We start from the raw sequence: 143,719 nt of genomic DNA, 5'->3' as shown, positions 1-143,719 counted from the left end.
ACCGCCACTGTCCCTCCTGGAGCAGGCTCAGGGCCCCGCTCCCCGACGGTGGCTCACATGCCTGGGAGCCGCAGAGCCTGAGCGCGGCAAGGGGGTAGCCGGGGGGGCGCACAGGGGCCGCTGGCCGCATGCATCCACTGCAGCCTTCAGGAGCCCCCAGGGGGGCGCTGGGCCGCAGCCTGGGCAGGAGGGGTGGGGGGTGCGGCTGCTCCCTGCTAGTGGTGCCGCCGCCTTTGCAGGGCTGCTGCCCCCCTGCGCCGCACCAGCTCCTCCATGGTTGTGGCTTGCCGCCACCGCAAGCCGATGCTCTGTCTCTCCAGTGCCTCCGGAAGGCTGCTCCTCCCTGCCGAGCCACGGCACCACTTTTTGGTGCCCCCAACCACTTGGCGCCCTAGGGCCTAGGCGACCGCCTAGTTCGCCTAGTGGTTGCACCGGCCCTGCTACCACCTCTCGGGGAGATGGATTACCTATGCAGTTGGGAGAAGCCCTCTCTTTGGTGTAGGTAGTGTCTCTACACTGAAGCACTACAGTGGTGTAGCTCTGCTGTTGTAGCTTTTTAAATATAGACAAGCCCTCAACTCCTTATGTTATTTCCATTTGTATTTTATGTGTTACAACCCAAGCTCTCAAAGTTTAGCTTGTTTCATTTAGGGTTGGGCTACTTAAAATGCTACAATGGCACAGCTGCTCTGCTGCAGTGCTTCAGTGAAGATGCTACCAATGCCAATGGGAGGGGTTCTCCTGTTGGCATAGGTAACCCGCCTCCCGGAGAGGCAGTAGCTAGGCCGACGGGAGAATTCTTCCACTGACCTAGCACCGTCTATGCAGGGACTTCAGTTGGCTTACCTACGCCACTCAAGGGTTTTCACACCCCTGAGCACCGCAGTTATGGCCTCTGGGAACATCACACTTGAAACCAAGCTGCAGATGACATACCACATAGTTGTTGGTACCTATATTAGCTACAATTGTATTATTAATGTGTTTCTATTACCAGTTGACTTCTTCCAGTCATACTTGATTAACCTGCCTTAATAAAAAAAAAAGACTTTAGAATCTGCACCTTTAAAGTTGACAACCTTTATAAGATATTTTTGCCTTTCTTTCCCTGACATATCTTCCTTTTCTTTTGCCACTAGTTAGTGAAACGAACTAACTTTATATTTGTGCTGTTTTGCCAGAGCACAAAAGCCATCTTCTTACTAATCACAGGATTGGTCTCCTCTTCCCATGAAGCCATATCACATTTTCCATCATGCAAATGAAATGTGTAAAATAGTTTTCTTTTAATCTGTTCTACTGGTAAATTAATCCAGCATTACAAACTCAGCAATAGAGTTAGATGATCTGTATATAATAGGTTTAGTCAATTGAATCAGTAAAGCCTAGCCTGTTCACCATATAAAAGGCTATAGAAATCTATGAAATCCACTTGCATATGTTTCCATAAAGTAGACCATGCTGCAACTTCCTGTTGTTCCTTTTTGAAAACCAAAAATTATTATATGAGGCAATTGACATTTAATGTCATGACCTTGATGTTTTTGCTGCATGACTGTCAAGGCTATGAAGAATAATAAGGGCTTGGGGACAAAGCAGGAGATAGTTAAATGTTGTAATGCAATCATTCAATGTGTAATTCCAAAGATTATGTCTAATGCTCTGCAATTTAACAAGTTGTCGATATTGAATGTCATTGCATATGATCAGAATTTCACAAATATTTTGTGTGATCTTTTGTGGTTAAATCTGGACAGAATCCAAGTTCAGCCCAACCCATTTTTGTTGTTTAGTACTGTCTTTCCAACTTTGGTTTGTTTTAAATGCTATCTGATAAATTTTCATAAAATGGTCAAAGGGCATGTATAAAGCAGAACCCATCTTCTTAGCATGGGGGTTGTGAACAGGTGTAAGAGGGTTGTGACCACCCTGTTTTTGCCACATTGCTACATGGAGGGAGGTGCCAGCGAGGCGGAAGGGGAATTTGGGGGATGGGTTGAGACCCACAGAAGCAGAATATGAGAAGCAGCAGAAGCGGTTGCTGGGTGATTGCATATGCAATGCACCATTGCAATTGGCCTAGTCCACTCATGGTTGGGATTAGATCGACTACTCCAGATGCCAAGCTGGAAGCCCCCTGTGAAACACCTTGGGAGCCATAAAACTCCCTCCTCCCCTCCCGGCATCAGTGCCTTGACTGGCTCCACCCTTCTATGGGCCTTGATGCTGCCTCCATCCAGACTACTCTGCGGTGTGGCCAGGGTGTCCTGTGAGACGAGGTTATTACCTGCACTGCCACCGAGCCAGGGGAGCCCTGTGGAGGGGGAAATGGGCCTGCAAGCTAAGAGCCTCCAAACACCTCCTGGTCACAGGCCCACCCCAGGCAGAGGGGCATCCTGTGAGAGATGTGAGGTGGGAGGCACAGGGACTATGTCAGGCAGGGCTCTGGCAGTGGCACTGGAACAATTTTTATAGTGGGGATGCTGAAAACCATCGAACAAAAGCCACTTCAAGCCAGGAGGTGCTGCCAAACCTCCAGCACCTTTGGGAGAGCAGAAGAGGCCCTGTGGAGAGCCCTGTGCAGGCATGGGCTGCGCCAGGCAGGGCTCTGGGGGGGCAGGGGGCTGCGCCAGGCAGGCTCTGAGAGGGCAGGGGGCGGCGGGCTGTGCCAGGCAGGGCAGGGGCCTGCGCCAGGCAGGCTCTGGGAGGACAGGGGGGCCCTGTGGGGGGGTGAGGAGCCCTGTGCGGGGGGGGGGGGGCTGTGCCAGGCAGGCTCTGGGAGGACAGGGGGGCCCTGTGGGGGGGTGAGGGGCTGCGGAGCCCTGTGCGGGGGGGGGGGGGGCTGTGCCAGGCAGGCTCTGGGAGGGCAGGGGGGCCCTGTGGGGGGGGTGAGGAGCCCTGTGCGGGGGGGGGGCTGTGCCAGGCAGGCTCTGGGAGGGCAGGGGGGCCCTGTGGGGGGGTGAGGGGCTGCGGAGCCCTGTGCGGGGGGGGGGGGCTGTGCCAGGCAGGCTCTGGGAGGGCAGGGGGGCCCTGTGGGGGGGGTGAGGGGCTGCGGAACCCTGTGCGGGGGGGGGGCTGTGCCAGGCAGGCTCTGGGAGGGCAGGGGGGCCCTGTGGGGGGGTGAGGGGCTGCGGAACCCTGTGCGGGGGGGGGGCTGTGCCAGGCAGGCTCTGGGAGGGCAGGGGGGCCCTGTGGGGGGGTGAGGGGCTGCGGAGCCCTGTGCGGGGGGGGGGGGGCTGTGCCAGGCAGGCTCTGGGAGGGCAGGGGGGCCCTGTGGGGGGGTGAGGGGCTGCGGAACCCTGTGCGGGGGGGGGCTGTGCCAGGCAGGCTCTGGGAGGGCGGGGGGGGGGGGGGCGATGCCGCTGCCGCTCTGGGTAGCCCGTGCGGGGCGCGGTGATGATGCCGCAGCCGCCCACAGGCGGCGAGGGACGGGAGCCCCACCGGGAGGAGGCAGCGCTCTCGGGGCCGGTCCTCGGGCAGGGCCATGGGGCCGCACCTGTAAGCACCGCGCACGTGGGCGGCGAACCAGCCGCTTCTCCGTCCCTTCGGCCCTTTAAAGGGCCAGTAGCTCCGCGTCCTGTGGGGCGGGTTCTCCCACGCGTGCCGGCCCATCCCCAATGCGGGGTGTGAGGGGAGGCGTGTGTTTGGCCATCGGCTCCCCACCCCCATCTGCAGCGTTGGTACATTCCGAGCGGAGCGGGAGGGGACGAGTGGCAGTTGGCTGAGAGCGGGCGGAGGGAGGGGGCTCGGGGGCTCGGGGGCGTGGCCTGCGCGCGCCCTCTGGCGCTGGGCGGGGTCCGGGCGCGCGCGGGGGAGGGGCCGCCCGGGGCCCCGCCACCGAGTGCGGTCAGTGTGCGCGAGGCAGCGGTCGGGGCGGGCGGTGTTGGATGGAGGGTCCGGTCCGGATCGCCCGCGCTCTCTGGAATGTACTGGGGGCGGCTGCCGAGCGGGAGCGGGGGCTGTCTGGGCACGGCCAGCCCGGCTGCTGAGAGGTACCGGGGCGGGGCTGCGGGGCGCCGGCTGGCCTGGCCGGGACAGGGTGGCTAGGCTGAGGGGGTGTCGCGCGGGTCGGGGCAGGTTACCTGGAGGGATCGAGGAGGTGCTGGGTACCAGGCGGCGATGCTGGGTTCTGGTTCAGGGGATCTCGGGTGCTGGGTGCCAGGCGGGGGGCATTGGGGTTGGGGGGTGCTGGGTGCCAGGCGGGGGCATTGGGGTTGGGGGGTGCTGGGTGTCAGGCGGGGGGGTTGGGAGGTGCTGGGTGCCAGGCGGGGGGGTTGGAGTTGGGGGTGCTGGGTGCCAGGTAGGGGGATTGGAGTTGGGGGTGCTGGGTGCCAGGCAGGGGGATTGGAGTTGGGGGTGCTGGGTGCCAGGCGGGGGGATTGGAGTTGGGGGTGCTGGGTGCCAGGCGGGGGGGTTGGGGTTGGGAGGTGCTGGGTGCCAGGCGGGGGGGTTGGGGTTGGGAGGTGCTGGGTGCCAGGCGGGGGGGTTGGGGTTGGGAGGTGCTGGGTGCCAGGCGGGGGGGTTGGGGTTGGGAGGTGCTGGGTGCCAGGCAGATCAGTGTTGGGGCTGCTGGGTGCCAGGTGGGGGGGTTGGGGGTGCTGGGTGCCAGGCGGGGGGATTGCGGGGTGCTGGGTGCCAGGCAGATCAGTGTTGGGGCTGCTGGGTGCCAGGTGGGGGGATTGGGGTTGGGAGGTGCTGGGTGCCAGGTGGGGGGATTGGGGTTGGGGGTGTTGGGTGCCAGGCGGGGGGATTGGGGGGTGCTGGGTGCCAGGCAGATCAGTGTTGGGGGTGCTGGGTGCCAAGTGGTGGATCAGGGTTGGAGAGTGACTGGCAAGCGAAGCTCTTGCCTTCAGTGCTCTCAACTAATGAGTGAGTGGCAACAGGGGGTAAGCCCCAGTGCTGCGTGGCCAGGTCCCTAGCCAGGGCAGTCTCCTTCAGGTACCGTGCATAGGGTTGTGATGCATTAGATAGGACCAGCCAGTGTGATGTCCCCTCTGTAGTCTCCAGGAAAGGTGCTAAGCTATCCCTGGGTGGTGTTAGCATTGAAGGGTGTTATACTGGGCTATTTACCTTCCTGTGATGCTTAAAGATCTTGGTGTGACTTCCCACCCTATAGGTACTATAGAATTTCCTGGGAATATAGCAGGTAGGGGGTGCGAGGAAAGGTCATTTCTGGGGACAGAGATCACCAGATACCAGCTGCTCCACCTTGGGACTATTGTGGGCTTGTTTTTGATAAACAACACCTCACATCCTCCAGTTGAAGCTAGGAAGAGACATAGGAGTGATTGCCTTCCTGAGTTGCCTGGATTAGGTATGAGAGGAGAGGGCTACTCTGGAAGCTACTCTGACACTGCCTCTTTAAGCTCTGATGTTGATAGCTTAATCCCGCAAATGTTCCCAGAGCAAAACCAAGGGCAGCAGAACCCAAGCTACCTGGTCTTCAGTCATTCTGCTGCTAAATACAATAATAATACTCTGGTACCTCAGACAGAAACATATACTCAGCAGAACTAAAGGCAGTGCCTGGCATATAGTTGGTAAATGTGATTGAGAGAGACAGCTGTCAACTTCAGATTGTCAAATTAACATTCAGTACAGCTCCTTTTAAACATTAAATTGTAAATTGCCTCTTGTTTTTCTTGAGACTATTTATAGTAGCAGCTGTTGGGAAGTTCTCTTCATTTGGGACAGGATGAAAGATCAGATTTTGTTTGGAAATTTTAAATTAGCTGTTTGACTAACTGCTACTCAGCTAGAAAACATTCTTACTGTCAAGGAGCAGCGCAAACTGCCACTATCTGTTAAGCACGTGTTGAAATTGTACAGTGCACAAATGAGCAGCTTGGAAAAGTAGACAACACTGTCAAATGGGGAAACCTTTGCACTTCCTTGAAGTTGAATTCAGCCAGTGTTTTGACTATTTAACATCCAAAATGTACTTCGTTGTTCTTAATGTTGTTTAACTGCATTCAGAATCTTGGTTAATTGATAGTCTTGAGAGGACGATATAATTTCATGAGCAAAGCATAGATTCCCAAGATCATCATTTATGAGAGGTAATGATTCATGTGCAACTCATTTTTGTCTAATAAAACACTTCTTGGGTTGTTCAAACTCTTTATTTTTGGTATGAAATGCTTGAGCACATCTCAAGCTTCAAGATCAAAAAGTACAAAGGATCATAGAGTTGGACCTCACTGATCCAGCCAGTGTAGGTTTGCATCAGTCCTTGCCTGCTGTTGCAGGTGGTTTGACTTTGAAGTGAGCTAATTAAATTGATGTTGTTTAGATGGACAGCTTTATGCAGGTCAGCAAGGCAGAGTTGAATGAGATTTGTGTACTGGAGTGGGGGCTCTTGTCACTAAAAGTGAAAGGTAAACCTAATTTAATTGTTCTTGTTCTATTGTCTCATCAGACAGGGTTTGTTTGCAGTTTGACAAAACATTTTCATGACTTTCTTTGCTCATATTAAATTAGGTAGTCTGGGCTCTTTATTTTATCTAAAAGTATAAATGGGGGAAAAATCTTATTCACTAGAAATGTTTTCCCTCAAACTGTATATATAAACTGAAAAATGAATATATATTTGTGGATTCCATTCGTTTGTTTTTAAACAGAACTTTGAGGGGAAAACCCCAAAGTTATTTACTATATTGACTATAACAGGAATATACTGGGATATATTTTTTATTTTCTCTGAATTCCCAGTGCATCCTATCATCAGTCTCTGTATTGGAATTTCATTGAGATAGGGATTTTTTGGTATCTTTCTGTCTTGTAACAGACATTGTACTTTGGGACATAAACAAAAATCACTGAAATTAAAGGAGAAAGTTATTTTGTAATTGTGGTAATGTAATATCTGGAGAATGTAAAAGACTCATAAAATTATAATATTTAATGGCCCTTTTTGTGGCACTTATTCTAAAATAAGGAGATGAGTTGGTACCAGTTTCAATATAAATGCTAATTTGTATTAACGTGCACTTAGTAAAGGAGATAACTTTATGTTTTTCAGTTAAAAGTAAGGAATCCTGCCATATGGAATAATATGGAATGTCACTTTCAAAATCTTAGCTTACAGGAAAATAAACCCCTTTTCCATGATTCTTTTTTCATTTCCTACAGTATCACTGGCGTGATCTGAATAATAGTACTGAGGTGATATTATTAATGTGGCTTTTTAAAATCAAACTAATTATATTTGCCTGAAAGAGCCACATTAGTGTGATTCTAGCTCCCTGGTGCCTTTTTGGAGCCCTGGAGACAGCCTAGTGAATAGGGCTGAAAATTCATTCTGTATTTGATTAAATGGAACAGACTCGTTGCGCCTTACCCCAGCAGGGGCTATGAGATCTCTTGATCCTCGAAGCGGCTCAGAGACCCTGGGAATTCCATTAGCGAGCACCTGAGGAATTTCTGCCCTGCAGTGCCTTTTTTTTGGTGGTAGTGGGGGGAGAGAGCGAGTAGTATAGCAGTGTTGATGGTGGGCGGAGGAGGCTGCATTGGAAGAATTCATATGTTGGCAGATCTAAAATCAAGGCATGACTTAACAGCTTATCTTGTAAGAGAAAAGCCCAACCCAAAGGCACACTATTAGCCAAGACTTCTTATATTTAAAGTGGAACTGTGGTGTGTATTGGGCACTGAGATGAACTCATCCACACAATTTATTGAACCCGTCTGACTCGTTAGTTCTCAAACTGTAGACACAAATTGGAGGAAAACAAATATAAAAACATATACTTGCAAGCCTGGTGAGTTTCTAAAAACAATTTACAGGATGTCAGCTGTTTTACCTTGACTAATTGTTAACGATTTGGGGTTTTATTGCAGTCTTCCAAAGAGAGTAAATCTGTATGATTGTTTTCTTTTAACTTGTCACCACAAAAGTCAATTTAAAATAATTATATATTTTGATTTTTTTTTTGTCCCAGGTCATTGTAGATATAAAATTATAATGCTAGAAGAACCTGAACTCACTCTTCATATCCTCTTTATTGTCTTAAAACTTTAAAATTGATACCTCAATATTATTTTTGCCTAATATGTTGCTTTCTCTGAAGTTAGTCTAGAGCAAAAAAGTGTAATTCTTAAAGAACCTTCTTTTGTACATTTTAAAATGTCTTGCGATTTCAAATAACTTGTATTTTTTATTTTTAAGATTTTTCTTGATTCAATTGCGTATTTTTATTAAAATAAAATCTTAGTAACTGGTCTTGAGTTTGAAATTAATGTTGGTTAATTGGTTGTTTTAGTTTTTTCTCATGAGTGAGTGGGGTTATATGGCTGGTGACTTAATGGAAGAACTTTCAGCCAGCCTTGAGCTAATACAGGCTGTTGTAGTATATTTGAGAGTTTATTTTTTGTCATTTTGACTAAAAGTAGAAATCTGAATTTAGGCGCAAACTTACAGCGCTTCCTGTAATTATCTCAGTAAGTAAATTTACATTATCACTAAAGAAATTTGTTAGTGTTGTTTTAACTTAACAAAAAATGTATTAACATAAAAAATAAATACTTTCCCCCCCATATTCTGTCACGTTGTCTTAACTTGAAAGGATTGGGAAGCTAATAAATCTGACCACATGTAGGACACCTTGTATTTCAGTTACCTACTTGAATTGTTCTGTGCCAGCAATAATATAGCTACTTTATTACATTTTACATAATGAAGTTCCTAGAAACTAGTTGTACAAGAGTAACCTATTGAATGCATAGTCTTAAGATGTCAGTTTGGTTAGAATTTTGACTAGGTGTCTAATTTTGTAAATGCACAATTCCAATATGTATACAGGTTAAAGACTGCAAAACTCACTATTATATGTAAAGATTTTATTCACTTTACAGCCATCTGTAATTAGGATTACCTGGTAGCTAGATGCACTCTTTGTTTCACATTTGGTGGTTTATTGACAGATGTTTTCATTTCATGATCTTGAACAAAATAGGTCATTCTGTGACATCTATACCTCTTAAAATAAAGTTGCACTTTGGAGAGCTTAGCTGACAGTTTGACAGAGTCATTTTGTGTGAAGTAAACTGAACAACAAAGTGGTGCCATGCTGTCTATTAAAAAAAAAAAGAGAGAAGTCTTTAGGAACAGGGTGTGCTTTTGTATTAGACAATTTAGTTGCTGATGGCAACAGTCCTTTTCTTAACATTGCTGTAGTATTCTAAAGATGTTCAGATCTTGAATATCATTATTTAAACATTTCATGGCATGAATTTACTTCAGGTTACTAAACTTAATAGTACATGTCATAACTGTAAAAAGGGTGTTTTTGTTGTACCAAGCTAAAACTGTGCTACAATTTGACTGCATATGTACTCTTCAGTAATCTAATTACTTAAAATCCAGTGGGGAGGGAGGGGACGTTAGTGGGTTTTTTGTTATAAGAATTAGCTGTAGTTACCACCTGGACAGGTTCAAGACAGGACACACCCACAAACTTCCACATCACTAGAAGTCTGTTTTTCCACATTAGGGGGGAAATAAAAAAGGACACTGCCACCTCGTTGAGTCCATATCATTTCAGTAAGAACCCCTCCTTAAAATTGTGAAGTGACATAACTAACAGAAGTTTGTGTCATTGTTAATGTTTAAAATTGTTTGTTTAGTAATTTAAAGCTGGAGTTGGAAGTGGCAATACAAGATAGGGCTCATTAGCTTAAATAGCAGAAGAATAAAAATAAGAAATGATAGAGTAAAATTAAGAAATGGGTTTTCAAAAGGGGAACCGTCTCAGAAAATGAAGAACTGTAGGTCTTTCTAAGATAAATACCATTTTTGATACTTGGATTACCATATGATCTGAATTTTTATAAGCACTTATTTACTATTAAATGTGCCTGCATTAGAGGCAAAATACATGTTGTGCATTGTCACTGAACCAGGTACATCATATTGAAATGCTGATGCTGGAATTTCCCATGTTAGCGGGGGGACAACAGCAGAACTCAGTTGTTTAACATCTTACAGATGCTGAAAAGTAACTAATAGTTTGCAGTTCTTACTTTTGTTTGGAGTTCCCCCTGAAAAACATGAAAATAAAACTTGTTTTCTCATATTTTTGTTCTCATTTTGCAGACATTGGCTTTTTTTGCCTTTTCTCCTTTTATGTTTCTTGTAGAAGCTAAGATGCCTCTATTTTGTTTACTACTTTGTTTGTGTACCAGCGTTTTGGATGCTTATCATGCAGTTCTGGGAACAGTGTAATAGCTGCTGTGTACTCCCTCTGCTGGCCAGCTGTCAAGCTCTGCACGGTGCTGAATGAAATCTGATGTAGGACACTATAGAAACAGTGGCTGCTGATTTATATTTCTTTATACATTTTTGTCTAGGTCTGAATAAAAAAAAAACCCACCTGATTTTCTGGAATGAAAATATGATTCTAAAAGATTATTCTCATCTTGGGCCTAAATTGTTTGCCATTATCTCAAGCTTTGTTTTAAATGCATAAAATCAGTTTAACTCCTACTTTGATTCACCTTGTTGCACCAGGGTACAACAAGACATAATTGTAATACAAGTTCAAGTAATGTCATCATCCAAAGATCTTAGCTGTTAAGCCTTAAAACATCCCCCCTACATGTTATGATCTCCATTTCACAGACAGGGAAAGAGGCAGGGCAAAAAGATTGATTCACCTGCATTAATGCAGCAAAGATAGCAGGACTGGGAATAGAACTCACATAGTCTGGCTCTTAAATCCTGCTCTGTCTAGATATCTCTAATTATTAGACTAGAACTCCCTTGTCTAATAAGATCATTTGTTATACTAAGACCCATGAAATGACTGCAACAGCCACTTGAGAGTTTCTGAATTTTCTTTTGTATTTTTTCTGACCTTTAATATTGTTTTTAGCAGTCCGTTTTTTAATGGTAGCATCTGAAAACAAAGGAAAAAAGCTAATTGGGAAGTGTACAGAATTGGTGTAATCAGTGAATAGAACTGTCCTCTCCTAAGATAACACCTGATGCAAGTAAGGTCTGTGAGCGCAGGAAAAGTCATGTGATCCTGGTTAAACTAATTGAAAATGAATTGTTAAAATGTCTCATCTCTCATTGCTCAATTATATTTTGATCCTCTAAAGAGAGCTAGTTAATCTATAGATATATTCAGTCATATCAGCACTAGCTGCTTTTATGCTCTCCAATGTTCCATTCGTTTGACTGGAAAACTACTTTAAATGGCCAGTCTGGAGAGCAATGAATCAAAACAGGCACTGACATTTCTAAATGAGTTTCTGATTACAATTTATATATGTATATGCACATAAACTTATATATTCTTTCAAGCAAGTCCACTGGTTCTGACAGTGGTTTTCTGGCCTGCACTGCTGCAAGACATATTTGTTGGTTCCAGTTGCAAGTTCAGCATTTCCCACTGAAGAGCCCATCAGTTCTGTCTGCCTCCAAGTCAGCAAGGAGCTACAGAGACTGGTTCTGAGGAGCACAGGACTTAATTTAAAAATAAAAATTGGGAAAAGGTCTTTCAATTGATCAGTCTAAATTATTGGAGGACGCACTCCAAAAAAATCCTATTTGGGACAAGGCAGGTTTTCTGAGGTGGGCTCCCCATCATGCATGGTTAGACCCCACTTTGTTGTTATGGACCTAATGCCCAAGAAGCCCAGGAGAAAAAATGTTCCTATGCTATAACCAGCAGAGGGGGAACTATGCCTGTCCCATTACTAACAGCCGGGTTCCATAGTGGAGAATTAAACATCTTTTCAAGTGTGCACCCTCCCCCAGTCCATCAGTCAACAAAGGACAGGTGAGCAGCAGCCCCTCTCTCTCTCTCTCTCTCTCTCTCGAAAAGTGAAAACATGGCATCCAGCTGCCTGTGGGCAAGCTGAATGTAGCCCTATCCAAAGTTCCCCAAATGGCTTGGCAACTGCAGGAGTTATTCATCAGAGGCCATTTACATCCTCCTGAATTAGCCCAGACAAGTAGAGCCTTGTCTACAAGATCTCCTATGGAGAGAGCCAGCAAAGTCCCAGATGGCCTCCAGCCTCCTCAGTCCCAGTTTAAGAAGGAGTAAGTCTCAAATTAAGGACCCATTCCTGTAATTGTAATGTGCTGCTCAGAGTAACTGGGAGCCATCTAGATGTTGGTGGATGGGTTTATTCATCCTATGTCACAAATTTATGCACATAGTCTTTAATCCAGATCGCAGTCTGTTCCACCATATGCATATCTGGGCTGAAAGGATGTTACCAGTGGCTCTTCTTGCAAGACTTCACCCAGTAAAACAAAAGAGGGACAATGAGGTAAGGACAGCCCAAGCTTAGGGAATCCCTTAAACTGAAAAGAAAGATCCTTCCTGAAGTCCCTGACCAGCAGACCCCACTCCCTCAGAGGACAGATATCTCTTGGGATAATGAACCTCCAGTCTACGAGGTGCAGTGAGTCGTGACACGCTGCGAAAGAAACTTAAGAAGAAACTTCATTCTCCTCCTTTTGATTCCTAAGTCTTCCATTCTCATTCTTCTGACCTGAGTGAGCCTAGATTTTCCAAATCTAAAGCTGTTGGAATTAAGAGAAGTGGTAGTCATGGTGTTTTTTTTTTTTGTTTTTTTTACCTCCTCTTGTTTATTAAGAGTTGATGGAACAGGCCAAGTGAATGGGGTAAAAACAGATTGGAGTTCTACATTAGGACCCTCAGACATTCGACTTGCTAGAGATCTCTTCAAAGGGCAAACTAATCCACTTCTCTCAATGAACTGTTTACCAAAAGCAAATGGGTATAAGAGACTGAGAAATGAATATAGATAAGTATTAAACAAATACTCCAGAAACTCGCTTCTCTGATAATCAGTGCTACGGCCGGCTGTGGAAAAAGTTTGCAGTATTTCATCTGTATAGAGCCAGAGAAGCTGTAAGAGAGGAGGAACAGGGCTCATGTCTATATGCTATGCTACTTTGGTTCCAGATAGATCCAGAGGGTAACCAGAAGTTTCCTCAATTTTGAAAAGGTTTGGGTTCAAGAGGGAGACCCTACAATCTACTGTGGTCACAACAGTGCCTGGCTGCACAAACTCCTCATGCCTGTTCAACTTCTCCTATGGCACATGGCACAGCCAGTACTGGTTCTGATCTTCTATGTCTTTCCACAGCAGTAATGGTGTTCACAAAAAAACATTAGAAGTACTGGTAGTAAGCTGTAAGCCTTTAGGTAAAGAGGAATCCAAACACATCCATTTCTTGCCAACCTCCTAATCTGAATCCCAGCCTTCACAAATAAGAAACACGTGACTGGAACACTAAATTTTCTATAGCAACATAGATTATTAATCAAGAGAAGTCAAGATGATGCCCTCTCCAAGGATGCTTTACTTACGGGTATGGGTATACACTGAGTTTCAGAAGGAATTCACCTCAGGAATGGCAGCCGCAGATTTTCAGCCATTAAGGAAGTGAACCGTTCAAACAGTCATGATATGTAGTTTGTTAAGCTTCCTAGGCATTTAGTCACTGGATTGTGGATGGACTAGAATAGTGATTTTGGGTACCAAGTAGGCCAGATCTGTCCATCCAGCCCTCTAATACTTAGATCCCTCCCACACAGTGACTGTTTGTTGTCATCACAGCACATGCAGTATTCTTCATCAATATGATGCAGAGTAGGATATATTCAGTTTGGGGAGTTAGTCGCACAGTTCTAACAATGGAATTAATATAACTAATTTTACTGTCCTATGAAGTAACTGTTTGGGGCACTCTTAAAGCGATGTGGTGGGAGGGTCCCCAAGCATGAAAGTCTACACCATAGTTAAACAGCCCCTTAGCGGGAACCCAAGTCAACTGGCATGAGCCAGCCATGGGTGTCTAATTGCTGTGTTGAAATACCCCAACTTTGTTGTGATATGCTAGCTGGCAAGAACACATACAAGAGTTCTGACTTCTTAACCCCCCTTGAAGAGCAGGGAGTTTTGTCAGTTTGAATTTCTCCAGGCTTATAAGAATCTGCATTTTTAATTGAGCCACTCAGGTGAGCAGCTAGAATGTTAAGTGCTAATTACAAGTTTTGTCTTGGAGGATATTACCCTCTTTCCCTCAAGTGACAAATTTGAGACCTTCTAAACACACTGCTCATTTCTGGGTGAGGTGGTCATATTTTGGTCCTATAGAGACAAAGTAGGTGAGGCAATATCTTTGATTGGACCATCTTCTGTTGGTGAGAGAAAGAAGCTTTTGAGCTTTCTTCAGACCTGAGAAGGAGCTCTGTGTACGATCAAAAGCTTGTCTCTCTCACCAACAGAAGAAGTTGGTCCAATCAAAGATATTACCTCACTCACCTTGTCTCTTTAATGTCCTGGACGGACATGGCTACAGCAACACTGTGTACACTATTTTGGTCCTGTCAAATGTGTATAATCCCTCAATTGTGTAAAAAAAAAAAAAAAAAAAAAAAAAAAAAAAAATTCCATAAATAGTACACAGCACTGCAGATTAGGTTTCATTACCTAATCACACCATTGTAGGCAAACTAAGATTAATTGCTTTTTTTTCTCTCCTGGAGAAGATGCACTCCTAGAGGCTTTCTATACTCTTTCATTTTGCATAGGATGATACTGCTGTATGTTTACAAGGTAAAATATAAGCCCAACTTCTCATAAGGTTTGTTAGAGGCTATTACTGCTATATGACTATAGCATCAGGGAACCTATTGTTTCTCAATAACCTCTTCAAAATATGCATATGTTATAGCACTTTAGATGTTTGCTGCCTAAAAGTTCTAAAATGATAGTGTATCACATCTTGACTGAGGTCTGAGTTGCTTCTAATAAAATGCAAGCTAAGGGGGGGGGGGGGGGGAAACTTGGAACAAAAGATGTTTTCTGTTCTTGCCACTAATCTGTGTTGCAAAATAAAATAGGAATGTATACTTTAAATCTTTGTAGTGATGTATAAGGAGCCTGGTAATGAATGGAGTGAAACTCTCTATAAACATATTGCAGTTTTATGCTTAATTAAATCTTTCTAAATTTGGATTTACAAAGTGATGCAGTCTGAGGCTAACATTGTGTCGCACTTTCTGTTTGCGGTGCATTCAAAAGTAACGAGAGAAGATTTTTGGGACCATCTTATGGTAGAGTTTACTTGACACAGCTGTGTCTAGTGCCCAGAGTTAAGTGTCTTGAACTTCTTTAGCATTATAAACCAGTGATACTCAGATCTCAGTGGTTCAAGAGCAAATTAGGGACCAGCATTACCCAAAAGAGCCACAGCACTGTGAATTCTCTCTCTCTTTCTATTGTCACAGCAAAATGATTGACCAAGTATTCTGCAATTGGTTAATAGCATAGTAAAAGCATCCTGATCGGTTAATAACTTAGATTGGTTAATAATTAAATCACACTGTTTTAATATTGTGCTTGAAAGAGCTGCAGGAGATGCATTAAAGAGCCACTTTTGGCTCCCACGCCACAGTCTGAGTATCACTGTTATAAAGACAGACTAGGATTGAAGGAGCTGAATTGATGAATTTTGCAAGTAATAGAAGGTTTTGATATTAACTTTCTAAATTCGGGACATCTGATTTGTTTTTTTAAAAAAAAGCGAGCACGTCTTGGATTTATTTCCTGTTCTTTGAAGTTACCTTGTATCCTATCTTGTACATTTATCAGTACAGTTTAAGCTGGATGTGTCAGGAGGAAATAGTGTGAAATAAATTTATTTTATAAACATAAACAATGTATCTGCATTTGAAATTCCAAACTAAAACTAGTTTGTCATTGTTTATATTAAAAGCATACACTAAACATAAGAACATAAGAACATAAGAAAGGCCGTACTGGGTCAGACCAAAGGTCCATCTAGCCCAGTATCTGTCTACCGACAGTGGCCAATGCCAGGTGCCCCAGAGGGAGTGAAACCTAACAGGCAATGATCAAGTGATCTCTCTCCTGCCATCCATCTCCATCCTCTGACGAACAGAGGCTAGGGACACCATTCTTACCCATCCTGGCTAATAGCCATTTAAAAAAAATTTGGACCCTGAAAGGTCATTGAGTCCAGCCCCCTGCCTTCACTAGCAGGACCAAGTACTGATTTTGCCCCAGATCCCACTACAGTACAAAATCCTAAAATTGCTATGGAAACTAATCTAATAAGCGAAATAAGTTCAGTTGAAGTTTGAAAGTTTTGAGGTTTATCACCTGTTTGCTTACAAAGTCTGAGATAGGGAACTAATGTGTAAATGTACAATTTAAGGCCCCTCCTACTCAACAAGATGGGTTGCAGAAAACTATAACGGGCAGAGTTCTTCTCCCAGCCAGAAGTGTTTTTTACTCTAGTTTGTTTTTACTCTAGAGATGTATGCATTGCAGAAGGCAAATGTTGCTTATCTGGGTTTGGGGAAGTGTTCAATTAGGATGGACAACACTAATATCAGGTCAGGCACCTCTGTGTGACTGAGCCTTGTCTGTAAGCTTTCATTAAAAGTGAAAATAAACGCTAACAAAAGTGAACATTCACTGTCCTTGATTGGCAAGTTTAAACACAGATCAGAATAGTGATGCTACTTAATCTTGTTATTCACAGTAGCTGATTGCTATGCATGTAGGATGGAATTCACCCCAGTAGAGGGCCTGTGTAAGGCCCTCTGTGCCACTTGAGCCCTGTATTAAATGTCTAAGTGGAGCTTAAATAATGTGAAGGTTTTTGGACTCTTTACCCTATTTTGTGATCATGTTCCGACAATATTTAAATAGCTCTGTTGCAACAAAATGTAACATTCAACTGAGGACTCATTGAAATTTGTTAAGATTTATGTAAGCATTTCTAAAGCACGTAGCATTGTAGGGTAAGACCTGTGCATAAATCATAGAAACCGTGAGAAGTGTGTGGAGGGACAATTAATATACCGTGCTCTTGATTTCATTCTGTCTTTAGTATGTTACTACATTTTCTTCTGCTCTGGTACTTCAGGCAATGCAGTGGCAAATAAGTAAGTTTGTAGTGCAACTTGAAGATGGTGCAGATGAGATTTATCCCAGTCTGCTTTGGGAAAGGGTCTTCCAGCCCCATGGGCCTGCTAGTCTTGTTTTGGTTCCCTCAAGTTCTATACCTAGTTCCCTCAGGTTCTATATTGTCCATGTCTGTATGGATAAAAGAGGTGCACTTTTCAATCAGGTAGCTTGGTCATGTTGTGGTTGTGTTTGAACTTTGTTGTGTTGTTCATGACAAGTTTCATGGCTCATGTGAGTCATGCAAGGAAATTTAGTCTGTGTGATAGTGGATCTGTTCTATTGAGGGATTTACGGATCAGTTCTGCACTCTTGGCTGGGTGGCTATGTTATGAATTACCTTTAATTTCCTTATGACTCTTCTCTAGGCCCTAGTAGAGTGAGTTTAATATTATTTCTGCCCCAGTCAGGATTGGGGCCCATTGAATTAGGTGTTGTACAAGGAAATAGTCCCTTCCCCAAAATGCTTAGAATCTGATTTTGAAACCAGGCACAGCATTTGAGCGTAGGAGGGAAGGGGAAGAATGAGAGTAACGAGAACAAAATCACAGTTAGCTGTTGTACAACTTGATGATAATCATTGGAACGCTATAAAAGTCAGTAAATAAAATCTGCTGTTCCCAACTGCCACTCCTCCTTGCCATCATTGGTTAGCTGATTTCTTGTAAATATCACAGCAAAAGTAGGTCTTGAGGATGGATTTGCAGAAGGACAGTATATTGCCTTACAGATTACAATAGTTGAGCAAGGAGACCAGCGTATGGACTGCTGTGACCAGGTGATTGTCTGAGAGGGCAGACACTGGAAGATGGCACTTTTGGTGACTAGTGCTATTAAGTTGTCTAGGGCCAGAAAGAACCCAGCAAAATCTCTAAAATCTCTAACTACATGCTTTTGGGATTTAATCTTAGTTTTCTAAGTCTTTGTCTTTAATAATTTTCTAGTTAATGCATTACAAAGAGAACATACGCTTTTGTACAAAAGTATGGCTCCATCTGGAACACCGTGTTCAGTTTTGGTTGCCTCATCTAGAATTAGGTTGAAAATGTTAAAGGCATACCAAGACTCAGTGCATGTGCCAAGAAATTGAAAAAAGGAAGATTGTTTAGCCCAGTAAGGAGAGTTGATTGAGGTGTTCAGAATTATGAAGGGAGTAGTCAAAACTGGTCAGATGTTCCCTTTTTTGATGTAGCATTTAGTCAACTTGTGGAATCCACTGCCATTGTACGTAAACTGAAATCCTATATAGACTACAGCGCACAAGCTTTGCTCTCTGGTTCAAGGGAGCCTCCCATCCCCTGCAGCCATGAGTTTGTGTTCCTAATTGCCCATGATGTAAGACAGCAATAGATTGGGTTGCTGTAAATTCTGGCTGCAGGTATGGATTTAATAGACTAGTTGTACTTCCCTTTAAGGGATCACAGGTAAAATGGATCACTACAAGTTGCAACAGAATGAATCAGACTTGATGATAAACTGGTTTAAAACACCTTTTGCCTACATTTTACAGAACTGCAGGGGTTGTTGGAGGATGCCAGTGGAAGTGTGGGATTACTTTCTGAAGTTGTGGCAAATTAACTGAGTTTCTTTCTTCAATAGCTCTTTTGTAGCAGGGTTCAGCCACAGAGGGGTGTATTTTTTTTCATTACATTCAAACTTGAGGTAGATGGCTTCCAAGTGCAGGAAGTAAAACTGGTGGAGCCAGATCCTCAGCTAATATAAATTAGCATAGTTCCATTGTCTGAGGGTCTATTCTTAATATTTTTCCTGGTGCTTACAGCAAACTGATCATTCCAGTCTTTTTCCCATTTTTTTTTTCTTACTTCGTTAGTCCAGATAAGTGATCTGCCAAGGTATAAACAAGCGTGAACCATCTTGGTGTGTTAAATATGTACTCTGCATTAAAAACATTATACTTGTAGGTAGGTTTGAAAAGTTTGCCATACAGTGTGTGTATTTAGGCTGCATAGTTAAGTTTGTGGGTGTTAGCTACTTTGGAGTATCTAGCTGAGCTGTGAAAATATGTAGTATTGCTCTTGTCTGGATCTTCTTGTGTCAATTGAGAACTTTGTGGGTTACTAGCATGAAATTAAAGTAAGTCCACCTCGAAATTGCAATAGTTTGGGGAGCTCGGGAGACTACGTATTATTAAATACACCATCATAAATGTACATGATGCTTTACAGACTAAGATCTGACCCCAGCTCCAAAGAGGTGCCAATGTAAGGGTCTGGTCAGTAGTTCAAGAAGGGGAGGGGATTACTGATGAGGAAACAGAAGCATTCCTAGAAACAATATTTTAAGGCGTGATTCAGAGAAGGGGTGGCAGGCAAGAAGTCTACCCCAAGCCTAGGGACAGCATTATAGGCACAAAAGCAAGAATGGAGAACCATTAAGATTTTATTAACAGACAGGTATGTGAGATCAATATTATGTAAGGCTCTGAAGAAGGGAAAGCAAAGAGCTAGAACTTTGAATTTACTCACTCTACAATTATTCTGATGGAGCCATTAGTCTGTAGTCTGCTTAGTCTGACGGCTTCATCAGAACCATTGTGGTCTGAATAAGTCATTTTTTTGCACATTTCTGTTTTATAAACCACATTTAAATAAATAGGCTTAGTTCAGGGATTTAAAAAATACTTGCAACCCAGAAATACTGTATGTTAATACTAGTGGTTAATCCCTAACTTTCTCTTGAGGCTGGAAAGTTGGGAAATCTGAGATCAGTTCATGATGCTGTGAACCACATATGCTGCTTTAGCAAGGCACAAGGGGACTTGGTGTCACAGTTGCAAACAAAACTAGCCTAAGTTGTGCATATTGTATGTTACTTATGAAAAATCCTGTGGTGCTCCTGTAATTTCCTAGCTTTTATACTTTCCATATATACTGCTGATGTTCTAGAGTAGCTACTTGAATGTAGAAATCTAGTGTGAATGCTTCTAGGCAAGAGGGCATATGTATGGGCCAGTAGAGGAATATATTCTTTCAGTTACAGGCTCAGAGATAACTTACCTAACTTTGGATAATGTAGAATTCCTCAAAGCACTAAGGGTATGTCCAGTCTACCCGCCGTATCGGCGGGTAGCGATCGATTTATCGGGGATCGATATATCTCGTCTCGTTAAGATGCGATATATCGATCCCCAAACGCGCTCCCCGTCGACTCCGGAACTCCACCGGAGCAAGTGGCAGTAGTGGAGTCGACGGGGGAGCCGCGGCCGTCGATCCCATGCCATGAGGACCCAAGGTAAATCGATTTAAGATACTTCAACTTCAGCTACGTTATTCACGTAGATCGATTTCCCCCCCCCCAGTGTAGACCAGCCCTAAGATTAATATGTTAGTAAGAGTCCAGAGGAAATTCCAGTGGCGTGGTTCTCACAACTTAATTCTGCCTATGTGAGTGAATGGCAGTTGGGTCTTTGATTACCCAACATGTAATGCTGCACAGATGCATCTGAAGTACAAAAATCTGTGGACTCCTTAATGTGTTACATGACAGTGTTCTGCTCTGTGGTGTTTGCTGTGTGATAGAAAGGCCTCTCTCTCTAGGTGTAAACTCAGACCTTGCCCCATTGTAACGTCATTCAGTTTGACTGAACTATGAGCCCATATTGGTGTGTGTTCACATCAGGAAGAAGGAAAGCAATATACTGCACATGCACAGTATATTGCACATGCACAGTACACAAGCTGTTAAATGCTCATAACTCTGTTTCAGAACCAGTTTCTTCAGACAAGGCCAAGCATGCATTTTTCAATCAAGACCATATGTGTGCCAAATTTGAAGTTTTGAAACAAAGATGTTTGAGTTATCAGAGTGCAAAATAAGCATCTGAAAAACTTTAACAGCTGAAAAAATCCTGCTGCCCACCTACTGTATCACTCAAACAGATGAATGGATTTGATTCAGACTTTATAACAGAACTCACCTATGAGCTGACACTAAGCGTGAGAAGCTTCAGGCCTAAATGTAAAATTTTAAAGGATGTCTGATAAGCAATTGAAAATAAGGAGTGTCCTGGGGAAAGATACGGTCTCAGGGAACCAGGCCCCAAAACATTAATTTCATTTCTTCAAACAAAAGAGCACCTATTTGTAACTCTACGTTTCTTGACTTTGATTAAATGCTCATACAACATTGTACAGTATAAGAAAAGGTTTAGGTTGGATATTAGGAAAAACTTTTTCACTAGGAGGGTGGTGAAGCACTGGAATGGATTACCTAGGGAGGTGGTGGAATCTCCTTTCTTAGAGGTTTTTAAGGTCAGGCTTGACAAAGCGCTGGCTGGGATGATTTAGTTGGGGATTGATCCTGCTTTGAGCGGGGGGTTGGACTAGATGGCCTCCTGAGGTCCCTTCCAACCCTGATATTCTATGATTGTATGATTCTATTCTATGAAAATAGCCCAGTCAGTTTTAGCCTCACAACAAATTCTGTCCATAAACATTAATACAATAAACAGATGAATCTTGCATTGGCTCTGAAGGCCAAGAGATTCGGCTCTATTGGACTAAGTTGAGGAGCGAATCCTGAAGTTGAGCAGCCCTTTGGAAGCTCCCTCCGGTTTAAACCAAGTAAGCTCAAGTACTGCCATAGTCAGCAATGGTATGGGGCGTCTCATGTTACGTAGCACTTCTTTGGTCAAAAACACCACCTTAAGTTCTATTCAAGCCAACTGGTAGCCAATGCTGTCAGTATACAACTTCACTTAATAAGCGCACAGCCACATTTTGTGCTAACTTCAGTTTCTAGTGACAAGCAAAAGATGATCTATTTGAAGGTGTGCCCAAAGAAGAACCACAGCAGAGATCAGGGCACCATTGTGCTAGTGACTGTACAAGCATAGTGGGAGGTAGTCCTGTCCCAAAGGTTAGGGGAAAGTAACATGCAAATATAGCAAACAATGTGCTGGTTTGCAAATATCCTGTTTGAGGGGGGAGAGGCCTGGGGGGGGGGGGGGCTTGGGGATATTTAAGGGAAGAAGGTAAAGGTTATAGGGGAGGGAGAAGAGATGTAGGGAAGAAGCCAAAAATCGTGACCTGAAGTATTTTTGAAGAAATAAAAATTGTTCTGAAAGTTCATTGCAGACACTTTACTATTTAATCTGAAATAGAGTGTAAACATCAGCCCATAGCATGCATGTGGATTCCATGGAAGAGGTGAGAGAGAACTGAATTGGCATTTATGCTATTGACTTTTTTGAAGCTGCCGTCAGTAGACATTCTAACTTAATGTTCGCAGTTTAAAGTCCGAAACACAGTCCTTAATACTTATATACTGATTACAGGATGGAAATGATAGCATTATCAATGATACAAAAAAGGCAGAAGTGACCAATAAATATTTCTGTTATATGTTTGGGGGGAAAAAAAACAGATGATGTAATATATAACACTCTTTCCATTCCACAAACCTCTCTAGAGGATGTTAAACAGCAGCCATTAAAGTCAGATATTTTTAAATCAGCAGGTCCAGGTAACTTGCACCCAAGAGTTTTAAAAGAGCTGGTAGAGGAGGTTGCTGGACCAATAATGTTTATTTTCAGTAAGAATTGGCACATTGGGAAGCTCCAGAAAACTGGAAGAAAGCTGATGATGTGACAATATTTTAAAAGGGTAAATGGGGTGTGTGACCAGGGCCCCAAGGGAGCCAACTGAGGTCACTCAATTAGGGTGAGCTGCATAGAATGGGGCAGACAATCCCCAAAGCTGTAGATATTCTGATACTTAGATTTACCAAAACAGCACAAAACAGCTTCTATAATACCTTACTGGTTACCCAGAAGCCAACAACACGGTTCCCTTAAAACAACCCAGCTGTGGATTACTGAAAATCTTATTCATCATATAAAAAAGTTCTACCAATTCAAAAGGATTGGACACATCACCTCCCAGGTTAATGAATATTCCAGATCTTACCCAAGTACACGCTTACAGCCAATCCTTATTAACTAAACTAAAATTTATTAAAAAAGAAAAGAGAGTATTGGTTAAAAGATCAGTATACATACAGACATGAGTACGGTTCTTGAGATTCAGATTCATAGCAGAGATGGTGAGCTTTGTAGTTGCAAAGAGTTATTTCAGAATTAGTTTATAGGTTCTAGTACAATGTTTATATTCAGGCTGATTCCAGGTTAGGACTGGAGATCTCAGCCTTTTGGCTTAAGCTTCCCCTGCATGAGGCATCAAGCAGATCTGAGATAAAAAGAATCAGGACCCGAGGGTCTTTTATACAGTACCAGGCCTTCCTTGACAGGTCAGAATCCTTAGGCGAACAATAGGCAATCAGGGCGACTTTGAAGTAGGTCTGTTTCCTAATCATCGCCGGTAATTAGCTACATAAATTAACATAAGGCAATTTATCCATTAGGCAGTCTATCACAAACTTTAAAGAGACATATGTACAATGACATTATTTCACCCAAGATTCATCTAAATGTTAATATTCCCTTTTGATCTTTGAATTAACAGCTATAGTGACAGACAGGAACTGTCTGTTTACATGGCTAACATTTAACAAGATATGAGTATACACAGACAATTAGTATCACCTCTAATTTCTAACAATATAGGTTTGCATTTCCAAGTTCTAGCCTATCTACCATGGAATGGTCCTAATTACCTTTTATATACTTTTCTAACATGTCTCTCTAATGGTTGACTCTAGTCATTTATCCTGCAGGATGCTTAACCCCTTTTGGCCATGCGTCACACTTTGTATAAGATTTGTTGCAATTATAGAACAGTGGTAGCAACAATGATTTTGCATGGTCATACTCTAATCAGATAACATCACAGGGTGACCTGGGTAATTATAGGCCTCTCACTCTGACATCAATTTCAGGCAAGATAATGGAGCAGTTGATATGGGATTGCTCAATAAAGAATTAAAGGAGGCTAATATAATTAATGCAAATTTAATTGTGGTTTTGGAAAACAGATGTCAAACTAACCTGATATATTTTTTTTAAATGAGGTTAAATTTGGTTGATAAAGGTAATAGTGTTGATGTAATATACTTAAATTTCTGTAAGGCATTTGACTTGGTACCAGCATGACATTTTGATTAGAAAACTAAAGTGATATAAACTTAACATGGCACACATTAAGTGGATTAAAAGCTGGCTAACAGGTTTAAAAATGTAACTGTACACAGGGAATTGCCATCAAGCAGGTGTGTTTCCAATGGGGTTCCTCAGGGATCAGTTCTTGGCCGTAAGATATTTAACATTTTTAGTAATGACCTGGAAGAAAACATAAAATCCTCACTAATAAAGTTTGCAGATGACACTCAAATAGCAAGAAAATTAATGTTGATTGTACAGTATCTATTCTTTAACAGACAAACTAATGTCCTCTATAGAGAGAATGGCCACAGAATATAGGCTGTTTGATTCCTTTTCTGATCTTTTTGAAAGCTTTATTTAGTTTATTTGCGTTTGAGGCTGAGTTTGTTACAGCTTTCTTTCCTTTGATTCCTGCAAGCTCTTTTGATTTAACACACGGTCCTATTCCTGAAACTGCATGCAAATATGTTGGTTTAGTGTGCTATTTTGCTTTGGTCTTTGTAGGGTTGGGCCACCTGTTGTCTTCCCCCCTCCCCTCCCATTTGATCTGTTTCTGAGTTATTCATTATGTTTCAAATGAAATGTCAGGGTCATCAATGACCTTGTGGTTTTCAATTTGGATCAGTTGTCTATTTGTTCATCCTGGACTTCTTGATATGCTTAAATTGTTATCATTTTGATTACCAAGGATTATAGCTGGTACATATGTGAGAAATTGCCCTATAGTTGTCAGTCATAGCTAGAAACAGGAGCCAGTTGGTGGTGAGTGATCAATTGTTGTCACTAAATTTTGAAATGTGACATCCTTGAAGGTTCAGTCTTAACTCTTATGTTCAGTGTGTATTAATCAGGCATCTTGTTAAGGTAGTTTATAAACATGGTATAGATAGTGGCAGGTACTGTCAAGAGTCCATCATCATCCCACATATAGAACTTATTTGGCTTTCTTAACTTCATCTACCATGTGCAGTCATTATATCTACACTTTTGTCCGGAGCAACTATATGATCGTAACAGATTTTTATATATCTATATCTGTATCTGTCTGTATCGGTTCATTGATATAAACACTTGCAGAGTTTTGTTCTACACAAAAATTGCTACCAAATTTAGAACAGTCACTAGCAGCATGTTATCCATTCACAAGAATCTTCCTAAACTTTCCAGAAAAATGTATCTGGCTGCCACCATTTGCAAACTGACATTATGCCTCACTTATACACATCAATACAAAACCATGTGCAAACCTACATACAATGTTTATGAAAGTCAGATCAGCCCTATATTAATAATTAAAACACAAACCTAATAAAAACATGGTTTGAGTTATGGCTCAGTATTTTCTTGGATAAGGGAATAGTTGGGGGCAAGGGAATGAGTTAAGGTCAAGAAGGAGAACTTGGGATGTTTTAGGGATATTTAATGCCTTAACTGCTTACTTCATTTATTCTCTTCCCCCCCCCCCTTTGTTTTGTTTAGAAAAGTGTTTTTGTTAGGAATATATATTAGTTTCAGATATGAACTCATTCTGAAAGAATGTCATGACTTCAAATTGAAATAATTTTCCACTTGATCAATTTAATAGTTAGTTTTTCAGTAATCTTGCCTGGTAGACAACCTATTTTCATTTGATTCTCAGGTCTGTTTACTGCTTTCATTCTTGGTTTGGAGGGTTACATGTGATTTTTCATAAAGCCACCCTTGAAAAATCTAACTAGAACAAATGTTGGATCTGCAAGATGGTTGGGCTGAGTTTGACCACACACCCCCCCCCCCCAAACCCTTGATGTGGTTTTATTATGCATAATCTCAAAATCTTGTCTTTCATAACTGCATAATTCTAATACAAATATTTAATTGTTTTTTTTAAAACACATACACAAAGCCCTCCGTCCACATTTATGTAGATGCATGATTTCTTACCTACTTTGTTTGGTTTCTTGTGGTGCCTGCTTTGAAGGGAGTAGAACAGGAGCGCTTTAATTTTTTATGCAAGTTGTGACTACAGCAAAACTTTTCCTTTGAGCTCAAGCCCCTCTTCTGAGTGTAATTAGGAACACATTGATTCTTATTGCAGCTGGCAGCCACACTATTGCCTTTTTCTGCTTGTGACCCCCATGGTCCTGATGACCTTTCCTGGGGTTAGTCGTGGGCCCTTTTCATTGTGATGGGCTAGAAGTGGCTCATGTGGAGTTGATTATTTCCTTGCTCGTCTGGCCTTTTTGGTGCCATAACTCCAAGTCACTTCCATTTTCTTCCTCTGCTTTTGGCTGACCACAGTGAAAGGAAATGCTTTTGCTGGCGACAGGATCAGTTTGCATGCATGGCTGACTCGATTGAGACCCTGAAGGACGAAGGGGGGGAGGGTTATGAACACTGTAGGTGCTGCATTTTCTTGTTAAAAGTTGGTGTGAATTTTTGAGTGATTAAGCATTCATAAATGTGCTTAAATAAGATTACATTTCCCTTTAAACAATCTCAGACCTTCCTATCAACTGTGTTCTTAATGCACAGCGGCGCTGTTTTTACAGATGTATACTGTATGTTTCTGTAGTGAACATATGAGTTATGTGGTATGTGTGAGACTGCATCAGTGTCAATTACACATGACTGCTTCAAGAGATTTCATAACTACCAAAAAGAACCAAGAATAAACACCAGGGGCCGGTAGTTAAAACTGATGGGCAGTATGCCAGTTGCTACTGGGCTTTTCACTGCCCCCTCCCAACAAACAAATAAAAACTAGCAAAGTATGTGTGCCAGCTGCTATGCGCATTTTTGCCAGATCCCAGGAGGACAGCATGAAGACAGTCCAATGATCAAAGGCTTTGGTGATCACCGAGGAGTCAAAAGTTAAAGGAATGTCTGATTACTTTCTCTTAGAAAACTATAGGCTTCAGTACCTTTTTTTTTTTTTTTTTTTTTTTTTTAAAAGGTTCTTGGTGTGAACTTTAATGATCCAACTCAGCTTGTGTGCACTATAATCACGGTACGTTAGTTAATTCTGGAGATTTTATTTGCCTTATTTGAAGAGCTTAAATTCAGTTTCTCTTTGAAATCGTCAGTCTACTGCATTGCTACAGTGAAGACTGTAGAGAACAAATTAAAATTAAAAAGACTTTTAAAAAAAATACTGAAACTTGTGTGGTCTAGGAAAAACAGTACTTGATATGCTTTGGTGTCAGAGCATATAAAATGTTTATGATATAGTAACATACTGAACTAAACATTTTTCAGAATGTGAAATGCCTTTGTTGGCAAAGATCTGAAATCCCTGGAATCTCAAAGCCAATGTATTCACAGGGAAAGGCGTTTCTGCTGTCATTTTTGCTACCTTTAGCACAGCTGAGTAATGTCGCCAAAGATAGAGGCTTTCCTTTGGCTGTAGGACAATACAGGGCACCGTTGTCTTTACAGAGAAGGCTATTTGTCAATTTTTAGAACTGGGGTGGGTAACCAGAGAGCTTTAACTTCTTAACTCTCAGAGGGGAAGTGAAGTAATGTAACCCTATACTGTGGGTGTCCCTAAATGTCTGACCAGGAGAAGATGGGGCTGGATGACAAGGAATGGAATCACTTGATAAACTACCCTATTCTGTTCACTCCCTCTGAAGCATCTGGCACCGGCCACTGTCGGAAGAGAGTATACTGGGCAAGATGGACCCTTGATAACTTTGGAGAAGAAAATAGGAACTTCTTCATAGTGAATATACTTTCCTTTTTCCTGCTCTCTCAGCACAGCTGAAAGGGTAGGTACAAAGCAGCACTTAAATGGGGAAGTACTTGTGTATACAATGGCTAAGCAGCGGAAGCTGTCTATTATTTAATGTTTATATTCATTTAGAGCCTCAACTGGTTTGGGACTTTGTTGTGCTAGTTACAGTACAAATGACAGTCAAAGAGCTTTACAGTCCGAAAGACAAGACGTAAGAGGTGGATGAGGCCAACAAGGACAGGGAGGAGAGGATTAAAAAAAAAAAGATGTTTTAGAATAGTAGGCTGTTACCATCAGGTACATTGTTATGCTGTTTAAAAGTTAGGCCTACTACCTTATGGTGGAAAAGATGTTTAATCATATCTAAAAGAATGTTTGTTACCCTTGGAAAGCTTGGAAGATTCCCAAGGGACTCGTGAAATACCTCATAACTACTTTTATGCATTTAAAAGAGCCTAAATCCTGTCTTGTAAGGCTGCACACCAGTGTTGAGAATTCATCACCGTTGGTGGGTTAAACTTTGCTCACTGGGCAAGACTAGAAAATTACTCCTGCTTCCATTTCAAAGTTAAATTACAATCTGAAATAATTCCTGTAGAGGAACAAGACCAAGAGACAACAGGCCAGTCAGCAGAATTTAGAACAAAAGTTTGCCCCAAATTACTTGGCATGTCATCTGTGCAGCAAAAGTGACTATTTTATCATCTTGGCAGAAAAGGCGATAAAACTTGGAAGAAATTCCCTATTAGCCCCAAGCCCATTCAAATCCTATTATAAGATACTTCTTTGCATTGAAGAGGAATATTCACTGTCTCTTAGTTCACTTCTGGTTTTCCTCTTAGATACTCTTTAACTTCAGGTGAAATAGTAAAATACTTGTAAGCTTGACGTTTGTGGCAAAGTAGGTGGATTACAGCAGCTGCCAGCACTACCCTGGTTTTATGCAGCTAATATCTATGGTGGTGCTTCATTTAGTGTGTGTTCCTTTGATACCATGAATAGCAGTATTGGACCATGAGAAGTGGTACAGCAGCTGTTAGGTCAGTCCAAATAAGCTCCTCGGGCTTTTCACCCTTGTATTCAGATCTGCATTTGTTCCAATTCTAGTCTCGATCCCACTTCTTGAGCCTATGACAGTCGCTCTGCATTGCACTATACCAGTCTCAGGAATTCCATTCCTTTGCCAGCAGATGGCACCACGTAGATAACGCTTCCAGAACTCTGATATAGAATCATAGAATATCAGGGTTGGAAGGGACCTCAGGAGGTCATCTAGTCCAATCCCCTGCTCAAAGCAGGACCAATCCCCAGAGAGATTTTTACCCCAGTTCCCTAAATGGCCCTCTTAAGGATTGAACTCACAACCCTGGATTTAGCAGGCCAATGCTCAAACCACTGAGCTATCCCTCCAGCATTGAGCCTCCTGGAAGTCTCCTTGGCATGGGGTCTCTTTAGAACTGTGAGGGAGCTCATCAAGATGTTCATACCTTCATCTCATGACAAGTGAGGCTCTGTAACTGGAATGATCTTTGTCAGTATTATGAATTTGATTAAATATCAGAGTGTTTTCATTAGTATAACTCAAAGCTTTATACTGTATCTTACTCAGCTGCAAAACTTTAAGCACAGTTCAGTAAACTCCTGTTTATTCAGAACAATACTAGTGTTTCAATACTGAACAGAATTAACAGTTCTTTCTGACACTACTCACTACAAAGAAATTCTTCATTTTCCTGGTTTTCATAGCAGTTGATGTACCAGTAGTACAGCTACTTTAGAGCTGGCAAGGTCAGATGCTGGACTAAAAACATTGGAAAATAAACTTCCCTCCAGAGAAGAGGTGCTTCATTGACTGTGGAAATCTAGGCCTCCCCCACATCACCTCTTTCTAGGACTGTACACCTTGCCCCTGACCTGGAGGGAGCACCGCTAAGGGTGAAAAGAGTTCATTCTCTCTGCTCATTAAATCCTTGATCACCTCTTCTGAGACTCTCAACAAACCTGCCAGTTGTAAAGTGGACACCTGTCTGCCAGGAACTTAATTGGTGGTCTGTCTGTGACAGACTGACAATATCCACTAATTAGAGAGAGACAGTTGGGGGAGGTAATATCTTTTTTTAGGACCAACTTCTGTTGGTGAAAGACAAGCTTTTGAGCTACACAGAGTTCATCTTCAGGTCTGGGAAATGTACTCAGAATGTTACAGCTAAATACAGAGTGGAAGAGATCATTTAGCATAAGCAAGTTAACACACATTCTAAGGTGTAGTGGCCTGTTAACACCCCTGCAGTCGTAAGACATAAAAGGGGGGTTAGTGGGTTACAGATTGTTGTAATCAGCCTTAAATCCAGTGTCTTTATTAAAACCATGGTTTTTAGTGTCTTGCAAAGTTATGAATTTAAGCTCCGGGCTCGTCTTTGGAAGCTGTTGTGCAGGTGTCCTTTGAGGGCGAGGACTGAGAGGTCAGATGTGGCACGATCGTTTTGTGAAAAGTGCTCACGGGTGATATAGTATTTTTGTGTATTATCATTTTTCTGGGTGAGTTCGTTCGTGACCATTTGGGACCAACACGGGCTACAACAGCACTGCAAATATCCTGAGCAGATCTTATGGAATTAAGATAACTTTTCTGAATTAAGTTATACCTTATAATTATGGTTAATACCTTTGGGGTGCATTGCATTAAAAATGCAGCTGTGTACATGTTGTTGTGGCATTGTTTGTACCTTCTGAAGTAATACTTCCTCCGTTGTCAGACCCCTGGAAAGGTCCGCATACTGGATTCTCCAGGAGCCCACATACAAAGAAAGGATTTTTGGGTAAATAGCCTGGTTTTAAACTGGCTCAGGGCTTTCTTCCTGATCCAGCAGGCAGACAGGATCCCTGGTCCACAGAGGGCCCCAGTCTTTAGAGCAGGGTTGGAAGGACTGGGCTTTTTCTGAGGCCTCATAAGCCTGGGTGCTTGTTCAGGGCTGAAGCTGCGGTGAGCTTAATCCTTTTGGGTGGGGGTTTGAAGGATTGCTTCTGCCACAGCCCATGTTAGGATTGGGGTGAACCCTGGTAAGCTTATTAGCATGTCCTCTCCATGGATCACCACCTTGTGTAGTGGTAGAGAGGCTTGCGCTCTCTTGACCCCGAGAGTGATGCTGCCTGGAGTCATGTACTCCCTATGGTCACCCATGGCAGAACAGGCAAGGGCCAGGTTCCAGACCAAATGTGGTCCAAGAAGTCCCTAAAGGCAGAGCAGACAGCGGATAACTGCACAATGGAGGTGAAACTGTTGTGTAATGTTACAATGGCTATGAAGGTGGATGAAGGCTGCAGCAGATAGAGGATTTCCAATCACCATGGTGTCCTGTCAAGGATAGTGTGGTGACTGTTGTGCACCAGTCTCCCCACTTTAAAAGAAGTCCTGCACAGGCATCTTCCAGTTTTGGGGAAAATAACATTTGCACAAGTCAAAAGTCTGGTGGTGAGCGGCGAGTGGCGACGGGAGCAGGACAGTGAAATCTGGAAGTTCCTAGTCACAGACCGACACACAGGCAGTGGGTGTGTGATACAGTCACCTTGCTCGAGGATTGAGGTGGGTCAAGCATCTCTGCAGCTGCACCCACGGCTGAGCAGTCCTTTTTAGGATCCACTCTGCTCACCCCACATGGGGAAGGGGTTAGAAAAGGTACCCTAAAAATAGTCTTGCCTGTGTTTTTCTTGGCTGGATAGCCATATCCAGCAGGATCACCACCTCAGCGGTCAAAAATGTAAGAAACTTTTCAACTTTGGAACTTGGAACGTACGTACCCTGATGGACAACTCAAACAGTGACCGACCAGAGCGACGTACAGCCATTATTGCTTGTGAATTGAGTCGGTTTAACATCGATATTGCTGCTTTGTCCGAAACTAGAAGAGCTGATGAAGGACAGGTGAGGGAGGAGAAAGGAGGATACACCTACTTCTGGAATGGAAAATCTATAGATGAACCCCGATTGCATGGAGTGGGCTTTGCTATAAAGAACAAGCTCATAAGGTGCCTCTCCGAGGTACCAGTTGGCATCAGTGAGTGGTTTATGACACGCCGATTGAGGCTCACCAAAAATCAACAGGCAACTATTGTGAGTGCCTATGCACCAACACTGGATGCCGATGAGAATGTAAAGGAAGATTTTTTCAATGCACGTGTTGGACGAGACTCAGACCTGTGGAAAGGAATAATCGGGAAAGAAGGAGTTGGCAAAAGCAATTCAAATGGAATTCTGCTCCTGACCAAGTGTGCTGAACGTGAACTTCTTATTACGAACACTCTTTTCCGACAAAAGGAAAAATTCCAAACATTTTGGAGACACCCACAGTCAAAGCACTGGCATCTCCTCGACTACATCATAGTTCGTGCCCGCGATGGTAGTGATGTACTTCTCACAAGAGCAGTGACAAGTGCTGATGACTGTTGGACTGATCATCGCCTTATTCGATTCACAATGAAAATTAAGATCGCTCCCAAATGGCGGCTGCAAAAGAAGCAGGTCAGGCGCAAATTGAAGGTTCAAGATTTGAAGGACTCTATTAAGCGTGACCACTTCCAAGCCGTCTTAGGGCAGGTCTACACTACCTGCCTGAATCGGCGGGTAGAAATCGATCTCTCAGGGATCGAATTATTGCGTCTCGTCGGGACATGACAATCGATCCCCGAATCGACGCTTGTACTCCACCAGCGGAGGTAGGACTAAGCGCCGTCGACGGGGGAGCCACGGAGGTCGATTTGCCGCCGTCCTCACAGCGGGGTAAGTTGTCTCCGATACGTCGAATTCAGCTACGCTATTTGCGTAGCTGAATTTGCGTATCTTAAATCGACACCCCCCCCCACTAAAATCTTTAAAAAACGGTGGACCAGAACTAATTTGGCAGCTTTACCTGCTTATCCTTAATATCTGGATAAAGGAGGAGATACTCAGTGAAATGAGGGATGCCCTGATTGTCACCCTCTTCAAGAAAGGGGATAAAGTGGATTGTGGAAACTATCGTGGTATCTCCCTCCTAGCCATTGCAGGCAAATTTCTGGTGCGGATCCTTGCAACCCGCTTTCTGCCCCTGTCAGAAGAAATTTTACCGGAGTCAGAGTGGTTTCCGACCATGTCATGGAGCTGTGGATATGATCTTCACAGCACAGCAGCTGCAAGAAAAGTGTCGGGAACAAAACCAACCACTGTACATGGCTTTTATTGATCTAACTAAAGCCTTTGATTCAGTGAATCGCCATGCCCTCTGGACTGGACTTTCTAAGATTGGATGTCCTGATAAATACATCAGTGTCCTAAAATTGCTTCATGATAACATGAAAGCGACTGTTTTGAGCAGCACTGCCTCCCAGAGTGAACCTTTCAAAGTACAAACAGGAGTCAAACAGGGCTGTATCATTGCTCCAACCATGTTTGCGGTTTTTATTGCCGTCATTCTTTACCTAATTGCTGGGAAGTTTACAGCTGGTGTAGAAATCATTTACAGAATGGATTGGAAGCTGTTCAGGCTTAGCAGGCTGAAAGCAAAGAGTAAGATTTCCATAACATCTATTGTGGAACTTCAGTATGCTGATGACAATGCAATCTTTGCCTACTCTGAGAAAGATCTTCAAACTATCTTGAACATGTTTGCCGATGCTTACACATGTCTTGGTTTCACTCTTAATATCAAGAAGACTAAAGTGCTCTATCAGCCCTCTCCAAATGAGGTATTACATGCCCCATCTATCAAAATCAATGGAGTGGCTCTGGAGAATGTTGATCATTTCCTCCTACCTTGGAAGTCATCTTTCATCCAAGGCAGATATTGGTGCAGAAATTCAACATTGCCTGAGCTGTGCCAGTGTAGCTTTTTCTCATTTATGGCACAGGGTTTTTGAAGATCATAACATTCGAACAGACACCAAGCTTCTTGTTTACCAAGCCATTATTCTCCCAACGCTGTGGTATGGGTCCAAAACTTGGACAACCTATAGATACCACTTGAAAGTCCTTGAGAGGCACCATCATATTGCCCTCGTAAGATTCTGAAGATCAAATGGGAAGACAGGCGCACCAATATTAGTGTTCTGGAAGAGGCAAAGACCACCAGTATCAAGGCAATGATCATCCGTCAGCAATTCTGCTGGACTGGTCACGTTGTCCGGATGCCAGACCATCTCCTCCCAAAACAGGTCCTGTTCTCTCAGCTGAAAGAAGGGTACCATAACGTGGGTGGACAACAGAAGCGTTATAAGGACTTGCTGAAGGACAACCTAAAAAAGTGTAATATTGACATTGACACTTGGGAAACACTTGCCCAGGATCGCTTAAAATGGAGTGAAGTCCTATGTGATGGTCCCCTGCAGTTTGTACTTGCTCCCCGACAAGCCGAAGAGGACAAGAGGCATGGGAGGAAGGAGAGGCTGGCTCCCAGTCATGGTCAACAGCCTCCTGCTGAGCCTGAAAACATCTGCCCTCATTGCAATAGAACTTGTGGTTCAAGGATTGGCCTTATTAGCCACCTGAGGACCCATAACTCCCATGGAAGATGATCATACTCAGTACCGAGTGATCGCCCATCATCATTAGCATGTGTGTATGTTCCTTTCTTGTTTTTAATGTTCTCTCTCTAGTGCTATTCCTTAAGGATAAAAGAGGCTTGCATAGAAAGAGCTTTGCCGTATCTATAACTGGGGGCAGTCACACTCTAACCATCCCTGTTGAGAAAGGAGGCAGGTGTGTTTGGGCACTCTGCCTCTGTTGGGCATAACATAGAAGGCAGGGAACTGTGCAACCTGGGACTAGCCGGGTCAGAAGGGAGTGGGTCGTGGGTCTCCACCTAAGAGAGGTAACAGTCGGGGGAGTGGGAAGTCTGAAAGTGGGTGTGCTTGTATGGCCACTGAGGGCAAATACATGTGCCGTTGCTCTGAATTGTGACACTGACCATTTCATGTAGGCCAGGGGTTCTCAACCTTTTTTTTTTTCTCTGAGCTCCCCTTCCCCCCGCTATAAAAACTCCATGGCCCACCTGTGCCTCCACAACTAGTTTTCTGCATATAAAAGCCAGGGCTGGTGTTAGAGGGTAGTGAGCAGGGCAAATATGTGGGGCCACGGGGGCCCCGCGAAACTAAGCTGCAGGCTCCGCCTTCAGCCCCAGGTGGCAAGGCTCAGGGCCCTGGGCTTCAGCCCCATGCAGTGTGGCTTCGGCTTTCTACCCTGGGCTCCTGCAAGTCTAACACTGGCCCTGCTTGGCGGCCCCTCTGAAACCTGCTCGCAGACCCCCAGGAGGCCCCAGAGCCCTGGTTGAGAACCACTGATGTAGGCCATTGATCAGTCATCAGCTGGAAAGTAATTAGCCTAATACATTATAAAAGCATTTTTCTTTGTTGATATTTACGAGACATAAGTACAGTAAAAGGAAAGCTTTAATACATGGCACTGCGGCCTTTATTCTCTAGACATTGTTCAACTTAAATGTTCCACTTACTTAGGTGTTCTTTGGGTAACAAAGTATAAAAATGACAAAAGAGCTGAGCAGATGCCAATATTTAGATACCAATTTTTGCAACATCAGTGTCTTTTCTTAAAACTGAATTTGAAACAAGTGCCTAAACACTAATATTGCTTTTATAACTGATTACTTTAGATTCATTAAAGTTTTTTATAGCATACTTGTGGTGTTTTTCCAGTCGGAGGATACTTAGGCACATGCATGAATTCTTGTGCAGTTTTTTCTGTATACATAATACACTGTAATTGGTCGCACTGTCATTCAAGCCTACTAAAAGATCAAAAGAGCAGAATAGCTGTTGACACTGGCAATAAGGAACATGTAAAAAAGATAAACAGAAGGAAATCAGAGAATGGATAAAGGAGAGATTTCATAAGATAAGGTTTAGTTGAAGATAATGAGCTTTGCCTTGGTTAAAGACAGCTGCAGTGTAACCCAGTAGCCTCATGCACTGGGGTTAAAGTTGACCTAGAATTTACGTTTCATTGCTTTTTATAAATAAATAGTTGAGGAAAGATTTGGCAAAAAGAAACACCACCCCCCACCCTTTTCGGAAAAGTGGTTCGTGTTAACAAGTTCTCTGAATGTTTACTTTGTCCTGTGTGCTCGCTAGAGGGGTAGCTCTCCTGCCCTTGAACCAAGTGAATATTCAAATAAACCAAGCACTTTCTACACAGCTAGTTTTTTCTGCCATCTGTGTTACCAAAAATATCCTTGAGTGATCTCTAAAGGAATTAGCAATTGTTGGACTCTTTAAGAGTGAAGCACGTAGAACTACTGAATGGTCTTGCAGGCCTATCAAACCTTAATTTGGTGCATTGTCTAACATAATTCAGTAGGATCCCTTTGAACCATTTTTTAAATTTAAATGTGATATGCAGGGAAAAACAGCAATAAGTAAGTAGCCTCTAGGAAACATGAAGTGTTTTTACTCCTATTAAGATCGAATACTTTTTTGTCTTTTCATCATGCTACATTGACCTTCAAGCTTTGAGAATGTGAAAGTTACAGTACTGCTTTCCATTTTTCAAATTGAAACATTTGTATCCTGTACCACATTTTGGTGTTCGTCGTTTTGCCTCTAGTTCTTAATTGTTTGAATTCTGAGCAGTGTACATTAGACCAGCAGAGCCCAGGATCCAACCTGTACATCAGATGTACATTTTCATAGAAATTGCTGACACATGAAGCCCTTAAAGAATGCAGTGAATGTTATCAACAGCTACTTTCTTGTATAGCCTAGGTTAATAAATGAGGTAACTGTGAAGTAGTGGATTTAAATATCAGGGGAGGCATTTAGATGAACGTCTACAGATGTTTTTCTGCTTTTTTGAATTTATGTAAATACCATATGCAGATATTAGGGATTTTGGAGAGGAACATGATCTTATCTCCACTAATTTGGAGGGACACAAATGTCAGAAATTTAAGATCTGAGATTTCGGTGTATGTAACAGCTGACAGCAGGACAGGTTGATTGTTTCATGGTGTGGTTGATATTATGAAATGCAAAATTGAGATCTGGTGTGGACTGTTTTATGAATACATCATTTGGCTTTCTGTACAACTTTTCTGTTATGGTTCTATTGTGAGCTTCTTCAATATTTAGTGGCAGTATTTAAAGTCCTTCCGTGGAATTAAATTGCAGTGTGTGTGTGTGTGTGTGTGTGTGTGTGTGTGTGTGTGTATTAAAATTATTGGAAAAGCGGTGCTCAGGTTTTTTAATCTGGTTCCGCATGCATAGTGTAACTGAATGCATAATTATCTGTCTGGAGAAATACAAAAGATGTAGCTTGTAAGCCTGTGTAATTAATGTCCCATAATCTATGATTTGAGGGATGAGAGGATAGAAGAGGACCGCATGTCTGATGAAGAAAATAATTTGAGGTAGAGTGGTCATTTTTGACAATTAAATATTTAAATTGCGATTTGACTTTTATAAAAGTCAACCTATGCATACTCTGCATGATGTTCCAATGCAGCAATAACAAAAGAATGAAAACCGCTTGTGTATTTCAGTAGGTTGGCTAAGTTTATTTCTCTGTTATGAACAAGGGCTGAGTTACGTAATAAGAGCTACTATGCCAAACCTAGCCAACTTTGGGTCACATTCCCGGCGATTCTTGATCAGATTTTTTTTACAAACAATATTTTGCTGACTAGATTTCAGTATTTTGGGGCATGCACTCTGAAGATCTTTGCCAAGTAACCTGATTAGCAAGCTTAAGATGGGAAATGTAAAGTATTTTAACTAAATTGTCTAAACACTCTGTAAACGGTACATGTCATATACTTCCTTCTCATGAAAAGTTTTATATTAGAAATAGCCTAAACCAGCAGTCCCCAAACTTTTGAGGGTCTGTGCCCCTCCCGCCCCCCACCCTCCAAGGCCAAGAGCAGGACTGCAGCTTGTGGGCGGGGTAGGACATGGGCAAGGGTGGGAGTGGGGCCGCAGGCAGCCAGGATCGCGGCCAGGCGCGGCTCCACTCCTGGCCTTGCCAGTAGCCAAGGCTGGGAACGGAAGCCAGGGATGCGGCTGGGGTGGGAGCAGAGCAGAGCTGGGGTCGGGGAGGGGCTGGGTAGTGCTCCCTCCCCGTCCCCATGGGGGATGGACTGGGCCCTGCTGCGCTCCCCGGACAGTCCTCCATGCCGCGCCCCACACTTTGGGGACCTCTGGCCTAAACTCTAGTCTAAAATATATAGGGAGACATAGGAGTTGAATCTTTCATTTATTTTGGAATGAGGGATTTCTGTAGGTGGTGTCTGCTTTGTGAAGGATATTGGTTGCTTTGAGAGTGCCTCTTCTTTCCAAGGCGAAGGCTTCAATAATGAGCTTTGGTTTTGACATTCTGGGTTGGAAGGAAAAGTTTAAGATGGTCAATTCTGATTTTTAATCAAATTCCGCTAAAAGCACTTTGAGATGTACTCTGAAAAGCGCTATATAAGAGCTAACCATTATTATTTTTTAAAATCCCTTCAGTGTCAGTAAGGTCTGAAATATTAAACAACCCCCCCCCACTATTTATTTAGAATGGAGTTTTACAGAGCACAAAGGGAGACAAAGTATTTGATAAATTAGGACTCTTCTTATGTGAACTTGATAAATTCGGAAAATCTGAAATTCCAGAATCTGAGTACTTTGAAGTTTAAATCAGCGAATGTAAAATTGAGATAAGTAGTGAGTAAATAATGACTGGTGCTAGATAAACACAGGCCCATAATCTGCAAGTTGCTTCACCCAGGGAGACCTTTTATGCCTGTGCAGAATCCCATTAAAGTCAAATCCAGATTGGATTTCTATGCATAATACATATTTTGTATCTGTATCGAGTATCCTAGTATGTCAGAATTCATGTGTGCTCTCACATATCTGTGAGCAAATAACAGTGCTGGCTGATGGATAAATCAATACAAGGACCATGATTTTTTCCTCTGGATCTATAATTTCTCAATCTTTGACAGATACAAATTTTAAAACCTCTACAAACTTCTGATTTGTCTCTACTTCATCTGGAGTACTGTCATATGCTTATGTAACCCACAGACCACAGCTACATAGCCTTGGCCAATTAGCCCAAGCTGTAGCAACTCATGTTTTTAGCTCTGAAGGTCTATGGTTCAGTCTCTGGTGTGTTGGCCAAGAGGGCAGTGTCACATTTAGATATGGAAAATCTCTAGTTCTTAAAGGTTGGAATTTCCTTGAATCAAATGTCAGACTGTGTTTCTGTCAACAGTATGCAAAGAAGGAAAGAGTGTCTGTCTGAAATTTACTGTAGACTTTTTTTCTTGTTTATAGTTTTTTCAGTACCTTGTCTTAGTCTGGAACTCTGCTTTCAATTTCTGTAATCTGGCGCTATGCATCCGGATCCCAGACCCTTACAGGCACTGCTCTTCATCACTGCTGCAGTTATCTTCTCCGCTACAAGTTCAGGTAAGGCTTCATCTTGACCTAGGGAACTTGCTTGAGTATTAGAAGCCTGTATTTTCAAAATGACTAAGGATTACAGGTGCCCCAAAATTGAACTAAACTGTCATGGCACTGTGTGTACAGTTCAGGTCTTACCTCTTGCTCGTGGAAAGTGCTGTTTTAGGGATGGTTTAAAGTATGCAGAAAGACATAGGTAGAAGTTGAATCTCTAACAAAATAAACCCTGGCTCTAGTCTGAAAAGCTCGTATGTAAAAATGGCATGGTTTTAATAACCGATCTGCTCCTTGTGTGCTGTCAGCTAGGCTTAATTTAGCTACAAGCTTTTACTAGCGTTAGCCCTCCCTAGGCAATGCAGGAGAGTGAGATGAATCTTGTTTTTCAACCATTCTAAAACTCGTTAAGTAAATTCCAGGTTCAGGGTCACTTTCTGCCCCAGTTATACCCTGTGCATCCACACTGAAAACAATGTGGTTTCACAGTTATAGCTGAGGGCAGAATTTGAAGACCGTGGGGTGACAAAGATGTAACGAATGCCACTAGTTTTACTGATGCTGAGCTACAAACTAGAAAGACCACTGCTTTTCTCTGAGATCTCAGTTCACATTTGTAGCACTAGCATCCAGAAAAAGTATCAAAGCTGGAAAAAAATAGATCTGGCATCTTTATGTAACCCCAGGATTCCATTTTTATGGAGCTGATTTTTCTGAGTAGAACCACACTTTAATTTCCAGGGTTGTTTCTGTTTGTTCATGTTTTTTATGGCTCAGTTAAAAATCATTAAACAATCTTTCATCTGAAATTGATCTGTGTAACTAGTGGAAGAGTGAACTGATTTTTAGAAGAAAATATTAATTGAGCAGAACCATTCACAGGAAACTTCATAGGTCACTGTGAAACACACACTATCTAGTGGTGGTTTTTTTTTTTTTTACATTTCAGTGTTTACAACATATTCACAAACTAGAAACTGCTTTTCCACTCCCATTTTTTTCTGTTTGGCAAACTGATTCTCCCCCCTTCTGTTTCTAACATAACAGAAGTCGCCAGGATTGCCTTTTGTTTGCTGCCTCTATGCACCAGTTTCTGTTGTTAGCAGGAATGTGCACCACTTTGGAAATTGTTTCCAACTGCTTTCTGCAGTGTTTCAGTGGGTAGGGCTGGAAAAACCCTGATGTCTGATGAGCGTGAAATTTGCCCTGGCGAAGGACTTGCGTAACCCAAGTTGTGCAAAACTCAAGTTTTCATTTACCAAATAAAGTTTTTAGCCCTTACAGTGGTGAAGATATTTTTTCAAATGTGAATGTTGAGCTGATACAGACAGCTTCACAATGGCTCCTCACAGCCTTACAAATGTGATGATGCAGTTCCATCTTCATCAGGCTCTACCTGGTGAAGTCCAATTATTCGGAGCACATGAAAATCTCAGGTAAACTTTAGAAAGACAAGGTGACCTGAAGAAGAGCTCTCTGTGGCTCGAAAGCGTGTCTTTCACCAGCAGAAGTTGGTCCAATAAAAGATGTTACCTCACCCACCATGTCTCTCTTATATCTTGGGACTGACACTGCATATAACTTAGGTAGACTTTAACATTTTATTTCATCCTAATTTAATAAGTTCTGCAGTCTCGTAGATAAACATGCCTAAATAGCAGGCTGATTGAAGCTACTTTGACAGCATAGTAGGTCTAGAACTTTGAAACTCATGTCAAAGTACATTTTATACAGAGCAAATTAGCTACATCTTCAAATTACCATTCTGTGTTCCATCAGAAGATTTGCAAAGGAGCCATGTGGTCTTCTGTGCATGTGCTTACCAGATGAGAGTGGTCTTATCAGGACACCAAGTTTAGATTTAGTCTCATTGTAACAAAATCTTTCTGGTCTTTGGACACCCAAACTCTTCGGTCCCTGGTAATCTTATTTTGGAGAAGACTCTTTTCTCACTTATATAATTTTGGATGTATCTTATCTCTTCATGAATATTAAGGTGGGTTCAATTAGTTTATTGTTGCAGGCTATTTGCTTTTGTCATAATGACCTCCCAGTGGCATGTTAGTCTCTAGTAGTGGGAATCTGTCAAGATGAATATCTTTTGAAAAGAGATAATTGCCTGTTCTCCAAAGATCTCCATTTTGACAGATTACCACTGACACACCGTCTCCTCAAAGAATTGGGAGGTTCTGTAAATGGTTTAATGTTGCATTGTCCTGCCTTTTATTATTTTGCCAGTACTTGTACTCCTGCTGTGAAAGAAACTGTCCACCCTCTGCTAGGACCTATCACTCAGGACTTTGATGTAAGAGAATTTTTGCCACATCTGTGTACAGTGGCCCGAGACTCTAGGGGTGATCATTTGCCAAGCTATGTTTTTGGAGAACAATTGCAGGGAAATACTTTTTATATTTGCACAGTAATAAATCTGGTCCATTCTTCCATACAAGTCAAAGTATAACTGATCTAGACAGAGATTTCAGAGAGTATTCAAATGTCATACTGCTAAGTATTGTTCAGCCATTTAATGTCTTTCTTTCCTTTTAGATTTGATTCCTCATTTTATTTCTGAGCCCCTGTCTACTATCCAGAAGCCTGGTGGGCCTGTAAAGCTTCATTGCTCTGCTGAACCCTCCACAGCTCGCATTTCTTGGCTGTTTAACGGACAAAGGTTGGACAGCAGGGTGGAGCAAGTGGAGGTGCAGCTAGGATCTTTGACAATCTTCTCTCTCAGCCCCTCAAATTCTGGTCACTATCAGTGCATTGCCAATTACAGTGCTGGTGCAATTGTGAGCAGGCCTGCTACAGTATCCATAAGCCGTAAGTTATTTTCTTTTATTCCTAACTCCATGGCAAAACTTACTAGCTATGAAATGTTGTTTCTTCCATTGTAGAGATGAAAAAAACCTGACACATTTCCAAAAATTTATAGTGCAACTTTTTTGAAAATATTTTGCATTTTTAAAGAAAAGCACTCTAGAACTTTATTGGGAAAACAGTGCTTTTTAAAGCCACTCCATATATATTTAATAGAGCACCAGAGATGCTTCAGAGATGGAGAAAGATAGCCTCTGCCCCAAAGATCTTGTGTATAATTTAAAATTGATGTAATAAGATTACAGGGATGTCGCTCTTTGTGTCACTCTAAAACCTAAAATGTCTGCGTCGGTATGAAGCAATGAATGCAGCTACAAGCATGGTTGAGGGCTCTTTTTGTTCAGAATATCACAAGATTGAAGCATCGCTGGGTTTTCTCATCTGTTGCTGTCCAATTTTAAGTTCTCAGCCATTTTGACTTTACAAATTACATCTGTGTGATGTACAGGTACAGTAAGGCATGTATCTATGCCAGGCGACAAATCCTAGATCACTATGATATTCATTACCACCCTTACTCTACAGCTAATTTGCATGCAACAGTTTCATTGGTTGTATGTGGGAGACTGCATGGATGGGGGTTAACTTGCGCCAACTCCTGTCCACTCAAATCCACGCAACCACTCACACAGCAACACAACTGGCATAAACAATAACCCCAAACACACACAACCCCTCATGGCAGCACACGGCCTTCATTTGCTACCTGCACAAATCTCCCAGCCCAGCCGACCCAGACACAAATCAACACAACCACCTACACAACACCACAGTCAGCGTACACAATAACTTTAAATGTCACTCTGAAGTCTAGAATTTTGAGAGCTCTTTTTGTTTAGAAAATCACCAGCCTCAGTTGTCACGGGGATACGTGATCTGTTACCATTTAATTTGTAAGTTGGCAGCCATTTTCGGGGTTTTTTTTTACACACATGACTTTACGAATTACACCTATACGCCAGCGCAAGCTTTCAACTACTAGTTCAAATTGTAATAAGTGAGGATAGCAAACAAAGTGGGGTGAGACAGGTTTTAGCGATAAAATCATGTGATTTCTCAAGTTGGGTATGAGCACATTTTGGTGATCCAGTATGGTTTTTATTTGTATAAAAAATAGGGGAGGTGGTGAATATGAATGACTCTTGTTTAAGGTATCACTGAGTTTTCAGAAGGAAATGAAATACTTTTTACTGTGGTGAAATACATTACAAAAATTAGATTGAAACGAGGAGAATGTAGTAGTTTGAAGACCATTCCATGCATAGAAGGCAGCATATCCCAATGGCCTATGACTTTTCACATGGCATGAAAAAGGGGGACACATGCTTGTGGGAGGAAATTAATGGGTGGGCTAGTAGTAGTATTACATATTTATATTATGGTAGTCCCAAAGGGATTGGGCCCTGGGCACTGTACAGACAGACAGTGCCTGCCTTTGAAGATCTTACAGGTTAAATACATACACACATGAGTAGAGGATACAACTTAGAAGCAAAAAATATAGTGAAGAATTGACACTACTTTGTTGGTTTATTGTGCAGTGTAATTTGTGGAGGTTTTTAATTGGGGGGGGGGGTGAGGCAGGGAGGCACAGGAAAGAAGGGAAAGAGGAATAGTAGCATGTAACCATGATCAGCAAGCTGGGTTCTGTAGGCATCATGGCAAAGGTGAGTCTTAAGTGGGATCTGAAGGAAGATAAGGTTCATGGCTGTTCAGATTTTATCCAAGTGCTTTCCCCATGTGTGAGGAGCATCATGGGAGGAAGCATGGAGGTGTTTAAAGGAGAAGCTGACTGGTGTGGGTGGTAAAGGCTGGGAATGGTGGAGGTCAATGTGGTGGGTTACTAATCAGCCACCGAGCATGGGGCTAACATATGAATGGCCTTGTAGGCAAAGATGAAGCTTGTATTTGCTCCAGAGGTGAAGTGGGAATTAGCTGAGAGACTCCAAGGTGGGGTTGATGTGGTCAGAGTGACGTGCCAAGAAGAAGTGCATCTGAAGAAGTGAGGTTCTTACCCACGAAAGCTTATGCTCCCAATACTTCTGTTAGTCTTAAAGGTGCCACAGGACCCTCTGTTGCTTTTTACAGATTCAGACTAACACGGCTACCCCTCTGATACATGCCAAGAAGATGACTTTAGCAGCAGCATTCCGAAGAGGTTGAAATTAAAGATGGCGTTGTTAGCAGAGCATTGAGGGTGTTGGGAATAATGCTATGGCTAGGTCAGCTAGAGAGGGATAGTTATCTAAGGCCTTACTTTCTGGCTAAGAGATCACACCTTGCTTTGCAGGCTTTTCTAATGGGAAGATACCATCTTTCCAGGAAGAGTGTGCTCTCCCTGTCTCCTCTTTCCCAGTAAAGCTTCCAGTTAGCAAACACAAAGGAAGGAACTCTAACAAACTCCCTGTGCCACAAGTCAGTGCCCACAGATGCAGTAGTGTTAAAGAGAGAAAATGCAAAAGAAGGTAACAGAGGTGCCAAAATGATATTGGTTAGGCTAATAACTTATGAAGTGCCTCTCACAACAATGAGGGTACTGTTTGTAACACTTTAAGAACAAAAATGACAGATCCACAATAGTTAGCGTTAAACTGAACTATAGCGGCTAGCCAGATCAGAGCTAGATTGATAGCCAGAATGTTGGAGAAAAATACCCCAAATCCACATGCCCTGAGTGGTTTCGTGAAAACAGTCACACTCTTGGCAGGGACATCAGTAACTCTCTGGCTCCCTCTTTTCCCTACTCTCAAAAAAGCCCCCATACCCTTCCTAATGCAACTAATGCCCCATATGTCCCTGGAACCATACAAGGGCTTTTGTCCACATGCTGACCATTTCCTTCCTCCCAAACTCTCTTTGATTTTATTAAATGCAAACCTTCCTAAGTTATGTTCTGAGGATGAATTTTAAAACCACAGCGTTAATGGGAAATAAGTGTTCCATTTCTGAAAGTATTTGAAAACACGCATACAAAATCTGACTGTGTGCTTAGAGGAAAAAGGAAACATGCTCATAGATTGCTTTCTGCGACTATAGTTTTTAATTTCCAGAAACAAAAATCCTTTTGCCTTTTTTTCCTGTCACCCTCAGTAAAGCAGAGAGTCAATATCTTGCGAATCTTCTTTCCGTAAGCTGTGTACCGGATAAGGAATGAACAGATACTCTAACTCTCACTAATAGTGGTTCCTTCTATATGTAGCCACACTGAGACCTAGAAATAATGTTTCTAGTTACAGCTTTTATAATACAAGGATCCCACAAGCTTCTCCTCCAGGCAAAAGAATTTTCTAGTGTAAACTCTCTTGTTGATCTGCCATGTCATTACAAAACCATACGCTCCTGGCTGCACTTCTTGCTTTCGAATTTTCTGCATTGAGGCCTGTGTTGCATAAAGTGCTAACAAAAAGCCCTTTGCACTCTATTTTTAACAATTCACAGCAATATCTGCCTTACACACAGCAACTGCTAGCAGTAAATGCAAGTGACGTTCCCAAATGTGGTTTGTGTCAGTTGTGTGAATTCCTTTTGCTGTATTAAATGGAATTTCTTTTCTCAAGTACTTGAACTGATTGGGAAACTAGGAGGGAGGGGAAGACAGAAGAATAATTCATGATTTTTTTTTAAAAATGTCCTTTCCATTTTTTATCAATTTAGTTTGGTCAAAATCATCTGTCTTTGTGTTTAAATTCCTTTTTTCTTGGTTGTTTTTCTTCTCTTCTCTTATGTTCTGTCATCTAATCAATCTTTGCCTTGGTGGTTGATCTGTAAATTGCTTGATAATTAAAAAAGAAACATGAAGTAGAGGGCTCATGGGCCAAGTTCATAAGAAAAAGATTATGTACCGTTGAAGACCGTTTCCTCGGAGTATGATTTGGCTGTCCTGCATCAAAGTTATGTCTGAATTGGGCCTTTGTCAGCCAAGATTTGAGTAACTTCTTCTTAAGGATGCCCCATCTATGGAGCATGTCCAGAATCCCTGTGAGAGGAGAGTTTCTCATAATTGAGAAGACTAAGTGTTTTGGTAAAGTGCTGACCCATAGCAAAATCCCCTCAAGAGACCTGTAAGGGTAATCAGCATAGACAAACTTTACAGGCTATAAGCTTTGAACATGGAAGGCAGCAGGAAAAGAGCAACTTGCATACTGTACTGCACTACATGAGGGACTTAAGATATGGCTACATTACAAGCCATACAGCTGCCACTGTAGTGTAGACACTTGCTACAGCAACAGAAGGGATTTTCCCATTGCTATAGTAAATCCACACCCTCGAGAGGTGGTAGCTAGGTCAAGAGAAGAATTCTTCTGTCAACCTAGCAGTGCCTACACAGGGACTTAAGTAGTCTTAACTAAGTCTCTTAGGAATGTGAATCTTTCACAGCCCATAAGCAATAGCTAGTTTGACCTACTCTTTAGGTATAGACCAGGCCTAAGACAAACTGTTTCTGGGTTTTTAGCAGCAACGAAGTTGGGAGATGATATAACTTGTAGGTTGAGGTTTTATATTTGACTCATATTGTACAGGCAGTGAATAGCAGATGCTGCATTCCTCACTGATGTATTAATTGTCAGGTTATGTTTCTCCCAGAGTAATTAACTCCTTTTTGTATGCATAGAGCTTACAAAGTACCTGTTATCCGTGTACTATAACTTGCCTCCTGCATTAAGTTCAGAACTAGTAATTGACACACTTAGTTCCTGGGTTGAGCCTCTCTGTTCCCTTATTTTTCATGAAGTAGGTCTGTGGAACTTAAAAGAGGGCCACATTTTCAGTTTTTTCCATCCTTCAAGTGAAAACTCTTGTCTCTTCATGCAACAGAAGTTCAGATATCTATATCCTAGCTCTGGTATTGAGAACTACATTGTTAGGGCTGTCGATTAATCGCAGTTAATTCACACGATTAACTCAAAAAAATTAATCGTGATTAATCGCACTGTTAAACAATAGAATACCAACTGAAATTAAATATTTTTGACGCTTTTCTACATTTTCAAATATATTGATTTCAATTACAACAGTGTACAGTGCTCACTTTATATTATTATTGATTACAAATATTTGCATTGTAAAAATGATAAAGAAAAGATAGTATTTTTCAATTCACCTCATACAAGTACTGAAGTACAATCTATCGTGAAAATGCAATTTACAAATGTAGATTTTGTTGTTGTTGCATAACTGCACTCAAAAAACAAAACATTTAGAGCCTACAAGTCTACTCAGTCCTACTTCTTGTTCAGCCAATCGCTAAAACAAGCAAGTTTGTTTACATTTACGGGACATAATGCTGCCCACTTCTTATTTACAATGTCATCTGAAAGTGAGAACAGGCGTTCGCATGGCACTTTTGTAGCCGGCATTGCAAGGTATTTGTGCCAGATATGCTAAACATTCGTATGCCCCTTCGTGCTTCGGCCACCATTCCAGAGGACATGCTTCCATGCTGATGACGCTCGTTTAAAAAAAAAAAAGTGTTAATTAAATTTGTGACTGAACTCCTTGGGGGAGAATTGTATGTCTCCTGCTCTGTGTTTTACCCGCATTCTGCCATATATTTCCTGTTATAGCAATCTTGGATGATGACCCAGCACATGTTGTTTGTTTTAAGAACACTTTCACTGCAGATTTGACAAAATGCAAAGAATATACAAATGTGAGATTTCTAAAGATAGCTACAGCACTCGACCCAAGATTTAAGAATCTGAAGTGCCTTCCAAAATCTGAGAGGGATGAGATGTGGAGCGTGCTTTCAGAAGTCTTAAAAGAGCAACACTCCGATGTGGAAACTACAGAACCGAACCACCAAAAAAGAAAATCAACCTTCTGCTGGTGGCATCTGACTCAGATGATGAAAATTAATATGCGTTGGCCTGCACTGCTTTGGATCGTTATCGAGCAGAACCTGTCATCAGCATGGATGCATGTCCTCTGGAATGGGGCTTGAAGCATGAAGGGACATATGAATCTTTAGTGCATCTGGCACATAAATATCTTGTAACACTGGCTACGACAGTGCCTGTTCTCACTTTCAGGTGACATTGTAAATGTGAGACAGGCAGCATTATCTCCTGCGATTGTAAACAAACTTGTTTGTCTGAGCGATTGGCTGAACAAGCAGTAGGACTGAGTGGGCTTGTAGGCTCTAAAGTTTTACATTGTTTTATTTTTGAGTGCAGTAATTTTTTTGTACATAACTCTACACTGGTAAGTTCAGCTTTCAGGATAAAGAGATTGTGCTACATCAGCGGTTCTGAAACTTCATTGCACTGTAACTCCCTTCTGACAACAAAAATAACGACATGACCCCGGGGGGGAGGGGGACCGAAGACTGAGGCCGCCTGAGTTCTGTCACCCTGGGTGGGGAGGCCAAACCTGAAGCCCCAGGGCTTCTGCCTTGGGAGGGGAGGGGATATGTAACCTTAGCCCTGGGCAGTGGTGCTTGGGCTTTAGACTTGCTTGGGCCCAGGACCAACACCAGCCTTGGCGACCCCATTAAAATGGGGTCAAGACCCACTTTGGGTCCCGACCCACACTTTGAGAACCCCTGCACTACATTATTTGTATGAGGTGAATTGAAAAATACTTTCTTTTGTTTTTTACTGTGCAAATATTTGCAATAAAAAATAATATAGAGTGAGCACTGTACATGTATTCTGTGTGGTAATTGAAATCAATATATTTGAAAATGTAGAAAACATCCAAAAATATTTAAATAAATGGTATTCTATTATTCTTTAACAGTGCGATTAATCACGGTTAATTTTTTTAATCGCGCGATTAATAGGGATTAATTTTTTTTAATTGCTTGACAGTCCTACTTAAAATGTCACACTTCTTTAAGAGGAGTTCAGAGAAGCTGTCAAAAACAATATTCATTTGGATCAAAACCTGCTGTGTTTGTAATCCGTAATTACTCTTTAACCCCACCTCCTCCAAAATCTACAATCCCACTTACCTTTGTAAACTGTCTTCCAGATCTTGATGATTTTGATACTTCAGTGAAACACATAGTTACAGTAGAAGAAGGAAGTGTTGCCTTCATTGGCTGTAAGGTACCAGAAAGTAACCCTAAAGCACAAGTTCGCTTTCGAGTACGGGGAAAATGGCTGGAACAATCAACAGGTGAGAAATTTTGTGACACTAATATAAATAACCTGCCGCAAAAATACTGGTTGAAATCAGAACTGAGTGATATACTAAAAAGTTGAAAACTCATTATGCAATTCATTTTAGATGCATCTATCTTAGTAAAGACATCCATTACAGGAATGAATTTTTGTCGGCAGAGTTCTTAGTTCACCTGCACTTAATAGAACAGGGTGTTAGATAAATTGACTAAAGAAATTTTTTTAACGGTTTCTTTGAAACTAATTTTAAACCAGCCTTTTTTCCTTCCTCAGATAACTACCTAATTCTTCCATCTGGAAATCTGCAGATTTTGAATGTCTCTTTAGAGGATAAAGGCTCCTATAAATGTGCAGCATACAACCCAGTCACTCATGATCTCAAATTAGAACCCACTGGACATAAGCTCATAGTCAGCCGTGAGTATTTAGTATATCTACGAGGGTGGCTTTAAAGGATAAAAGCTTCAAACTAAATTGATCCACCTTAAATTAGTATTTTTAATAAACTCTGCTAGATCTTAATGTCTCGCTATTCTGATGGGTGAAACTCTGGTCCTCTACTATATGTAATCTAGCTAGCAAATGTCTGCAGAATACTTTTCATCTGCTGTAACTGACTACGATTTGTGACTTTAGGAAAAAAATCAACCTAAAAAGATTCCTAGCATGAATATCTAGTAGTCTTGAAAAATTCTGGGTCTGCAAAGTCTTTCCTGTCTGCATGTGTTTTTTAATGTATTTCATCAGTATGGTATATGGTAACTCCATTGTATAGAAATAGTCGCCTATATTATCAATTTCATGCTCTCGTCTAACATGAGTTACCAAGTCCGTGATCTGTGGTAAAATGCTCACTTTCTGCTCTTTTTGCAAAAGGAGTAATTTATTGCTACTTATGGTTTGTTCTCTTATTGGCATAAATGGGAGTGATGGGAACATTGATGGAGGGGTAATGAACTCCTGCAAGAGTAAAACGCAGAGTTGATAGTAGCGGCATGGTGGGTGTGCGCTGCTGTGTGGGAGATGTAGGCTCAAATGCCAAAAAGACTCTGCACTTAGTTGCTGGAAGGGGAATGCCCCATGTCCAATAAGCACCACTCCAATTGATTTTGAGGGGGTGCCAATTCAAGAGAGCCCCATCATGCTGTACTCAGCCATAAGGAAAATTTGTCCGCAATGTAAGTGAGTAACGCACAGAACCTCAGGGCTTTGATAGAAAGGAGAAGGAGCCGCTAGAGGAAAAAGTATTTAATAATCAAATTTAAAAATTGGATCGTTAAGGAGTTTTATCTTTTATGTATCCCTTTACTCTACTTCCAGGCACGTCTGCAGAAGGTTTTCGCATTCTTCACCCCACTGTTTCTCAGGCTTTGGCAGTACCTCAGCACAGTCCCCTAACTCTAGAGTGTGTTGTTAGTGGGTTGCCTGCAACTCATGTCCACTGGTTTAAGGATGGTCAGGATGCACTGACTGGAAGCAGGTGGAGACTACTGCACTCCCATCTTATGACGGACAGACTTGATACATTGGATGCTGGAAACTACTCCTGTGTGGTGGCAAATCAGTCTGGAGTAGTGAAATATATAAATTACACAGTAACTATTCTTGGTAAGAAATAGAGGAAGGAACTGAATTGTTTTTTATTTGCAAGTTTTATGTTGAAGACCATTTCTGTTTTTGTTGTATAGTAGCTCTTGACCCTAAGTTCCCTCATGCTCTTTCAACCTAGACAAGGGCTGTTGTACTTTTACATCATCAAAGAATTAAGATATGTACTTAATTATTATATCATGATCTTTCCCTGCTTGTATCCCTTATGACTCATTATCCTCTCTCCAAATCCTTTGTCCTCCTTTATTGTGTTAATCTATTTTGGATTGTAAACTCCTCAGGACAAAACTAGTAATCTTGTTTGTCTGCAAAAATGCCATACACACCTCCTAGTACTGGATGAATCACATGCCACAATAGGATGCTTCTCCTTTCCTCGTTCGTGGTAGTAACTAAACAAAAAGTTAGCTGGAAGGGGTGAGCATACTAAAATGTTCCTCCCCCCGCCCCCCAATCAGTATGTAGCTGGCTACTGCTGTGCCTCTGTATTTCATCGCATTCCACTTTTCTTTTGTAGCAATTCTTTCTGGGCACTGCATAACTTAAGATAGAATCAGTCGTGCAGCATCCTTAAATCATATTGAAGGAATCACCCTTTCATCTTTTTCATCCCCAACATTCTTACTATTACCTAAAATAGAAAGTAGCTAAGGATGATCCTAACGCTCATCTCCTGAAAATTAGGAGTATTTGTGGCACCTTAGAGACTAACAAACTCCCACTTCATCGGATGCATAGAATGGAACATATAGTAAGGAGATCTATATACATATACAGAGAACATGAAAAGGTGGGAGTTGCCGTACCAACTCTAAGAGGCTAATTAATTACGAGAAAAAACTTTTCTAGTGATAATCAAGATAGTCCATTTCAGACAGTTTGACAAGAAGGTGTGAGGATACTTAACATGGGGAAATAGATTCAATGTGTGTAGTGGCTCAGCTATTCCCAGTCTCTATTCAAGCCTAAATTGATGGTATCTAGTTTGCATATTAATTCAAGTTCAGCAGTTTCTCGTTGGAGTCTGTTTTTGAAGCTTTTCTGTTGCAAAATTACCACCTTTAAGTTTGTTACTGAGTGACCAGAGAGGTTGAAGTGTTCTCCTACTGGTTTTTGAATGTTATGATTCCTGATGTCAGATTTGTTTCCATTTATTCTTTTGCGTAGAGACTGTCCGGTTTGGCCAATGTACATGGCAGAGGGGCATTGCTGGCACATGATGGCATATATCACATTGGTAGATGTGCAAGTGAACGAGCCCCTGATGGTGTGGCTGATGTGATTAGGTCCTATGATGATGTCACTTGAATAGATACGTGGACAGAGTTGGCATCAGGCTTTGTTGCAAGGACACGCTTTTCTATACCTCTTGAGTGAAATATAATTCTAGCAAAAGGCTACAGGGCTTGCTTATGTGTGGTTAATGAACAGTGTACCTCTGGCTGCAAGTCTTCTGGCTGTTTGTCATAGACATTAATCTGTAAATAAAAAATATGAACGTTTGTTTCTTCATGCTAGTTCTGTGTGGGATTTTCAAAACCACACAGTGATTGCCTGTCTGCTCCCATTTATGTCAATGGGGGCTTTACCACTGATCAGGGGTAAATATGTTAGGGCTTAGATATGTGTATATTCTGGCCAAACAGTCTGAATGGTTTAAAAAAAAAAAAAAAGTTTGTTTCATAAAGTAGAGATGCTGAGACAGAAAATAGTTTTGTCAGAAAAAGTTTTCCATTAAAGGAATCCTTTACTTTTGTGTAGTGTAAGCATGACTTTTCTGCACTGAAGGAAGAAACCATTAAAATAAGGAGTGTTGAGCAAATGCCTTAGAAGCAAGTATTCATCTTTCACTGAGCTTAAGACATGACTAAGATTGGCCTCCATATGTGTGATAAGTTTGCACGATTTCATATTGTTGTTAAATGTGTGGTCTAGTAATTAGTTTCTGCGTGATTCCTGAAAGAGCAGCCTGCAGGGTTTCATATTCTATTTGTTTGTTTTATAGAATCTGCCTCAATTTCTAAAGGACTGCAGGATCAAACAGTGGCTGTGGGTGCAACTATACATTTCACATGTGACATTCATGGAAACCCTGCTCCTAATCTTACCTGGTTCCATAATGCAGCTCCCATCCATCTCTCTCCACGACATCTGGTCACAGGAAACAGGTTGAGAATCAGTGGCATCACCAAGGAGGATTCTGGGTTGTACCAGTGTGTGGCAAACAATGGGATTGGCTTTATGCAATCCACTGGGAGACTTCAAGTCCAGACAGGTATAGGAACATTTTTAACTATCCAAGAACTTAAACTAAAACCTTTGCTTTTTCTGATACATATTAGTTTTATTTCCAAAAGATTTGGTTTATGTATCGACTGCGTCCATTTCTGACCACAGTAAGCAGCAAATTGTACGATTTATCCATCACTACTTGATGTATTTCATGGAGGAGTGGGAGATATAACCCAGCTCCTTTATTTCAAGGATCCAGAATTTAAAAGAAGGCCAAAAAAAAAAAAAAATCTTCCCTCAGATATAGTTTTGCTTATTTCTCTCCTAGACAGTGTTGGCTTTTATGAAATTTTAGCCACGTTTTGATAGGAGGAATATTTGGAGAGCTGGAAGTATTTGGTGGCTCAGTTGTATTGATTCTCAAACTTTTAAACCTAAATTTCAGGGTTAAATCCAAGTGTAACTAAACCTATTCTGAGTCTGATCATTGACTCCATTGTCCTAAATCATCTGAGTTGAATGGTTTCAGATTCTATTGGAATTTGTCTAACTGACGAATTCCAGACTTAAGGTTTGAGATTTTTGTTCTTGTACACCCCAAGTGCAGATTGAAGGTTAATATTGCATCTGCCTTCTCCTAACACAAGTTTCAATCATGTTAACGGTTTTCAGTCCCTTGTTCAGTAAGGCAGTGAATTGGGGAATTACTAGCAACCAGAAAACTAAAGAACTGTATAAATGACAAATATTTGAATGTGTTCATTTCTGTACCATATTAATAGCTCATCTGTGCATTAGACAATAGATTCCATAGTACAGTGAATTAATTTTATGTATGAATTGTGTTTTTTTTTTAAACAGGCAAAGGTTCCAAGCCAGTTATAGTTTCTTTACCAGCCAGTGCCAATGTGGTAGATGGTGGTGATGTTACATTGTCATGCAATGCCACTGGACTACCTATTCCTGTAATCCGTTGGTACAACAGCCGTGGACTTATTACCAGCCACCCTTCTCAGGTCCTACATTCAAAACCACGAAAATCTCCACAAACAAGAAGAGGCAGCATGATTTTAGAACCCATCTACTTCACCATGTCTCGAGCTGGATCAAGCTCCCTATACATTCAGGCAGTTACTCCAGAGCATGCTGGGAAATACTCTTGTGAAGCAACAAATAAACATGGCTCAGCACTGTCAGAAGCATTTCTTACAGTTGGTAAGATAACTTCGGTGTTGCCATGAGCCTTTTTTATGTTTCTTTTCTTTTATGTATCTCTTCAATAATCTAGCATGTGCCTTATGGGGTGAAACATCTTTTTAGTGTCAAAAGGGTCAGTTTATCAAAATCTGAATTAGAAATTAAGTGGCTATTTCATCACATATTGAAATGAGTTGGCCAGGTTCCTAGCGAGCAGATATTCACCTCGTAGTTTTTACCCATCTCACCTGAGGCTAAAGCTTGTACCAGCGTGGCTCAATATTGTGGCACGTCTTTGGGAAGGGAGATGGCCATGTGGGGAAGCCCCATTTTGGAATTGGAGGATTTAGTTCTCCAGTCTGCTCCAATGAGGGACTTTTGGCGAGCACTAAATTCACTTTAAAATCTCTACAGGCTTTAAAAAAAAAAAAAAAAAAAAAAAGTATGATTGAATGCTGGGCTGCAACCACACAACAAAGACTATGCTTGAGGAGTGCTTCCAAAGTCACTAAGGAATTGGTGCGCAGCAAAAACAGTGTTTGAAGAGTCAAGTAAAGCAGCTTCAGCTGTTCTCAGTAGTGCGTGCGCACACACAGGAGCGCCGCCAGCTTTTCTGCCGCCCTAGGTGGCGGAAGGTCCCGCCCCGAAATGCCTTCCCCCACAGAGGCGGTGGAAGGTCCCGCCGCGGTCGCCGCCCCCCAAATTGTAGCGCCCTAGGCAACCGCCTAGGTCGCCTAATGGGTTGTGCTGGCCCTGCACACACACACACACCACCGCCACCACCACCACCACATGACCTTAATTGTGGGTAGATGAGAAATGTAAAAATAAATAGACAATATAAAAGGCTTGCTCTTGCTAAGAAAATGAGTGTTCACTATTCTCAGAGGTTGCTACTAGAAAGAGGTTGTTCTTAAACTGAAGGCACAATATAAAAAGAAATCTTTATTTTTATTATTTTATGTTGTGTCCAAGATCACAAAAGTATTAAAATAATTTTAAAAAGTTACCCTAACGAAAACAAGGGCAAAATTTTTTAAAAGCACCCAAATGATTTAGGCTTATGTTCATTTTCAAAAAATCAATGGGGTTTAGCCTTCTAAGTGCCTTTTAAAATGGGACTGAAGAGCCTAAATCCTGTAGGTGGTTTTGAAAAATTTACCCTTAGTCTTGCTGTACAATCGTCAAAACACATCCTAGGGAAAACAGAAAACCTCATTAAAATGTGCTGAGCCAGAAAGCAAGTTAAACTCTATACCTAATATTTTTTTCCAAAAAATCAAGATAGAAAATGTATTGAATGCATAATTCACATAAAACAACATTAATTTTATTTTTTAATTGCCTAATTTTTAAATATTCTGGCTTCTGATACAACACTGGTAAATATGTCCTGAAATATATTAAAATCCTTTTTTTAAAGTTATTTTTCTACTTCCATCTTGATGTGTAGAAGGTTCTTTTTAGCAAGGGAGAAACTGACTATACAGGGGATTATATAAAAATTGACTACACTCAAAGTGCTATCGAATATATAACATAAACTGAGACTTTTTTCCCCTAAATTTTTCCATTTAGAATTTAGTAGATTTTTTTCCTTGAAATAAATGTATACATCTGAAATAGGGTAAAAAAAAAAATTGCTGAGAAAATGATCTATCAATGTAGTTTTAATATTAAAAACACACATTAGCTTCATTAATGGACCTCATAAAACCAAAATCTCTCTCAATTCTCAGAACTCAACCTGAATTGAAATAAAAATCCTGGTGCCATATCGAGTTCTACAAGTTAAATATCAAATTTGTTGCACTGACTTCTGATTGGTGTTCAAGTGACAGTAAAGACACTGGTTTTGATCTGTAAACCTTTAAATGGGTTTGGAAGTTGGCTACCTGAGAGCCATCACGATTCAGAGGACTATTAACTTAAATGCCAAAAGATATTTATATGCCATACGACTTTAATAAAGCAGTTCTAATAGCAGAAGTATCAAACCAATGTTGTTCTGCAGTCAGTTGAGTCTACAATAAGTTCAAGTGAACATGTTGGGTAAAGTTTTCAGAAGCACCCGAGTGATTTAGGAACCTAACTCAGTGGCACTTAGTGTCTTAAGTCATTTAGATGGTTTGGAAAATGTTACCTGTCTTGAGTAGTAACTCCCGTCTTGCAGTGCTGGTTGTAGGAGGCTGGGTATGTTATAGAACACCGACCACAAATCTCCCTGCTAACTTCCATTAAACACTAGCTTATTTGTGGGATTGCTAAGGAATTTTTTCAAAGGGTGCAGTGACTAGGAAACTGATGGCGAATAGTTAATCTGACTAGAGAGGTAGTGGAAGTACCCCACATTACATACTGAAATAGAGGATACAGAAACCTTGACAAATCCTCTGGTGTAGGCACATAAATCTGAACAGCCTTAATAAACATTACTGTTCTGTGGTGTCTGTCCATAAGTTAAATACAAATTGTTTGCCAATATTAACTATTAGCCTTCAGGACTAGTGAAAGCAATAATGCCAGTAGGTCTACCCACTCCAACCTAAACCACAGCTAATTCCCCACATACTGCTGTCCAATTCCCTGCTCCAGGAGTCACCAAGTCGTATTGCATCTGAAGAAGTGGGTTTTTTACCCACGAAAGCTTATGCCCAAATAAATCTGTTAGTCTTTAAGGTGCCACCGGACTTCTTGTTGTTTAAGTCATATTGTGTACATCCAGAAATCCTTGCTAACCCATCACAGGAAAGTACATGTTCCAACTCGTCAGACGAACAAAACGTTGGGTTTTGATACTAATATGCAGCATGCAGCACTTTCTCACTGGTTAATTTAGTGTACTACAGGGGTCCTCAACGCGGTGCCGCGGGTGCCATGGCGCCCGCCGGGGCGTCTAAGTGTGCCCACGTACTGGCCAGCGGACAAGCATCTGCCGAAATGCTGCCAAGAAGCAGCGTCATCCAAAGGCGTCGCCGCCGAAATGCCGCTGATTTTTAGCAGCATTTCGGCAGCGACGCCTCTGGATGACACTGCTTCTCGGCGGCATTTCAGCGGCGACGCCTATTTGACATTGCCGCTTGTCGGCGGCATTTCGGCGGATGCTCGTCCACCGCCACCGTCCTCCGTGGCTCGTCGTCTGGTGCCCACTAGACGAAAAAGATTGGGGACCACTGGTGTAGTAGATACACTTTAAGCGTGAGAATATTGTCAGGCATTTCTTCTGTTGTCTTGAACAAGCTGATGTCTGGCCTTGAAGACTTCCTCTTTGGGTTGCTTATGACTCCCATCCCCAAACTCTGCAGCATTCCTAAATAAACCAGTGCTTGCTGAGAACATGGGCTTCAGTTTAAAAAACAAAAAAACAAAAAAACCCAACCCTTTCCCTTCCCCTTCAGTTTCCAAGAAGTGGCCAAAACTAGCAGCCACACTTGTTGTTGGTATTTGAATGGAGGTTTGATGCAATCTGAGGTGGCCAGGCCAACGCCGCTTACGCTTTACATTACCAAGGAATTTCTGTTTATTTTGTAAACTAAGTTCCCCTTATTCCCCTCCACTTTCTGGACCCCAACACAGAACAGAAACCTACACAGATGTATGAAAAAACGGGCAGGACTAAGAACATCTGGCAGTCTAGCATTTCAGTGTGCAACCTCAGGAGCTGCGTCATTTCCCTCCGTGTTCTCACTTTAAATATTGAAGTTTGTTGCTTGTCTTGATGCTAACCTCAGATGTCCAACCTGCCAGCCCATTGCTGCCTGGAATGTTGACAAGCTGTGTATCAATTCCAGGATTCCCTAAGAGTATTTTTGTCTGTTATGTTTTCCAGTACTACTGACCTCATTTCAGTTAAAGCTGCGGGATGGCAGGAGGAGGCACATAGAGGGCTTTCAGAAATATGTTAATATCACAAATAGCATTTTAGATCTGACTTTAAGCTTACCTCATTCTTAGCAATATATTTTCCATTGAGGTGGCTGGGTTTCAGCTCTGTAACGTTCAATGTTAGTAGAAATTACTCACAACTAAAACGTCTCAAAGTGAGCTAAGAAAATCCCCTTAATGTAATTTTGTACATACCGTACAGTAAATTGTAATTGTACAGATATGGTTTAATGCCTTGGAGTCACTTCAAATTACTCTGTATATTCTGGTAGAAGTGTAGTTATTTACTTTTCCATATAAGTACATTGCTGCTACCTAATGTACCTGGTACATGAATTATAACACATCCACTGCTGCCGATCTGCCAGGTACTACACCTTTAGAATGCTTACGTTCAATGAAATGTTGCCCTGCTCTGTTACTGCATAGAAGATGCAGTAGAATCTAGGAGTGAAAGGCAGTAGTTCATTAATTGTTTCTGGTGCATGAAGCAAATAGGCTTTGGCTTGTAGATATAACCAGAATTTTTCTTCTGCAGTTCCTTTTGAATCTAGTACAAAAGCTGAAGAAGTCACTCCTACGGAGGTTGCCCAAAGTGATGAAGGTGATGGAGATTATAATACAGAAGTGGGGTTTTCAAATTTGTCTCCGACAAAGTTGCATCTTGATGCAGTTGCTACAGAAAAGACACCCAATGGGGCTTTGCCTCCTGAAGCCCCAATCATCCTCAGCCCTCCACAGACACTCAAGCCAGACATGTATAACCTGGTGTGGCGCTCTGGAAAGGATGGCGGCTTGCCCATCAATGCTTACTTCGTGAAATATCGCAAGGTACTGCTTCTTTGCAGGAGATAGTCATAACTCCAGAGCAGATGGCTTCCTTGAGAAGCCTAAAACTATCATTGTTACAACAGCATGGGTGTTAACAAGAGCTATGGTATCAGCCCAGAGAGAAGATAAAATATAGTTTAACCACAGTTTTGCTGTGGAGACACAGGCAGTCTGTTCAGGGATGATTTGAAATTAGTTGCTGCTTTTTCTGGGCTTAACTGGGCCTTATTCAACAGAACTCAAGTTTTTATTTTCATTGTAGTACCATTATTGTATGTGTGGAATTGGACTCTGGTTGAGCATTATTCATACAACATTAGTAATTTAAAAAAATGCATTTAAAGTTAGTATGTTTGGTTCTGATCTCACTTGCACTGTGTAGTTTGAATAGAACTTTTGCAAGCAGTGAACTTCTTTGATTAGAATTCGAACCAAGCATCACATAGGACTAAATCTTAAATCAGACTTTTTTTCTGAAGGGCTAAGTTACTCAGTTCATATTTTTTATAAGTTTAAATCCTTGTTCATCCTGGTCTTGTCCCAACCTGAAGCAGAAATACCGCATGATATTTTTGACCAGCCAAATCCAGGAAATCTCATGACAGCGCCTATTTAATTTATGAACCAAAGATAGTAGGTTCAGATAAGTATTCAAAACTTTTGGTGCTTATCTGACCCTTTCAAATTTGTCCATCACTAGCAATTATATTTTCTGTATTAAATGCTTTTTTATTTATATATTTTTAATAGACAGTTTATCATGGTTTTAAAAGCATCTATCTCTTCTATCGTAAAAAATATTTAATTGATTTCCTCTTCTTCCAAGATTTCTTTTTATAAAGTATTAGAAAGAAATCTCTTTTGAAGAAAGAATTTGAATCAAGGCCGTCAGTATAAACTTTAGTAATCCATAGCATTTAGAGCTGCCTTTCATGTTTTTATTAAAGTCTTAGGTTGTTTAGTAGTTTCTTTTTGATAGAATCTCTGCCTTTTCCTTTGGGATTTGGGGTAATGCTTTTCTCAGAAGGTCAAATATTAAGAAAAATCTTTCCTTTGCCTAATGGAACTGGTGAATTCACTGTAAAACAGAAAAAAAACCTGAAAAATTGTAAAAAGGGAAATATGTACACTAGTAAAAACAAATCTCCAATCTTCCTGCTGATGTTTTCCAGCCTCTGGAGGTAACCAAGTAGATAAAGCACCCCCCCCCTCTCTCTCTCTCTCTCTTTCGTTACTCATAACCAATAAACATGTAAAGATGCTTAAATTCATGGAAGGCTGGGATAGGATAGGGTAATTGACTGTCACCTTTCCCATCTTGGGTTCTGCTTTAATCCAGAGTGGCACACCACCATCTAATGCTAGATATTCTGCTTGAAATCATTTGTCCTCATTCTAGTTCCTCGGGCACAAACACTCGCAGTAAATATCCATTGCAATATGTACTAATTAGCATTGTTAGCTGTCTCAGCTGAGTGGCAAGGGGCCAAATTAATGTGGACACTAAATTCTCTCAAACCTTGATATGGGGGATCCTGTAAGTCAGGGTTCAGATCTATTGCAGGAACGTGGTGTAGAAGCTCACAGAGCTGCCGCTTGTGCTTTACCTGCTGTGTGGATAAAAGACTTGGATTTCCAGGGCTGTCACTAAACTCATTGAACATAAATAGACATTTTGGCATTTTTATACAATAAAATGTCCAGAAGACCAGCTCAGCTGGAGAAGTATTGATATTTTCCCACATCTAAAGTTGAAGTCATGGTTTGTCTTGCTCTTAGCATCTTGTGATTCCCTCCTGTACAGCTGGATGATGGCGTCAATGCCATGGGAAGCTGGCATACAGTTCGTGTTCCTGGAAGTGAAAATGAGCTTCATCTCACAGAACTGGAGCCCTCCAGCCTCTATGAAGTTCTGATGGTAGCGAGGAGTGCTGCTGGTGAAGGCCAGCCTGCCATGCTTACCTTTCGCACCAGCAAAGGTAGGTGCAGTGTTTCCTATATGCAAAGTTATCGCCAAAACATTCCTGTTGGTTGTGGCTTGTCTATAAAGCTATTTGTGGAAACAGTGGTTTAATGTAGTATCAAAGGAAGCGCCTATCACAACTAAGGCTGTTGGTAAATGGGGTCCAGCATAGCTGTAAGTCAAATTCTGATGGTGTATTACCATAGCGGTATGCTGAGAGGATTCTTGTTAGTAAAAGACAGCAGACTCTCAATTGTCATGCTGTTTGTGGTGATTATTTGCGTCTCAATTCACGAAACAAACTACAAAGGCAACTGCACTATATATGGACTCTTAGGACTAATCTACACTGGAAGTGCTACAGCGGCGCAGCTGTGCCAATGCAGTTGCGTTGCTGTAGCGCATCTGGTGAAGACACTCTGTGCCGCTGGGAGAGCGCTTTCCCATTGTCATAATAAAGCCACCTCTGTGAGCGGCAGTAGCTGTGTCAGCAGGAGACGCTCTCCTGCCGACACAACGCTGTCCACACAGGTGTTTAGGTCAGTGTAATTTACATTGCTCTGGGGGTGGCTTATTCACACCCCTGAGCAACATAACTTATACCAACATAAGTGGTAGTGTGTACAAGCCCTAAGGCAGCCAGGCTCTGGTCAGCCTTTTCCACATAACACTTAAAGAAGTTGAATCCTGACTGGTCCTTCCATTCTGAGTGTCCTCACCCAAATTAATAAAGCTGCTTCAGTTCTGACCTGTGAAACCCCTGTGTAAAATGGCCTTGGCCTTTCCTGTGCAGAAACTTCCAGTGCACATTGTTGTATTAGTTTTGTAGTGCATGCTGTATTGAGAACACTAACCCAGTTCTCATTTCCAACTTAAGTGATTTTTGAATTCAGATTTAAACTGACCATTAAATGTTTGAATTACCATATATTATCCACTCTGCTTAAAATGTTACTAATGCAAAGAATTAAACAATTGGTCATATAATACAAGAACCAGCTGTATTAAAAATGATTAGACATGCTAGTGATTTATTTCCAGGAGGAGGCAGCCATATGCTATGAACACTGGTATCAGTTTTTAATTGCCAGTTTTGGGGCTTCGTTAGACCTATTACCACGTTGTTGCTAGAGTACTTTCAACATGACTCCTTTACCAATGTTGGTGGTTCCAATGTACTGAGGGGCATGATTTGGGGGAAGCCAATGTAACAGGTGTTGAACTCACAGCAGAAATCTAGGGTGGGGCGAGTGCATCTCATGCTGTATAAATGTGCAGTTATTATGGTAGTTACTCCAGCCTGAGACTTGTGCAGTGAGTCTGCCGATTGACATGGAGAATTCTCTTCTCCTTCAGCCCCTGAGGAACTCCCTAGTGCACAGCTAGCCTGGCTGGGAATTGGAGCCAGGTTTAGTGCCAACTGCACCAGAGCTAAAGTTGCTATCTTGTGTAAAAGCAATGGGAGGGGACATACTGTAAGGATCCAGTGAACAGAGCGTTTTCCGGCAATGTCTTCTCCAGTCACTGAGTTATTTGTCATATCTCAAACTTTTTTTTAGAAAGAACATCATCCTCAAAAAACACTCAGGCCCCATCTCCCCCACTTGGCATTCCTAAACATCCCGTCATTCAGGAAGGGTCAAATAACTTTGGGGTGGTCCTTCCAGACCTGTCTCGACACAGTGGAGGTAGGTGAATGGATTGTCTCCAATTCACATGTTAGATGTTGCAATATAAAATGAGATGCATTTAAGCTAATTTCTCAAGTGCTTATAATTGTACTTCTGTGTCGTGTGTCCATTTTTATTCCCTGTTTATTCCTTAGGTCTGTCTTTCTGTTACAGGTCTCTTTCTCTTGTGAATGATTTGTTAGCAAGGCTCAGATATAAGTGACTTCAAACTACCAGATTTTCTATGCTTGCATGCAAGGATCAGATTGTTCATGCTTTTGAGAGTGTTAACTAAAAGGTTCATCCCAGTCAGTGAGGCAATGTATTAAGTGGCCACCTTGATTCATCCAGTCATTTGTTGTGACTTGCAATAATTATTTATGAATCCTCAAAATGCAGTGCCTATCTTACATAAGAGTGTAGTTTATACACTGAGATGTCATCAAATGGATTTCTCATCCAGTGAATTTGATATTTAAAGGGACACTTACCTTGAAATGTAGTCAGTTTCTAAAAATGAGTTAAGTAGTTTGCCACACTTGACCCCTAATCTCACTGCCAATTTTGATAATTTACAGGGACTTTTTCTTATTTTGTGGTCTTCTCTCCTCTCTGATTTTGTGAAAGACCCGCAAGAACAGGAGAAACAAATTATACAGGGGAAACGGAAGGTGACAATACACAAAGTGCTATCAGATGCACAAAGTCAGTGTCTTTTCTGTAGTTTATCACTGATAGTCAAATTGGATATTGTAAGAGTAAGTAATTCATTTCCAAACAGGTGCAATTTTTAAGTTGGAAATGTCCCTTTAAATATCTTACTGCTAAATATGTGTCAGTCTTTCTGCAGTACACTAAGGCTTGTTTGCAGAGATCATTGTCAAAGTGAAGGTAAATAACATGAGCACAAAAGGTAAAATTTTCAAAGGCACCCACGTCCAATTTTCAAAAGTGACTAAGGCTCCTAAGTGCATATGTCAATTTTGTAAATGGGATTTAGCCTCCTAACTCCCTTCAGCACTTTTGAAATTGTTACCCAAATAGACTGAAAATGAGTTTAAGAATTTAAAATCCAGTTAGTGCCAGATAACCTATTGCCTTTCTGTTCCTTATTAAATACCTTCCTCCCTCTATGGCACTTGTGGTTTAACAATGTGTATAAACCAGTGCAGTGAAGACTTAACCATTCTGACTGATGAGACATCTTATAACCAGATTGCTAACACCACCTCTTTCCATTTTCTCTGTTCCCACTGCTGTCTGTAACTTCCAGTGAGTTCAGTAAGTATTGATATCATTTGTTACATGCTTGGTTTGCTCTTATTTCTTCTAAATTATGCTTAAGCAATTCAGTGCTTAGTAGTATTTATGGATCAGGTTTTTTTCATGGTTCTGGGAATTTCAGTTCAAATTTTTTATTCTCACCAAACCAACCTGCTGCTGTTGTATGTGCTCCCTTTGTTGTAGTACCACGGAAGAGGTAGGATTTAGTGTATTAGCATGTCTCTTTCAATTCTGTTGCGTAAAGAATATAGCTCCCCTATTTTCTGGTTATTTAAGAATACTTTTGCGCTCCCGTAATTTAGTTGCATTGGTCTGATGCAGCGCAATCACTGGTGTTAGAAATGGCAGTGTTCACATCCACAACTAAGTTTTCATACACAGTTTAAGACTTTTTAGTACTAGGGCTCTTCCCAACTCTGAAGGATAAAAGGAAAACTTATAAAAGTACCTCTCATTTTATATACTGGAGTGCCTGTGGGAGGAAGATTTAAGAATCTCCATGTTTGAAACATTTGGTCTAACTTAATTGATTAAACTAATCATAGGTGTGCTCTGTAGAGAACGGAGTTCCATGTTTCTCATCTAACTCCTATGTACGTATTCCTTAATTTCCCATTTCAGTTCCAGAGGCTCCAGATCGCCCTGCTATCTCAACAGCTTCAGAGACCTCTGTCTATGTCACATGGATACCACGTGCAAATGGTGGCTCTCCCATCACTGCCTTTAAAGTCGAGTACAAGCGCATGAGCCGAAACAGTGATTGGCTAATTGCAGCCAATAGCATCTCTCCTTCTAACCTGTCCGTGGAAGTTCGCAACTTAGAGCCAGGTATTAAAACTCTTTCACTGCCTTTAGGATTTTTAGTTCCAAATCCTTTTTCTTTTAGATGACCACTTTCTTGTGAGGAGAAGTATTTCTTATTTCTGGTCATGCACTTCAGCAGATAAAATAATTACAGACTCATTAAGAATACTAAACACGATTAAAAAGGCCCATTTTATCTGTAGTTTGTCTCTCAGGTTAGGAATTTGTTTCTTTAATTGAAGTTGGCTTTTAGCTCTCTAAGAAGGAAACAGTCCCTGGCCCCCCGTTCAATTTTTATTGGTGTTTGTTAGTTGTTTGTGTACATTTTCTTTCAACCTCTCCCTACTTAATTGTCATTTCTGGTAAATACTAAATCTAGGTTATGATTGCTATGTGCTTCTCTGCAGCCATTCCATTTGTTTTTCATTGGTTAGTATTATTGGGCCGGGAAACAAGAGAACAAATATACTAACATCAGCCAATTATTTTGATGAGACAGAAGTTCAGGGGAACTTCAGAAATAAACAAAGAAGGACCATTGTCCATGACCTCTAGAAATGCACGCAACTGGTCTTGTGGGATATACTCCCATAATCTTAATTGGACATCACTGCTTTAGGAGGGAGGAAATAGCATTTCCTTGCCTTTCTCATGGGTGAAAATTTCTTTCCAGCCCAATTATATGACTAGCTTTTCACCACTGCATGAGAGCAGGTTCTGTCACAGTTAAGCATCTAAAACCACTAGAGAGACATCATTGATAGCAAGTAATTTTCTTTTTGAATCCCAAGAAATCAATTTAGAACTAATTCCACTATGACAGGGTCTTCTCAGATTTTTTTTTAATCATTTGCGCCCTTTTTCTAGTGCTTGGGTATTTTTATCTTGCCCCCTAATTTTATCTTTTGCCTTTGAAAGGAGCAACATACAAATTCCGTGTGATTGCCATTAACAATTACGGGGATAGTCCACGAAGCTCACCATCTCGGCCATATCAAGTCGCTGGCTTTACCAACCGTTTTTCCAACCGCCCGATCACAGGACCTCACATTGCCTACACTGAGGCAGTCAGCGACACTCAGATCATGTTAAAATGGACTGTGAGTACACTTTATTTCTGTTCTTTTCCCCTTCTATAGACTAATTCTTACTGATTTGGTGGTTAGAAATCTTTAAAAGTGAAGGATCAAGAACAACACACTCAAGCTAGCAATGTAGTTGTTTTCCTCAGTACTGAGTGGTATTCTTAAGAGATTCATGGTTGGCTCCATCCCATGAACCATATCCATCAACTCATTTTTTCCTATATTGTAAGATTTAAAATCTAGAAACCTGAGTTGTCGCTGTTCTTCTAATACTGTCTTGTTAATCAACATCCACTACAGCAACTTTAACTCCTCCAAACAGCTCAGAAGTGTTATTTGATAATAGATCCTGTTTTAGTTTGAGTCCTTGAAAAGAATCCACTGTTGTATTATGCACACTCTAAAAAGTCTTAACCAAGCCTCAAAATCATATTCCCTGTTGAGAATTTTCAGTAGGCTACATCTGAAGAGGAAGTGTATCCAATAAACATTCCATATTGCAAAAACGTTCCCCTCCTTTCCTCTGTAACTCAGTCTTTCATAAACAAATATTTTGAAGTCCTTATTGAAATCTGCCGTATCATTAGTTTTTTGCTTTTGTACACTGATGTATGCAACCATGGTACACCATGAGGGTAGTTTCTAAACTCCACAGAATTCCCAGTTCTACAATTTGCCTGAACAATTCAACCTTGAAAGAGGAAAATATCAGTAATAAACTGAAGAAACTTAGTCTAAAATGTCTGAGGACTACATAAGAGTATTTTTACAGAATTCTCTGTTAGCAGAATGTTAAATTTGAACTCAAAGGTTAGGAAACTGTCTGCACTACAGGGTCAGTGCCAGTATATGCACGTCAGCATAGCCAAGCTGGCATAGCCTCCTAGTGTAGATGCAACCTACACGGCAGAAGGAGCTTTTCTGCTGGTATAGGAACAACATTAGCTATGTTGACAGAAGCACTCTTTTGTTTCAATAGCTGCATCTGCACTGGGGATTTTGTCACCATAGCCATGCTGGTTGGACGTGGGTTTTTTCACACCTCTGATTGACGTAGCTATGCTGATACCAGTTTTAAGTGTAGCCCAAGCCAGTCAATTTAACCCAAGTTAAAGTTGCGTGGACAACCTTAACTCTGTCCCCTGTGCCTCACAGCAGTCTTCAGCTGCATGACTACATACTGTGTCTGAAATTATATAATTCTTGTAATTGTTTTTCTTTTCTTTTCTTTTTTTGGTCATAATGGTCCGGTATATCTCTGACTTAAAAATAAAATCTTCAAATGAGAGTAAGTCCCATTTTGAAAAAAGGATATAGGAAGGTGTCCAGAGCTCCCTGCTGTGGACCCCTTCTGGGCTCTTCAGAACTGCAGGAGTCCGTCCTCAACCCTTCAACAGGGCTTTCCCCAGTCACATGTCTGCATTCACCGCCGCAGTCTGTCTGACTAGATTTTTCACAGTGCAGTTAATTTAGCTCCATATACATGCAGAGTAGATCCTTCAATTGACACCATGAAACCTGATTAAAAGAAAAATCTGTGCACACTGTTTGATTTTGAAAGGCTTATTGCTCTGTCAAATCAAATACAATTTTCTTAAGTATAGGTGCCGACTCCATGGGTGTTCCGGGGCTGGAGCACCCACGGGGAAAAAAAATAGAGGGTGCTCAGCACCCGCTGGCGGGCCCCACTGATCACCTCCCCCTCCCCCAGTGCCTCCTGCCCACCGGCGATCCCTGCCAAGGATCAGCTGTTCAGCAGCGGGCAGGAGGCACTGGGATGAGGGGGAGGAGCGTGGGCAGGAAGAGGCGGAGTGAGAGCAGGGTGCGCTCGGGGAAGGGGGCAGAATGGGGCAGGAAGAGGTGGAGTGGGGGCGGAGCAGGAAGAGGCGGGGCGGTGGTCGAACAAGGCTCTGTTCTTAAGCACTGAAAGGCACTGACTTACACTGAGGCCTGTTTTCAACTTTCAAACCACAGTTGTTTCAGCTGTAGGGCTGTTCAGAAAAAGATTGCAAGATTTTTTTTTTTTTTTTTTTTTTTTTTCAATGGGAAGGGTGTGTATTTTTCGTTCTCCTTGTGAACTACTAGGTCAAAGGGTATATCTTCACTACCCCGGGATCGGCGTAGTAATCGATCTATCGGGGATCAATTTATCGCGTCTTGTCTAGACGTGATAAATCGATCCGGAGTCGACGGGGAGCACGTTCGGGGAACTCCACCAGAGCAAGAGGCGGTAGCGGAGTCGACAGGGGAAGCCGCAGCCGTCGATCCCGCGCCGTGAGGACCCGAAGTAAATCGATCTAAGATACTTCGACTTCAGCTACGCTATTCACGTAGCTCAAGTTGCGTATCTTAGATCGATTCCCCCCCCGCCCCCAGTGTAGACCAGCCCAAAGACTCTAAGAAATTGACCTTTGTGCAGAGACCAGCATGCAAAAATGCTCAGCTAAAATGGAAGTTTCAGACAGCAACTGGTGACTGATAGCAGGGGATTAGAATGGAAACTGTTACATCATCTGAGCTATAGTGGTTTCTTCTATTTCTTCTATCTTACTTAAGACCACTCTTTCTTGAAAATACTTCTGGTCTCTTCCTGAATGAAGTAAATTTATTTCTGTCATGATGTTGAAACATAATCAAATATTTTAATTTTAAATAGATTTATCCTTTATTGTACTATTTTTATTCTCTTTTCCAGTATATTACTTCAAGCAACAACAATACCCCCATCCAAGGATTTTATATCTATTACCGGCCAACTGACAGTGACAATGATAGTGATTACAAGAGAGAGATTGTGGAAGGTATGATGTGGCGTATGCATTATCAGAGGCAGTGTGCCAGATATTTGTTGGGGAAGACAGTTATGTAACCATAATGGCTGTGTTTACATAAAATCTGAACTACTTTGCCCAAACGAATTCAGTCTAAATAATATATTCACCAGCAGTAGCGATCTTAACCTTTTTAGCACCAAATTCTGCCCCCGCATGAACTTGTTTCTTCCATCCATAGTTCAAACTTAATAGATTTTAAATTCCACTTTTAAATTGTTCCGGCTGCATCATTGCAAGCCCTAAATGCAGATGCACTTAAACCAGTTTAGCTTAATCCACTAATTTACTAAAATAAAATAAACTGGTATAAATGAGATTTAAACCAGTTTACATACAGCTAACAATTAGGGGTTTCCACTGGTGTAATTAAATGGCTTTTAGATTTAGTTTCACTGGTGCAAGTTTTCTAAGATAGATAAACCCATAGTTCTTCGAGTGATGGTCCCGATGTGTATTCCACATATGGGTATGTATGCACACCATGCACCCAAGTCTGGAATTTCTTCAAAGCAGTGTCTGTTTACCCACACACGTGCAGTAACTCCTCTTGTGCTCCTGACCAAGGGTATAAAAGGCAATGCAGGTCAGTGCCTCTCCAGTTCCTTCTTACCACTGCATGGCCTGAGTCAGAATCGTGTCCTCCTTTGCTGTTGCAGAACCTGTACAAATTTATAAATAGTTTATCTCTTAGCTTAGAAACTCTAGTTAGTATATAGTTTAGTATAGAATAAAATACTCTCCCGCCACCCCTCCCTGGTTACGGGACTAGGTGCAGGGTCCATGGATTCAAGAACTGCGTCTCCTGCCCTCGCTCCTTCTCCATCAGCGACGAGTATCACTGGTGCCTGCACTGTCTGGGTGATGCACGTTTCTGCGAAGTGCAGTATCTGTAAATCCTTCCTACTCGGAATTAGAGAGCCCCATGAGCTCTGACTGAAAATGTTCTTGATGGAAGAGGTTATGAGGCCCCACTCCGACCTGGGCCCAGGAGCCCCCGCTATACATCAGCCTCCACCAACGAGCAAAGCCCCTCCAAACATGACCCTTGGAGCAGAGCCCTTAACATGGAAGCCCAAGGACTCGTCGCACAGGGCTCCCCATGAGAGTAAGAGACACTTGCATGGGCATAAGGACAGATCCCTGCAGCAGACTGTCCAGAAAAAATGTGTTTTCCTCCCCAAACTGGTCCAGGTCGGGTGAGGCGTCGCATATGGAACCCACGGAACCAGCTCAACCTCCAGGTTGGAGAGTAAGGTGCAGAAAAAGAGCAATCTGGCAGTGACAGCGGTATCGGGGATAGAAAAATAGTCACTTGCCAGTCCCGTCAATGAATGCAAGTCCAGATTCATCGTTGCTACCACCTTGTCTATCCAAAGACCATCTGCTGCATCAGATGTAATAGGTCCTTCAGGTGTCTGTACTGGAACTCCTCGGACTCTGGGCCGTACGGAGACCTTTTTTAACACTGAAGGATATCTTCCTCCCCTGCCCACAATCTCCACTCCTTTCGGGCCCTGCCCGCCTGACAGATATCCTTACCCCAGAGGAGGAACTGTTACCATTGTCTCAAGAGAGGTACCATCTCCATCGGGCAGGAGCACCTCAGTACTGATGATACCACTGCTACCAACAGAACCATCCTTGGAATCAGAGGAGTCAGATGATATAGCTGCACCAGTATCTCGGTGAGGGTACAGGAACCCTGACGCAGCTGAGGCATTATTATTCCTCCAGTTATGGACCCCGATATCGATTCCCATAGGGGCCAAGGCATTTGAGGCCCTTGGGACCACTATGGCAGGCGCCCCAATCACCTCTTAGGAGTCATTCCGCGTCTCCACCTCCCATCAGCCGGCTCCCTCAGTGTATGAGGAGGAAGAACCAGAACCGTTTCTGATGGGGGGCCTCCTCATTTTCCCTGGAGGAGGCCATCACCCCTTCGTTGCCCTCTCCGCTGGATAACCATCAGCAACATCGGGAGTTCTCGCAAAGAATGATCTCCAAATCCTGCTAGACGAGGTCCAGGGACCCTTAACATCGGCGCCTGGACATTTTTGCAACCACAGGAACCGACCAGGGTGGCCCTTCCAATCAATGAGGCCATATTAGAACTGGCCAGAGCAGTCTGGCACATACCAGCAATTCGTGCCCCTACGCCAAAAAGAGCCAAAAGATGTTGTTTTGTGCCGGCCAAAGGGTGCTGATTTCACATTTTCCTATCCTGCTCCTAATTCATTGGTGGTACAGGTAGCTATGGAGAGAGCTCAGCCAACTAACAAAAAATCTATTCTGGCAGATAAAGGGTCAAAGAGACTGGATTTCCTGGGTAGGAAGGTTTTCTCCTTTGCAGGCCTCCAATTTTGTTTAGCTAATTACCAAGCTTTGTTAGCCAAATATGATTTTAACACACATACCAGGCTCACAGAATTTAAAGATAGTCCCCATGGAATACCAGTCCCAGTCTTCTCTGGGCAAGTGGAGGTTGATAGCAAAGGTGGCTTCCCAGGCTGCGGTAAATGCTGCAGGTATAGCATCCAGATCTTTGGCCACAGGACTGGTCATGCGAAGGGATTCGTGGCTCCATTCTTCGGGCTTCCCAAAGGAGGGCCAAAATACTATCCAAGACTTCCCTGTTCAGGAAATCCTGACCCAAAGCAGGAAGGATTCTACTAGGCTCTGCTACCTGGCTAAATGGCAGCAATTTTTGGCCTGGGCACATCACCACCAGCATCCACTTGATGCTGTAGGCATTCCAGTTATCCTAGACTGTCTTCTCTTCTTAAAGCCCTCAGTTCACTGCGAGTACACCTACCATCAGTTAATGCTTTCCTCCCCCTGGTGCAAGGATGGTCTATCTTCACACACCTGACCACAGTTTGATTTATGAAGGTCTTGATCAGGACCTTCTCACCTGACATTAAACCTACGCCTCAATGGTACCTTAACCGTATCCTTTCAACACTCACAGGCCCACCCTTCGAACCTCTGGTGACATGTGCCATGACTTATCTGTCCATGTAGCCATTACTTTGACAAGAAGGGTCAGTAAACTGGGAGCCATGATGGTGGACCCTCCTTATACAGTATTGCGCAAGGAGAAGGTTTCCCTTTTGGTTACATCCCAAATTCCTCCCCAAGGTTGTGTCTGAGCTGCAGATCAGTCAAATACTTATCTGTTTCCTGCCCAAAACCCCACACTTCTTCCAAGGAGAAGAGACTTCATTCCCTTGACATCAGGTGCACCCTGGCATTCCACATGCTGAAAACCAAACCTGTTAGAAAATCTGAGACTCTCTGTTGCCTTGGGAGAAAGGTCATGGGGACAAGCCATATCCTCACAGAGGATTTCTGAATGGGTTTCGGGATGCATCTTTGAATGCTACAAAATAGCAAAGCTTCCCTCTCCTGGGCATATCACAGCTTGCTCCATACAGCACAACCTGCCTGCACAGCATCCTTATTGGGCAGTCCGCTGCAGCATATCTGCAGAGTGGCAGCTTGGAATTCCAGCCATACTTTCACATCACACTATGCTCTAACTCAAGCAGCAATGGCAGATGCAGCCGTAGGAACGGCAATACTACAAACATCTCTGCTACCAGTTTCCTTGCACCTTCCTCCAGCCAACCCTGCTTGACAGTCACCTGTGTGTGGAATACATGTCGGGACCATCACTTGAAGAAATGGAGGTTACTTACTGTAACTGGAGGTTCTTCGAGATGCATGGTCCCTATCTGTCTTCCACTACTTGCCCTCCATCACCTCTGCTTTGGATCCAGTTGGATTGCAATAAGAAGAGGAAATGGAGAGGTGTCGACTTGCACTGCCTTTTACCCTCTTGGTTAGGAGCATGAGGAGAGTTACTGTGCATGTTTGGGTCAACGGACACTGCTTCAAAGAAATTCTGGACTCTGGTGCATACCCATGTGTGCAATACAGATAGGGACCATCTCGAAGAACTCATAGACTTTAAGGTCAGAAGGGACCATTATGATCATCTAGTCTGACCTCCTGCACAACGCAGGCCACAGAATCTCACCCACCCACTCCTGTAACAAACCCCTAACCTATGCCTGAGTTATTGAAGTCCTCAAATCGTGGTTTAAAGACCTCAAGGTGCAGAGAATCCTCCAGTTACAGTAAGTAACATCTATTTGCTGTTGCAAATTGGGAAGCCCTCTCCAGTTATTTGTTAGTAGGTGCTTAATTTTTTACTCTTTGTTATAAGGGAGCTTCTCTGAGCCCAAGATACTGCAACATTCAGTAAATGTTAGCTAATTTGACATTTTAGCGTAATTCACACTTTGCTGTTCGAACACATTGATAACCGATATTGTAAGCCAGTGGGTTATTTTGCTGGGAACTTTTAGATCATCATTTTCATGGAAGGGTAGTAGTCACGTTTTACATTTTTTAACACCCTCTTAATCATCTGGCTTAAATAAATGTAGCAGCATCATTCTGCCCCGTTGAAGCTAATGGGTTTTTTTGGCCATTGACTTTAGTTGAGGCAGGATCGGGCCCTTATTTTTCAAATTCTTCCTTCTTTGACTGTAGCCTGCACAATACTGTAAGGTGTGACGTAAGCTTTTTCAGATTGTAGGACTGTTAAATATCTAGTGTTGATGCTCAGAGGGTCGCTTCAAAGCTTATGCAGTCAGTATCTTTGTCTGTAAACATATTTTAGCCTTCTGTGACACAGAACTTGTGTGTTTATGAATGTTGCGCACAGGGCAATTGTTTAAATGTGCCTCCACTGTGCTGTGAAATTGGCTTATTCCTGATTTTCAAGTTTATGCATACTGAAATCTTTGTGGCAGTCTGAAACCATTAGCAGCTGCTCAGCTATCCCAGAGCCTGCAATTGAAATTCACATGGTAGCAACTTGAAACATTAAAGCTTTTTTACCATGTTTCTGTAAAATAGTGAACGCTATTTTCAATTCAGATGTGACTGGATTCTTTTTTACATTAAAAAAGTATAAAGAAGCATGTGATCCTTAACTTGGGTGCCAGGCCTTTTGGTTAACCCTTACACATTACAAATGGCTACTCTTGAATCAGTGTTTTGACAGAAGATTTTATCTTACAAAGACTCTTTTACTAGTGAAAAAGCTGTTGTGATGGTTGTGTTAGTTAACGAGTTGCCTTAAGCTTCATAACATTTCCTGCTAAGTCTTGTCTTCTGAGACAGAGTCAAAAGCTTACAGAAGGTTTTTCCTCTATAAAAGTTGCCACAAGCAATTTTATAAAAATGTTTGTGTGTTTGCATCATATGGCTCTCCAGTAGTTGTACCTTTCAGCAAAAGCAAAATTAAACCTGCCCTTTCCTGCTTAGATGGGCTGAATTTTTCCCTGTTGCTTCGATCTTGGAGATTGAATTTTAACCCTAAATGTAGTCTGATGTCAGTTGTTTAAATGTTTTCCCTTCCTAATGGTGCAGGGAGAGCACAGTTAAAGCGCCTGTATTGATTCCAGTTCCTCTAATGGTTTGAAGCAGAAACCTAAAACCTGGTATAGTAATTACTGAAAGGAATGTTTGGGGGTGGAGGGAGAGAGGAGACAGAAGTAAAAAGCCTTGGAAAAATGTGCTTTAGGAATAAGCCAATTCCAGCATCAACCAATATTTAAATAAAAGTTATTATTTGGGGCATCTATTCATTTTCGTGTGTGTGGACTGAGAGCTGTGTTTCATAGTAGTTCCCCACTTGGAGCCCTGAAAGAAAGCAGTTTAAAAGAGCTTTCCTCATGTCGTAGAGTGAAAAACACCCTCCTTTTTAGGGTATTTTTAGTGACACTGCAGTGGGAATTGTACTGCAGCTTTAACTCTGTTGCGTTAGAATGGAATCTTGATGGCACAGCCCTTCCAGCCAAGTGGGCTTTATTTTTTTAATTAATACTTAAATCAGTAGGTGGTATGACAGTTTCTTAGAAACAGTGGAAACAGTTCAAGGTGGTATTTTCCAAGAGGGATTAGAAGTGCTCAAACAGTTAATTAAACTCTCAAAAAAGGGTCCCTGTTTATTAAAATTTGTCACAAGTCTGTGAAAGTAAAAACTGAGAGTGATTTACACTGAAGTGCTCTGTACTTCAGGAGGGTGTCTAAATGAAAGGTTGGCTAGCAGCCAGAGTTAACAAAATCATTCTATTAGAAAAGCTTGCTTGGATTGGAGTCCATGCCACAAGAGGCTGGGAGAGTGAGAAAGACAGGCCTGTTATCTGAAAGTGTTCCCTAGTATGTTTCATAAAGTATAAGTTAAATTATTTGTGGCTTCTACTAACTGAGATAGGCGAGGTCATAACATCGACTTTAGCTGAATCCTTCCTGTGAAAATATTGGGTGACTTGAATTTTAACTGGGACCTCGCATTTATAGTCACTGACGATCCCATGGTATTCTTGAAAGAGTCAGGGTATATCACAGCACTCTGGCCAAATTCTAATGTGAGAATAATTACATTGTCTCCCTAAACTTCTACTGTTTCAGTTTGATACAGTAGTCTGTCTCACTACTTGCCATGAACATTGTATGTTGTTAAACAGCTGGCACATTCCACCCTAGAGGCGTGCATGTGAATGATGGATGAAGAGATTCCTGTGTATATGTATTGTAGCTTGTAAAGTGCTTAAGAATCTTTCAGGATGGAAAGAGTAATTCCAAGTGTAAGAAATCAAGTTTCGTTTGTCTTTAAAGTTAGAATTGTGTGTGTCAACCAGAAGTTCCGTTTCATAGGAAATTCCATGATTTTTAAATTGATTTCATTCAGAACAGAACCGAAGAATTCTGATATTTCCGACCGAAAAACATTGCCTGAAGAGTTTCCACCGGCTCTGTTTAAAAGTACAAGATGTAATATTTTAAAGATAATGCTTTCTGTGCTCACCAAGCAAAGCTGACAACCCAGCATTGTACTTTTGCCCAGTGAAAAGGGCATGAAGCTATATTTTCTTCCATGACTCAGACATTTTCTCTCCCACACACTCTCACAAGTGTCTCATAGCAAACAAGAAAACAAATCTCGTTTCATTTTTCTTTCTAGGTACAAAGCAGTGGCACTTGATAAGCCACCTGCAGCCAGAAACATCTTACGATATTAAAATGCAGTGCTATAATGAGGGAGGTGAAAGTGAGTACAGCAACGTAATGATGTGCGAGACGAAAGGTGAGTGGAGGCACTTTTGTTTATCTGAGAGGTAATGTCAAATGTAAAGCCTGATGAGAAAATTACCCTTTGATCCTCTACTCGCTGACACTCTCATTTATTTTAAAAAGTTGATGCCATTTCCTATAATTATGTTTGGAGGATTGTTTTTATTTACTATTGCTGAGGTTTTCTAACTGTATAGAGACCAATGCATTTGTCTCCAGGAAAGGCCGTTTGCAAAGATGTTTAGACCTATCGGATCTATTGACAGTCCCAGTTCATCTGGTGTTGGTGGCCTTTCCTTAGGCAGACACCATCTTGCTGTGACTTAGTTGGTTACTGGAGATAATATACTTCTGCCTACACTGTCTCTTCGGGACTTGTTCAAATTCTTAATTCATGATGTGTAAGTTGGCTGCCACACACATCAATTCTACCTGCCTCTGGCAAGAAGATAGGAATACTGTTCTCTGAAAATGTCAGAGTAATTATTTGCAAAAGAAATTAACGATCACAGTCACTTTGGTTTCTTAAGCAAATTAATCTTTAAAATCAAGTGACGTTGCAGAGGGAATATGCTGACACTAAAAGTACAATACGTCTTCAAATGCACTACTTCTGAGAGGAGTCTACAAGCGTGCACATCAAACTTACAGTGCAATACCTATTACCTTACAGGGCAGGGCTGAGAGCTGCAATCTCTCAGACCACCTACATCTGGTGGAACATATCCTACCCAGAGTCTGGCTTAGTTATCAACAGCTCTGTAATTCTTCAAGATTTTAAGACTATACCAGGGAGACAACCTGCTGTCAAACATTCATATTGACGTTTCCTTTAGGGCTTGCAAAACCATACTCTGAAGTATCCCTAGCCTCTTTTAGCTAGAAGCTGGGAATGGGCGACAGAGGATGGATCACTTGATGATTACCTGTTCTGTTTGTTCCCTCTGGGGCACCTGGCATTGGCCACTGTTGGAAGACAGGAAACTGGGCAAGAGGGACCATTGGTCTAACCTAGTATGGTCGTTCTTATGACCTCTTTCAGGACGAAATCAAGGCAATCTGGGGCCCTAAGCAACAACCCCAAATGGGAGCAAGCATTGTCTCTGTCCCCATGCTCTAGCCTTGATCCTTCTTGGCTTGGCTCTGGAAGGGGTCACCCACACAAGCAGCCTTTTGGGCCCTTCTCTTTGAGCAAGATGGCCTCATTCCTTCCTGTTCCTGTCTTCAGGCAAGCTGGAGTCTGCCCAGAGGAAGGAGGATTCAGCCCCCACTCATTTCATCCCAACATAGCGTGGGCCTCTGTTGACACTGCCCCAGCAGAACTGTGACGAGATGGCAGGGGTGATCACCCTGTTCACACAGGGTCTGTCCAGACTAGGAGGCAGAAAATGTTTAAAAATCCTGTTAGCTAGACACATCTTAAAATCCTAATGTAGACCAGGCAGTCTGTATTGAACATGTTTTAGCAGATCAAGGTGAGTGTTGATGAGACTCCAGACACGGAATAGGGCTTGTTTGGTCATTTCTGTTCAAAGAGGTAATTAGCATTCAAAAACTAACTTGGTCTTACAGTTCTCTATTAGATTCCCTAAGCATGAGCTAACCTTTAGCAAAACAAATTCTAATGCTATAAATACAATATTAAAAAGGTTCAGTACAAACCCTCATTTAAAATCTTGGTTGTAATATTCACGGATGGAAAAATTTAGTCCTGCAAAATTAATTACCAATAACTAATTCTTTACATTGTTTTTGGGGAACACAGAGTGGCTAAATTCAGTATGTATTTACTTAGTAGCCAGCAAATATATAGCTGCTGAAATGGTGCCTTTCACTTTAGTGCAGGTGTCATATTGACGTCGTCTTGAATTTTGTAAGGTTTCTACCTGGTTGTTAATTTCCTGAAGAATGCAGTTTTGAAAACAGTAAAGGTTAGCAGGGTTCCCGTCAGATAGAATTAGGGCATCTGGCAATGGTTAGTTGACAGAAATGCATATTGTGGTTTTTCCTGACCTCAGAAGTGGAAAGATTTGTATTCTTTCAGGTTGGAAGCTAGTGCACTTTCTAGCAATGCTAACGTTCAATTACTTGTTGAAGTATAACTTGGCTTAGATACATGGGATTATAGGTAGGTAGATAATAGGTATTTTCTAAAACAAATAGTTACCATCCAATGTTAGTTGACCTCATCAGCTAATGTAAAAATCTTGAGCTGAAAATTTTCTATCTACAAATCATTGGATACTAAATTTAATGGTAGCTATTTCCACTTCATAACTGTATAGTTGAATAACAGATAAATAAACACATGTAGAATAACATTTCTGCAGACTTCATTCCAAGTTGGGTTCACAAGACCATGTTTGTCTCCTGTATTTCAACCAGTGAAACGCACACCTGGAGCATCGGAATATCCAATGAAGGATCTGAGTACACCACCTAATTCTCCTGATCGTGCCGGTGGAGGTAATGCTGGCCCATCAAATGGCCCTGTTCGGAGCAGCGACATGCTATATCTGATTGTGGGCTGTGTCCTTGGAGTGATGGTCCTTATTCTGATAGTTTTCATTGCCATGTGTCTGTGGAAGAATCGCCAGCAAAACGCCATGCAGAGTAAGTTATTCTTGGTTTCCTCTCTTGCCAGCCCTAGTTTAATATGAAAAAAAATGAGGGTAATGAAAATTAGACAATAAATATATAGCTTTTATATTGAATGCTCCAAATGGGAACAGTGCATCCTCTGTTATGATCAAACTGGTATTTGGTTAGTGATAGAAACTCTTCACTTGTGTTGTTACTAAGGCCACGTGCTTAACTTTCAGCATATTAATAGTCCCTTTGACTTCAATGGCAGTACTCCCATGCTTAGACTTAAGCATGTGCGTAAGTGTTTTTCTAGATAGCAGTGTAAAGCCAACATTCTTTTTGCCTCTCTCTAATTTTTCCAGATCAACTGAAAGATCCTGTGGCACTTTTTTTGAGGCTCATTGTAGTGCTGGCAAAAGGCTGTGGAGCAGCTGTTAATAAGCAGAAACCTGCCAGTTTCTGACTAGAAACACACTGTGAAGTACTATGGAATACTTCGCTTTTGTACACTGCTATAAACGATCCGCTTCTATTCCCAGCAAATACTCTGAGCAATCGGAGTCTTACATGACATTTTAAATAGCTCCCTCTGTTTCTGGTACTTTAATTAGCTTTATTTGCACAGTCTGTGGTTGTTTAACTATGATCCATACTCCCCACCAGCAAACCCAAATTATGCAAAACTTCCTTTGAAACTGAGCAGGACCAGAATAAGCTAAATTGTCTCTGCCATAGAGTTTTAAAGCCTGTTGATCATGCAAATGGTCCTGTTTTAAAATCCTATTTTTACTGAGCAATATCTTCTGCTAAATTCTTTCCAGACCAAGAGGATTAGTATGTGGACATAGCTATTGTAGAGATGGAAAACATTTGCATATTAAACACTTAGATGTTACAATTTATGGCTACTATAAAAACCCTGAAAAGGGGTAGATGAGTCACACTGTATGTCTGAAACGCTCATCTGACTTTGGTTTTAGAAGTATGATGAAAAATAAAATATTCTTTAATCATACATTGAATACTTAGAACACTTTAGCAAAATTATGCTAACAATTTTTTCTCTGTGGGTCTCCCTTTGCAGAGTATGACCCTCCTGGTTACCTCTACCAAGGTGCAGATATCAATGGGCAAATGGTCGAATACGCTACTTTACCAGGCACAAGCCGCATCAATGGCAGCATACATGGAAACTTCATCAGCAATGGTAGTCTCAGTAATGGCTGTCCACACCTCCATCACAAGGTTCCCAATGGAGTTAATGGGATCATGAATGGTGGCTTGAATGGAGGGACTGGCCTTTACCTGGGACACACCAACTCTCTATCCAGGACACACATGGATTATGAACATCCCCACCATTTAGTGAATGTAAGAGTGCTTTGACGCATGTACAATGTAAGGGTCCTGATCCTGATCTTGGAATTTTATTCAAGATGTAAAAGGAAGCTCCAGCTAGTCAAATCAGTTGTGGAAATAAAGTCATTGTGCTGGAGCTAATAGCTACCAGTTACCCTATCTTTGTGCCAGTGGAAGTAGCTGGGCTTGGTGTTTCTCCTATTTTCATCTTCAGGGCTTTCCTGTGGTGATTAGGATTAGAGGCACCAATAACTTTTTATTCTGGGGAGTCTCCTCTTATCCCTGTTTTTAGTCTGAGAGTTTTGAGGCTCATGCAATGCTGGATTGAGATACTGTACTGTATATATGGTATTTCTCTGTCTTTCTATCAAATAGATTTAATGATGGTTGCTGATTTTGCAGCTTCACGAATTGACTGTTCCCCCCCCCACACACACACACACACACGCACACCTGTTTCAGATCTGTGATTTGTAAGCTGTGCTATTAATTTTACCACAGCGTGTACATAGCTGGGGTCTCATAAAAGAAAATGTCCCCCCGGTCTTGAAATACAACAACATAATAAATAAGTCTGCCTTACTGAGTCCCTTATTTGCAACTTTTGAGACTCATTTCTTGAAGTAACAAAAACTGGCCTCAATCTGTGATCCAGCCTTTGTGTGCTGTGGAAAAATATTTAATTTTCTGAAACGTGTCCCATTTCCAAGAGAGAATAATGATTTCATTATTGTCTATGGAAACAGATGGGTTACATTCAAACTTACTCCACTTTTATCACGGGTCCTACTCAAAACTGTGAATGTTGCCCAGGAAAACTGAAGGAAAAGTTCAAAAAGTCTATGTAATGAACGCTGTTTCCAAAGGGAAAAAATGGGACGATTGTTTGCTTTAGTAATTGAACACAAGTATTTCATTTTATTCAACAGCAAATTGCCACTTACACAGTAGTTGCCACTTCAGATAACTCCGGGTTGGAATGTAGACTATTCATCTCATCACATGGTTTCCTTTTCGCACCACAGTTAAGTACCAAAGGTGCAGTTTTTCCTTTGCCTAAAAGAACAACCATGGCCTAAAGATTTCTTACGTTGTAAAGCTATCTAACCAACATTAACAATGACGATCCTCAAAAGCTTTGGTATTTTGGTTTAGATAAGCACACAGATGTGTTTCTCCAGATATCTGGGGGCTGCACGGACTGTAGATATTCTACGGACAGGCTTTCTTATGAACTCTGTGGCTGGTATTTTTGTGGTTCCTCCTTCCAGGGTAAGAAGTGGAAATCACAGAGCAAGGCTTGCCTTAAGCTTATGTACATGGTGTACAACCACATAGGACCCTGTGTTCCAGGTGCACATATGTGGGGCTGATCTTTAGATCCCTGCGCTGTTCTGTGTGGAGCAGGCCCATGAGATCTCCACAGGACGTACTGTTTCTAGAGGACTGTCCCTTGTAAATACCTGCCTTTCTTTTCATCTCCCCATTTGGAATGCCGTGGAAGGTTGTTGAGCAAGGATGTCAGCAGCTGACTCCACTCCTGCACAGAACAAGTGAGACTTGCATAATCACAATACAGAGCAAAGGAACTTTATATCCCCACTCTTACTGGCATCCCTCTTAATGCTCCAATGTTTGGGAAGATGAAGAAAAGAGGCCTGGGGGAGAGACATGGTGTGAGTGGCCCCACAAGTCCCACACGTATGAGTGCACAGGTCTGCAAAATGTAGGACCAGACCTGGTGCAGAGGCGTACGAAAATAAGAAATACCGGAGAAGAAGCAGTTATCCAACCTAACTCAAACTCAGAGGTTGAATTCGTTTTCCCAAACTCGCTCCCCTTAAGAAAATGCAGAATTGTAACACAACGGTACAGTACCATTTTCAAATGACTCACATCAGTGTCCGCCTAGTATTTAACAATGAGGTATGTGTTAATCTGGCCATTTTACTTACTTGCAATGGGCCTGTTCAGCCAAAACCAACAACACAAAATCCCTCGCACCCCAGAGTCATTGCTGGCGAAGGAATTACCCCATCTGTAAAAATATAAAATGTTTCAAAAGTCTGTTTAGTGAAGTAAACTGATCTAATCGGAGTAATTACAGGAAAGTGGGATGGGTTTATGTTGTGACATCAGCCCTGAATATTTAACACCCTGTCACTCCAAACGGGGCACAGTTCTGTAATGAATAGGAATTTGCTTTCATGTCTGTCATCAGCGTTAAAAATAAACATATTTATAGTGTGTTTATTAAATTAAACCTGGACATATTAGACTGAAAATAAGCCAGGGAAATTACTACGTGCTTGTCTAAGCTACAGTTATTTACTTTTCTCTGACACAAATGCTGGCAGAAAACTCAACTAGACTTTGTATAATAGAAGCTCAGTATTCCCATGCCACATAACAAAACACAGATCTGAAGATTGATACGGTGATTAAGATTCATAATTAAATGAGCGGTCCTGGGGGTTAACCTACATTGTGCCCATTTATCATAGACTACATCTTGTATGCCTGTGTTTCAATTGATTTTGGGTTGTTTTTTTCCCCTTCTTCCTCCAGGGTGGTGGAATGTACACAGCAGTGCCTCAGACCGACCCCTCGGAGTGCATCAATTGCCGGAACTGTCGGAACAATAACAGGTAAGTTAGTTACACCTCTAATTCTTGGCATCATCTTCAATGAGCTTTACAAACCACAATCTCTGTAGCACTGTTATGAGTGTAAATGCAGATGATCCCGTTTTATATATGGGAAGCAGAAGCTAAGAGGTGGTGACTATAGCTGGCGAAAATTTTCCAACACAACTTAGATTCATCAGTAAATGTCGCTTTGGTGAGTGAAATGTTTCACCGTACCTGCTACATATTTAGCTACACTTCCATTGAAACAGCAGTGTGCCCTGACGCTCTGCCGCCTCCTCGCCTTCCCTTAGCTCCAGGGTGTGGAAAAGCAGATCAGCAAGCACACTGCCTCTACCTATTTCTTGTGCACAGAGAGACAAAGTCCCAGGGCACTTTTAGCTCTGGGGGACCAGCAGTGCCTTTCTGGCTCCCGGAGCTTCAGGGTTGGTGAGGAGGCAGAGCTGCTGGGCTCAGCCTGCTGGAAGGTTATTGTCAATTTCATGAATGAAATTGACAAATGGCTGGAGCCAGGTCTCTGTGACTGGCAGGCTCCCTGCAGTGGAACAACTTATTGAAATTCATGTTCTTGTCAGTTTCACAGCTACCAGGGTGTCAGTTTCACATTTTGTTTCAGGAGCACTGAATTTCGGTGTTTCTGAAATGAACATTTTGGGTGTCTCTGGTTTGCCAGAAAATTTTAGTAAATTTGTTTTCATCCAAATTGAGAACAAAAACAATCGAAAACCCCAAACTTTCCAATTTCAGCCAACTCTGGTTGTGATTTAGCCAAGGACACAGAGGAAGTCCGTGTGAATATGTGTTTGACAGATGAGTCTCAAAGGTGATCAGCTGATGAACAAAGTATAAGAACCTAGATAGGATTGAATAAAGCCAGTATTAGACCCCTGGAGTTGCTGTTGCTCAAATAATTAACTAACCCTTGCTGGGTTTTATTGGGTCTGGGGTTAATGGGGAGGGTTGACCTTTGGTCTCAGGTGCACGTCTCTTTCCTTCAGTTTCATGCGATAGACAATTCTAAATTCAGCATAAAAAGGTTAGTTTGTCAGCTACCATTCACATTCTTACTGTCTGTTCTGTATTATGAATTTTCTGCCATCTTCTGAAATCCCCTGAGACCATTTATAAAACCAGAGCAAGTGCGTTGGGGGTCACAGCATTCAGTCTTGCAGATTTGAGGCTCTTGAGGCATTTGGTAGCGGTTTGGCCAGCCTCACACTCTGGGCATGTCACAGCAGGAGAAAGGAGATTCCTTTATAGAATTTGAGGTCCAGTAGTGCCTCCCGTATTAAGGTTACGTTGCGTTTTTCACTTAAAGCAGGGATTTTAGCCTTTTTTCTGTGAAGAATGTCTCTTCTCCAAACTAACCTCACATCGGTGAGTAAAGATTTGTTTTCAGGATTTTCAACTAAATCTTGATTTAGTTCGCTAAAATTAATTTAAAAATGGGACCTTAGAATTCAGTATCTTACTTCTTTTGGACCTGTTCTGCTAGGAAATGGCTGACTTGTTGTCGTTCAAACTCCCCATATTCTTAAAACTCATTGCCATCTACCTTCAAAGATAGATTTGAAGAATTCAGGTGGTAATTAAGCAAAGTTGATTTGTTTTTCCTAGAATTCCCAGTATAGTCACTATTTTCCTTACTCAAAATGACACCGTTTCCCATTACTTACAATGGGATTGAAGTTGTTCATGCCCTCAGTAAAGAAAGCTACTAATTTACTCTCAGTGGGGGAGGGATTCCCCTAGTAAAGATGGCCACTGTTGGCCATTGTTAACTGGACTGAAGCCATAAATCCTCTTCAGGGAGGATGCTACCATCTCACTAAGACTGTATCTGCACTGCAGTTTTGAGGTGTAATTCCCAGCTAGGGTAGACACACACACACATTAGCTCTGCCCGAGCTACAGTGCTAAAAACATAAGTGTGGCTGTGGTGGCCCAGGTGGCAGCTCAGATTAGCCACCTGAATACAGCCCCATTCAAGATCCTAGGTACATATTCAGGTGGCTAGTCCCACATCGCTGCCACCCTGCTATTTTTAGCTTGCTGGCTCAAGAGATCTAGTATGTGTAAGTCTGCCTGAGCTGAGAATTGCGCCTCCCAACTGCAGTGCAGACGTACCCTAAAGCTATCAAACGTCTCACCTTTCAAACCTGCCTGGGTGTGACACAAGCCATTGATGTGACACGTGGCCATAGGGAGGAACATATTTTTGTGCATTACACTTTAATTGACTTTTTTTCTTGCTTTTGAGCACGTTGTCTCACACTGTGAGAATTCTTTTCACATTTTTTTAAAAAGAAAACTGGAAAATTAGGAATTCTGTCATGTGTAACCAAAGGTTCACCTCACATGTTATCAGCAACATTTGGACCCTAGGCCTTCAGCTCTCCAGCTGATACATGACTATGTGAGATACATGAGTAACTGTTATCCTCTGTATGGACCTTCTGCTAGAGAGGAAAGTGACTTACATTTGGCCAGCGGGTGACACAACTATTTGCTAGACAGCAGTAAAATGTTGGGAATTGGGATTGCCTCATTTCTAATGATTAGACGTTAGGAATTATATTCCTGGCTCTGGGATGGAAGAATGGTCTCGTAGTTACAGATAGCATCATCAAGTACATCAGATTGGGCAGGTTGTTTCTGAGCAGCAGGGTGGCTGAGATGGGTCTGCCATATCAGAGATCTCAGTTCTGATCCTAGCTCTGCTACAAGTGATTTTGTGCAACTTCTGTTCCTTTATTTGTAAAATGGGGTGGCTAATACTAGCCTCCTCAGTATTAAGGGCTGTGAAGTGCACAGGTGTATAAGCAACAGGGAGTGGAAGAGATGAGATTTAAACTCGTCTTTTCTTGATTCCCAGCTCAGCGCACTTACTGCTAAGCTAAGGTGTATTTTGATGGGATTCTGTCTTCCCTCTCCAAGACTAGTTCAGCTGCAATGCAATTGAGAGCTGTGCTTGCCATGTGAATAGTGAGGCTACTCCCTAGTAAAGGTGGTCACCTCTTGGTTCTTGTTCCAATGGGATTGAAGCCCGTCACAGGTCAGGGCAGCTGCACTTGTATTCCCTCTCCATGGTCCCTGAAGGGCACCCCCTCTAGTCTCCCAGCTCCTCAACAGTCATCTCTCTTGGGTAGAGACCTATGGGTCTCTCCCTCCTGAATGAAGTTTTTTTCAGTCTGCACAGATCTCTGCCTACACTGTGATATCCACAGCAAGCCAGACTGCCTAAACAGGCCAGAGTCTGTGCTTTAAATGCAAAAGCTTACAAACAGCATGATTGCCATAACACTTCCTGGGTTCACATCCTTTTCCCCCCTGAGAGGTGTTACATAAAGTCCTAGCCCACAATGTTGTGTAGACTCACAGACTTTAAGGCCAGAAGGGACCATCATGATCATCTAGTCTGACCTCCTGCGCATCGCAGGCCACAGAACCTCACCCGCCCACTCCTGTAATAGACCCATCACTTCTTGCTGAGATACTGACATCCTCAAATCTTGATTTAAAGACTTACACGTGACAAAGAATCCACCATTTACTCTAGTTCAAACCAGCAAGTGACCTGTGCCCCACGCTGCAAAGGAGGCCAAAACCTTCAGGGTCTTTGCCAGTGTTACCTGGGGGAAAATTCCTTCCAACCCCAAATATGGTGATCAGTTAGACCCAGAGCATGTGGGCGAGACACCCCCTCCCACCCCCCACCCCCACACACACACCCGCCAGACACCTGGGAAAGAATTCTCTGTAATTACCTCATGTAGTGTCCCATCTCTGGCTATTGGGGATAATTGCTAATAGCAGTTATGTATTGTTTGCATTTCATACTATGGACTCCACAGATACTTAAACTTAATTCAGTAAGATTTTTTTCAAGCATATTGCAGGAAATTGCCATATCTGTCACAAAGCCCCGGGCTGTCCTCAGGAAAGAGAACGGCCCCTTAGACTGTGTGGTTAGAAATTGATTAGAGAGCTTTTGCCATCAACCTTGTCTCAATCAGGGAGTAGAGGCGGAGGTTTCTTGGGGTGAGAAGTTCCAGAGATTGGAGCTTATGGCTCTTTAGCATCTGTTGAAGCTCTTCAGTTTGACAAAGGGTTCTCCAAGCTGAGAAGCCGTGACTGGCCTGGCTGAGCAGTTGACACTTCATGGGATCTGCCTTGCCCCATCAATACAGGCATTTTTCTTCTCGACTTTTAGGCAGGGCTGATAGCTCCTGCTGCCTCTCCTTCTCCAAACATCCCTGCTCCCTCGATCCCCACATGCCATAGGGGATGTTGGGTGCATCCCTGCTGCCTTCCTTGCACCCCCGAAACGCTCCAGCACTAGCCATACTAAAAACTCAGGAAATTTCCTATATAAAAACTTTGTTTAAAAGGGATTCATGTGGGTTAAGGGTGACATCAACCTTTAATGCCTAATCTACCTGTTGAATTGCTATTGGGCTGTACCTGGCCTCATTGCATGAATCATTTGAATGCTGCTGATCCTGGAATTTGACCACAAACGTTGGCTGATATTACTGATAATCTTAGTAGGGATGTAAATATTAAACGGTTAACGGTAAGACCAATACCTAGCAGTTAATATATTGCAGTTAACATTTAAAACAGATTGCCCCGCCCCCACATCCAAGCACACCATGTGCATTAACAAATCCACCTCTTCCCTATCCGCATCCTGCTCTGCACTCAGCGGCAGCACCAAGGGCCGGACAAGCTGAGCTCTCCTTGCACGGCGATGGCTCGGGAGCCCAGAACAGCGGAGACGGGGGGCGGTCAGCACGCGCTGTGCTCTCAGGCTATCAAGGCCGGCTTCCAGGGCCAGGTGCCTCACTCCCCACCAGGAGCCAGCACAGGGACCCAGGCGAGGCACATCCCGTCCCCCACAGACATGGGCCTCCTGCCTGGGGAGCAGCTGAGGGGGCAGGTGGCGCTGGACACTAAGTCTGGCCGCTGCTTATGCCACTACTTGGAAGGTCTCACTGCCTCCTGGCCTGTGGGGTGGCAAGGGAGCTGGGCAGCAAGGGGCACGTGACCGGAACTAGTCAAAGTCCCACAACACACCAAGGAAGACCGGATCAGGTGATGGGGGAAGACTGATGTCACCATGACATCTCCCGGTCACATGACAGGTTCTCCCTGCTGCTATAACCCTCCCAGATCACGTGATGGTCTCTCCCTCCCTTCCCACCCCCCATCTCCCGTCGCCATGACAGTGCACAGGAGGGGGTGCTGATGGGATACCAACTAGGGATGTGAAATATTAAACGGTTAACTGATATTTTTTAAACGATATTTGCATCCCTGTATCTTATGAGTTTAAATTCTGCATTTAAATTCAAACCAAATATAAATGAATGTTTTTTCATTATTTAGCACAGTGGTTTTTCATTTGCAGACCCCTAAAAAATTTCAAATGGAGGTGTGGACCCCTTTGGAAATCTTAGACCATCTGTGGACCCCCACAGGTCGAAAGCCATTAATTTAGCATATTTAACGGCAAGCAGCTAATATGGAATGGTTCTTAGCCACACTAAAAGTGAGATTTGAAATTTGTGTCTTGGATCAGATTTGACCTCTGTTCTGCACTGTTCACCTGTAGATAAGCATAATTCTTCATGCTATAGTAAGGATTATAGTCAATTTGCTTTTCTCCTGCACTAAAGAACCTGGTGCACACTTCTTTATTGAGTACTCCTATCTGGTGGGTTTCTGTGTACTTAACCAAATGGCTGTTCAGTTTCTGCTTGCTTTTTTGACCAGTGCCAAAGTGCTGCTTGTGGTACATCTGTATCAGCTAAACAAGTACCAGTATTTTCAGCAATTGCCATCTCCAAGCAGGCTTTCGTGATACAGTGGTGAAAACACCTGCATTTCTGTCTACACTAATACTTACACTGCTGCTACCACTGATGCAGTCGCACCATTGCTGATAGTTGCTGAACTGTGAATACTCATTTTTCTAGTGTTGACAAGGCCAATGAGACTGCAATTTGTGTCAGTTTTGCCAGTGAAAGGCTCTCAGGTACGTTTTAAATGGGCACCCAAATTTTTTTTAATGTTCTATATTTACATTATATACAGCAAGCGCATGTAGGCAAGATATTTTGTCTGCAGGTTCAACCCAGGTAGGGCTGCTTCTCTCTAACCCTTCTTTGTGTCCCAGACCAGGGTAATATTTGTATTTTGTGGTCAGATTCAATAGCAGCACATAAACTTTAAATGGACCAGCAAAGCAGTATTCAGCCAATTTGTAATGTAAGTTACTCAGAAGTAGGGTCTATAAATCAGGTCATGGGTTGATTTTGGCTTTTTAGCATTGAGATTTGAAATGCATTTTCCACTGGACAGATTTTATACTATCATTCATACATGCTCTGCATTGGAGATGTAATAACTAGTTTTAATCAGAGTTTTAGTATGCACCATTGGATTTAAATTTAATGAGCCAAATTAATTTACTGAAACTCCACTCCAGCCAGTGCAGTTTTACCAGGAATGATACTGAACTCGTGTCTTTCAAAAGAAGACCCCCAAAACCAGCAAAAACAAACACTGAAAATGGGTTTCACTAAAGGAATTGTCTATTTTTAAAAAAAAAAGGGATTCTAGTCAAAACCTCTGTGGAAAGAAATGTCAACTCATGAATGGATTTGTTTGAAGACCAGATGGGTTGCATATGGGTTCTGCAGTGGCTTTTGTGGTATTTCAGTTCTTGGAATAATAAGTACTTGGAGACTGTTTTAATGTGAGGTGATGGACAGAAAATGGAAGCTGCTTGTGCACTGGCACTTTGTGTTGCTATTGTCATAGGAATGTTTGGGAGGGGAGTTTACCCCATGGGGCTGCTTCACCCCACTTCCAGGGATACCTACAAGGACAGACACATTCTTACTCCAAAGTCCATATTTTGACCTTGTCCGTTTCATCTCCGCATGACGGCTCCATTCCTTGGTTTCTGGGCCCTGGAAGATGAATTATCTTGATTCTGTTTATTTCCAGCAATGCTGGTCTTCGCTTTGGTTTCATGTGAGAGACCCAAGTAAGCACTGGAATAAATTGCCCAGGGAGGTTGTGGAATCTCCATCATTTTGAAGAGCAGGTTGGACAAACACCTGTCAGGGATGGTCTAGATAATACTTCGTGCCGGGGACTGGACTAGATGACCTTTTGGGGTCCCTTCCAGTCCTACAAGTCTACGATTCTAAGGTTTTGTGCATAAGGTGACCATGTTTAAAACCAGAATTACAGTCCCCTGGAACCTCAGGCTCAATCTCTAAATTATTTTAGATCGAATCCCCTTAAATATGATCTTTGTACTAATCAGAATGACCTGATGGGAAATACTTTGGGGGAATCTAAATAGGAGCAACATTTTATTATTAAATTTAGCAGTTACCTTGCATAGAAACTCTTCACATAGAAACTATGAATTTGAATATATTTACTTCCCTTTAAATAGAGGGTGAATTCTGTTAATACTTTTGTGCTAAAGGATTAGTTACCTGTCAGCAGGGGGCTTCTGAATGCAGATATGCTGTCACTGTCAATGTCTTCCAAAATAGCTTATGTAATAGTCTTCCATCTTCCCTTGCAGTCTAACGATCAAATGCCGGAGTGACCGACCCATTTAACTCTTCTGAATTGCATACTCTCGACAAACTAGAACAGCATGGGTTCTGTTAACTAGATGCAGATGTCTCAAAATAGGCATTGAACTTCCTAATGCACACAATCAGCTCTGAATACTGAAAGTTCAGCAGTTTATGGAATGCCAAATAACACACAAACCTGTAGCCAGTTCTCACAGGCAAGATGTCCAGGCTGACACAAGCATTTAAGAAAAAAGGGTGAGAACATCTTGCATTTCCCAGTGCCAAAAGAAACTTGGTAATAAGACAGTTCTGACTTCAAATAACATACTGGCTTCTCCCAATGGCACTATCCTATACAATGCAATACAAGATAGTGACTCTGCATAGTCAGAAAAGCCCATCCTTCTAGAGGCACATGAAGAAGACTTCACCACTTAGAATGCGGCCTGAATAAACCTCGAGTAATTTTCCTACTTTGCAGGTGGTAAAATGGGCCTCTTCTGTTTACTGCATGTTATTTTGAGCACAGTGATGTATGCAATAAGTTCTCACACAAACAGTTCAGATTTGTGTGTGGCAGAATACACTAAGCCCTTAGTTTATTTATATTTTTTATTTAAAACAAGTGGAAATAAATGATTTGGGCCTGAGCCACTCAAACTAAGCTTTTTTCTTTTCTTTTTTCACTACCAAACAAGTAACACAGCAACTGAATGAGCACGGTTTCATGCAGCACAGCCTAGTGGTTCTCCAAGTTGTATTTCATAGGCTCATTTGTAAAACATTACCGTCACAGCAATTCCTTATTGAACTCAGATGTGATGTGGTAGTCCCAGCACTGCAAAACTCACTCTTCCAATTGCATATGTGCTCGGACTTTCAAGTGTGTATGAGTGGTTTATTTTGGTGGCATAAATATGCTCTCGTGTTTAGAAATAAGTCCTCATTTAACTTGTTTCTGGGTTGATTTCTTTCCATCAGCAAAAGGATATATTATCCTGTTAGATACATTGTGCTATAAAGCTGTTAAACATGTTTCAGATCCTGATGGAATTGTGTTTAGTAACTGGTGCCAGCTCAGAACGGCGCTGTGTGATGCTATACAAGTATCAGGGGGTAGCCGTGTTAGTCTGTATCCACAAAAACAACAAGGAGTCCGGTGGCACCTTAAAGACTAACCGATTTATTTGGGCATAAGCTTTCGTGGGTAAAAAAAACAAACTCACTTCTTCAGATGCATGGAGTGAAAGTTACAGATGCAGAAATTATATCTGTAACTTTCACTCCATGCATCTGAAGAAGTGAGATTTTTTTTACCCACGAAATCTTATGCCCAAATAAATCGGTTAGTCTTTAAGGTGCCACTGACTCCTTGTTGTTTTGGTGCTATACAAGTATCTAAAATGAGATGGGATAGTTCTGTGCCTGGTGCATATAGCAGGAAGGGTTGTATGTTTAGATTTGGCAGTAGAAATTGTTCTGAGCTGTATCCATTTGGCATATCACTGGATAATCTATGTGTAATATTTGAGAACCCTGTCTGACTCTCATGAGCACTTCCAAACGTTGCTATGGCCAAGGTAATTGTGTGTAAACAGATACGCTCTTCTTTGTAATCAGCCTGCTCCTGCTGCTATCACTCTTGTTTCCATGTTGATGAGCTGTGGTGTTGCAATCCAGGGTTTGTGTCCTTAATAACTGAATCCTGCAGAATAAGTAAGTTTCTGTTGACTGCCAGGGTGTGTGATTAAAGTGAATGACGGGTAGTGAGGTTTTGGTGAAATAACTGTTGTAATTTTTCTGCGATGTGATAAAGATTTGCTGTATATTTTCTGCTTTATCACTCTCCATGCTAGATTTCGGAAGAAAGGATGCACTCTTCTTACAGCTCATACAGTTTGTTTCAGAGAATTCCAAGTCATGTGACTGTTCTAAATATGAAAGTTTGAGTTGTGTAACAATTACTGGCACGTATGCAGTCATACTGGAGTGGTCTGTCCTGGGCTTTCACATTTAACGTGGTTGTTACAAATGAAGCTGCTAGCACTGCTGTGCCCAGGACTTGAGGAACTCTACAACATTCTTGGCATTTTCACTACTTAGGATGAGATAATGCTAGGCATATATCTACAGCAAAAGCCCTTTATGAACGTCTTTCTGTTTAAAAGTTAAATAGCTCAGCTGTAAAGACTGACTTCCCAGCTTGCCTTCAGTTTCAGAGTCCAGAATGAGTGTCTTTGATATTATTTTTTGTATAAATTGAAAAGTTACTATACGTTTTTTACACTTAAAATGCTGCAGTTGGTTGTATGTAGTTCCTCTGTTTACATAAAAATAGGCATTGCTAAGCTAGTTAAACATAAGCTGCTCTATTTGCTTGTTGGATTCGTAACTTAAGCCCTGTGTCATGGCATTTAAAATCTGTATTAGAGCTGGCCAAATGAAGGAATGTCACTTAATTGACAATAGATGGGGAAAAATGCTAAACAAATGATTCTCTGAATGTTTTTCAGCCATCTGGTGAGCAGGGCAAACAAATATATTTAATTGTGAATATATTTTTTCCAAAAAAGTCTGAATTTATGTGACAGAATAAGTGTAATTTATTCCACCAGCTCTACTATATTTACTGTATTAAATAATTGAGATTTACTTGATGAAGTATTCAAAAACTTCTTAAATCACTTTTAGTTGCTGGAACAGGAGCGGGCAAACTTTTTGGCCTGAGGGCCACATCAGGTTTCTGAAATTGTATGGAGGGCCAGTTAGGGGAGGCTGTGCCTCCCCAAACAGCCAGGCGTGGCCCAGCCCAGCCCCCGCCCCCTATCCAATCCCCCCCTGCTTCTTGCCCCCTGACTGCCCCCCCCAGGACTCCTGCCCCATCCAACCACCCCTTCTCCCTGACCACCCCCAGAACCCCTGCCCCTGACTGCCCCCCTGGGACCCCTGCCCTATCCAACCACCCCTTCTCCCTGACCACCCCCAGAACCCCTGCCCCTGACTGCCCCCCTGGGACCCCTGCCCTATCCAACCACCCCTTCTCCCTGACCACCCCCAGAACCCCTGCCCCTGACTGCCCCCCTGGGACCCCTGCCCTATCCAACCACCCCTTCTCCCTGACCACCCCCAGAACCCCTGCCCCTGACTGCCCCCCGGGACCCCTGCCCTATCCAACCACCCCTTCTCCCTGACCACCCCCAGAACCCCTGCCCCTGACTGCCCCCCGACCCCTGCCCCCATTCAACCCCCCTGTTCCCCGCCCCCTGATCACCACCCCGAACTCCCCTGCCCTCTATCTAACCCCCCCTTCTCCCTGCCCCCTTACTGCACTGCCTGGAGCACCGGGTCAGGCCAGCTCTGCAGCTGCGCTGCCGGGCAAGAGCTCGCAGCCCTGCCGCCCAGAGCATTGGGCGGCACAGTGAGCTGAAGCTGCTGGGGAGGGGGAACAGCAGGGGAGGGGCTGGAGGTGAGCCTCCCGGGCCAGGAGCTCAGGGGTCAGGTAGGAGGGTCCCACGGGCCGGATGTGGCCTGCGGGCTGTAGTTTGCCCACCTCTGTGCTAGAACAAAGAATCTGGAGAGATCAGGACTCTGAGTGATTCTTTATTTTGGTTTAAATTCACAGGTGTTTCACCAAAACCAATGGCACTTTTAGCAGCAACACACTACCTGTGGTGCCCATAGTAGCACCTTATCAGCAGGACAGTTTAGAGATGAAACCGATGAATCATGTGATGGTTGCCATGTGTTTAGCCTCCACGGTCCCAGAATGCAGCGTCGAGATGGAGGAAGACAGCAAGGAGAAAGTGGAGCAGCCATCTACTCAGCATTCTTGCTGTCAGGAAAATATGAATCAGATTAACATAGATTACCCAGAAGGTATGCCAAATTGGGGGAGAATAAATCTTGGCTTCCAAGCTGCATGCTTATTGTACAACAGCTGTAGGGTGCTTAGTCTGACTACACAGAATCTAGCAATTAGTCTCAGTAAAGGAAGGCCAGAGTCTGCAAGGTATTCATCAGCTTGCAGCTCCCCCTGAAGACTATGGAAGTGAAGATATTAAAATGCCTTCCAGGTGCATGCCCTAAATGATGTGTTCTAAATGGAATCCCTCCAGTACACTTACTCCAGATGATGTGATGACTGATTTATTTTGAATGCTATTTTTTTAATAATCTTTGCCAGTACCACCTTAGGCATTGCTCTTATCAGATCTCATATTCTAGGAAGAATCAGGCTGGGTAATTATGTATATGAGACCTCTAGGGAAAGCCCAGGTACCTGCAGGAAGTGGCATTAATTCAGAGTTAGCTAGGGGAAGTACCAAATGGGGAAACTGGAATTCAGGAATAAACTGTCTTTGTTCTTTGGGGCGGCAAGAGCTGAAAGCATCACACATTCCTTTATAGCTCCCGGCTGGCCCCAAAAAGAGAGATTTTGAGCTTTCCAGCTGAAAAGACAGGTTGGACCAACATGGTGTTTAGAGGGGGTAAAGACAAGGGATCAGGGGTCCTGGCAGTTCCTTCCCACCCCATCATTTTGCCTTTTCTTCTTCTGTGAAACAATCTCCTCTGGGCTATGGCAGCCCTTCCTTTGTTGTGCAGGTTAACAGTAAGTGCACCCCAGTCCACAAGCCCCTTTGAAGCATTCTCCTGTAGCGTTCAGTCCCTTAGACACTGAATGCTCACAGAATTATCAGGTTAGCTATCCCCATGGGAACAGTGTATGCACCAGCTTGTATGATTCAAGTCAGGATCAGCTCATATGTAACCGCACAGCACTGAGATATATTATAGTGAAGACAATCATAAATGTATTATCAAAGATTAAGATGTAAGACAGTGAGTAAGGATAATGGTAATAGAGTTATATATAAAACAAAAGCATAACATGCATAGGTGCGGTAACTAGAGGGGTGGGGGGTGCTGTAGCACCCCCAGGCTCTGGGAGCAGGGGTGGGGGGGCGGACAGAGGTATGGGGGCTGGCTTTCAGCACCCCATTATTCAAAGTGTTCCCGTGCCACTGATCACACGCTTTCTAGAGATTAAATTTAACAGTCTAACCTTCTGTCTAAGGACGTTTGTCTCACCCCAGATGTCTTTCATGGTGTTTCAGCCAAGCCTGGTTGAGATCCTATTTGCATGAATGTAAACATGCTGTCCCTTTACTTCCTCAGGTGCAGGATAAAGGGGTGTCTCCTTGCCTTCTACTTACACCCCTATAGATCATTAACCTTAGAGACAGCAGAATCTCCCCCCTCCCCGCCCCCATTGCTTGTTTTTTTTCCCCTCTGTTCTTTTCCTGTTGATCCTGTATGTAAATGGGCCTTCCCTTGTGTTGGCTTACAATACTTAATTTACAGTTGACAAAGAGATGCACATCTTACTCCCTGTCTGGAAGAAACGTTTTTCTCTTTGGTTGGTGACAGACTTTAAAACATATATTTTCAGTACATATACGCAGCTCCTTAACTATCCATGCATGCATCAGGCAATGATTGAGGATCAGTATGACATAATCTTTTTCTTAGAAACCTCACGACCTCATTTATGGATAAATATCATAAAAATGGTGTGCTAGAAGTGATGAGTTTGTCAGGCCTGTTATGAGTTCCTGTTTCACAACAGTGAACCATTTGGCATTGAGAAGTTCTTAGGGTCATAATCATAGAATCATAGAATATCAGGGTTGGAAGGGACCTCAGGAGGTCATCTAATCCAACCCCCTGCTCAAAGCAGGACCAATCCCCAGACAGATTTTTGCCCCAGATCCCTAAATGGCCCCCTCAAGGATTGAACTCACAACCCTGGGTTTAACAGGCCAATGCTCAAACCACTGATTTTATTTAGATCAGAGAGGCAGCTTGCCATTTGAAACTAGGGCTTTGCCCATAATCTCTCAAGATAGCAAAGCCACTACCCACAATCTGATCACTAAATCTAGTGATAACTGAAAGTACATTATTAAAAGGCTTAGAGAACAGGGAAATGTATCATGAGAAATGCCCTAGGAAATTAGCAATTCCTGCCAGGGTTTAACACTGTACAGCGTCCAAACTAATTTTCACTTTTAGTGAAAAGCAAAGATTTTACCCAGTTCACTAATCTGCATTTGGAGACTGGTGGGGCAAGTATGCTGAAATAGTGAAGGGGCAAGGAGAGATTTCATGCTAATATAAACTGCTCTTGATTTGCAGGTGACATTTGTGCACGTTCAGAAACATCAAATCATATTTTGAGCTGGAGTCCTCTTATTCTGCATCCTGTTTCAAAGGACTGTAATGAAAAATCAGGATGGAATTCACCTGGTGTCACTTTAAACCGCTCCGGGGACCTTCGACAGCTCCAGATGCAGGAGACCTGAAGAAGCAGCAACCATTTTCCCACTCAAAGCCAGTAACTGCACAGCAGAATCACTGACAAGGACTGATGGAGGGGTGTTAATTATAACAGAGAGAGTCACTATTTATTTTTTGTAGTAGTGTCATGAATGTATCTTGTTTAAAATGTTTGCCTTTTTATATTATTTATGCCTTGAGAAATTCCTTTGTTTTTTCCACACCCTGTGGAATTAGCCTGGTTATGTATAAAGTTTTGTAATAATATAAAGAACAACAATGGGAAATATGTAGTGTGTTTTCCATGGATATTACCAGCATGAGAAGCACTTCTGCAAAGGAGCATAGATGTTGAATATGCAGATTTTAGAGTGGATCCAACCCGAGTGGTTCTGAAGTTCATAGAAGATTATAGCCACTCTATAGAGCTGCTGTGTCACTGGCATTTGTTGCAATATTTTTACAGCTAATTTGCCTGACTACATTTGAATGCTGTTGTTTCAGGCTCTCTTGATGGAAAGAGATTTGATGATGGAACCCCAACATAATGAACCCCAGCCGATCTGTTTATATGAATGGTACAGCTGGTCGAGTAGTAATAAATCTGATTTGGGAGCCAGAGCCCTGCATTCAGTTGGATACTACTTAACTAAAAATATGATATCTCCAAGTATTGGAAAACCCCTAGTGTTCAGAGAAAATTTCATAATTCCCCAAACTTTCATTCCTTCTAGCAGGAATGATTTATCTGAACATTCTTACTGGAAGGTCACTATTTGTTGTTTTTAAAAGTATTCGTCATCTAATCAGGGAACAGAAAGTATTCCATATGACTTGTGGGACCAGCTATATAATATACATAAGGAATAATCTACATGAATAATTTGTGAACGGCCTAGAGTCTGAGCATTGTTTATTCAAGCTCGTTAGCGCATAGTGATTTCTCCGAACATATTCGTTATTCTTGTTAAAGGCTCTCATCCAAAAAAGGCTAAATTCAGAAGAGTTATTGGCAGTGAGTATATAACTGTTTTTTATTAGCCAGTTGTTTTGCATTCTTGTGCATGTTTTACATTTTGCTGCGGGTAAATCGGGCTGAATTTTCTAAGTTTACATCTTAAACCTGCTCATGCATGCGCACCTTTCCTTCGGAGCAGGTGGGATTGATATATCAAGAGTAAATGCCGGCAGGGCAAAGTGAACTCACTCTGAAATAAGCAACAGAGTCCTGTGGCATCTTATAGACTAACAGACATATTGGAGCATAAGCTTTCATGGGTTACATGCATCTGATGAAGTGGGTATTCACCCATGAAAGCTTATGCTCCAATACGTCTGTTAGTCTATAAGGTGCCACAGGACTCTTAGTCTGGATCTGTAAAAAGCGACAAACATGGCTACCCCTCTGATACTTGTCACTCTGAAATGTCCAACTGCTTCAGTTTCTACGGCACATTAGTACTTAGTTGCCACTAATTCCACTGGCTTAATTTCCAGTTGCCTCAGAATGGACCTGTTCAATTTATAGTAAAATCTCCAGTGGTTGGTACTTTTCTAATCCCCATGTGAGCTAATATTCAGTAGTGCTGGTAGTTGCATATCTCTAAACGTAACCCTGGTTAGTAGCGGCAGATCTGTGGTGAGGCTCACGTTCCTAAAATATGATAGTCCACGATGCACTATCACAAATGGTTAAAACTAAAGTATAACGAACATTTTGTGATGCTTTAGCCCTGCTTGCTTGTTCACTTACAAAGGTAAAGTTCAATCCTTTGCAATGGATCTCCCAGGGACTGAATGGTATTTTAACTCCATGGTTTGAGAAAAAGGGAAAACGTATCCTTTGTGTAATAATGCTCTCCTCGCCTGTTAAATAAGAGCCCGGAGGTGTTGCTTTAGAAAATTGAGCCTGGTGCTGTCGCAAACGGTGTCCAACAAACCACAGCTCAGACAATGGCTGTGTATGAAGAAATTTGCCTGTATCTCAGACATAGCAGCTGGAGCGTGATGTAGGTGTTGCAATGTTAACTGCACATTTTTTTTCAAATTTAATCAGAGTAAATAAAACAAACTTTCACTTGTAAAACACTCTATCCAAAAATCAGAGCCTATAACCCAAGGAATGAGGCACATAAATCACAATTACTGCTGCCCTGAGGTGACACATGTGCAGTCTCCTTTTAATGGAATGAATATTTTCCTAGCGAGAGCAAGAAACGCCCCGAGGGGAGGGAGGGAGGGAAGCAAAGCTGCCCTATTTGAATCACAAACCACTTACAGAAGAAACGAGGAGGTGGCTACAGGTGCACTATACAGTAGAACCTCAGAGTTACAAACACCAGAGTTACGAACTGACCGGTCAACCACACACCTTGTTTGGAACCAGCAGGGACCCCCAAAAAAGCAAATACCGCACCGTACTGCATTAAACGTAAACTACTAAAAGAAAATAAAGGGAAAGCAGCATTTTTCTTCTGCATACTAAAGCTTCAAAGTCAATGTTCAGTTGTAAACTTTTGAAACAACCACAACGTTTTGCTCAGAGTTACGAACATTTCTATATGCATCCGAAGAAGTGGGTTGTAGCCCACGAAAGCTTATGCTCTAATAAATTTGTTAGTCTCTAAGGTGCCACAAGTACTCCTGTTATTTTTGCGAACATTTCAGAGTTACTAACCACTTCCATTCCCAAGGTGTTTGGAACCCCGAGGTCCTATTGTACCACATTGAGTAAGATATGTGTACCATAAAGACTGACTCTGTACTTTTCTAACTATTGCAACAAATGTCAAATGCAGCATGTGTGTATACAGTGTGAAAATATTATAATATAGGATATATATTATATATTTTATAAATACAGCCCTTAAATGAGAACTTACTGGGTTTGATCTGGGTCACTATGCAAGAGTTTATTGCAGTAGGAAACTAGTTGATGCTGTTTTTGCTTGGTGGATGGGAGAGGGGGCCGCACCAGATGTGTACACAAGTTCTCTATTCCTGATGTCCAGGTGTACAGTATGTGATAATGGATTCGTCTGCATGTCTGAGAGACCTAATTAGCATCCGAGGAAGGCAGACTCCCGTCGTCTAGTGTGATCTATTGAGTGCAATGGCCGATCTAGTTAGGTTACGAAAGTTGCCTGTTAAGAGAACTAGCATATTAAATGCTTTGACAGAGAGGTTCAGGAAACTCTGCTGTAAGAGTTTGGTAGTTTGGAGCAGGAAACCAAGGCAGGTTCGTATTAGCCCTTGGGACATAAACTGCTTTGAAAGAGTCAGATTTCGGGGGTGGGGTTTCTACTCAAGGAAGAGATTGTTGTAATCTGCCATGTTAGCAGAGTCTCATCATGGACTGCTTTATTTATAATGAATAACACTGTTTTAAGTGTTTTTCTTTTATTGTATTTTATTTATAAAAATATATATGTTTGCCTTTCTTTTTAGGGGTCGTGTTCTCCTAACTATAGGTGCATAATTACAAAACTGTACACAAATCCTGCATAGATGCTGTGATTCCCAGGTCATGCAAATCAGTCCCGTCGCATCCTTAGACTTCAGCTAGTACCAGCTCCCCAGGAAATGCTGAAAGGCCTTGCCCCTCTGAAAACCCACCCTGTTCTTTAAAGCTGGCTCGGTTTTGTGCTTTGAACGTTATTTTCCGTTGAAATCTAGAGGGCACAGGGACTTAGTGGGATGTGAGAAGTAGGTGCACAAACTCTAGAATCCTGGGTTCATTGGCAAGGGTTTTGGCACCAGGGGGATGAGGTGCATTGGCAGAGCAGTGATGAGGAAACTTCTATTAACTGCCTATGTTATGCTTGACTCTAGCCAGTGTTATGTTCTTTGCTTCTATGGGCACTACGTACATAACCCAGGGTTTGTTGTTGTTGTTTGTTTTTTTTTAAAAGATTCACTGACATCAGACCTGTGTGCATTTCCCTTTTTTTATCTTTTTTTTTTTTTTTTTTAAACAGAGGCCCTCTGAAGCTTCCTGGTTGTTACTAGCCAAATCTTGTTCTCTCAGAAACAATACATTTAAAAATCCTGTTTCAAACCTTTTCCTCTTGGTACGTGCTCTAGTTATGTAATGGTCTGTCTTAATATGGGTCATGGTAAAAACAAACCAACCCTCTCTGATCCTCCCAGTATCTGAGAACGTCATTCAGCTGTCGTACTGCCCAAGGAAAATGTTTTTCTGTATTTCACCTGTGTGGTCTTTGAAAGCAATAACTTAAAGATGCATGGTTTTTGTATCATATAGAAAAATATGCTATATTTTCCTAAAAAAAAAAAAAAGTTGTAATATTCTTTTGAAATTGTACATATTTTTAAATGATGTAGTTTTGGGCAGACTTTTTTGGTGGTTTGATTAATATTAAAGAGAATGTTGCTGCTTTATGAGTGATGCTTATTAGATTGTGTCTGCTCTTGAATCTATAAGTGGTGTGAATTCTCATTAGCCGAAAGCTACTGATACTAGAGAAAGTCAGACTAGCTATATCACTACTTAATACAAGCCAAATAATTTACTAGTTTCCTATTTAATTACTGTTCACCAAATTTACCCTACCCTAAAGAACAGTGAATTGCCAACAATATTTTAAGTCATAGGCAAGGACTAGAAGAAGCCAATGGACTTATAATTTAAAAAAAAAAAGAGAGAGAGAGTGGATCGCTTATATGGCTTAGACATAAATGATCTGGAAAAAGGGGTAAACAGTGAGGTGGCAAAACTTGCAGATGATACAAAACTACTCAAGATGGTTAAGTCCCAGGCAGACTGCGAAGAGCTACAAAGGGATCTCATAAAACTTGGGTGACTGGGCAACAAAATGGCAGATGAATTTCAATGTTTATAAATGCGAAGTAATGCACATTGGAAAACATAATCACAACTATACATATAAAATGATAGGGTCTAAATTAGCTGTTACCACTCAAGAAAGAGTTGGAGTCACTGTGGTTAGTTCTCTGAAAACATCCACTCAATGTGTAACGGCAGTCAAAAAAGCGAACAGAATGTTGGGCATCATTAAGAAAGGGATAGATAAGAGAAAATATCATATATAAATCCATGGTATACCCACATCTTGAATACTGCGTGCAGATCTGATTGCCCCATCTCAAAAAAGATATATTGGAATCGGAAAACGTTCAGAAAAGGGCAACAAAAATGATAACGGGTATGGAACAGCTTCCATATGAGAAGAGATTAATAAGACTGGGACTTTTCAGCTTGGAAAAGATACGACTAAGGGGGGGATATGATAGAGGTCTATAAAATCCTGACTGGTGTGGAGAAAGTAAATAAGGAAGTGTTGTTTATTCCTTCTCATAACACAAGAACTAGGGGTCACTCCATGAAATTAATAGGCAGCAGGTTTAAAATGAACAAAAGGAAGTATTTCTTCACACAATGCACAGTCAACCTGTGGAACTCTTTGCCAGAGGATATTATGAAGGCCAAGACTATAACAGGGTTCAAAAAAACTAGATAAATTCATTCCTGTTCTGTTCATTCCCTCTGGGGCACCTGGCATTGGCCAGTGCACCGGGCTAGATGGACCTTCCAGTATGGCCGTTCTTATGTTCTTTCATGCAGCATAAGGAAGCCGCAGAGCTTTGACTGCATATGGTTGTGGTGTTCCACAGTAGGGAAGATTTCAACCCTTTCTTGTCAGTAATCTGGGAGTGGGACCTTCGTTTAATTCATGGACAGAGTTCTTTAAACTGAGGTTAATGTTACTAATGTCTCTGTGTCTGAAGGGTAAGAAAACTAGGTGAACACAGAAGCTTTTAAAAATCAGACTTTCAAATATTAGACATTGCTTTTTTTATTCACTACAATAACACCAAAGGTAAATCATAAAGTGCCTCTTTCTTCCTCTAGGTTTGGCTAGAGAGGGATTCCCAGTCACGGTCTTTAAGGTGCTGCTTCTGGCCTACACTGTTGCAGTTTTGGTGAATTTTGCATAAAAGCTGAGGATTATTTACCAGCACTCAATATTTGCTGGTGCTTTATAAACATACAAAGCGCAGTCTCTAAACTGAATAATATTCAGCTTAGTTGTGCCATATCTACAGCTTTAATGTGGCATTAGCTCCTTAAAGGTGATTGGCGAAGGGGGCTCAGAATGTGGGTTTCTGTCTGTCTGATGGGTAAAGAGGGCATAAAAAGAGGGGTTAACTGTTTGGGGTTGTTGTTTTTCTCTCTAGAAATAACAAGAACCTGGTTTTGCTTGGAGGAGCCTTGTGCAAAAGCCCCAGTTAGGGTTGCCAACTTTCTAATCGCACAAAACTGAACACCCTTGTCCTCTTCTCTGCCCTGCCCTGCCCCTTCCCTGAGGCCCCACCCCTTCTTTGAGGCCCCATCCTCCCTCACTCACTTTCACTGGGCTGGGTCATGGGGTGGGGGTGCGGGCTCTGGGGTGGGGCCAGAAATGAGGGGTTCAGGGTATGGGAGGGGGCACCGGGCTGGGGAAGGGGGTGGTTGGGGCATGGGAGGAGGTGATGGCTCCAGCTGGGGGGTGCAGGCTCTGGAATGGGGCCAGGGATGAGGGGTTTGGGGTGCATGAGGGGGCTCCAGGCTGGGGCCAAGGAGTTTGGAGTGTGGGAGTGGGCTCAGGGCTGGGGAAGGGGGTTGGGGGTACAGAAGGGGGCTTTGGGCTGGGGCTGAAGAGTTTGGAGTGCGGGAGCGGACTCAGGGCTGGGGCAGGGGGTTGGGGTGTGGGAGGGGGTGTGGGTGCGGGGTAAATAATCCTCATATTTTATGCAAAATTCACCAAAACTGCAACTCTGGGAGGGGGGTCAGGGCTGGGGCAGAGGGTTGGGATGCAGGTGTCGGCAGCACAGTGGGGCTAAGGCAGGCTCCTTGGCTCCTGGAAGCGGCCAGCGTGTCCGTTTCCTAGGTGGAGGTGCGACCAGGTGGCTCTACACGCTGCCCATGCCCGCAGGCACCGCCACTGCAGCTCCTATTGGCTGCGGAGCTTCCCTGATCGCCCCTGCGCCTAGGGGCTGCAGGGACACGCCAGCCACTTCCGGGAGCTGCGCAGAGACAGGCCAGGCAGGGAGCCTGCCTTAGCCCCACTGTGCTGCTGACCAGACTTTTAATGGCCCAGTCAGCGGTGCATTCCGGTCAGAAACCGGACACCTGGCAACCCAAGTCCCAGCAGCTGTGTATTGTGAGCTAGCATGCGTGTCTTCACTGACGGGGTGGACATGCTGAATTTGTAGCAGAGGTCCTTTCTCCCAAGTGTTCTTTAGCTATTGACCTTAGATAGGTTTTAACAACACCAGAGTTCTAAAGCGTTTGACTGCACGTTCCTTCCCTCCCAGTTACTCAAAATTCACTCTCTTGTACCTTCGTATCATCATTTCACTAGTCCATCAGCCACCATAGTCTTCCAGTGTGCACTAGACCTGAATTTCTGTTGTAGACCAAGTAGAAAGCCCTCCCCCCCACATTTTTACATAAATCTTCCAAACCATCTTTATCAGTCATAAGGATGCAAAACCAGGCACAAACCCACTTGGTTGTAAATGTTCAAGTCATGTTTAAGCATATTAAAGCAGCCCAAGGAATTTCCTCCTTGGCTACTTGCCAACAATCCTCTACCCTTACAACTAATCTGTCAACTGTGGCCAGAGTTGGCATTATGACAAGCCAGGATATTTGTGATGAGGGAACATGTATGTCCTTTAAGGCATCATAGAATACTTACATGAACCAAAGCGATGCCTCATTCAGACACTTACAAATAAGGAATGGGAGGCAAATAACTCAAAATTGTAACGACTCTGAGTTCAGTCCCCTAGAATATCAACTTTTCCTTATGAATTAGAGTATCCAGCTTATATCCCATCATTCTTAAGCATATTTCCAGGGGGGAGGGATGAGCTAAGATCAAGTGGGAAAGGGACTGGACCAGAGAATCTCATGAGTGGATCATAGAATCATAGAAGATTCGGGTTGGAAGAGACCTCTGGAGGTCATCTAGTCCAACCCCCTGCTCAAAGCAAAACCAACACCAACTAAATCATCCCAGCCAGGGCTTTGTCAAGCCGGGCCTTAAAAACCTCTAAGGAAGGAGATTCCACCACCTCCGTAGGTAACCCATTCCAGTGCTTCACCACCCTCCTAGTGAAATAGTGTTTCCTAATATCCAACCTAGACCTCCCCCACTGCAACGTGAGACCATTGCTTCTTGTTCTGTCATCTGCCACCACTGAGAACAGCCAAGCTCCATCCTCTTTGGAACCCCCCTTCAGGTAATTGAAGGCTGCTATCAAATCCCCCCTCGCTCTTCTCTTCTGCAAACTAAATAACCCCAGTTCCCTCAGCCTCTCCTCATAAGTCAGGCTCATGGATCATCAAGTTATATCAATTTCCATTGATGTAAGATACTAAATGTGCACATCTAATTTTTTTCCTAGGACATTTGGCTCTGGAATGTATGAACAAAATAAAAAGGGTGATGACAATAAATGTAAAATCTAATGGGGCACCTCCCACCAGCTTGTCAGTGGTAAATGATTCTGGGCCAGTCCTGCAGAATTTCTGAAGATAGTGTAGGAACTTACCATTCCTCGGGATTCTCTGCTTGGTAACTTTATAATGCATTCTAGCTCCATGCTCCCCTGTCCCATGCATCACAATTCATTCCTCTTTCAGGTTTACACTCTGTAGGTATTTGTAGGATCATCACATGCCTCCTTGGTCATTAGTTGGCCCAGGTAGGCCCATCTCACCCTTCTGAGCGATCCTCGTGAATTAACCCAGCTGAGACTGATTCTTTTTTCCCCCTTTGGCCAAGTTCCTCTATGTCAATATCTTCCTGGTTGTTGATTGGAACTGCGCAATACCCATGTGTGGTCACACCAACGTCGCACAGAGGGGCTGCAGCCTCCCTGCTCACTGATGTGGTGCCTGAAATTGCATTCCCTTTTTTTCTCCAAAGGCATCTGATGTTATGAACTTGCTGCGTCACTGTCTGCCCACTGGGCAGCTCTTTGCCCTTTTCTCATAACTCCACCTGCCAGCCCCTCCCAAATTAGTAGCTTCAAACTTCAAGTGTTTACTCCCTCATCCAAACCACAAAGGAAGGTATGAAAGAGGCTGATCCTGATGCCAGACTAGTGGGGACTTCAGAGCCATCTCTCCTCCGCTCATGTCATTCAGCCAGTTTCCAATCCCTACGGCTACTCCAGAGTCTGAGTCTGGTTAAGAGTTTGTGCGAGGAAGACTGTAGGTGTGATTCAGGCTGGGGCGGGGAGAGACGGAGAGCTGAAGGGACTGATTTGCTGAAGGACTCAGCTCCAAACCTCTCAGCCAAATGTGGGACCCAAACGTATTCATGCAGGAAATTTCAAGTGCCATTGGATTGGTTTCCTTCAGGGGCTGTCTTCACCGCAGAGTTAACCCAGACTCATACCCCAATCATCCCACCGCTGGCCACCCAGAGCCCAGTGCCTTGGGGGTGAGGCATGAATACATGTCAACAAAAGTGAGACACCAAGTCGGAGTGAAACTGCAGGTCACGCTGCGCCCGAAACCAGGGGCACTGGGCCGGCGTTTCAACCTGCTCGACTGTCAGCAACTCTTTTTTGCCCCTCGGCTTCTTTACACACGTTGTGGTTCTGCTTTATTTGGGCTCTCGACCGGCGGCTGCTGCCAGCATGGGGCATTAGTGACTGGCACGCCCCAGGCACTCGTACGACAGTTCTGCCCCCTAGGAGGGTTTGCCAGTATTTGCCAGGGCGTAAAGTCACCATTGGGGTTGGTCTCCTCCCAGCAGGGCTGGTGACTCCCCAAGGCCAGTGCCATGAACGGCGGCGGCTCACTGGCCCTGGAGTGGGACGCCAGGAAAGAGCATCCCTGAGAGCGAGGCTCCCCAGGAGAAGCCAGTGAGCTACCAATGCATGGGAACCTTGATGTCTGACTCTTTAGTGTGGCCCAATTGCATGGTTCTTCCAGGAGCGAGGCCAGGGGAAGAGCAGCCCTCTCCCCCCAGCAGACAGCCTCGTGGCAGGCCAACGCCTTGCTGCAGCTTCCAAGGCCTGGGAAAGGGAGGTTACCACTTTGTTCTGGACTGGATTAGAAGCCCCGTCACTGAGCTGCCAAGTGTCCTGGCTGCGCCCTCTGTTGGGGATCCAGCCTTCAGCCTAGAAGCTAGATCAGTCCTTTTTAATGGGTTAGAGCGCCCAGACCCCTCTGTCGGGGCCTCCAGCCAAACCGGGGAGCCCAGCGTCACCAGTCCTGATTCCAAACGTGTGTGTCTTACCCAGGGCTTGGCCGAATGTGTCCATCAGAAAGGAGCGAAGGGGAAAAGGCACAACCCCCTTTACCGCCTCTCTGGGGCTCCCCTCGCTTTTGTGTAAGTATCCCCGAGGCCGCCCGTCTCCCTGCAGGGGGATGTAGAAAGGCTCCCAGCTGAAAGCCCTGGGAAATGTATCACTGCTGAGCGATAGGGCTGGCAAACAGAGGCCTTGCTCCTGGGGGAGGACTCTGCCTCCCCCATCCAATCCCCCAGCTGGCGGACAATAGCGATCCAGGCTTTGGCAAGGGTCTTGTTTGCTAAGGGGGCTCTTTGTTCCAGCTCCTTATTGCCAGTGTTTTATCAGGTTGGCCTGGATGCCGTTAACAAGGGCTGCGGAGGCCTGAGATTCCAGGCAGATGAGACAGGCCCAGGATGGGTGCTGCTGGGGCAGTCGGTTCCCACAGTGCAGCCGTTTGTGCGTCCCAGAGACAATGGCAGGAATGTCTCCTAGGGCAAGGTAGCTGCTGAAATCCTGTGCTCAGCGGCCAGTGGATTAGCAACATTCGGAGTTGATCGGTTGGAGTCGGCACTTCTGTTTGCATCTCTTTCTCCCCCACCACCTGTTCAAACAATGGGCTGAGCAAACAACTCTTCAGCCAGCCTCCCCCTCCTCTTGTCAGCTCACTCCAGCCCCGGCCTGCCCCCCGGCTTTCATGAACCTGGGAACTGCTGCACCCCTGCCCGCTAAGGGCTGGGTTTGCGTGGCTCCTGCAGAAGACGTGGCATCAGAAGGGTGCTTAACCCGGGGCGGGGCTGGGGAAACCCCCTGGGTTGCGGGGTGCGATGGCCGGCGGAGCAGCATTGTGGGAGTGGCGTGACAGGGCCCGGGGGGTGGCATGTCTGGTCAAGCGTCAGTGGTCGTTGTGGGCTTCTCCTAGTGGGCGAACAGCCTTGACTCCCCACTTGGAATGGAAACTCGCCCGGCCGCTGCCCGAGCCCTTTTTCCGGTACCAACAACCCTCCTTTGCCCTGGGCTAGTTCCCGTTTACACCTGGGCTACCGTAGGGCTTGCAGACATGAGTGACAAGTCCCCGCTGCAAACCGTAGTGCAGACCTGTCTCACCCCCCACCCCCACCCCAGCCCAGGAACCAGAATAAACTGCCCCCGGGCAAACCACAGCGTCGTCCGTCTGCGCTAGGGCCCTAGCTGGGTTTTACTGGTAGAACTATGTGGGGGCAGGGCTGTGACTATTTTACTGCGTCAGTGATGCCAGTAGAAATGTGCTTTAACTGGCTACAGGTTATGCCCCCTCCTGTACAGGAGTCGCCAGTCCACTGTTAACACCGTTAGCCCAATTGACCTGCCTCCCCAGGAGGGAGTTTGAACACTGGGACTAGCCCGGGCTAGCGAAGGCAGCAAAGCTTCCTCACGTAGGCAGGCCGCTGACTGGGTATGGCCGAATGCACAGGGCGGTTGCCAGGGCTACAGCGTGGCAGGGGGGCTGCTGTCTGGCAAGGGAGCTGTTGATTCACCCAGCTGCTTTTAGGATTGGGGAAAATTGCTGAGGAATTCACAGAAAACCATCTCGCCCCATATATTTTCCTTATGGTCCAGTGAATTCTTTGGACCCAAGGGGTCGTGGGACAAACAGCTTCTTTCTCTGCGGGCAGTACAGCCCAGAGCCAATCCATGTTACACCTCGGGATTGGCTGGGTAAAAGCATTGGACATTTTTAAAAACCTCTCTGCTTTGACCTTGGTGTGTATTGGCTATTCACGCTGTCGACGAGCTGATTGGTCACGGAGGCTGGTGTCTGACTGGTGGAGCACACAAGCATCTCCGGCACAAATTCTCATTGGGTAACATGTAAGCTTCAGTGCCTGAGACTATTCGTACAATTGACTGGAAGTCGCTGTCCTGGCTCGGATGCAGCATCAGCGTGTGAACCGGGCCCAGTCACTGCTTCGCTGGGCCTCAGTTTCCCCACCTGTTAGATGGGATAATGATACCCACTTTGGTAAAGTGCTTGGAGCCCATTGACTGGGCCAGGTCGCCAGCACCACAAGGCTCTTGGGAGAAGTGGAGGTGGGAGCGTCCCTGGGGACAGCAGGAAAAGGCTGGTGCGCCTCCTACTAGAATCGTCTTGGGCAGCTGTGACCAACTGCATGCTGACAGCTAGTTTGCAGCCCTCGCCTGGGCCTTGCTGCAAGGGGCTCAGTGTAAGGACTGGGCAGACCCATCTCACAGGGACACATCTGTAGGTCATTTCTGGTGCAGGCGATGCCCACCAAGGGGCTTGCAGCTGGCAGCCACCACCAGATGGTCGCATCCTGCCCCCTCTCCCCCCCCCAGCGAGGGGAGCTCCCTGATCTGCTCCCCGCAGACTAGAGCCGAGCATGAGCGGGTGGGGCTGGCGGCTCCCCCTAGTCTGTGCCAGGGCCTCAGCGAGGCCAGGTGTCTCCACGCTTGTTTTTACACCCATTTCCCTGACCAAACAGAGCAGCTGCTCCCCTGAGAGCTCCCCCAGCTCCCACCTGCAGCCCTGGGGCCCCTTTGGTTTTCTCCTCAGCCTGGGTCGTCCTTGAACCCTGGCCACAGCACTCACGCGGGAGGGAGTGGTGGGGGGGCCAGGAGCCCTGTGTGTGACATGCCGGCCTCCAGCTGGTGAATGGGCAGGGCTTTACCTGCCAGCGCATCCCCCAGGGCCAATGGACAGACTCCTCCCACTGGGCCCAGTGGTACCAGCATGAAGGGGCCTGGGAAGGCTGCACTGGAGGCAGCCCAGCTGGTCTATGTGTTAATAAATGTCTGGAGCAGCTGCTGCTGGGTCTCTTGGGCTACCTCCTGGGCCTGTTCCATCAGCCATTCCAGCCCAGCTTCCATTCCGCGCTCCCTCCTCCCAGCTTTGTGCCTCTTTGGCAGAGAGGGTTAAATCCCACCGCACGCACCACACGGGAGCAGGTGTCAGACCTGCCCGATCTGCTCTCAAGACGCTGGCCTCACACTGCAGAGTCCAGACTCACCCCTCTGGGGGTTTGGCTTTATTAACACAAACAAATTAACACTACAATCCCAAAGCTCAGCTCAACCCTTCTCCCTAGGCTGGGCTGCTCATTGGGCTCCTCCCACCGGACTGCTCAGCCCACACCCCAGATCCTCTCCCCCCAGCAAGCCACTCCCACCTCCCTGATACCCTAGGTAGGTAACTAGTCACTGATGGGGGTGAGGCAGTAGAACTCACTTATCCCTTTCCCAGCAGGGTCAGCACCTGTTAATAGTGTGGGATTTCAGGCTAACAGGTTAGAGTGTGTGGAGGAAAGAAGGCAGCATGGCCTACCAAAAAGGGGGATGATCAAGGACTGTGGTTTCTAGTCAGAGAATATCAGGGTTGGAAGGGACCTCAGGAGGTCACCTAGTCCAACCCGCTGCTCAAAGCAGGTCCAATCCCCAGACAGATTTTTGCCCCAGATCCTTAAATGGCCCCCTCAAGGATTGAGCTTAGAACCCTGGGTTTAGCAGGCCAATGCTCAAACCACTGAGCTATCCCTCCCCCCCAGAGTCCCAGCTCACATACTGATTCCTGGTGTGGCCTTGGGGAAGTCAATATGCCGCTCTGTGACTCAGTTTCCTCATATGTCAACAGGGATAATGCTCCTGTCCTTCCTCTGAGACACCCTCTGAGGGTCTGGCTGGAAGGTGCTGACTAACCAGAGCATCTAAGGCTTGGACTGAGGATGCGGGAACGTGCAATTGATGAGCTACCACTTTATTACTGAATGCATGGCCTGACTGCAGCGGGTGAATGGGAGAGACACGGGGGGACTTTTCTGCAGCTTTCTGCTGGCCAAAGAAGGCTGGGAGGGTGGGCTGTTAAAAGAATGGGAAAGCCAAGAAATACCCGGGGGCTTGCTATCTAAGGGCTGGCTACACTAGACGGTTTGGCCACTTTAGCTACACCAGGAGAGTTAAGGTGTATAACCCAGTGCTTATACCGGTCCAGCGTATGCCAGTTGGGCAAGCAAGATAAGCTACCCCAGCACACGGCATTTCAGATCCATATAACTGTGTCCAGACTAGGGGGTGTATCGAGATAAGGCTATGGGTAAAACAAATAACACCTCCCTCTCCCCCCACAGACAGTTATATCAGGGCAAACGCTGTGTGTGGCGCAGGCCTTAGCCAGCCAGGCCTCGGGGATCCTGGCAGGCTCTGGTGCCTGGGGAGCTCTTGCCGAGAGACTGGTGGCTGCAGCGCCTGAGGGGGTGAAGCCCCCCGGGGTGGGGCAGTCCAAAGACCTAAGGCCCAGCTCCTGAAAGGTACGTCAATTACTACAGAAATCTACACCTTTGTGAAGCTGGCGCAAATGGTTTAGGCGCATAATCCCCAGTGACTCTCCATGGGGTTTGTGCGCCTCACTCCCTTGGCACTTACAACGCCCCCAGAGTTGGATCTTAGGAAAGGCCCTGCTCGTCGGTGCTGCCGGGCTCTGCTGATGAGCCGCGGCCACCGCCCTAGACACAGTCCCTTGGGCACGGGAAGCCCCTCACAACCCTGCCTCCCACGGCAAAGGGGGAACTGGCCGGTTCAGTGACTATACAGCTTAACGTGGGGGGTTGGCGATGTAAGGCCTTGGCAAGGGAATTTAGTACTGTGCCTTTAAGGCAGCCAGGCCTCCGGCTGGGGTATAGCCCAGCCTCCAGATTTGCACCAGAGCTCAGCTTAGACACCTAAGTAAGTGGGCAGATTTGGGGTGAGGCTCAGCACCCTCCCTGCTGCCCATCCAGCCCAAGCTGTGGGCCGAGCCGTGAAGGAGTTGCTCGCAGGGGACTGTGCCTTGCTGCAGGGGCCCGAATCCAGCCCGGGGCCCCACATCCCCTTGTTTGCAGCGTGTGTGTCCTGTCAATAAAAAGCCTTGCTCTAGGGGCGGCACGCAGAGGGTTTGGTCCTCCCGGGGCTCAGCCTCGGGCTGCTGGGCAGTTCCCCAGAGGGCCTGGGTCCCAGTCCCAGGGGCGCAGGGCAGCGCTCTGCCAGGACCCTGTGCTCCTCGGCTTCCACCAGGCCTGCCAAGAGTCTGTCAGGGCCAGCAGGGGACGAGGGGGCTCCAACCCCTGCCTGGCTCACACAAAGGACCTGGGCTTTTCCTCGGCTATCCTGGCTCCCCATGGAGCCCCATAACCCGAATCCAGCCAGGGCCCCCGCAGCCCCTCACCCAGGCAGCAGAGCCAGGAGCTGGGGCTAAGGTGCACCCGCTGCTGTGCTCCGTATCCTGGCTCCCAACAAGGCTGGGAGGCCGGCGTGTGGCCATCTCCAGCTAACGCAGACAAGGCTGCTGCTCCTGGTCACTCCGGCCGAACCCGCTCCCTTGTGTCAGCAGGGCCGTCGACTATTACCGGCACCGGCGCTCCCAGAGAGGGGAGCAGCGATTGCAAGTCGCCAGCCGGCCGGCTCCCCGGGCTCTGTCCCGCCTGCAGAGCTCAGCGCTGGGCACAGAGGAGCGAGTTAAGCCGCACGGGAAAGCGCCACCCAGCTAATCGCTATGGGGCGGGGGAGGGGGAGAAAGGGCCAAAACCCCAGCAGATTCCAAGCCCCATGGCGAACCCTCCTTCCAGGCCGTGCGTTGGTACGTTGGCTCCTGCCCTCTGGGCATCGTACCCAGGGGCCGTTTTCTTCTCAGCCGCCCCCTAACAGTCTGGCAATGCCAGTCCCTGCACGGGGGCCCTGTAAATGCCAGATCCCCTTCCCCTCCCCCGACTGCAGCCCTTCTTGCAGGGCAGGGGTGCTGAATGGGTCTGATGGGGGCCGGCTGGGATTCACGATGTCGCAGTCACTGTGATTGTGACATTGACCGGAGGGTCGTCATCAGCAAGATCTGGAGCTGGGGGAGCCTCCTGGATGGATGCAGGGGGCTCTGGGTGACACTCTGCAAAAGGGAGAGACACACAGCAAATCACTGAGAGCTGGGAGCTCCAGACAGCAAATGGCCCTGGGTGAGCTCTGTAAGCACACCAGGGTCCTCCAGGAACACCCCTAGCCCACCCTAACTGCCCCTGCCCCCCCACCCCGCACTGTAGGCCTGCGCACTGCTGCCATAAACAAGGGAGATAAACCCTCATGCTCCAGGGCACAAGCCAGTCAGTCATTTGCAGGGTCAGGAAGAAAGGTCAGGACAGATTATTACATAGCTGCCCACTGCTGGCACATTCTGCCGCCTCAGCCGGGGCCAGCCAGAGCCAAGCACCAGAAGTGATGACCAATGATTTATGTGACAGGCTGCACCTTAGGCAGGCTTACCCTCAAATGCAGGCTAGCTTATGTGCTTAGCTGGGCCCCTCACTGTCATATCAGCTGCACTTGTGCCCCAGTTACCTGCTGCTGCTTCCCCGACCGGGGGGGATGTGGGGGATGTGCCCCCAAGCTCCCCGCCCGTCTCAGCCTCTGCCACGCCTGCGGCCGTCTCAGCGTCTTCCGGAGTGCTGATGTGCTCGTGAGCCTCTGGGCCAGCCCTGGGGACAAGGGGGGGAATGTCCCTAAAACCGTTCCTCACAGACCGCCCAGCAGGCGCCAGGGGTCCATGGGGGGGAACTGCGCACGGAGACGGGTGCTGGGGCGGAGCTAGAGAGCCCTGGAAATAAGCCCCCGGACGTGCGTGAAGGGAGCGTCTGGCCAGCAGGAGGGTGGGGGGAGGAAAGGCAAATTGAGCCATGGGGAAGGAGGTGGGGGGGGGGTGATGCCAAGGGAACGCTGGGCAGGACTGGGGCTGCCCTCGTGACGCGCTGTTTGTCCAGATCTGTTTGTCTGGCCTGGCTTTTGGCTCTTGGGAGCAGGTCCATTGATTTCAGTGCAAGTTTGGAGCCTAAGCACCTTTGAGGGTCTGGCCTGGAGCGCCACGTCTTGAGCCCCAGGGGGTCCAGCGTCGGGCACCACAGGACCCCGAGCTCTCAGAGCTACCCCTGAGACAGCTCGGGGATAAGAGCGTGATCAGCGGGGTAGTCCCGGGAGGGGAAGGTGGCCGGGGGTGATCGGCGGTGGGGGGCGAGGATGTCTGGTCACAGCTGAGGGAGGGGGATGGCTGTCCCAGGACACTTACATGCCGAAGAGCAGGTCGTGCAGCCCTGGGGAACAACACAAGGAGATAACAGTGTAAGAGCCGCTCCCAGCACTAGATCCCGCAGCCCAGCCTGACCTGGGGCTCCAACATGAATGTGCTTAACCCGGGCCAGGCCCGGGGCAGTGGCAGGCCCTCCATCCTGAGCAGCACCAGAGGAAATGTTCACGCACAGCCCTGTGCCAGCAGCCCAGCCATCCCTGCCAGCAGCAGCAAAACCTTTGCGCTGGGCACTCTGGCCACAGGATGAGGAGGTTCATTCACTTTCACACTCATTGACATCGGCTCCGGCACCCGACACCCCAAACTGCAGAGAGTGTTGAGCCATTGGCTCAGGACTACCAGCTCTCTGCCCTTCTAGCAGCTCTCCGCCTGGCACGCTGTCCTTCCTAACCCACCTCCGCCTGGCACGCTGTCTTTCCTCACCCACCTCCGCCTGGCACGCTGTCCTTCCTAACCCACCACCACCTGGCACGCTGTCCTTCCTAACCCACCACCGCCTGGCACGCTGTCTTTCCTCACCCACCACCACCTGGCACGCTGTCCTTCCTAACCCACCACCGCCTGGCACGCTGTCCTTCCTAACCCACCTCCGCCTGGCACGCTCTTTCCTCACCCACCTCCGCCTGGCACGCTGTCCTTCCTAACCCACCTCCGCCTGGCACGCTGTCCTTCCTAATCCAGACATGCTGTCCCTCCTAACCCACCTCTGCCTGACACGCTGTCCTTCCTAACCCACCTCCGCCTGACACGCTGTCCTTCCTAATCCAGACATGCTGTCCCTCCTAACCCACCTCCGCCTGACACGCTGTCCTTCCTAACCCACCTCCGCCTGACACGCTGTCCTTCCTAATCCAGACATGCTGTCCCTCCTAACCCACCTCCGCCTGACACGCTGTCCTTCCTAACCCACCTCCGCCTGACACGCTGTCCTTCCTAATCCAGACATGCTGTCCCTCCTAACCCACCTCCGCCTGACATGCTGTCTTTCCTAACCCACCTCCGCCTGGCACGCTGTCCTTCCTAACCCACCTCCACCTGACACGCTGTCCTTCCTAACCCCAGCAGCACCGCCTGGCACACTGTCCTTCCTAATCCACCTCTGCCTCCCAGTCTAAAGCGTTCAGGGTGTATCCGTCACTGCAGCACCAGGCACCATCGGCTGGGTCCCAGTCTAGTTGTGCTGCATGGGCATTCCCCGTGTTCTAGCCCTGTGCTCTCCGCTGCGCCTGCTTCCCCTGACCGGAACGGCCCCAGCGGCAGCGAGAAGGGGCCCCGGCCTCCCCCGCACTCACGTGGGTTGTTGTCCCGGTTCCGGACGATGTACTGAAACGCCAGCAGAGAGGCAACCGCTGCCACGACCATCCCTGCTACTGCAGCGCCTATCACGGCGGGGTAGGCGTTGAAAGGGGGGTCAGCTGGAAGAGAGAGAGCAGGCCGGCGTTCAGCACCACGCAGCACGAGCTGGGGATCCCTGCACAAGGAGCCTGCTAGAGACAGGGACCTGCTCTCCAGGCAAGGGCCACACAGCCCACTCAGGGGTGCAGACCCCTTGGCCCCCCAGCTCTCACCCCTCGTGTATCTCAAAGCAGCTCACAAGGGTTTGTTAACACAGAAACACAGGAGGCCCCTGGCTCGGCCAGCAGCAGTGCCCACAGCTCGCTGTGTGACACTGCCAAAGCGAGGTGATTACTGCCCCCGCTGGTCGCACTGCACGCAGGAGATGCCGTTACCCTCATTGGACGGGGGAGACTAGACACACAGCGGCAAAGGGAGCTGCCCAAGGCCACGTAGCGAGTCAGCTGCAGAGCAGGGACTAGAACCCAGGTGTCCTGGACCCCAGGCCTGTGCTGTAACCACTGGAGCATGTTCTAATAACCCTCCGGGAGTCAGGTCAGCCCCACTCCAAATTGGGGCATTGAAACCCAAATATCTCCTCCTGCTGGAGCTCTGATCCGTAAGGCCCCACCCCCGCCTCACTCGTGGCGTCTGGCTGGGGGCACTGCAAGCTGCTGCGACAATTCACTTACCCCGGGTTTAAAACACCACCGAGAACAGCTCGGATCCGGGGCAGGCCCAGGGACAGAGCTGACGTGGCTAAGTGGCCACAAGCCCAGACCAGCTGGCCACCTCTCTCCTAGCCGGTGGATGAGCTCAGCCCCGGTTGGGAGGACGCTCCACTGTGGAGCAGGGAGGGAAGGGGAGGAGAAGGGCTGCAGTGCAGAAGATGGGTCTCTCCATGGGCCAGAGTCCACCTGGCGTAAGGGCAGGCCAGTGGCAGATTCCCGGGGTGAACCAGGCCCACCAGCTGTCGGTAGGATCAGGAGCCACATGCTGAGTAAGGGGCTGCCCTGGCTTGGGGCCCCAGCACTGCCACGGAAAGGCAGTGGGGGGAAACGCGAGCACCGCAAAGGGAGCAATCAGCAGAAAACACAGGGGTGCAGCCACTGGCCCTGCTGGCGCCTGCCACAGGAGGAAGATTTTGATTTTGGCTGCAGTTTGTAAGCGCTGCCGGCATGGGCGGTGCGGGAACCCCCCTTTGGGGAGGCTAGGCCCCCCGGGACACACCCCTTCTGCTAGAAGCCCCGGTGCTACCCCACCCCGTCTGCCCCCCTCACCTGCCAGAGCCCCGAGTCCCCCACCCTCCCTCCCCCGTGGCTGGAGGAGTCCCAGCCAAACTGCCCTGAGCCCCGGGTCACTCGCCCAAACTGAGCCCCCGCTGGCTTTGGGGGAGAGAGGGAGTGTGGGCGGGGCCTTGGGGGAAGTGTGGGCGGGGCCACGGCCTGGGTTAGGGGAGGCTTAGCCTCCCCTGGCGTATGATACCCGCCACCCATGTCCTCTGGGCAGGGCCGATCTCTGTGCGTGGCTGGGCCAGCGCTGAGCATTAAACAACTGCACCAGAAAACTTTCCACCGCTTGTACAATCCCTTCTGAGCAGAGAGATTGGCCCCGATTTAACTGACCCACTGGGTCAAATCTGGACACATACAGATGGGCAAGAAAATCCACCCATTTCTTCCTCGGTTTTTGTAGAGGGGTCACGTCTAGCGCTGGGAAGGAAGGATGGGCGCGTGGTTCAGGCACGGTCCGGAGCCTCATGGGAACCTGAGTTCAGCTCTCAACTCAGATGCCCCCTGGGGCAAATTTCTTTTTCATTCTACGTCCTACCATCAACGCCATCTAAGCTGGTCAGGGCTTGTTTTAACAGCAGCCATGGTTGTGCAGAGATCCCCCAGGGATCTGAGAATGGGCTAGCCAGTGTTCACAGTGCTGAACTGGTCAGGACCCCTGGGCTTTATCCCCAGCTCTGCTACTGAATAGAGGTGTGAGCCAGGCTTCCAGTCCCTTTGACAGTCTGTGCCTCGGTTTCCCCATCTATACAATGACACTTACCTGCCTGGCAGGGGTGTTGTGTGGTTTAATGTTCAGAAAGTGTTTTGAGTCCCTCCCATGAAAGGCAGCAGAGAAGGCCCAAACACCCTGGTTTTGACATGTCCATGGATCATTGCCTCCAGCGACATCGGTGAAGATCGGTGCTCAGCTAGTGTCCACTAGCGGCACCCCTTGGGGAGCTGTTCAGAGAAACACCCTTGAAGCAGGTTTTAAAATGCGTCTCTCTGTCTGAAAAGGGCATCACGGGGCTTCATGGCTATTCCCTAAAGGTGCTCAGTGCCCAGGGGAAAAGGGGGTTTGCTGACATCCCCGCCGACTCAGCCTGGGATCTGAGGGTCACACTGAGTTCGCCCCTTCTCATGCGTCAGCCTCTGTATTGGAGGTTCTGCAGGCCACATTCTGACCTCAGCAAGGCCCAGGCACCCTGACTGGCTGCACAACTCAACCAATCGGGACATAACGAAGGGTCCTATTCATGCTGCCCAGGACGGACCAGACCTCAGCTGCCTCTCCCGGTGTTGGGCTGGTTCTGCATGGCAGGGCATTCAGGCCAAGCCAACTCAGCAGAACTGTGCTCAAAGAGACAGGGACTGTCTTTTTGCTCTATGGTTTGTACAGCACCTAGCACAACGGGGCGCAGTCCATGCCTGGGGCTCCTAGGTGCTATGGCACTACAAATAATCAGCTGCTTGGGTCTTGTTTTGGTCCCTAAAGTCAGCAGATCCAACTCTTGTGCACACCGGGGGCAGACCTGGTTGAAAAGTTTTTGCTGAGACTTTTTAAGTGACGAGAAATGGCTTCTAAGTGAAGATGGAAATCGTTTGGTGAAAATCCCCGTTTTCATCAGAAATCGTAGGGCTTAAACTGAAAATGTCAATGCCAAAAACTGAGACGTTTTTGGTTTTTTGATTACCCCCCCCCCCCCAAATGTTAAGGAAAAGTTCAATGAAAACAAACACTTTGTTTTTGTTGAAAATTTTTGCAGGGGAAAACGAATCTTTTCCCAGCCAGCAAAGAGAAGGGACCATTTTAGTCATTTTTCAGGAGAGAATCGCACTTCAAAGAGAAGTCATTTTCCAGGAATTCCGAGGGTATTTTAAGCCAGTCGTATAAATAATGAAGCCAAATTGGAGTAGCTTCCTCTGTGCAAATGTGACTCAGAGCATCCGCCTGTCGTATCCCCTATCGGAACGAATGCAGCGTGGATTCTGTTGTGTCGCAGAGACAGCACGGGTGAGTGAAACCAACCCGAACCGCAGCCAGGGCTAACAGTGACAAGTAAACAAGGGAGCAGAATGACTTCTTGGAGCTGTGCAGTGACATCTGGAGCAAGAGGGTGGGGTGTGCTTCCCCGGGAAGGATAATCCTCTGCAGGAAACCATGCAATTAGGATAATGAGATGATGGGGAACAGAAGTGACAATCACACTGAAGTTATCAGAGACGGGGTCCCCTCCAGACCACACTGCACAGCACCGCCAGGAATCGACACCCACTCCTGGCGACTCATGCATCAGGGTCAGCTGGGGGGATACAGCAGGCTGGGCCATGCAGGAGGCAAACGGAGAGGCAGGGACAGCAAAAGGAGGCACAGAGGGACCCCGGAAGGGGCATGGGAAGAAGAAGGAGCAGCGGGGGTTCGTTCTGGTCATGCTGACACCATTTCAGACCTAGCACCCTCTTGCCCTGGGCCTCATGTCATCCTAGAAAGGAGTTAGGCAGACAGCTACTGAGTTTCACAGCTGAACCATGCAGAGATTTCCCCGCACCAGCACTCCAGCAGGTCATCAGCACTTGGTCAAGGAAATTCCCCCGCTAGCAGCATTGCATCATCAGGCCTAACTCTCACTGGCTGATCACACGCGCAGGGCGGATCCCGTTGCTAGAGCAGCTCCTTTCCATGGTAACTTTTTCATGGAGGTCACTGTCAGGCCCCGGAGAGCCCTTTCTAACTAAGCCCATCCAAGCCGCAGGGCAGTTCGGTGGCTCCCAGCAGCTGTTACTCGTGCCCTGCAGAGCAGAGCCGTGCTCAAGAGAAATCCCCTCAGTCTCGATCCAGGACCAGCCAGGAACGTTCACGCTTCCAATCCCTCTTAATGCTGTCCTGAGGAGACGGGGTGTCCGGGAGGGACGGGCACTGGATTGCAGCAAAATGTGGCAGCTAACACCAAGGGGGGGGGGGGGGGATGGGCTGATAATGTCCCACTGGTCCCACCTGCCACCCCAGGGAAATCTTTTGCTGGCACAGAAGTGCCCCATGCGCCAAATGGCCCTAACAGACCCAGGGGTGTTCCTTGGGCCTCTGCTCATGAGCCAGCCAGATGACGGCAGTTATCAGAGTCCCTCTCTGGTGGCTGGACTTGGGGTATCTGCACCCCGTACGTTTCCAAGGGGGCCCAGTGGATAAGTCCTGTGGACCTAATAGGGAGGAAATCTCTATTTTCCCATAGCAATTCCCCTACAGAATGCAAGAGAAGGTGAAGCCTAGAGCAGTGATAGTCTTCCTCAAACCCCATAGGGGGGCTCAATAAGCCAATAGACAGGGTGGCGTTTCCCATTAAATTCCACACGACTTTTCCGTAAGTGGAGAGCTGCACCAGGCCCCTCTCGCTCCATAGGCAGCAATTCCAGCAGGAACCAGGAGAGCTCATTTTGGCTGGAAGCTGCTCAGCCGGCGAGGTGGGTGTTCTCCTCTATCCCCCATAGGGGGCCATGGGGGATTCAGACCTGGCTGGCGATCAGTCTATGCCTGATGGAAACTGCCGAGGCCAGAGCTCCCCACTAACGCACAGGAAGTGAGGGTGGGAAAGGACCATGGCCCAGTGCGAGCACCCTGCCTGCAGTCACAGGAAATGTGCCATGGGGGTATACCCGGCTGACTCCCTGCTCCACAGGAAGCACCAGGGGCGAGATCCACAAAGCTATTTAGGCTCCTAACTTCCACTGACGATTTAGGAGCCTAAATACCTTTGCTGATCTGGGCCAAGATGCCCAAGCTCCCAGGCAGCCTGCCCTGAAAGGGGAATGTTTTCCTTACCTTCTCTTCAACACCGCATATGAGCACAAATCCCCACGGTTAAGCACCTAATCCGCTCTATAATCCAAGATCCCTTTGGTACCCAAGGAACGGTCCATAGGTTGCCCTTGACTCTGGCATTGTGCCTCCTGCCTGCCTCTCTCAGGGCAGAGAATTCCTGTTCTATAAGTTCGGGCGAGCCAGGCCTGGCCACTGCACCTCACCAGCGTCTCACCAACGGCTCTAACAGTGCTGCAGAATTTAACCTTCAATTTGGGGACAAATCTGGTTCTGGCTCCCCCTGTCTGCAAAGAAAACTTCAAAGTGTGAACGTGCTGTAGCGTGGTCTGAATGAGTCTGCAGACAGAGAGAACCCTCGGGTCCCACGCTGATCTCACACACTCCAGGAATATTTCTGATCAACCGTGAGTGAGAACAGAATCAGGCCCAGTAGCTGTAAAGGAGGTGTGACCTGCTCCTATTGCCTCAGGGTGTTAACTCTGAAACCTAATGCTTACAGGCCACTGCTCATCAGTTTATGACAACGCACTCAGCTGCTCAGATTCTGGGATTGTGATGCTGGGTGGAATTTGAGTACAATGCCGCACTTCTCCCCAAGCTCATAGCTGACCCCGGTCACGAATAAACAGACAAAGTGACTGCCAATGCTCCTCAATCCTGAACTACAGCACCCACAGCTCTTCCACTCCTGGAATCCGCCGCACTGCACTGCCAATACCCCGCACTCCCAACTCACAACACCCTGGTCCCAGCCATCTTCCACTGAACCAGCAGGGCCCAGTGATCAGGTTCTGTGAGCAGTTTTGTTCAGCTCCACTACAACACTTGAAACATTCCCTGCATGATGTGGCAATGCTAGTTGGTCTTCCAGCACACCATCACCTGCACCCCGATACAGTGACACCATCCCCTGCATCCCAATACAACGCTATCCCCTACACCCCAGTACAATGACACCATTCCCTACATCATAATACATCATCCCCTACACCCCAATACAACACCCCAATGCAATCACACCATCCCCTACACCCCGATACAACACCGTCCCCTACACCCCAGTGCAATCACAACATCCTCACACCCCAACACGACACCATCCCCTACACCCTGATACAATGACACCATCCACTACACCCCAATGGAATCTCACCAATCTATACCCCTACAATCCAACTGTGCTAAAGACCTACTCACCTCTGGCCCAGTCTCGCTTGTGGGGATCTGTCCAGCCTTGCCAGCTCCACACAGCCCTGTCCTACTTGCTGTGATTCACACCCAGGGAGGGACATGGCCCTGGGAGCCGGCTGCTTTCCAGGCCCTTCATCCCAATGTGACAAGAATCCTAAAGGGGCTGGGTGAATAAATGGGGCTTGGAAGCTAATCCTGCCCGGTCCTACCTGTCTAGCTGGAACAGGACAGAGATACACCCGCCATTCTCTACAGCCCCACCTCACTCACACCCCAACAGACCACACACAACCCCGGCCCCACACAGGCCCAGCCCTGGGAGATGGGGTGGGGTTCTGGACATGTGGGCGGTGGACAGCCGCTGCAGTAGGGGATCCCCCACTCCAGCCCCCAGAGTGGAGTCTGGGGCCTAGTCACTTCACCTGGGGTCTTCCCCTCGGACGGGTGCCCGGTGGTGCGGTGGTTGACAGCCAGGATGCGGAAGGCGTACACCACCGCCGGGTCCAGGCCGCCCACCCTGTGGTCCCGGATGTCAGGTTCTATGTCACTGGCCACCGTCTCCCAGGCCCGGGCTGCCGACCGGGACGGGCCCAGCGAGGATTTCTTTGCTTCTTGCCTTTGGACGACGAAGCCAGTCAGGTTCCCCGAGCCCTGCGTCACCCACTCCAGCTGCACCTCAGTGCGCTGCCGAGTGTACATCAGCTTGCTGATCGTCACGTTGGGGGGCGTCGGGTACTCTGCAGGGGGTAGGGAGCGTGTCAGTGGTGCACCCAGAGACAACTTCACCCCCCCAACCCCATGCTGCTCACACACACACACACACACACACACACCCCCAGAGAGACAACCTCACACACACCCAAACCCATGCTGCTCACACACACACACGCACCCAGAGACAACCTCACACATACCCGACCCCATGCTGCTCACACACACACACACGCACCCAGAGAGACAACCTCACATACACCCGACCCCATGCTGCTCACACACACACACACACCCAGAGAGACAACCTCACACACACCCAAACCCATGCTGCTCACACACACACACGCACCCAGAGACAACCTCACACACACCCGACCCCATGCTGCTCACACACACACACGCACCCAGAGACAACCTCACCCCCTGACCCCATGCTGCTCACACACACACGCACCCAGAGAGACAACCTCACACACACCCGACCCCATGCTGCTCACACACACCCCCAGAGAGACAACCTCACACACACCCGACCCCATGCTGCTCACACACACACACCCAGAGAGACAACCTCACACACACCCGACCCCATGCTGCTCACACACACACGCACCCAGAGAGACAACCTCACACACACCCGACCCCATGCTGCACACACACACACACACACACATCTCCTGTATGCCTCACAGACACCGGACACCTGCACATCACACACATGCACAAAAACACCTCATCTTTCACACACGTTCTCACGCACACGCTCCTTCCCTTCCTCTCTCGCTGCATTCAGGGTTTAACTGGCCAGTCAGGTAATAAAGGGCTGCACCTGCCTCCCCCACCTGGAGTGAAACCAGCCTCAGCCCAGTCCCCAGAGCCTGGGGTTTGCCAGAGTCCCACATGACCTCACTCAGTGTCATAGAAACCAAGGGGGTGAATGAAACAGGAACCCCTGGGAGTTCACCCCATGGTCTCTGGGGAGCCCAGGGCTGCACAACGTGTTTGTCCAACCTTCTGAAGTCAATAGGACAAATGCAAAGTACTGCACTTAGGAAGGAACAATCAGTTGCACATGTACAAAATGGGAAATGACTGCCTAGGAAGGAGTACTGCCGAAAGGGATCTGGGGGTCAGAGTGGACCACAACCTAAATATGAGGGGGGAGGGATAGCTCAGTGGTTTGAGCATTGGCCTGGTAAACCCAGGGTTGTGAGTTCAATCCTTGAGGGGACCATTTAGGGATCGGGGTCAAAAATTGGGGAGTAGTCCCCCCTTTGAGCAGGGGGTTGGACTAGATGACCTCCCGAGGTCCCTTCCAACCCTGATATTCTATGAGTCAACAGTGTAATGCAGTTGCAAAAAAAGCAATCTTCATTCTGGGATGTATTAGCAGGAGTGTTATAAGCAAGGCATGAGAAGTAATTCTTCCGCTGTACTCCATGCTGATTAGGTCTGGGCTGGAGTCTTGTGTCCAGTTCTGGGCACCACATTTCAGGAAAGATGTGGACACATTGGAGAAAGTCCAGAGAAGAGCAACAAAAATGATTAAATGTCTAGAAAACATGACGCATGAGGAAAGATTGAAATAAGTGGGTTTGTTTAGTCTGGAGAGGAGACGAGACATGATAATAGTTTTCAAGTACGTAAAAGGTTGTTACAAGGAGGAGAGAGGAAAAATTGTTCTCCTTAACCTCTGAGGACAGGACATGAAGCAATGGGCTTAAATTGCAGCAAGGGCGGTTTAGGTTGGACATTAGGAAAAAATTCCTGTCAGGGTAGCTAAGCACTGGAATAAATTGCCCAGGGAGGTTGTGGAATCTCCATCGTTGGGGTTTTTTAAGAGCAGGTTGGACAAACTCCTGTCAGGGATGGTCTAGATAATACGTAGTCCTGCCTCAGTGCAGGGGCTGGTCTGGATGACCTCTCGAGCTCCCTCCCATCCCACCATTGCTATGCTTCTACCAATCTGCATTCAGAACATGCCCATGACTAAACCTCCTGCCCACACCTTCCCCAGCACACCCTTACCCTCATCTCCACCCCAGCCCGGACCCTTCCACTACTTCCCTTCCCTCCACACACCATGTGGGCCCCACCAAACTCCCTACCCACTTCCCCTCCCCTCCCCCCCCACTCCCGGTGTACCCCATCAGACCCCCTCCATCCATTTCCTCTCCCCCAGCCCTTGCTATGGGGCCCCCAGACCTCCCCATCCACTTCTCCTTCCGCCTCCCTATCCCATGCCCCCCAGACCTCCCATCCACTTCTCCTTCCCAGCACACTCCCACCTGCTTCCTTCTAAACTCTGCCAAGCCCCCGTTTGTCGCCCCCGCCCCGCCCCTGTATGGTTCCCATGAGCACCCGCCCTGCCCCGCCGTACTCTTCACGTGGAGCCTGATGGGGATGGTGGTGTTGCCCACGGCGTTCATGGCCGCGCAGTGGTAGGTGCCGCTGTCCCTCATCCACTCGGTGTCCTGGATGGTCAGGTTGAACCAGGCGTCGCCCTGCTGCAGCCTGTACCTCGCAGCGTCCGGCCGGATCACCTGGTGCTTGTTGTTGAACCAGAACACTTCAGAGCCCAGGTGGGGGCCCTGTAGCGTGCAGGCCAGCTGGACCTCGCCGCCCTCGAACAGCGACACCTCGGTGCGCTCGGCCGCCAGCTTGGGAACATCTGTCCAGAGAGAGAGACACGGGGGGCATTGCAGTGAGAGCAGTGCCCAGGGCAGGGCACCTCACTCTCAACAGAGCAGGAGCCTGTCCCGCGAGCCCCGCCAGGAGCCCGGGGAGGGGAGCCGGGGTCTGTCCCGCGAGCCCCGGGGGGAGCCAGGGAGGGGAGCCGGGGTCTGTCCCGGGAGCCCTGTGGGGAGCCTGGGGAGGGGAGCCGGGGTCTGTCCTGCGAGCCCCAGGGGGAGCCGGGGAGGGGAGCCGGGGTCTGTCCCGGGAGCCCTGCGGGGAGCCCGAGGAGGGGAGCCGGGGTCTGTCCCGGGAGCCCCGCGGGGAGCCCGGGGAGGGAAGCCGGGGTCTGTCCCGGGAGCCCCGCAGGGAGCCCGAGGAGGGGAGCCGGGGTCTGTCCCGGGAGCCCCGCAGGGAGCCCGAGGAGGGGAGCCGGGGTCTGTCCCGGGAGCCCCGCAGGGAGCCCGAGGAGGGGAGCCGGGGTCTGTCCCGGGAGCCCCGCGGGGAGCCCGGGGAGGGGAGCCGGGGTCTGTCCCGGGAGCCCCACCGGGAGCCCGGGGAGGGGAGCCGGGGTCTGTCCCGGGAGCCCCACCGGGAGCCCGGAGAGGGGAGCCGGGGTCTGTCCTGCGAGCCCCGCCGGGAGCCCGGGGAGGGGAGCCGGGGTCTGTCCCGGGAGCCCCGCAGGGAGCCCGGGGAGGGGAGCCGGGGTCTGTCCCGGGAGCCCCACCGGGAGCCCGGGGAGGGGAGCCGGGGTCTGTCCCGGGAGCCCCGCAGGGAGCCCGGGGAGGGGAGCCGGGGTCTGTCCCGGGAGCCCTGCAGGGAGCCCGAGGAGGGGAGCCGGGGTCTGTCCCGGGAGCCCTGCAGGGAGCCCGAGGAGGGGAGCCGGGGTCTGTCCCGGGAGCCCTGCAGGGAGCCCGAGGAGGGGAGCCGGGGTCTGTCCCGGGAGCCCTGCAGGGAGCCCGAGGAGGGGAGCCGGGGTCTGTCCCGGGAGCCCTGCAGGGAGCCCGAGGAGGGGAGCCGGGGTCTGTCCCGGGAGCCCTGCAGGGAGCCCGAGGAGGGGAGCCGGGGTCTGTCCCGGGAGCCCTGCGGGGAGCCCGGGGAGGGGAGCCGGGGTCTGTCCCGGGAGCCCTGTGGGGAGCCCGGGGAGGGGAGCCGGGGTCTGTCCTGCGAGCCCCGCCGGGAGCCCGGGGAGGGGAGCCGGGGTCTGTCCCGGGAGCCCTGCAGGGAGCCCGAGGAGGGGAGCCGGGGTCTGTCCTGCGAGCCCCGCCGGGAGCCCGGGGAGGGGAGCCGGGGTCTGTCCCGGGAGCCCTGCAGGGAGCCCGAGGAGGGGAGCCGGGGTCTGTCCCGGGAGCCCTGCAGGGAGCCCGGGGAGGGGAGCCGGGGTCTGTCCCGGGAGCCCTGCGGGGAGCCCGGGGAGGGGAGCTGGGGTCTGTCCCGCGAGCCCCGCCGGGAGCCCGGGGAGGGGAGCCGGGGTCTGTCCCGGGAGCCCTGCGGGGAGCCCGGGGAGGGGAGCCGGGGTCTGTCCCGGGAGCCCTGCAGGGAGCCCGGGGAGGGAAGCCGGGGTCTGTCCCGGGAGCCCTGCAGGGAGCCCGAGGAGGGGAGCCGGGGTCTGTCCCGGGAGCCCTGCAGGGAGCCCGAGGAGGGGAGCCGGGGTCTGTCCCGGGAGCCCTGCAGGGAGCCCGAGGAGGGGAGCCGGGGTCTGTCCCGGGAGCCCTGCGGGGAGCCCGGGGAGGGGAGCCGGGGTCTGTCCCGGGAGCCCCACCGGGAGCCCGGGGAGGGGAGCCGGGGTCTGTCCCGGGAGCCCTGTGGGGAGCCCGGGGAGGGGAGCCGGGGTCTGTCCTGCGAGCCCCGCCGGGAGCCCGGGGAGGGGAGCCGGGGTCTGTCCCGGGAGCCCTGCAGGGAGCCCGAGGAGGGGAGCCGGGGTCTGTCCTGCGAGCCCCGCCGGGAGCCCGGGGAGGGGAGCCGGGGTCTGTCCCGGGAGCCCTGCAGGGAGCCCGAGGAGGGGAGCCGGGGTCTGTCCCGGGAGCCCTGCAGGGAGCCTGAGGAGGGGAGCCGGGGTCTGTCCCAGGAGCCCTGTGGGGAGCCCGGGGAGGGGAGCCGGGGTCTGTCCCGGGAGCCCTGTGGGGAGCCCGGGGAGGGGAGCTGGGGTCTGTCCTGCGAGCCCCGCCGGGAGCCCGGGGAGGGGAGCCGGGGTCTGTCCCGGGAGCCCTGTGGGGAGCCCGGGGAGGGGAGCCGGGGTCTGTCCCGGGAGCCCTGCAGGGAGCCCGAGGAGGGGAGCCGGGGTCTGTCCTGCGAGCCCCGCCGGGAGCCCGGGGAGGAGAGCCGGGATCTGTCCCGGGAGCCCTGCAGGGAGCCCGAGGAGGGGAGCCGGGGTCTGTCCCGGGAGCCCTGTGGGGAGCCCGGGGAGGGGAGCCAGGGTCTGTCCCGGGAGCCCTGTGGGGAGCCCGGGGAGGGGAGCTGGGGTCTGTCCTGCGAGCCCCGCCGGGAGCCCGGGGAGGGGAGCCGGGGTCTGTCCCGGGAGCCCTGCGGGGAGCCCGAGGAGGGGAGCCGGGGTCTGTCCTGCGAGCCCCGCCGGGAGCCCGGGGAGGGGAGCCGGGGTCTGTTCTGGGAGCCCTGCAGGGAGCCCGAGGAGGGGAGCCGGGGTCTGTCCTGCGAGCCCCGCCGGGAGCCCGGGGAGGAGAGCCGGGATCTGTCCCGGGAGCCCTGCAGGGAGCCCGAGGAGGGGAGCCGGGGTCTGTCCCGGGAGCCCTGTGGGGAGCCCGGGGAGGGAAGCCGGGGTCTGTCCCGGGAGCCCTGCAGGGCGGCCCAGCTCAGGGAGGGGAGCCAGGGTCTTTTCCAGCTCATGTATCAACACCAGGATTGGTAACTAATTTGCAGTTCCAGTGCAGGGCCAAATTCTGCCCTCCACAACCCCTGAGCACCCCGGTGATGACAGGGGGACTGTACTAGGGTTGCCAAATTTCTGATTGCAGAAAACCAAACACCCTTGCCCCGCCCCTTCCCCAAGGCCCTGCCCCTTCCCCCGAGGCCCCGCCCCCACTCACACCATTCCCCCTCGCACTTCCCCACCCTTGCTCACTTGCTCATTTTCACTGGGCTGTGGTGGGGCCTTGGAGGGGTGTGGGATGCAGGAGGGGGCTCTGGGCTAGGGGGGTAGGAGCAAGAGGTTCAGAGTGTGAGAGGCTGGGGCCTTCGGACTGGGGCAGGGGGTTGGGGTATGGGAGGGGGTGAGGGCTCCAGTTGGCAGTGTGAGCTCTGGGTGGGGCCAGAAATGAGGGGTTCAGAGTGTGGGAGGGGGCTCTGGACTGGGGCAGGGGGTTGGGGGGCAAGGGGGTGATGGCTCCAGCTGGGGGTACAGGCTCCAGGCAGGGGGTTTGGGGTGCAGGAGGGGGCTCAGGGCTGGGGCAGGCTGGTGGGGTGCAGGAGGGGATTCGGGGTGCAGGCTCCGGGCAGCGCTTACCTCAGGCCACTCCTGGGAAGCTTGTCCCTGCGGCCCCTTGGCGGAGGCATGGCCAGGTGGCTCTGTGCACTGCCCTCATCTGCAGGCCCTGCCCCCGCAGCTCCCATTGGCCATGGTTCCTGGCCAATGGGATCTGCAGAGCCAGCGCTCAGGATGGGGTCAGCGCGCAGAGCCCCCATGGCCGCACCTTTGCCTAGGAGCCGCAGGGAAATGCCAGCCATTTCTGGGAGCCGTGCAGAGCCACGGCAGGCAGGGAGCCTGCCTTAGCCCCACTGCACCATCAACCGGACTTTTAATGGCCTCGTCAGCTATGCTGACAGGAGCCACCCAGGTCCCGTTGAACACCGGATGCCTGGCAACCCTAGACAGCACAGGTGTCTCTGAAGGCAGAGTGAGGACTGCTGGCCCCTTGTGAGGAACGCTTTGGGCTGCAAACCAAGTGCTCTGAGTCAGGAATCACCAAGACGACGGCCATGGGAGCCCACGAGGCCATTCTTACATGCACACAGAGCACCCGCCAGGGCCGCCTCCCCTAGCATTTGCGCTGAGTGCGCCTGTCATCGGGGCACAGTTCCCCCATTTGCCAGGTCAAGAAGCCTTGTCCCTGAACCCTCCTCAGCCCCCTGCCCTGCCTCTTGGGGTGGAGCAGCTGTAGGAGCAGCCAGAGCTTTGCCCCCTCCCTCAGGAGCAGACCCCATTTTCCCAGGAGGGGTGGGGGGAGCAGAGAGGGCCCAGCAGCTCAGGGCAGCTCTGTTCCTTCATCCCCCTTCAATCCCTGTGAGCAATGGGACAACTCCTCTGCCCCTCCCGCCTTCCCCTCCAGCATCTGGGCTGGGAGGGGGCAGAGGGGACTCGCTGCAGCCTCCTCCAGGCCTGGGGAGGGGGGTAAAGAGCCCCTGAGCTGCAGGAGGAGCAGAGCTGTGGCTGGGGCGGAAGGGGGGGAGAGAGGGAGGCAGATGTAATGTTACTTTCAGAGCCCCCCACTTTTTTCTGGCCACTTTGAGCACTGAGGCTTGGGAGCCGGTGAGGTTTGTCACTCACACAACATTCGCCATGAGCCAGTGAAGGGCGGACATGGCGCCCAGTCCCCACCTGGGGCTCTGACACATGCCTTGGGACGCTCTCATGAGCCGGACCCAGCCTGGATTTTCCCTGTGGAAATCTGCCTCTCGGTCAGGGCTCCAGGAACTGCAGAACTGGTGCCACATCCCACCCGCACTCCCCATACTTGCTTTGCCAGCAGTTACATGGCCCACGAGTCCCTGTGGCCCCGCCGGGTGGCAGCCGGCCTGCTTACCCAGCCGGACAAGGCACTCCGTGGCTCTGGCCTGCAGAGGGTGGGCTGCGATGCACGTGAACTCCTTGCCCCCAAGGGTGCTGTTGGACTGCATGACGTAGATGTTGCTGGATGGTTTCAAGCCGCCCAGCACGCGGTTCCGCCAGTCTCTCCACCAGAGTGTGACACGGGGCAGGCCTCCCACCCAGTCGCAGGACAGCATGAGGAACTCGTTCTGCTTCGTAGCCATGGCAGAACAGGTGGGGTTCCCCACGGGGACCCCTGGGGGACAGAGACAGCAGCATCTTAGAGACAAGCATCCCTGCCTACATCTCACCTGGTGGAGACATTGCACGTCCTATCATGCATGTCCCCAGGTCTCTGCTCTCCCCACATAAACTGGGAAGAGTTGGGTGTTTCCAAATGCCCCAAAGGGCACTTTCTGCCCCAGAACTTCTGACATTCAAACGCTGGGCCTCATGCGGTAAATACCCCAGAGAACCAGCACTCGCTGGCCCTGCGGGGAGCTCCATGGAGTTACATCAGTGTGAGTGAGAGGAGAATCAAGCCTGAGGTACAGTCCCACAGGCTCTCCAGCCCATTAGCGTTATCTCTACTGAGGGACCAGACCAGGCCATGAAGGAACCAGGAGAAAACATGCCAACATCCCTAACATTCCTCCACACCGCTGGAGACCTCCCTGCACCTCTCATGGGAGTCCTGAGCCCCTGGGTGCTTGGCTAGCTTGCTGACCACAGCACTCTCTGGGGTTTGCACCACCTGTGTCTGCTTCCACGGGACCAGCACGGCCTGCCGAGCCCGTCATCTTAGTCAGGCACAAGCGCCTCTTGGACATTTATGTCGTGACGCTGAGTTGGTTCATTGTGATGGGATGGGATGAGCGACATCATCCCATTGGGCAAAGCCGTCGCCGGGACATGATGTGACCTGGCACCACGATGGGGTTTTGCAGGCCCTGGAAGTGATTTCATGGCCTACAGGCACCGCACAAACAAAACCCCTCCAGAGTGAAGTGGTTCTGGAATACAGGCGAGCCTGGAGAGTTAGTCTCGTGGCCGCAGGGGTTCCTGACGCTGCAGCCATCTCGCCTGTAGGCCCAGTGTTTGCACTGGGGGCATCAGCACCTTATTCCTATTTCCGTTCTGGGAATGAGAGCCAGAGCAAAGCCAGCTCCTACACAAGTCACCTTCACTAGCCGTGTCACAGTGCTGCAATCAAGCAGTACCCCTGTAGCTCCCTGTTGCCAGACCAATGGTGCCATCTACCCAGGCCCCTGGAGCCCTGAATGTCCGCTTGAGGCCTTACAGCAAGCAGGGAGGAACTGCGCCCTTGTTTGGAGAGCTGCTTTCCACAGCATCAGCCTTGTTTCTACCTGCCAGCTGGAGACTCCATCTCCACAAGCTGGCGTGGGCTCTCAGGGGGCAGAGCACAGGACCTGGCTGCCTTACGGAAGGGGCAGCGGTGTTTCTATTCCTGGGCGGTACTGAGCGGGCAGGGCGAGGGTACTTACACACAGTGGTGGTGCAGACAGCATCCTCTCTGAGTGCTGGGTGGGAGGCCAGGCAGGTGTACGAGCTGCCGTTCCGGACGTCCACCCCTCGCTGGATTCTGGTAGCATTGGAGTAGGACGCCGCAGCGTCTGCTTCCCGGCCGGCTCTCACCCACCGCAGCCGCGCTGGGGGGAACCCGCCAGGCCACGAACACTGCAGAGCAATGTCCCGGAAATTGGCAGCAGGGACTGGTGTGCAGCTGGGCTTCCCCTCGGGCAGATCTGTGCGTGGGGCAAAGATTGTATCAACAGCAAGAGGAGTTAGCAACACCGGGAAGAACACAAGGCCTGCTGCCTGGCGCTGCCATGCACAGGAGCTGCACTGGGGCCAGGGAGTCAGGGACCATGGGGCAGCTCTGTCTGTGTGGCTCTGTGGGCTCTTCCCAATGGGGCCAGCTCCCTGGCGAAGCGCCGTAGGAGCAATGGAGAGGAGCAGGGAGAGCACAGGGTACTCGGCGACCTGCAACGTGCGTTTGGATCGCTAAGCCCAAGACGTGCTGGGCGGGCCCTGGCCACCGTCAGTGCTAAGGTGCGAACTTGAGGAGCAAGAGCAGCCGATGGAGACAGAGGTCGAGTTCCCTTTGGCATGTTGCTGTCCCTCTGGTACCACGAGACTGCTCCCCAGCAAGGCACCTGAGCCAGGGCCAGTGTGAGGGAGGGGCAGGGCAGGCATGTGGCCCCTCTTCCGTAAAGGCTGCCCCCTCACCGGAATGGTGGTTTGTACCCCTAGGTGGGGTAGCTGTGGCCTCAACCCAGGACCTTTGGAGTTTGCAGAGGGCAGAAAGCAGCAAGCTGGGGACGGGACAGCGACCCAGCGGCTCTGAGACGCTCTGGCACCCCTGGGACGGGACCGCGACCCAGCGGCTCTGAGACGCTCCGGCGCGCCGGGGACGGGACAGCGACCCAGTGGCTCTGAGACGCTCCGGCACCCCTGGGACGGGACAGCGACCCAGCGGCTCTGAGACGCTCCGGCGCGCCGGGGACGGGACAGCGACCCAGCGGCTCTGAGACGCTCCGGCGCGCCGGGGACGGGACAGCGACCCAGCGGCTCTGAGACGCTCCGGCGCGCCGGGGACGGGACAGCGACCCAGAGGCTCTGAGACGCTCCGGCACCCCTGGGACGGGACAGTGACCCAGCGGCTCTGAGACGCTCCGGCACCCCTGGGACGGGACAGCGACCCAGCGGCTCTGAGACGCTCCGGCGCGCCAGGGACGGGACAGCGACCCGGCGGCTCTGACATGCTCCGGCGCGCCGGGGACGGGACAGCGACCCAGCAGCTCTGAGACGCTCTGGCGCGACGGGGACGGGACAGTGACCCAGCGGCTCTGAGACGCTCCGGCGCGCCGGGGACGGGACAGCGACCCAGCGGCTCTGAGACGCTCCGGCGCGCCGGGGACGGGACAGCGACCCAGCGGCTCTGAGACGCTCCGGCGCCCCTGGGACGGGACAGCGACCCAGCGGCTCTGAGACGCTCCGGCGCGCCGGGGACGGGACAGCAACTTGGCGGCTCTGACATGCTCCGGTGCGCTGGGGACAGTCCGCAAGATGTCTCCCCCGCTGTGCGGAGCCAGAGACATTTGGACACAGCGTGAGCTGGCGCCGATTCTTCAGGTGGGTGCCAGCTTTGCAAGTGTCACAGTTTCAGTGCCTGTTGTTGACTAGAGTCAACCCCTCCCCCGGCTGCCGCAACCCTCCAGCACCCTCATGGCAAGCGTCCCCCTCGAGTGATGCTTTCCAGCTGCCGGAATCCACCCTGTCCCCATGACCAGTCCTTCCAACTCGCTGATCTGCCCAAATCCCCCTGCTCTCCTTGTGACAAGCCCCCAACCCACCTGCCAAGATCCCCTCCAGCCCCCCATGACAGTTCCTCCATCCCAGCCTCCCCACTGCCAGCATCCCCCCCATCAATATCTTGGAACGTGTCCAGTGGCCTCACCCAGAAATCTGGCCCCTCGAATGGCTGGCTCTGCTTGGAATGGGTTTGGACGGCTTGACACCTGGTCTAAATGAAGGGGGAGCAGGTGCATGTTGCGAGGAACAAAGCTACCGGCTCAGAGGCCTCAGCAGGGAATTCAGCTCTCTTACGCATTTCCGCTCCCCGGTCGCCGTCATCACTTGGCCCAGTGCCTCTCCCAGCGGCTCACTCTCCGGGCCCTCGTGCACCGCACCACAGCAGCCTAAGCTGCAGATCCAAACCAAGTGGAACCATCCGCACAGGTGTTTACTGCTGTGCTCGCCACGGCTGTGAGCAAACACTCTCTTCGCGACCATCTGCCAGACGACCTGCCTCTGGATCACTTACACACCCCGTCTCTGCTCCCCCACGGCCCAGCTGGAGGAGCCCGACCGGAAAGAACACAACAGCTGCCTTAGGCTACACACGCCATCGATCTCACAACACTGCCCCCCTTCCGTCCCGAGGTGCTAAGCCCTGAGTGATACTGGTCCTGTGGAAGGGGCTATTCTACTCTCACCAAGGTTGGGTCCCTGCTTGGTCTGGATCATGCAGGACCAACAGAGGTAGAAACCTCTCCGTTCTTCTCATGAGACTTAAACTGCCCACGCTCAAGCTTGAAGAGCTCTTCCCTAGCTTCCTGGTACCTCTTTAGCTAACGGGTGACCATGAGAATCAAAGAAGGGAAGTAAGGGAGGGAAATGCAGAGGACAGAGAAGATGGGACCAGAAGGGGGATGCCGCTGCACATGCCAGAGAGAGCGCATACCCAGATGGCCGCGTGCCCAGCCACGGGGAGGGACGCACTTACAGTAGACGGTGAGGATGATGGTGGTCTGAGTGCGCGTATTGAGGTGTGTGTTTTGGGCCAGGCAGGTGTAGGTGCCCGTCTGAGTCCGGGAGATCTTGGCTATCACATACTTCTGGCCGGAGTAGATCTGGGAGCTGTTGTAAAACCAGATGTAGTGGCTGGGCGGGTTGGAAGGGGCCAGGCAGGTCAGGATCACCTCCTCCTGCTCGTTAGCTGAGAAGCCGTTCTGGTTAATAGCAAACGGCTCAACGTTGATCACGGGTTCATCAGGGCCATCTGCAGAATGAAGCAGGAGGTGGTTAGCACCTGGCTGATGGCAGGAAGGGGAGGGGCTCTGTTCAGATGACCGTCCGGCAACTGGATCGTTTATCTGAATCTTTTTGGTCCAGGAATAGGACGTGGGGCTCTGTAGCCCAGGAATGGCAGAGGGGTCCGCTCTGACCCCCAATGCTGGGGGCAGGGATGGGGTTAGGACCCCCAAAGTGGTTGCCAGCAGTTGTTTTCTGGGGGGATCATCATCTTATTCCCATTCCAAATCCTCAGTCCTTGTCAGACACCGGGGCAGCTGGGCTGCTGCTTGGGCCACGTGCCCAGGGGTGCCTGGGAAGCAGCACAAGGATTCTGGGCCGGGGGGAAAAGAGTCTGGAAGCCCTGGTTATGTTCTCTGGAGACGCTCTTTAGGGGCCTAGTGCTGGGAGGTGCTGAGAACCCCAGTTCCCACCGGCCTTGGTAGGGGTTATGGGCACTCAGCAGCTGGCAGGATCGGGCCTGGAGGGGGGCGTGTGACAGCAAAGCAGAGGGGCAGGACGTTTGCTCCTGCCTGCAGGTCACCTACAAATGACGTCGAGATACATCCTGTCGCTGGTCTGGCTGTTGACCTCGTTGTGGGCGGTGCAGGCGTACCAGCCCATGTCAGTCCGGTTAGCCGCCGTCAGGTTCAGCAGCCCGCCGGCAGCTTCCGCGACAGCCACCGCACCCTCCCTGTTGGTGTGGCGGTGCCAGGAGTACCCGATGGGAGGCGTCCCCTCCTTCACCGCACACGTCATTGTCACCACCGTGCCTTCCACCGGCGTGGGGTCGGTCATCTGCAGGAAGGGCTTCGGAACGGGAACTAGGGGAGACCAAACACACAGCTCGGATGTGAGCTCACCCGCTGCAGCCTCTTCTGATGCACTCTGCCCCGTTCCCCATCCAATCCATTCCAAACTGCCCCGTTCCATCCCTCATCACCACGTCCCCCTCCATGCTCTCCATCCAGCTGGCTCCAGTCCCATCTCAGCCAAGCCAATCCTTTCATACTAATCCCTTCCATTATGACCTGCTCCGTTCTTTTCCAAGCCAGCCCTTGCTACTAGAATCTTGTCCATTACACTCCCAGGCGTGTGATTTTTCTGCTGTGCCCTTCAGACCCACACTAACGAATTGCTAGAGACAGAGGGAAGGTTCTAGGGAGCCATAAAGAGGCGGGGTCGGTCAGCCCCCCACGATGGAAGCTGCTCCCAATGCAGCGTGGTCTCGGATGATCATTCAGCACAGACGTCAGCTCAGAGGGAGGTGGGGCAGCAGGAGGGGGCTGGACAGTCCTGCAGAGAAAGGCTCTGGGGGGTACAGAGACAGCTGAGGCGGGACTAGGCGGGGAGGAGGTCAGAGGGGCCAGGGAGCCATGAGTGGCTGGGGGAAGGAGGCAGTGGGAGGTTGGACAGGTGGTGGGGAGAGGGAAGAAGATTAAGGCTTCCCAGCCTCCCACTGTTTTTGAAGGATTGAACTGGAGGGCAGCAAGTGTCCAGGCCCTGGTGCTGATGAGCTGGGGTGCAGGCCAGCTGCAGCACTCACCCTCTGAAGCCTGCTGGAGCCCAGAGTCTACGGGGGAGCTGCCCAGATGGTTCATCACAGAGCCAGGATAGGGGCAGCCAGCTCCCAGCCCCAGAGCCAGCTGGCTGCCCTCCACAGAGATGGAGCTAGCAGGGCACTGGGACCTGACCAGGCATGCTGGGGATGGGGGAGTACACAGGGAAGGCATTTCCTGGATCAGACCACGGCTTCCTTCCCCAGCCTGAGGGGGCAGCAGGGGCGGGAGGGCAGCTCTCCCCGGCCTCCCTCCGGGAAGTGGGGAGAGCAATCCCCTCTCATCCTGCCCTGCCAAGACGCGTGCTGGGCACCAAAGCTCTGTACCACCTATGGTGCCCTCTCGGGATCTCGCTCTGACCCCTCTCCCCAGGGGGAGAACTGTACAGGGTCCAGCCAAGCCCCGTGACCTGGCTGCCGGGCTCTGCGCAGCGCCAGTACCAGAGCCCTCCGCTGACTGACTGGTGCACCATGGGGGAGAGCCAATGCCCACTGACATCAATGAGAGCTCTGGGTCAGGGGAGCGGAGAGCTGGCTTTGGAGATAAATGCCTTGAGTTCTTCTTCTAACAAACATCCAGTGCCCGCCAGTAGTGGCCCCAGGACCAGCAGTAACTCTCCTGTCAATAGGGATGTCTGGATCCGGGTGTTAGTCTAGGCCCCTCCAGGGCCCAGATTCTCCACTGCTTCGCACTTGGTGGAGCCATTTACAGTGGTGCCGAGCAAGAGCCAAGTGCGTACAAAAGGCTCCCTGATCAGAATTCTCCACTCACTCCAGGGGCAGTGGCCTGTCCCCACAGTGCACACGTGTATCTGTGCTGGGGACATGCCTGCCCTAGGTGGGTCTGCTGGTGACTAACTCTGGTGGCCCTGCCAGGTACCACAGGAATCCAGTGGCTGGCTGCTGTGATACCATCTCTCATGATTTTATTATAAGCCTGATGATATTTGGTGTTTTTCTTAAAGCCCCAGCTCCTGGAGTCAGGTGATGACACGAGCTTCTCAGCTGGCATGAAAAACAGTAAGTGGCTGTGGAGAAAAGTGCGTAAACGTGACCCAAGGCAGCCAAAAAGTTCCCCCAAAAGCACCAAAACGGCATATTTTTTATAAATCTCATGATTTTAAAGCCACTTTCATGAATTTGGGGGGCACCTGACTCATGACTTTTGACCTCTTAGGGTTTGTGATGCCAAGGCTGGTTTGTGCCTGGCCAGTGGACTCTCAGCCCCTTGGTTTTACAAAGCAGCCCAGAGGAGCAGTGTCCACCCCAGAGCCATCGGCGCTGCAGGCTGGGAACCATTCGAGCGAGAGCACTTGCTATGTCACGGCGAGTGACTGTCTGGCTGGAGCCCGCCTCTGTCACTTGGCACGGCTGCCTCAGCAGCAGCTGCACATGTGCCTCTGTTCTTGGCTGCTGGAGGTACTCTTTGATGCTGCACTTGATTGATTCTGTGCCCAGGGCAGATTGAAAACCTCTGCACGGTTCAGATCAGAGGGGACCCGGGGGGAGGGAGCACCCCGCCCCCACCATTAAAATGTGCCGCTTCAGCTGACAGATCCGTGTGTGGCCTCTGATTTTTGGTGCCCAACTCGACACACCCATGGCCTGATTCTCAGAGCTGCTCAGCACCCACAATCCCAAATGGAGTGGTAGGAGCTGCGGGGGCTCTCCTCTGCTGTAATGCCTGTAAGAGCTTGACAACCAGCTGAGACCACTGCTGGTCATGCTAGCCAATATTGCCTCCTTTCTCTCCCCATCCATCTGTCTGTAGCCACCTAATTCTTGTCTTAGACTTAGACGGTAAGCTCTTCGGGGTAGGGACTGTCTTTCTGTTCTGTGTTTGTACAGCGCCTAGCACCATGGGGCCCTGGGCCATGAGCAGGGCTCCTTGGTGCCACCACAGCAATAAATAACTGAAGCACCCCAAATCAGAGGCTAATATTGAAAAAATTTGGCTCTAACCTCCCCCTGCCTCAGTTTCCCCATCTGTAAATGAGAATAGTTATCCTCACCCTCCTTACCAGGGCAAGCTCGGTTCACTGAGTGCTCTAGGGTACTCCCAGGGCAGGCATCAGACAAATGCCAGGTGTTAGAATTCCTAGAACAGGTTGCTATTCCCAGGAAGTTTATTCAGAGAGTTTTCCCACCAACTGATGAGTAAATAATCCCCCTCTACGGAGCAGACAATGAATTGTTCGCAAACGTGTCCCATCCATCAGTCAATGAATTACTAGCGAGTCATTTTCCCAGCTCTGCCTTGTCGCCATGATTGTTTTCGCCCCAAATCTCTCCCTTTTTATAGCTCCAGTGATCGTGGTACGGATGCTAACAGCACCTGGCTCACACGGCTTTGATGTGCGCTGGAATAAACACCTGATGGGACTGGAATTCTTTGGCCTTTGATATACAGGAGGTCCAACTAGGGGATCTAATCAGTCCCTTCTGGCCTCAAACTCTGAATGAACCTATGAAATGTTCTGTCTTTATGAGAGTCACAGTTTGCAGCTAATACTGAAGAGAAAGCCAAAGGGCTTTGAGCCCTGGACAGATGACAGCTCTTCCATCGGCAGCGAGCCTCTGTGCTCTAGATTCATGGACATACCAGCGGGAAGTGGCTGCCCGGCACTGAGCGACATTCTTCAGGAAGATAATCTCCCAGCAACCAAGAAGTATTTGCCAGTGGAGTCTATCCAACCCCAGCCAGCAGAGTGCATGTGAACAGACACACTGCACGGGGAGGAGCTGAGAACCGCTGGGTGTCCCAGGAAAGGTGGGATATACACCCCTCATGGGTCCGGCAGAAAATCCCTGACAGTAACCGGCAGGAATACTGGGATTCGGCCACAATGCTGCAGCTCCACCTGCAGCTCCGGATGGATTTCAAGGGGTCTAAGTGTGCCTGCTTAGATTGCTGAGCAGAACATCTGCTTTGCTTTGCACCAGCTTGCGCGATGATGCAGAATGTGACTTCTGCGTGGCCGCGTAGGACACCATTCTGCTCAGCAGGGTGCCTGGGGATATCCCTCTCTCCCTGGCAGTCTCTAGCCAGGTGAGATCCAGGCACAGAGGGCACGCAGAACGCCAGGGCCCAGAGATGAGAATGCCATTGTGCCCACAGATTGTGCTGTTGTGGTTAAGGTCAGTAAGGCAGCCCTGCCGTCTCACTCACTCCCATCACACAACCCCGTGCCAAAGGGGGCTCTTCAGGTTGCTCCTGACCGAGGGGAATGTTGGCCATGCTACACAAGGCCTTGTAGCACAGGGTCAGGAGAGGAGCCTCCAGATGGAAGCAGAGGAAGTCCTATTTTTGGAGGCATTGAGAACTAAGCCCTTTGGGGCAAGGACTGCCTGTTTGTTCGGTGTTTGTACAGCACCTAGCACAGCAGTGTCTGGTCCTAGGCACTACCACAATATAATAAGGACAGGCTGGATTAGGCAGCAGAGAACATATTGCATGGGACATCTTGGGAGGGTGGAACAGCTGGGACCAAATGGGTCTCTTCCGTCTCCCTTCATCTTTGCAGGCAGCAAAGGGCAGCTTCACCTGCAGGGATACGAGGCACAGACAAGTGGGGGTGCGTGTGCAGCGATTGGATGAGATGGTTGGGCGTCGGGGCCCCTGGATTCTAGTCCCACCCTGGGTGTGACCCGCTTCCCCTCCCTCTGCCTCAGTTTGCCTGCTGCGGTTGCGCCCCACCTCAGTGGGGTGGGTCTGCGAGGGTTGTAACAGGGCACTCGAGAAGGGAGCACAGTAGGACTGTGGCTTCGGGTTGGGGGACCCTGACTGGTGCCTCTGTATACTTGTTCAGAGAGTCCCAGAGGTGACGCGGCCTCCACGCTACCTACCCAGCACGACCAGCTCTATGTAGAAGTAGCCCACTTTGATCTCGCCGTCCTCCTCGAACATCGCCTGGCACATGAAACGCCCTTGGGCAGCCGTCTGCAGGTCGCTCACTTCCAGGGTGCCGTTCTGCAGGTTCACCTGCCCCAGGGCCGCAGAAGCCTTCTCCACCTTGGACTCTATCCCGTTGCTGATGGCAACGGCCCTGGGCACCAGCGAGCCCAGCTTGGTGAAGCTCCAGAAAACCACCATGGGCGAGACCACGTCGCCGCACGCCAGCTGCACGGACTGGTGCCGCACCCCCCGCACGGCCTGCTCCTCGTACTTCGCATCGCCCGGGTGGAGTAGCTGAGCTGGGGTGAACAAGAGAGGAAGGATGGGCCAGGGGTTAGAGCGGCAGCCTGAGACTCAGGAGACCGGGGATCAGTTCCCTACTCTGGCACAGGCTCTTGCTGCATCACTTCCCCTTTGCTCAATGGGGATACAGCACTGTCTGCGTTGTGGGGATGGATACGGGGACGGTTGGGAGGTGCTGGTAATAGGCACTGAAGACAGCGTAAGAGAACAGTGTCCCCTGGAGCTCTAGGTAGCTGCCCCCAGCATCAGCAGGTTTTCCCAAGGGATAGAATTTAAAACTTTGCCCGTAACACTTGTTTTGTGTTCTCTTAGCAGGCGAGAGCCTGGAAACACACAGCTAGGGAAGAGGAAGGACCAAATCCACAAAGGGAATTGGGGCCACTGGTATCCCAGAAAGAGCCTATTTGACACAGTGCAGTCGGTGCTCCATAGAATATCAGGGTTGGAAGGGACCTCAGGAGGTCATGTAGTCCAACCCCCTGCTCAAAGCAGGGCCAATCCCCAATTTTTGCCCCAGATGCCTAAGTGGCCCCCTCAAGGATTGAACTCACAACCCGGGGTTTAGCAGGCCAATGCTCAACCCACTGAGCTACCCCTCCCCCCATGTTTACACTTGGAGGGCATTCGGGGCTGGCCCTGTAGGATGCACAGCACAGGGGCAGTGTCATTCCCCACCCACAAGCTGCATCCTGCCAGGGTGAGAGGGGAGCTCATGCTGCCCGGCCCGTTCGGCTCGTGAGACGGCCAAGCATGGGGGTGGCTCTGCGATGTGGGGTCCTGTCCCCTAGGGACTCCCCCGAGCTCAGCCTTTCAAAGGGAATCTGTTCCAGGGGGTTGGCAGCCCCTCCAGCTAAGGACAGAGAGGAATCCATTTAACCGAGAGCGACGCGTCCCCCGAGAGGAGGGGTGGGCGGCAGCAGAGAAATGGAGCCTGCTGAAATCTGTGCTGCGTAGGCCTTGGCTCCCGGGAGAGGCGCTGCTGAGCCAGGAGGAGGTTTCCAGCACAGTGCCCCACGTCTGGATAATCTGAGGGAGCTGCTCAAGGACCTGGCAGGATTAGCACGGCTCGGGTCGCAAGAGATCGATAGGGATCCAGATAGGGCTGGGCGTTCATACCAGTCACAGGACGGTCCGGAGTTATCAGTGCGAATATTAGTAACCCATCAATATCATAGCGACTCTCAAGAGCTTTGGGAAGGGTTATAAACCCTCCTGCTTCTGCACATAAGCCCCAAACTCTAACTACTGGGGGCTGGGACTGGGCGTGCTGGTTATTTGGAATTAACCCTTTGCTTCCTCCCATGGATTTGTCGCACCAGGTTCACTGCGCCTTGTATCATCATGTGCACCAGAGCAAAGTGCTGCCGGCTCAGCATGGGGCCGTTTGTGTTGGCGTCGCACAGGTGCAGGGCACTGGGCAATTGGGCCCTTAGCAATGTACCGAGCCCATTCTCTCTGCATGGGAGCCGTTGCCCAGGGATCTGGCTGAGCCAGAGCACGGTACTCACCGTAAGCCACCATCGGAAGAAGGCAAAATATTTTCAGCAGGTTTCTAAACGGTGAGTTCCTGGCTGGTCCATAATCCATGTCTCCATGTCACTCTGAGAGAGAGACAATCAGCCCTTAGCTGCCTCCACACTGGTGCATCTCACTCTGCACCCAGTCCCGCTGCCACTTTTCTCACCTCCTGGTGAGTCCGAAGCCCTGTAGAATCTCTGTGGTGCGGGAGCAGGACGTGTCTGTCTCCTCTTTCAATCTCCCATCCGCCTAAATGCAGCCCAGTTCGGTCTCAGGTTACTCTGGATAGTCCCTGATTAGTCCTCAATTATTCATATCCCTTCTCTTCCTTAATCACTTTTCCTTGATCTATTATGCAGGCGCCTCTTTACGGAGTCACCTGTCGCATTCCCTTGGCCTGGTGTCTCACGTTCATGGAAATCTGAATTGAAACAACGGACGAGTCCCCAAGGGCGGATCTGGGGTCTGATGGTCAGGGACTGGGGTGCTGCCCAGAGCTGTGCAGGTCAGGGCCCTCTCCCTGCACCAAAGCCGTAGCTGTGCTTGAAGCGTCAGGTTATCACAGACTCCAGAGCAAACTGCCTCACCAACAGACCCAGGGCCCCATTATTGGGTGTAGCTTGGGTGGGGGGGCAGCATCCCTCTCCTCCCAGCACCTCCAGGCGACAGCCTAGAAATCCCCGCCTGTGTTTCAGGCTAGGGCCTCTCTGCCCCTCCAGTGAGTGGGGCTGCGGTCTCTCTCAGTGTGTGTGCGCACCTGGGGGGGGGGGGGGGGGCTGCCAAGCACCGGGCTGGGCTTGATGCAGAGTACGAGGGAGGGCATCATCTTCCCCCTTTGAAGACATGGGCCCCCGAGAAGGCCCAGCCAGTGTCTCTGGTCATTTCATGCACTGAGCTAAGGAGGGTGCAAATCTGAAACCTGCCTGGGACCTTCCCAAGAGAGGCTATATAATGTAAGCTGGACAGTGGGGCTGTGTCTGGCTGCATCCGAGGATGTTCCCATCCTAGCCTTGGCATCTCTGCCCAGCTGGCCTTGCAGAAACGACCCTGTATTGTGGGCCCCGTTCAGAGCAGACACTCAGGGGAGAAAGGCAGCATTTGCCATATCAGAAAAGTCCATCAGTCCATCTGGACCTGCCCCAGTGCTTCCTGGGAAACCAGTGCCTCCAACCCATAATGCACCTGGCTATTTGTGCAGAGCTGAACATAAGAGGCACATTTCCTTCCTGACCCCTGCTGAGGGGTCAGCTGAAACATGAAAGCAGGAGACCCAATCACCCTTATCCCAGAGCGTAAAACTAGCAATGGTCTTACCCAGCCCCTTCACAAAGCCAGCTACCATGTGGCCTCTTCCAGCCAGGAGCCCATTTCCCTGGCACCTTCTCATGGGCTGGGGGGAGCTTTCAGAGTTGAGTCTGTGGGGGAGCCTGCTGTCAGTTACAACGGTTTCCAGAGACGGAAGAAAGCAGCACCCCGAGTCTCAACAGGTGAAACAAGATTTCGATGGGTTGCTGCTTAGTATTTGCAGTCTGCCTCCCGGAGGAGCCAGGTTAGGTATCCACCGTGTCATTTATTCATGACTGGGGTGGCCGGTGGGTTTAACTTTCATCCAGGCTTTAAAAACAAACCCATCAGCTGAGCAGCACCCATCAAGCTCAGGGAGCCACTGGGACTGCCCAGGGGCCAGGTCTCGACAGGACTGTGTGGTCCTCTACAGCGCAGACACTGGCAGCTAGGGGAACATCTGCTTTCCAGGCCTACCCACCATGTAAACCCCACTGGGACAGATTCGTTACCATCACGTCCTGGAAACTCGATCCCTTCGCTCCACTCAGCCCTGCCCCGTCCGCCTCAGCTGGTCTCAGCCACCCCCCACTCAGCCTCTCAGGCCTGCTCTTCTGTAGCCCACGACATCACTCACTCTCTGTGGCTTGCCACAGCTTGTGGGCATGGCAGCCAGATGTGCGGTATGCACCCTCTGGGTCAGCTAGTTTGGACCAGGACTGGGTGATGATGGACTCAGTTGAGGAATGTGCAGCCCCTGACACAACTGGAACCTCCAAACATTTTCCTTAGTGATGCTCTGCTACTTCCTGACTGGCAGGAGAAGTCTTGATGCATGAAGACTCTGGCCACCCCTGCTCACTGCCTTTGACTTTCACCAGGACTTTCCTTAGGACGGAAAATGATGCAGATGGACAGTCTGCTCATTGACTGTGATAATTCTCCAGAGGGGGACAATTGCTGAGGCCTGGACTTGTCCATTCTGGGATGTACCGAAGGACACTGCAATGGAGTTTGGTGCACAGGACAGCAAACCTAGTGCTGCTGACCGGTGCTAGCTTGACATCTCTGGAGAGTGAAATCTGCCTGTTCACATCTGTCCGTCCCTTGCCCTGGAGCTGGGTAACCTGTGTCTGGGGTCAGAGA

At 46.9% G+C, this 143,719-nt stretch overlaps 2 protein-coding genes across 2 annotated transcripts; one reads left to right on the top strand and one right to left on the bottom strand.

Annotated features, from left to right (window-relative positions):
- Positions 1-39,080: 39,080 nt before the first annotated feature.
- Positions 39,081-96,311, top strand: CDON (cell adhesion associated, oncogene regulated). The gene is made up of 19 exons (XM_065417123.1): positions 39,081-39,209; positions 41,745-42,017; positions 49,050-49,196; positions 49,475-49,618; positions 50,522-50,809; positions 52,818-53,087; positions 53,906-54,259; positions 58,665-58,957; positions 60,762-60,936; positions 62,480-62,608; positions 64,496-64,702; positions 65,597-65,778; positions 68,459-68,564; positions 75,637-75,759; positions 78,132-78,359; positions 79,417-79,703; positions 82,260-82,339; positions 93,572-93,825; positions 96,145-96,311. Exons 1-19 carry the CDS (start codon positions 39,134-39,136, stop codon positions 96,309-96,311), a joined length of 3,783 nt encoding a protein of 1,260 aa, XP_065273195.1. The 5' UTR covers positions 39,081-39,133.
- A 16,044-nt stretch (positions 96,312-112,355) lies between these two features.
- On the bottom strand, positions 112,356-141,358 carry VSIG10L2 (V-set and immunoglobulin domain containing 10 like 2). The gene is made up of 12 exons (XM_065417044.1): positions 141,280-141,358; positions 139,420-139,767; positions 134,564-134,839; positions 133,729-134,004; positions 130,925-131,185; positions 129,415-129,675; positions 124,365-124,655; positions 121,693-122,007; positions 114,946-115,068; positions 113,633-113,657; positions 112,912-113,048; positions 112,356-112,465 (listed from the first exon to the last, which is right to left on the bottom strand). Exons 1-12 carry the CDS (start codon positions 141,356-141,358, stop codon positions 112,356-112,358), a joined length of 2,502 nt encoding a protein of 833 aa, XP_065273116.1.
- Between the last annotated feature and the right edge of the window lie 2,361 nt (positions 141,359-143,719).

The sequence above is a fragment of the Emys orbicularis genome, chromosome 15, assembly GCF_028017835.1.
Source record: "Emys orbicularis isolate rEmyOrb1 chromosome 15, rEmyOrb1.hap1, whole genome shotgun sequence".
NCBI classification, from domain to species: Eukaryota; Metazoa; Chordata; order Testudines; family Emydidae; genus Emys; species Emys orbicularis.
Note: the sequence above shows the minus strand (reverse complement) of the source record. Positions and strands in the feature narration are given on the sequence as shown.

What these genes read in the sequence shown, in the direction of transcription:
- CDON (XM_065417123.1), top strand. Translation starts at nt 39,134, where the DNA reads ATGCATCCGGATCCCAGACCCTTACAGGCACTGCTCTTCATCACTGCT. An exon ending in AGAAGCATTTCTTACAGTTG is followed by an intron (nt 54,260 to 58,664) that starts GTAAGATAACTT and finishes TTTCTTCTGCAG; the next exon opens with TTCCTTTTGAATCTAGTACA. An exon ending in ATCCCCACCATTTAGTGAAT is followed by an intron (nt 79,704 to 82,259) that starts GTAAGAGTGCTT and finishes TTCTTCCTCCAG; the next exon opens with GGTGGTGGAATGTACACAGC.
- VSIG10L2 (XM_065417044.1), bottom strand. Translation starts at nt 141,358, where the DNA reads ATGGATTATGGACCAGCCAGGAACTCACCGTTTAGAAACCTGCTGAAA. An exon ending in TCTTCCGATGGTGGCTTACG is followed by an intron (nt 139,768 to 141,279) that starts GTGAGTACCGTG and finishes TGTTCACCCCAG; the next exon opens with CTCAGCTACTCCACCCGGGC. An exon ending in CATCATCCTCACCGTCTACT is followed by an intron (nt 131,186 to 133,728) that starts GTAAGTGCGTCC and finishes CCCCACGCACAG; the next exon opens with ATCTGCCCGAGGGGAAGCCC.